We start from the raw sequence: 144,179 nt of genomic DNA, 5'->3' as shown, positions 1-144,179 counted from the left end.
AATCTTTTTTTTTATATTAGCGTTGCGCTTCCGACTTTTAAGCTAGATTTATTCCCCGGCAGCGGTGCCAAAAATACTTGATGTTATGCGAGGTGTATATGAAAAAGCTTTATTTTTACAATGAAATACTATCAAATATTATACAATTTTACACAAGATATTTATTTATTTATAGAATGGATATACCTAAACCTTGCTACAACACTTATAGGCAGTGTACCTAATCGTACAGTAGTGTAGTTTTTAGTAAGCCCGGTTCGTTCCACAGGGAAAATCTTTTAAACAAAGCTTAACGCTATATTAGTTTTAATTTATAAAAATACAAATATATAAGTAATATTATTATTATAAAGGGGAGTTTTTACCGTTTAATGACCGGTTTGTCGATTTTTAAAACTTAGTCGCAGTTAAAACCTAATGTAAAATATTAAATAAATAAAACTTAATTTAAAGCGTAAAGTAAATAACGATAATGAAATTGCGATAAATAAAAGTGCGATAAAATAAACTAGCGATAATTAAAAAGTACGATAATTAAAAGTGCAATTAAATACAATAACAATAAATAAAAATGCGATAATTAGAAGTGCAATTAAATATGAAAATAAAGGAATTATGCTTATTTAAACTTCCATAATCATGATGTTTGACGTGTTGATTTTAGTTTATTCCCATGGGTTAATTGTCCTTTGTCCTGGATTATTTAATATGTCCGTCTGGTTTTTGTCCATAACAGTTCATCAGTCATAAATATAAAGTGCGAGTGTCCTCGTCAAATTATCCTTATACCCGAAGTCAAATATTCCAACTAATTGGGGACTTAAACTGTAACAAGGTCTTAATACTTTATTTAATAATTACACCAGGATATCGACTGCGTGTAATCCAAGGTTTTAATATTTTGTTATCAATTATGCCAAGTGTCCTTGTACATAATTTCACCCTTGTTTTAATAAGTCCATAGACTATTAATCCATTCCCGTGTCCGGTTAAATGAACGATTATTCGTACATATAAATACCCCGCCCATCGTGTCCGATCGAGTATATATGGTTATTTATAGGGACGTCCAATTGTAAATCTTTATATTAAAATTAACAAACTATCATTTAGTTAAACAAATATAAAGCCCATTAATAGCCCATAGTCTAATTTCCACAAGTGTCGTTCTTTTGTCCAAACCCCAATTATGGTACAAAGCCCAATTACCCAATTTTAGTAATTAGCCCAACATCATGATTACTTCGTTTTAAATAAGCATAATAATAAGTTAGCTACGAGACATTAATGTAAAAAGGTTTAACATAATTTACAATGATTAAAAATAGCGTAGCGTTACACGGACAGAATTTCGACTTACACCCTTACAATATGCGCTAACATACCCTTATTATTAGAATTAGAATTAAAATTAAAATTAAAATTAAAATTATATATATATATATATATATATATATATATATATATATATATATATATATATATATATATATATATATATATATATATATATGTGTGTGTGTTTAGATAGAGAGATTGATATATGGATATATGATGCACCAAAGCTCGATTTTTATAGGCATGTGGGCTGGAAAAGAGCCTCATGCGATCGTATGGGCTTTGCCCTTCAAGGCCATGCGATCGTATGGCCAGCTGGGGAGACTCAAAAGTCTTTAAAAACGTGGGCTGCTTATTTATTTATTATATAATATAATATATATAATTAAATTTAATTATATATATATTATATTATATTATATTCTTGTACTCCGTTGACTTGTAATTTTTAGTCCGTTGCGTCGAGCGTTGAGAGTTAACTCTGGTCCCGGTTCCAGATTTTCGAACGTCCTTGCGTACAATTTAATATCTTGTACTTTGCGTTTTGAATCTTATACTCTTGTAATTCTGAAACATTTCTTATCAATAATTGGAACCTCTTTGATTGTACTTTGTACTTTTGAGCTTTTTGGTCGTTTGCGTCTTCAATTCGTCGAATCTGTCTTTTGTCTTCACCTTTTATTATTTAAACGAATATCACTTGTAAATAGAACAATTGCAACTAAAAGCTTGTCTTTCTTGAGGGATAATGCTATGAAATATATGTTCGTTTTTAGCATTATCAAAAACTCATTTTGAAAGTGATACGCTCATGACCTCGTCGTAGTATTTTATGTATATATACTACTAATAATAATATTAAGATTAATAATAATAATAATAATAATAATAATAATAATAATAATAATAATAATAATAATAATAATAATAATAATAGTAATAATAATAATAATAATAATAATAATAATAATAATAATATAAATATAATAAATAATAATACGGAGGAATGAAGAATGAATCAGAAATCAGAAATACGTTCGATTAATAGATGTTGGCCACCAAACACCACCATGCGATCGCATGGTTAATGTGAGGGGATGCCATGCGATCGCATGGATTCGTTTTCCACCTCACACATGTTTTTAACTCTTCCTCATCGACATATTTATTTAATTATAAATATAATATAATTAATTTATATAATTAATTATATATTATATTAAATTCACGTGCATAGTGGACTTGTAATTTTTGGTCCGTTGACTAGTACGTTGTCACTCGACTTATGTCCCGGTTCCAGTTTCTCGAATGCATTTTCGTACGCTTAGAAAACTAGTACTTTTCGTTACGCAACATGTACCTTTATCAAAAATTAAACTTAATCATTGATAAACTATGTCACTCGAATTGTAACTTTAATCAATTAAGTGTTTTGGTTATTTGCTTCTATAAATCATCGTCTCGTAGTATATATATATATATATATATATATATATATATATATATATATATATATATATATATATATATATATATATATATATATATATATATATACATTTTCATTTTAAAATACTCCCTCCGTCCCATATTAATAGTCCAGTATTCCATTTTGGGATGTCCCAAATTAATAATCCACTTCCATAAATAGGAAAGAATAATAAGCTTAAGTTCTATTTTACCCTTAATGTATATGGATAGGATTAAAGGAGAAAGAAAAGGTAAGGGTAAAACTGGAAAGTAAACAGAAAGTACAGTACTTTTATGATATTTTCTTAAACTGTGTGTTTTTTGTCTGTGGACTATTAATATGGGACGGAGGGAGTAGTGTTTTACTGTAGCAAAGTTACTATAGCAAAGTTTTTTTTACTGTAGCAAATAGTGATTTTCGAAAATACTGTAGCTTTTCGGGTACTGTAGAAATTCGAAAATACTGTAGCAAATTAGTGTTTTACTGGTTCATCTTAAACGTTTTAGTTAACTTATCTAAATATCAATCGAATCAATAATCGAATGTTACTATCGTTTACTAAATAACTTGAAATCATATATATATATATATATATATATATATATATATATATATATATATATATATATATATATATATATATATATATATATATATATATATATATATATATATATATATATATATATATGCACATTAAATTATATATATATATATATATATATATATATATATATTGTTCGTGAATCTTCGAGAGCAGTCAAAGAATAATTGATTACATGAATATAGTTCCAAAACTTTCATGACTCAACATTACAGACTCTGCTTATCGTGTCAGAAACGTTAAAGATTAAGTTTAAATTTGGTCAGAAATTTTCGGGTCATCACACATAGTTAAGAGAGAGAGAGGTGGATGAGAGAGAGAAAGAGAGGTGTAACCTGTGATGGTTGTAACAGAAAAAAAAACTCAGTAGGTTTGGGTCGTGATTGTTGGTTGCAAACAGGAAGACCATTGCAGCAGTTGGTAATGGTGTTTGTTTCGGTTATAAACAGAAAAGAGAGAAGATGAGAAAAAAAAGAGAGGGAAAATAGAAAGGTGGTGATGAGAGGCTGTGGGGATGTTTTCAACGGAGGTGGTTACTTGGTGGTGATCATTAGATCACGATGGTGGTTTTGTGAATGGTGATTCAATGATGGTGGGTATGGGATGGTTCATTAAAGTAAGAAAATAGATGGTGGTTTTATGCATCCGAATGTATATGTATCTATATGAAGATGAAGATGTGGTGATTTACCTTGGTGATGGAGAGCGGTTGTACGTAGTATAAGTGGCGGAGGTTTTGAGAAGAGTTCATAAGAAAGAAGGTGTTTGTTCATGGTGTTGATGGTTGATCACATAAGTGTTTGTTTATCAAGTGTATGTATATGTAAGAGACACTAGTGGGTTTGTAAATGGTAGAAGAATCAGATAAGAAGAAATGGTGGTGAGATATGTGATCAATGCAATAATTATATATGCATATTACATATACATACAATTACAGTAATCGATATCAATCAATATATCAATAATAATATAATAATAATAGATATTCAATGAATGAATTAACTCGTGCACATACAGTATGCAGCCTCAATATTTGGATTCTAATTACTGACAGTTTTTTAGGACTATTATTTCGTACTCCGTTGTTACTCAGTGGCGAACAAAATTTCACAGAAAAATCCCAAATTTTTATATTAAATTCCTTTATTTATTTTGGTCATTATAGTATAAAATTCGATCTTTAATTTGTTAAATAAAAATTACATCAACCGTCCCTCTCATTTATGGGTAAAATATAAAAAGTGTTAAAACTTAACAAATAGTTCCTAAATACATTTTTAGTAAGCCGAAAATTTATAGAACTCATTTTTGAATTACCGTTTAATTTAAAATCATATAAGTTTGAATTTAACTTATTTAATATTAATCGGGACATCAAATGAGTATTACAATCATTTAATATTTATTTTTAATATACTTTATTTATATATATAGATATATTTTAAATAATAATTATTATAATATCTTATTTTTATTTATTTTGCATAATTAAATTTTAATAGCAATAACATATAATATTTCAAATTATATTTTCAATTACCATATATATATATATATATATATATATATATATATATATATATATATATATATATATATATATACACACACACACACATATCTATTTACAATTATTGGTTCGTGAATCGTTGAAACTGGTCGAAGGTAATTGAATACATGAACATAGTTTCAAAATTTTCGAGACTCAACATTATAGACTTTGCTTATCGTGTCGAAATCATATGAAGATTAAGTTTAAATTTGATCGGAAATTTCCGGGTCATCACAGTACCTACCCGTTAAAGAAATTTTGTCCCAAAATTTGATTGGGATGGTCATGACTGACAATAAGTATGTTTTCATGACGCATACGAGCTAGAAATTAGAGTTTTATCATCAGCGAGTAATATGGATAAAACAATTTGTTTATGTGAAGTGTACGAGTGAAGTTATCACAAAAGAGTGAAATAAGAAAGGTGAAGTTTCGTCATATCTTTTGACGTAATCACAGTGGATTCCCGGAATTCAAGGAATTTAGAGAAAATCTTTGTAATAAGATTCGATTCTTTGATAATTAAAGAAATTAAAATTTTCTTTTTTTTTAATGCAATAATACGTCTCGATTGTTCGGTCTAACTTTTCAAATTACCAGAAATCACGAGAAAAGATAGAACTATTAGGAAGATACGTTCTTGATATGTTTAGAGATTAGATAGAATATAAGAGTCGTGTAATATGACACATGATGACGGTATAGTCTTTGAATCATCACGTTCCATTAGAAACTCAGCATGACTTACTGTAATATAATCATGTTGATCAAGTGTCATTATATTATACTAACTCATGCTTCAGTTCTCAACACTTCTTCAAAAACATTCATAATTTAAACTCGAAGGTTTACAGAATATAGAAACTATACAGTTTCCTTTATGATGTAATACTGATAACGCGAGAAAATAGATGATTTCAGATAAGAATATTTATGAAGATATCTTCAGAAATATTAAGGATATTAATATTGAAAGATACGATAATATCTTAGAATTTTAGAATCAAATTGTGATGAAGAAATTCATTCACGATGATTTAGAGCGATTAAGGAGCAAGGTATTTGCTAAAGATTTCATCAGAAACAGAATCATCAGGATTCTTTATGTACAAGTTTAGTCCTTGTGATTTGTTCAGAGTTTCAGAATGAGAGATCATATGTGACGACCCGGAAATTTCCGTAAAAATTTAAACTTTATCTTTATATCATTAGATAAATATTTCAAACATATATATTACGTACAAATTTACAATTCTATATATATATATATATATATATATATATATATATATATATATATATATATATATATATATATATATATATATATATATATATAGCTTAGTCATAAAACGTCCTGATTTAAAATAATATATTTTGATAAACAACGAGCCACTGATTTATAGAAGCAAATGACCACAACGCTCAAATTTTATAAGATACATTTTTACAAGGTAATTTATTGATGAATAAATCAAATTATTATTAAAGGTACACGTCGCGTAACGTAAAAGGCTAGTTTTCTAAACGTACGAAAGTGCGTTCGAAAAACCGAAAGTGGTACATGAGTCGAGTGATAATGAACAAGTCATTGGAACTAAATTTACACGTCAACTATGCAAGTGAATATAATATAATATATAATTAATTGTATGAATTAAATATAATATTTATATATAATATTACTTTGTAAAGTGTCGGAAAGGTTTTACGTAATTGTGACATGTATATATAGATCATGCGAGTGCATGAAAATGAAGACCAAACCCCATGCGATCGCATGGGGTGGTTGGTGGCCAAATGTTGTATAAAAGGAGATCGAGCCTGGTTCCAGTTTACTTCATCAATCCTCTCGATCTCTCTACTCTCTTAATATATATTAATAATAATATTTTTATTGTTATTATAAAGATTAATATTATTATTAATCGTATTATTATTATTAGTAGTATTAGTATTATTATTATTATTAGTATTATTATACATAAAATACTACAACGAGGTCATGAGCAAGTTATTTTCAAAACAAGCTTTTCGAGCGGGATAGAGCTAAGGAAAATATGGGTTATAGCTATGGAGATTATGTTTATTGTTTGGGGGTTTTGCTCATGAGTCAAACTAGTGTTTATCATCTCCATTGCGTCTACGTACTTTCCTGCAATATTGAATCTCAATATTAATACGTGAGTACTCGTAATTTAATTTTTATATATTAATAGTGTATCCCTGACTAGTGCTCGAGTATATAGGATTATGCATGCTTGTACTTTTGATATTTCCATTAGATAGGTTATGTTGAATCCTGAGGTAGTTACATATGTGGTTGAGATAAGGTATAAGATATGCATGTCGATGGAAAGCTAGCGAAAAATTATTAACTTTTCATTTAGAAATCGCGTGATTTCGATGAACGGATTAAAAGATATGGTCAACTGAATTATGGTTAACGTTAAATGAAATTGTGTTTGAAACTGTAAATTAATATTTAAACAACTTGTCTATGAGATTGATAAATTGAATTTTTAAATATTACTAATCGAGTAAATGAATTTCTATATAAGGCACGTCTCGTCTTGTTGAGCAATTGTCAAAGTTGACTGTCTTATCATGTTTTAAAGCTTTATAAACACTATAATTTGATTTTGCAAGTATTGGAAAACTATGTGAAATAATAAAATATTTTCGATTGCCATGATAATTCAAATATAATATAGCTCCTGAAATAAATAATATTTTGAGTTTGATAAACTATAAATTCGTTCAATTATTAAGACTTATACTATGTTAATAAACATGTATAGATTTAAAGATCATATTGGGTCAGGTTGACTTTTAAATTGACTTTTGTTAACTTTCACATGTCGGTCTCGAGCATTAGGATTGTGATACACTATGACCCAACCTAGCTTATTAGACATGTATTGACCAACATATGTTCTCTAAGTTGAGATCTACGGTTAATTTTGCATTCCGAGTTTCGGTCACTTTTTGGTGAATGACCTTATGTGCTGCTAAGGTAAGTTTCATTTGCTCCCTTTTTAATTGCTTTGCAATCTATATTTTTGGGCTGAGAATACATGCACTTTCTTTTTAAACGCAATGGATACAAGTACATACAAAATTCTACACTGAGTTTGAACCGAAAATCCCTTAGCTTTGGTAACTAGTAACTGCCAGTTATAAGAACTGGTGGGCGTGAGTAGTAGTATATGAATCCATAGGGCTTGATATCCCCGTCCGAGCTAGAGCACTAGCCTTTTAACGGACGTATGCTATTTGAGAAGCGTACACGTTGGTTTGCGTGTATTATTAAGATGATTATATAAAGGGTATAAATCATATATACGTTAAGTTTAGTTACCAGGATGCTCAATTTTGTAGAATATTTTGATAAACGTTTCTGGATGAAACAACTGAAAACTTGTGATTCACCTTTATATACAGATTATGCGCAACATTAAAACTATGAACTCACCAACCTTTGTGTTGACACTTTTAAGCATGTTTATTCTCAGGTTTCTAGAAGTCTTTCGCTGTTTGCTTATATGTGATACAAGCTATGTGCATGGAGTCATACATGCTTTATTCAAGAAAACTTTGCATTCACAAAATCATCACCGTGTATCTTATTTTGACTGCATTGTCAACGAATGTATTATGGTAAACTATTATTTATGGTGATTGTCTATATGTAGAAATCATCAAACGTTAAAAACCTTAGAAATTGATATTCATTTATTGTGTACCTTTTGAAAAGAATGCAATGTTTACAAAACGTATCATATAGAGGTCAAAACCTCACTATGAAATCAATGAATGATGTATTCGTCCAAAGGGATTTGGAAGGATCATCACTGTTGGTATCAGAGCTTGAGGTCATAGGGAACCAGAATTTGCATTAGTGTGTTTAACTGGTAATTGTTAGGATGCATTAGTGAGTCTGGACTATGACCGTATAAGTTTTTACCGAGTTTTGCTTATTATTTCTTGTCAGAAATTACCTGTTATTATCTTAAGCTTAAGACACGTTTTACTGCATTGATTGCATAGATAGTGTATAGACAAATTTCGTATCTTAAGCATATCTATTACAGTAAACTCTGTCTTACACTTTCCGAAAATTTCTCCGTAACTTATGGGATTTTGGTATTATATATACATATGTAAATTATGTATCGGAGAATACCAAACTAAATTCTATAATCTATCTCATATCAAAATCAATTCCCTGATTATACAAGATGGATCACGTATCTAGTTCAAATTCCTTAAACTCCGACAGCTATTCCGATATGGATATTCACCTGAACTCCGAAGATAGTGTAACCGGAATGGATCAACCAATTAGCCATCATCTATTCTGTATGAATTGGGGATGGGTTCGTAGTCTACTTAATCATTAGAGACAAGAAGAAGGCGATCCCTTCCATCCACCACATTGCCTTTTTGGCGAAGAACCTGAAGCACTTACAGGCGAACCTGTTCGTAATACCATTTTCTCTCTCATTTCTAGAGTATCTCATCATGATTATATACTATCTCAAATTCTAGACCTTATTCATCCGCTCGTCCGAACCAACAATCATCCCGGTGTAATAGAAGAAGTCAACGAGCTTCGCGCTCGGGTAGTGGCTTTGGAGAATATGGTGCAAAGGTTACAAACACCAACAGCAGCACCGGCAGCAACAGTACCACCATCAGCAACACCAACAGTACCATCACCACCACCAACAACAACATCTACATCCCACGCTTCAACATCACAATTTGTACATTGAGCATCAACGTCATACTCACCATAGATACCAAGGAGTACCAACAACAATAACCGATGAAGTATTGATTCATAACTTCATTAGAGAAATATTCTGCGGCGACTATGTAATATCTAAAGTCTTAGAAATTATCTATTCCAGCCATAACCGTAAATCAGATGAGTGGACCGAAATGATAGAAGGAAGAGTAGAAACCCTGACCAGAATGGTGCACGATTTACAAGCTAGACTTGTTTTACCAGCAGCATCAACAGTACCGTCAGTATCACCAACACCAGCAAAACCTGTAGCACTACAAGTTCCGCCAATTCGGTAATTACCAACATCATTACAAATCAACAACGCGTATATTGTATCAACGAGATATGAAGTATTAAATCATTTCCCCTGAAGAAATTATATGTATATTTAATATATATGAATTTTGAAATCAAAATAAATCTTTTCGTACTAAGCTATTACGTGTGAATCTTAACTGGTAGGTACTACTCGGTTAGTTCATATTACTAATATGCAATGATGTACATCCTTTATTAACGACATAACCATCGTTAATTACAATCTCTGTTTCAAATTCAATGAATTCCTTTTCATAATAAACTAAGTGTATTATTCAATTACACGTTTGATTTTACGCTTTCATTTTCGATGTACTCGAAACTTTCTAGAAAACATCATTCGTACCTTGCGAAGTTAGCAAGAGTTCCATAAGCACCAACATGATTCACTAAGGAAATATCAATAAAACTGAATAACGAAGTATTGATTACATTAGTGAAATACTCCGCGAAGATTATTAAATCTTTAATGTTTTAGAGATTATTCATTTCTAATCCAGCTGAAAATCAAATGAGCTTAATATGATATTAACTCATTAAATCTGTATTACATCTGAAGAAAATATACATACTTATATTTTCATAAAGACTATAATAAAATTCTCGGGTATAAAATATTACTTGTGAAACTTTTAACGGTTAGGTAATACCCGAAAGATATATGAATTCACAATTGATATGTTACATTATTCGATTTTGATTCAGCAAATCATCAACTATACTCACTACTTTCACAACGATATACATTCTTTTCTAGAAATCAAAACAACCATTCGCATTCAAATTTGATTACATATTCTGATTTTGAAAAATCAGAATCCAAGCCAAGATTTAACAGAAAACATCACTCTTAGATTCTTACATCTTTCAAAGCTATACTTTGACTTCAAAACTGTACTAGAACATCATTTCTATTCATAAAACCCAGAAAAATATTTGTATCAATCAAAATTCTAGAACATCATGTATTTTGACAATTACAATCTTTATGCAAAGCCTTCAAACTTTTGAAAACACCTCGGATTGATAACCGACGATTCAGTTATGATAACTTTGAATGCTGATGAAGCAGCAAAAACTGTAAATGACCTTAACAGTAAAGAGTTTGATGATAAAGAATAGTGTGTTGGCAAAGCTCAGAAAAAGAGAAGGTTTGGAACTGGAAAACGAATTGAGCAAAGTATGAAGGAGGCTGTGCACAAATCACAAAGACTAAACCTGCCTTCAAAGAATCTAAATGATTCAGTATCTGCTAAAGTCATTAACGCATACCTTGCTCCTGATACTAAACCCATACGGACAATATTCTTCATCATCCTCTGATATTAGAAATTCTAAGATATCATCGTATCTTTCATTATAAATATCCTCCATAATTCTAAAGATATTTCCATAATTATTCTTATATGAAATCATTTACCTCTTCGCGCTATCTGTATTACATCATGAAAGAAACTATTTTAGTTTCTAAATTCTGAAACTTTCGAGTTTAAAATAGGAATATTTTTAAAGTAGTGTTGAGAACTGAAGCATGAGTTAGTATAATATAATGACACTTGATCAACGTGATTATATTACAGTAATTAATGCTGAGTTTGTAAATGGAATGTAATGATTCACAGATCATAACATCATCATGTGCCATGTTACACGACTCTTGTATCCTATTTAATCTCTAAAATATCAAGAAAATATTTCTTGATGATTCGGTCTTTTCCAGGGTATTCTGGTAATTTAACAAATCAAAATCGTGCCATTATCATTTCCTTCCTAGAACATTAACAATATTCATTCCGAAATTTATATATGCGAATTCTGAACCATTACAAGAGATGCCTAATCGCAAGAAGAAGAAACGAAGGGACAAAGCTCCGAAATAGAAATTGGAGTATAAATCGCAGCAAATAGGAGGGTGTATTAACTGTAGATGACAATGATTATAGAAGACAGAAGTAGGGACATTGAAATATAAGGGGAGATATAAAACCCAATAACAACGCATAAATTACAAACCATGAATATCAATGTTTATCGCAACATAAAGACACGGGAGAATTAAAAGCACTATAACCCCAAGAGCAAAGTAGAAGTAAGCAGATTCCTCTGGTGGAAGTTGAAAAAGGAGAATGATTGTTGCGATAGTAAGGATAAGGACAAGAATCAGAACTGGATTAAGCATTTTCACAATCTTTTGAATTTGAGAATTAAGTATAGGAATGGTAAAAGTGACAAACCGGAAGAAGTTAATTTATAGTGAAATATTTTATTGAGAAATCAAGGCAGATCTCCGCATTTAATTAGAGAGATCATAATTCCCTTATTCGCCGAAGAATCAAATCTCTTAAATTTAGAAGATTTTCTTTAAATCCCTTAAATTCCGGAATTTAACCAAGACAACGTCAAAAGTTAAGACAAAACTTTAGTTCTCATTTCATTCCTTTTAGGATAGCTTCACTTGTACTCTTCAGTTAATCGAACCGTTTTATCTATATTACTCAATAGTGATAAAACTCTATATACCAACTCATATTCGTCATAAAAACATTTTTATGATTAGCCATGACGACCACGATCAAATTTCGGGACGAAATTTCTTTAACGGGTAGGTACTGTGACGACCCGGAAATTTCCGAAAAAATTTAAACTTTATCTTTATATCATTAGATAAATATTTCAAACATATATATTACGTACAATTTTACAATTCTAAATATATATATATATATATATATATATATATATATATATATATATATATATATATATATATATATATATATATATATATATATAACTTAGTCATAAAACGTCCTGATTTAAAATAATATATTTTGATAAACAACGAGCCACTGATTTATAGAAGCAAATGACCACAACGCTCAAATTTTATAAGATACATTTTTACAAGGTAATTTATTGATGAATAAATCAAATTATTATTAAAGGTACACGTCGCGTAACATAAAAGGCTAGTTTTCTAAACGTACGAATGTGCGTTCGAAAAACCAAAAGTGGTACATGAGTCGAGTGATAATGTACAAGTCATTGGAACTAAATTTACACGTCAACTATGCACGTGAATATAATATAATATATAATTAATTGTATGAATTAAATATAATATTTATATATAATATTAATTTGTAAAGTGTCGGCAAGGTTTTACATAATTGTGACATGTATATATAGATCATGCGAGTGCATGAAAATGAAGACCAAACCCCATGCGATCGCATGGGGTGGTTGGTAGCCAAATGTTGTATAAAAGGAGATCGAGCCTGGTTCCAGTTTACTTCATCAATCCTCTCGATCTCTCTACTCTCTTAATATATATTAATAATAATAATAATAATAATATTATTATTATTATTATAATGATTAATATTATTATTAATCGTATTATTATTAGTAGTAGTATTAGTATTATTATTATTATTAGTATTATTATACATAAAATACTACGACGAGGTCATGAGCAAGTTATTTTCAAAACAAGCTTTTCGAGCGGGATAGAGCTAAGGAAAATATGGGTTATAGCTATGGAGATTATGGGTATTGTTTGGGGGTTTTGCTCATGAGTCAAACTAGTGTTTATCATCTCCGTTGCGTCTACGTACTTTCCTGCAATATTGAATCTCAATATTAATACGTGAGTACTCGTAATTTAATTTTTATATATTAATAGTGTATCCCTGACTAGTGCTCGAGTATATAGGATTATGCATGCTTGTACTTTTGATATTGCCATTAGATAGGTTATGTTGAATCCTGAGTTAGTTACATATGCGGTTGAGATAAGGTATAAGATATGCATGTCGATGAAAAGCTAGCGAAAAATTATTAACTTTTCATTTAGAAGTCGCTTGATTTCGATGAACGGATTAAAAGATATGGTCAACTGAATTATGGTTAACGTTAAATGAAATTGTGTTTGAAACTGTAAATTAATATTTAAACAACTTGTCTACGAGATTGATAAATTGAATTTATAAATATTACTAATCGAGTAAATGAATTTCTATATAAGGTACGTCTCGTCTTATTGAGCAATTGTCAAAGTTGACTGTCTTATCATGTTTTAAAGCTTTATAAACACTATAATCTGATTTTACAAGTATTGGAAAACTATGTGAAATAATAAAATATTTTTGATTGCTATGATAATTCAAATATAATATAGCTCCTGAAATAAATAATATTTTGAGTTTGATAAACTATAAATTCGTTCAATTATTAAGACTTATACTATGTTAGTAAACATGTATAGATTTAAAGATCATATTGGGTCAGGTTGACTTTTAAAATGACTTTTGTTAACTTTCACATGTCGGTCTCGAGCATTAGGATTGTGATACACTATGACCCAACCTAGCTTATTAGACATGTATTGACCAACATATGTTCTCTAGGTTGAGATCTACGGTTAATTTTACATTCCGAGTTTCGGTCACTTTTTGGTGAATGACCTTATGTGCTGCTAAGGTGAGTTTCATTTGCTCCCTTTTTAATTGCTTTTGCAATCTATATTTTTGGGCTGAGAATACATGCACTTTATTTTAAACGCAATGGATACAAGTACATACTAAATTCTACACTGAGTTTGAACCGAAAATCCCTTAGCTTTGGTAACTAGTAACTGCCAGTTATAAGAACTGGTGGGTGCGAGTAGTAGTATATGGATCCATAGGAATTGATATCCCCGTCCGAGCTAGAGCACTAGCCTTTTAATGGACGTATGCTATTTGAGAAGCGTACACGTTGGTTTGCGTGTATTATTAAGATGATTATACAAAGGGTATAAATTATATATACGTTAAGTTTAGTTACCAGGGTGCTCAATTTCGTAGAATATTTTGATAAACGTTTCTGGATGAAACAACTGAAAACTTGTGATTCACCTTTATATACAGATTATGCACAACATTAAAACTATGAACTCACCAACCTTTGTGTTGACACTTTTAAGCATGTTTATTCTCAGGTTTCCAGAAGTCTTCCGCTGTTTGCTTATATGTGATACAAGCTATATGCATGGAGTCATACATGCTTTATTCAAGAAAACTTTGCATTCACAAAATCATCACGGTGTATCTTATTTTGACTGCATTGTCAACGAATGTATTATGGTAAACTATTATTTATGGTGATTGTCTATATGTAGAAATCATCAAACGTTGAAAACCTTAGAAATTGATATTCATTTATTGTGTACCTTTTGAAAAGAATGCAATGTTTACAAAACGTATCATATAGAGGTCAAAACCTCACTATGAAATCAATGAATGATGTATTCATCCAAAGGGATTTGGAAGGATTGTCACATCATAATTCTAAGAGATAAATGTTATATGTATATATAACTTTTAATGTAGTAACGCTGCGAGATTCAAAATACTGATTGCTGATTTCCCGATACTAGGTATGGCAATTCTTGTTACAAGATGCCGATGAGTTCATGATAAGACTTCAATAGAAAAATATAGTGTTTTGTCGAAGAGATTTAAGCCAAGGAGCAATGAGGTTCCTGGTACGTCTGCTGGTAATATGATGGAATATAAAAAGTTCCCCGGTAACAATAAAAGAGCACACATATATATCAAGGTTATAATATGGTTGTTTCGAAATCGAAGTTGACTTGTTGGAGCTGTCACAAAATTGGCTAATTTGGAAAGAGATTGCAAAGTTATTTTCGGAAATAATAATGCTAAAGGAATTAGCACAGCTACGCGTTAAACGTTTACTCAGTTTTCGAGAGTTTTCAGGTGCATAACTATATGCATAAATCTTTCCTTCCATAAATGAAGTGCGGTTGGTTCATCCTCTCGATTGAGGTGTTTTCAAGAATCATGAAAAGTTTGAATGCAGATTGTAATCGTCAAGATACAAATGAGGTTTAGGATGAGATCAAATGGCAAACTTGAAGAAATGTTTAGTTTCATATGTTATAATCAATATTTTAATTCATTTTAATTATTCAATGTTATTAGTCCACATTCGATAGTCCACAGTTAACAGTCCAATAATTCATATACAGTTTAATTTATAATATTCGAATTAATTAATACGTATCGTGACCCGTGTACATATCTCAGACTCGATCACAACTCAAAGTATATATATTATTGTAGAATCAACCTCAATCATGTATAGCTAATTCCGGCATTACTGCATATAGAGTGTCTATGGTTATTCCAAATAATATATATAGATGCGTCGATATGATATGTCAAAACCTTGTATACGTGTCCCGATATTTAAAGTGCGTAAAATAAATAACAGAATTTAAATGACGATAAATAAAATTGCGTGAATTAATATTACAAAAAATAAATTGCGATAATTAAATGTAATAAGGAATTAACAGTTAGCTAGGAACAGTTAGCTAGGATTTTGTTAGCGTGGATTCTTAACAAAATTTCTCATAGTTAATTTGTTTGTTTCTAACAAATTTTTTTTTTATCCAATGTTTTCCTCATTATGCCACTTGTTGGATTCTGATAAGTCAAAATCCAAATATGAAATTGAATGAAAATAGTTATTCTGTGGTGAACGGATTCGTATATCTGTGGATGTAAGTAGGATAGTAAATGACCGTTGAATCAGATTCGAAGAATGTACAGTGTAACTTATTAATGTGAAATCTAAATATTTCTCGGGTATTACCTACCCGTTAAAATATTTTCACCATTAACAGTTTGTACGAAAGAATTTTTTTTTATTTACAATCTTTATGAAAACATATATACATATTTATATTTTTTTCAGATGTAATCATGAATTTAATGAGTTAATATGATATTAAACTCATTTGATTAACCGTTAGAAAAAGAATATATAATCTCTAAAACATTAGAGATTACATAATCGTCATGTCGAACGGAGATAAATGATGTAGAACGTCATGTATAACGATGATTATACTCGAGGTACAGAATGAGATGTTGAGTCATGTGATGTTGAAACTTGGGTTGTTGGTGGTACTGGTGTTGATGTTGGTGGTACTGTTGTTGTCGGTGATGTTGCTGAAGTTGGTACGTTTTGCACCATATTCTCCAAATTGATTACTCGAGCGCGAAGCTCGTTGACTTCTTCCATTATTTTGGGATGATTGTCGGTCAGAACGAGCGGATGAATAAGGTTTAGAATTGTGGATAGAATATAATCGTGTCGAGCTACTCTGGAAATGAGGCTGGAAATGGTGTTTCAGATAGGTTCGCCGGTAAGTGCTTCAGGTTTTTCACCAAGAGGTGAATTTGGTTGGTGGAAGGGATCGCCTTCTTCACGTCTTCATTGATTAAGTCGGCTACGAACCCATCCCCAATTCATCCAGAATTGAAGATGACTGACTAGTTGATCCATTCCAGTGACTCTGCTTTCGGAGCTCGAGTGAAACTCCATATCGGAATAGCTGTCGGAATCCGAGGAACTTGAACTGGTTGAGGGATTCATCTCGTACGATCAGATGAAGGATTTTCGATAAGAAATAAATTATAGGATGTAGATTAGTACCTTGCAATACATAATTTACATATGCATATATAATACTAAAATCTCATAAGTTACGGAGGAATCTACGGAAGCTGTCAGACAAAGGTAACAATAGCAGATACGCTAAGATATGAATTTATCTATACACTGTCTATGCAATAGAGGCAGTAAGAAGTGTCTAGACTTTAAGGATGATAAGCAAATAATTTTTGACACGAAATGATAAGCAAAACTTTTGACATGCAGACACGGTCGAAGTCCAGACCCACTAATGCATCTAAACAACTATCAGTTAGACACACTAATGCAAGACCTGGTTCGCTAAGACCACCACTCTGATGCCAACTGAAATGACCCGTCCTAATCCATCTGGACGAATACATTACATTTGGTTATATCTCGAGGTACTTGACCTCTATATGATACATTTTACAAATATTGAATTCATTTTTAAGAGACAAACTTTCTTCACATCGAAAGTTGACGGCATGCATACCATTTCATAATATATCCAACTATAATTGAATTAATAATAATCTTGATGAACTCGACGACTCGAATGCAACGTCTTTTGAAATATGTCATGAATAACTCCAAGTAATATCTCTAAAATGAGAAAATACACAGCGGAAGATTTCTTTCATACCTGAGAATAAACATGCTTTAAAGTGTCAACCAAAAGGTTGGTGAGTTCATTAGTTTATCATAATCAATCATTTCCATAATTTTAATAGACCACAGATTTCATTTATTCAATAATCATACACTCGTAAGTGTTTAAAATTCATTCATATGGATTGAACACCTAGTAACCGACATTAACAAAATGCATCTAGAATATCCCCAAATATATAAACATCGAAGTACTAAAGCAGTTCAAATTCTCTGACTGGGGCTTGTCAAGGCCCATAGATCTATCTTTAGGATTCGCGTCAATTGGTGGCAATTATAATAAACACCAATTCTTAGGCTACCAAGTTCAACAAGGGCGATATCCGGTATAACAATTCAACCATAGAATGTAGTTTCGATTACTTGTGTCTATTTCGTAAAACATTTATAAAAGCAGCGCATGTATTCTCAGTCCCAAAAATATATATTGCAAAAGCATTTAAAAAGGGAGCAAATGAAACTCACTATAGTGTATTTTGTAGTAAAAATACATATGACGATATTGAACAATGCAGAGTTTGGCCTCGGATTCACGAACCTATATCATTTATATATATATTAAAACATATAATCGAAAATGAACGATTTTTATATCTAATTAATGATATAATTATTATCTTAATAAGTTATGTGTTTCATTAATAACTTAATATTTATTTTATATACTTTATATAAAGAAAATTTTTAATATAGTTTTATTAAGTATATTTTATATGATTATCTCCTATTGTAATTATATTAATAATATTAATAGTAATATTGATAATAATAATAATAATAATAATAATAATAATAATAATAATAATAATAATAATAATAATAATAATAATAATAATAATAATAATAATAATAATAATAATAATAATAATAATAATATTGAGTAATAGATAAACTACCTCATTGAAGTAGCCATAAAAAAATGCCCAAGTTCGGGTTTGAACCCGTGACGTCCTGCTAACCCAATAACATCCCTTAACTACCACACTGTCTCAGCTTTTCTGAAATAATCCCTAACTTAATTTTATTTACCCTTATTCAATCTGTTTCTTCTTCCTCTCCAATAACTTAATCGACCAAAACAGAAATAATCATAACCTAACCATCTTTTTAATATCATCATAATAAGTTTTCTATCATAATCATAATCACTTTCGGTCATCATAACCATTTATCATTTTTTTTATCTCGTCAGCATGATCATGTATCATTATCATCGTTAATTTCTTGAATCATCAAAGTCAGACTATCATCATCGTCGAAAGGGAATGGGTATAGTAGTAGTAGCACGTTGACAACAATAATAATTTGTCCAAGTAAAAATTTGGACTGACTTATAATTAATTTAGCTTAAGTGGCTTGATCTAACTCACTAGCCCAAGTATCAATCGGCCCAAAATTCTTCGGCCCAAAAGTGGTTTCCCAAGCCCCACTAGAAAAATAATAACACGGCCTAACATCAAGGAAATGTCTCGGCTTCCATAAAAAAAAATATCCAGCTCGTCACTAAAAAGAAAAAGGATTCGATTTCATAATTGATCTCATCAAAACTTTATTTCTTTAAAGTAATCGTGACCCCTTAATTATTCTAATCCTTTTCATTACCAACTTGAGTCCACTTGTAACACCCCGTCAAATCCCTTTAACAGAATGTTAACTCTGGTCCCAGTGATTGGCTTGACTTCTACGTAACAGCAATATTCTACAGTGGAAGCAATTAATACCTGAGAATAAAACAAGTAAAACGGGTCAACAATAATGTTGAGTGAATCTACATGTTTTAGGTAAACAATACAGTATGTTTAAGAAATAACATTTCGAAAACGTTTACTGGTGAAAGACCACCAAAGTTTAATGTTAAAGTTTTTAGACAACACTGTTTCTCGTTTCAAAAGTTTGTTGACACTACCATGTCAAATTTCAATCATTTGTAGACAACACCCTGTCAAGTTTTATCTCATTTGCTCGTAAACCACAGTTTAAATATCGTTGTATAGTATCTGAAAAAAAACCGTTATCAGAAAAATAGTTTAATTTCCTTGACCACGAGATTCTATCGCTGCATACACCGAGCACCTGAATACTAGCATTAACCCGAGTATAGAACCACTATACCCGCCTTTACCTCCTAAAATGTTATACACTTGTTCAAATGTATTTAATGGTCAAAATAAATGCACCACTGCTTTTATAGTGGGTGAGGTTGTCAACCTAATGGATCCGTCCATCTAAATTGTGCTTACACCGATGGTATTAAAAGTATTCAAGCTAGAGGCTTTTTGAACAAAACTCAGTATGCATATTTGTAGTACTCATGTCAATATAAAGTAATTTGAAAATGTAACTATAACAGCGTGTATTCTCATCCCTGAAAACATATATAAAAAGCGAGACTGTAGACTCACCTTTGAATAAAGCTCGGAATGAAAGACAAACGACTTGTACGGTTTAGACTCGAGTAATGTAACCTAAGTATATGTATTTAGGTTGGTCAATATATGTATCTTAAACAAGTGTGGTTTCATAGCGTACGTTGTCTTATTGCTCGACTCGATGCGATTTAAAGTAAAAGTCAACTATATCATGCAAGTCAAACAAAGTCAACTGAAGTCAAACCGAAAGTCAAACATGGTCAATGTGGTCAACTAAAGTCAACATAAGTAGGTTCATGTCAAATATTGGTCAAAATGTCAAACCTAAGTCATACAATACGTTTTAGGCCATGAATGATCATTTTCACAATTTCAGCTTATCATCATGCACAAAGTTTATGAACACGTAGCATACTTAGCACATTATCTCATAGTAAAAAATTCAAGTAAATATGAAAAACTCCAGATCATAAATATACTTAAAATCGATTCCAAAAAGTCTAGCCAGGGACCCATACGACAATTAAAAGTCAGGAATCAGAAGGGATACATTTGGGGTTTGCCAAGTCAGTTTCTGACCGCGCACTGATTTCATTTTGGCTATAACCGGAGTTAGGAACATGAAATTGATACAAGACCAGTGGCCATAGTTCAAGGACAAATCAAAGTAACACATATAAAAAATCTAGCAACTTTTGTTTATCCAATTGGTACACTTTATTCGTGAAATTTGAATATTCAGTTTTCAGCTCAAATCAGAATTCACATAAAGTATGGCTCTATTTTACCCAATGCATAAGGTTTCAGAGATTAACATAAACTAACAATAAGTCACATATCATGTTAAGTTTCATTTTCCAGAAGCATACAAGCTCAAACAATTCACAAAATACACAGAGTACAAAACCGTGTGCAGTTTACAGATTCGATTCTCATTTAGCTAGTTACATTCGCATACGATTAACTGAAGATATAGATACAATTAGCCTATGATATCTACATGAAAGATGAAGTAATTTTTGTCTAATTTTCAAATATGCAAAGCCTTAATCACAGAAGTTAACACATTTTATCATACAATATTATTTTCATGCAAGTGCTGTATAAAACTACTTTTACACTAATTCTAGCATATCTCGGGCTATACATAAGTAAACGACATGATATCCTAGTCTAACTCGAGTGTTTTTAAATTATCTTTCCAGTGGTATAAGTCTCACATACCAGTTCGTTTCCTATTGATAATACTAAAAACGAACATATATTTCATAGCATTATTCCTCAAGAAAGACAAGCTTTTAGTTGCAATTTTTCTATTTACAAGTGATATTCGTTTAAATAATAAAAGGTGAAGACAAAAGACAGATTCGATGAATTGAAGACGCAAAGGTCCAAAAAGCTCAAAAGTACAAAGTACAATCAAAGAGGTTCCAAATATTGATGAGAAACGTCTCGAAATTACAAGAGTACAAGATTAAAAAACGCAGAGTACAAAATATAAAATTGTACGCAAGGACGTTCGAAAATCCGGAACCGGGACATGAGTCAACTCTCAACGCTCGACGCAATGGACTAAAAATTACGAGTCAATTATGCACATAAATATAATATAATATATAATTAATTCTTAAAATTAATATATATATTATAATATATTTATAAATCGCCGGCAAGAAAGAAGCCAAAGGAGGGTGAGCTGTATTTTCAAACTCCGCGACTCGCAGAGTTTGAAGGCAAAAATTGCCGCGAGTCGCGGAGTACCCCTGAACTCAATTCCCTATAAAGCCAAACGAATTCTGATCATTTTTATCATCCAAATTCAATCTCTCTCTATATATGTATACGTAAATATATTTATATTTATATTTATATTTTAATTTTAATTTTAATTATAATTCTAATAATAAGGGTATGTTAGCGAATGTTGTTAGGGTGTAAGTCGAAATTCTGTCCGTGTAACGCTACGCTATTTTTAATCATTGTAAGTTATGTTCAACCTTTTTAATTTAATGTCTCGTAGCTAAGTTATTATTATGCTTATTTAATCCGAAATAATCATGATGTTGGGCTAAAAATATTAAAATTGGGTAATTGGGCTTTGTACTATAATTGGGGTTTGGACAAAAGAACGACACTTGTGGAAATTAGACTATGGGCTATTAATGGGCTTTATATTTGTTTAACTAAATGATAGTTTGTTAATGTTAATATAAAGATTTACAATTAGGCGTCCCTATAAATTACCATATACACTCGATCAGACACGATGGGCGGGGTATTTATATGTACGAATAATCGTTCATTTAACCGGACACGGGAATGGATTAATAGCCACTAGAATAATTAAAACAGGGGTGAAATTATGTACAAGGACACTTGGTATAATTGATAACAAAATATTAAAACCTTGGGTTACACTCAGTCGACATCCTGGTGTAATTATTAAACAAAGTATTAAAATTTTGTTACAGTTTAAGTCCCCAATTAGTTGAAATATTTAACTTCGGGTATAAGAATAATTTGACGAGGACACTCGCACTTTATATTTATGACTGATGGACTGTTATGGATAAAAACCAGACGGACATATTAAATAATCCAGGACAAAGGACAATTAACCCATGGGCATAAAACTAAAATCAACACGTCAAACATCATGATTACGGAAGTTTAAATAAGCATAATTATTTTATTTCATATTTAATTTCCTTTATTTTATATTTAATTGCACTTCTAATTATCGCATTTTTATTGTTATTATATTTAATTGCACTTTTAATTATCGTACTTTTTAATTATCGCAAGTTTATTTTATCGCACTTTCATTTATCGCAATTTCATTATCGTTATTTACTTTACGCTTTAAATTAAGTCTTGTATTTATTTATTATTTTACATTTTGTTTTAACTGTGACTAAAGTTTTAAAATCGACAAACCGGTCATTAAACGGTAAAAAGTAAACTAATATAGCGTTAAGCTTTGTTTAAAGATTTTCCCTGTGGAACGAACTGGACTTACTAAAAACTACACTACTGTACGATTAGGTACACTGCCTATAAGTGTTGTAGCAAGGTTTAAGTATATCCATTCTATAAATAAATAAATATCTTGTATAAAATTGTATCGTATTTAATAGTATTTCCTTCTAAAATTTAATAGTATTTTATACCCCTTAGCTTTAACTATCAAGTATTTTTGGCGCCGCTGCCGGGGAATAATCTAGCTTAAAAGCCGGAAGCGCAACGCTAATAATAAAAAAAAAAGATTTTTATTTTTAGTTTACTTTTATTAAAATTCACTTTTGTAAAAATACGTTTTTAATTATTCAAAAATATAAAAACAAAAACAAAAACAAAAACAAAAACATAAATATTGTTAAGAGTTTGTTAAATATTTAAGTTTTATAAAGTTTCTTTATTTTTATTTTATAAAAACATAAGTTTTATTTAAATATTTTGTTTTTATTTAAAACATAAAAAAAAACTGAAAAAAAAAACGTCGAATTAAAAAAAGTACCTGAGTTGAAAATTGGAACCCCGCGACTCGCGGAGTTTACTGCTTCAAATACCGCAACTCGCGGAGCCTCCCTGACACACGTGACAGAACCCTAATTTCGCATTAATTACGGATTTTATTATTATTATTAATAAACCCTAATTAGTTTAATTATTATTATAATTAGTTTAAGTTTTTAAATTAAATTGTATTTTAAATTTTAATTAGTTTTAAATAAATTAATAGTTTTATAAAATAAATAATATAAAAATAATATTTTTATAAAAATTGTACTTTTTACAACTTTTTGTATATTTTTATATTTTGTCCCTTTTTAATTGTTTTAGCGTAACTTTTGTATTTTTCGCTTGTATTTAGTTTTAATTCATAGTTTTTGCCATAGTTATATTTTTATTTCTAGATTTTTAGGCTTTGCCGTAAAATCCCTTAAGTGCCTTTTCTTTAGATTAAGATTTAGGTGCTTTAGAATTTTGCGACGCCTTTTTAAGTTTTAGTTTCTTTTTAAGTTATTTCCATTTGGGATATAGTTTTACTTGTAAGCTTTAAGACGCAACTTTTAGTTTTAAATTTTTAGTTCCTTTTTAAGTTTAGACGCGCTATTTTCTTATTTCTCGACGCCTTTTACCTATGTATCAATTATCATTCCAATTAGTAATCTCAATTTGCGATTATAATTTTAAGTTAGTGGTAGTAATAAAGTTGGGTTAGGCAAGTGTTTTAAAATTTTATAAGTCACTCTTTTTATTTCTTATTTTTCGACGCCTTTTATTTTTTCGATCTTTTCTTTTTCGACACGCTCTTTTTCTTTCTTATTTCTCGCTATTCTAGTTTTTAGGACATAGGTTTTTATTCTACTTCTTATCCAAATTTCTTAAAATTATGAAAATTTATTTTAAGTGGTTAAATTGATAGACATCAAAATTTTCTGGTTCGTAGTAATAGTTGGATTTGTATGTGGACCGGGTTATTGGAGCCAAACAGTCCTCAATTATATTGAGATCAAACGAATCCTGCCCCTCTGCTGCATCTTTTGGCTATTCGAAACGTGGGCAAAATCAGAAAAGTCTATTAATTGGATAACTTATATAATTTTTCTTTCCTTTTAAAAACTAATAGGATATTCAGTGAATGCACCGAGCAAGACGTTCATCACCTTTTGTACGTTCACCACCTGTAACTAGATCAAGACATCTAACTAATATTGTCACCGTTGATAATCCATTTTTTGAACCCGACCTCACAATTGAGAATCCGGAGAATATTCAGGGACGATTCGTAGATCCTGAACCACTAAACTTTCCTCCGGAACCACCAATCATTCAAACAGAGATTGTTGAGGAACGAACCATTAAATCAGAATCCTCTAGTGATTCCGATTCAACAAATTCAATTATGGAAGTAACAGAACCATTAACTATGGAAGACCGAATGAGAGCTAAACGCACTGGCCAAGTTCACGCAATTACTCATCCAGACATTAATGCGCCAGATTATGAAATCAAAGGACAAATTCTACACATGGTGACTATTCAATGCCAATTTAGTGGTGCGCCAAAGGAAGATCCAAATGAACATCTTCGTACCTTTAATAGGATCTGCACACTATTTAAAATCCGAGAAGTGGAGGATGAACAGATATATCTCATGTTATTTCCCTGGACTTTAAAGGGAGAAGCCAAAGATTGGTTGGAATCGTTACCTGAAGGGGCGATTGATACATGGGACGTTTTAGTTGAAAAATTTCTTAAACAATTATTTCCTGCATCTAAAGCCATAAGACTTCAAGGAGAAATTGTTACGTTCACACAGAAACCGAATGAAACTCTATATTAGGCGTGGACAAGATTTGGAAAGTTATTAAGAGGATGTCCGCAACATGGTTTAGACACCTACCAAATAGTACAAATATTCTACCAAGGATGCGACATCACTACAAGGAAAGACATAGATATAGCAGCATGTGGTTCTATTATGAAGAAAACCGAAACCGATGCTTACAAAATTATTGATAACACTGCTTCCCACTCACATGAGTGGCACCAAGAAAAAGATATCGTTAGAACATCTAAAGCAGCTAGAGCCGATTCTAGCCATGACTTAGATTCCATTTTCGCAAAGATAGATGCTGTCGAGAGACGAATGGAAAAGATGACCAAGGATATTCACTCAATACGAATTAGTTGTGAGCAGTGTGGAGGACCACATTTGACAAAAGATTGTCTCAGTATTGAATTAACAATGGAACAAAGAGAGAATATTTCATAAATAAACCAAAGGCCTGGAAATAATTATCAGAATAATTATCAACCGCCAATACCGATTTACAATCAAAACCAGAATTATAACAGAAATGTTCCATACAACAACCAACAAGGTCCTAGCAATCAACAAGTGTCCAACAATAATTACAATCAGCAAAGACCTAATTTTCAAAACAAACCACCACTACCCGATGATAAAAAGCCGAATTTAGAAGATATGATGACAAAGCTAGTTGAAACTCAAACGCAGTTTTTCACATCTCAAAAACAAACTAATGAACAAAATGCTCAAGCATTTAGAAATCAACAAGCTTCTATTCAAAACTTGGAACAAGAAGTAAGTAACCTAGCAAGATTAATAGGTGAAAGAAAACCGGAAAGTTTACCTAGTGATACAAATACTAACCCCCAGAATGAAACAGCTAAAGCCATTACCACAAGAAGTGGTACAACACTTAAACCACCTGAAATACCTATAACTTCTGATGAAGCTATTCCTACTCCACAAGAACCACAACCTGAACAAGATAAGGAAAAAGAACCGGTAGTTGAGAAGGTTAATGAAGATAACACAGTTAAGGCTAAACCTTATGTTAAACCATACCAACCACCACTTCCTTACCCGAGTAAAATGAAGAAAGAGAAACTTGAAGCCGAGCAATCCAAATTCTTGGATATGTTTAAACAAATAAATGTAAATCTTCCTTTCATTGATGTGATTTCAGGAATGCCTAGATATGCTAAATTCTTGAAAGATCTAATCTCGAATAGAAAGAAAATGCAAGAACTCTCGGCTGTTACTATGAATGCTAATTGTTCAGCAGTGCTGTTGAATAAGATACCAGAAAAACTATCTGATCCAGGAAGTTTTACAATTCCATGTTTTCTGGGTAGTCTTAGTTCAATAGAAGCATTGGCAGACTTAGGTGCTAGTATAAATTTAATGCCGTATTCACTATACGCTAAACTAGACCTTGGAGAATTGAAACCAACCAGAATAAGTATACAACTAGCCGATCGATCAATAAAATATCCTAGAGGGATAATGGAGAACATGCTAGTTAAAGTTGGTACTTTAGTATTTCCAGTAGATTTTGTTGTTCTGGACATGGAAGAAGATTCTCAAGTTCCTCTCATATTAGGAAGACCATTCTTAAACACGGCTAAAACAATGATAGACGTGTTTGGTAAGAAACTGACCCTAAGTATAGAGGATGAGAGTGTTACCTTTTCAGTTGATAGAGCAATGCAACAACAGCAATCTGCAGATGATACATGTTATTATATTCAAACTATAGATTCACATGCAGAATTGTTAGAAGAATTTCCAGAATTACAAGGAACAGGAGAATGTTCTTTAGGAGAAGGAACATAACAAATTAATGAATCTGAAATGTTAGCTACACTTATAGCTAATGGATATGAACCAACAACAGAAGAAATTCAAATGCTAAAAGAAGAAGACAGATATCGATATAAATCATTGATAGAAGAACCTCCGAAATTAGAGTTAAAGCCACTTCCAAACCATTTGGAATACGCTTATTTATATGGTGAATCTGAATTACCTGTAATAATATCGTCTTCTCTTACTGAAAATGAGAAATCACAACTCATTTCTGTGTTGAAAGGTCATAAACCAGCCATTGCATGGAAGATTCATGATATTAAAGGAATAAGTCCTTCGTATTGCACACATAAAATCCTTATGGAAGAAGTTCATAAAACGTATGTGTAACGCCAACGAAGACTAAATCCTAATATGCAAGATGTAGTTAAAAATGAAATTATTAAACTGCTAGATGCAGGTTTGATATATCCAATTTCTGATAGTCCATGGGTAAGCCCAGTTCAATGCGTGCCTAAGAAGGGTGGCATGACTGTCATTACAAATGAAAAAAATGAGCTTATTCCTACTAGGACTGTAACAAGATGGCGTGTGTGTATTGATTATAGAAAATTAAATGACGCCACCAGAAAAGATCACTTTCCCTTACCTTTCATAGATTAAATGTTGGAAAGATTAGCCGGAAATAGTTATTATTGTTTTCTAGATGGATTTTTCGGATATTTTCAAATTCCAATAACACCCTAGGACCAAGAGAAAACCACATTCACGTGCCCTTATGGTACTTTTGCTTACAAACGCATGCCATTTGGACTTTGCAACGCCCCTGCAACCTTTCAAAGGTGCATGATGGCAATTTTTCACGACATGATAGAAGAATGCATGGAAGTTTTCATGGATGACTTTTCAGTCTTCGGTGATACATTTGAAACATGTCTAGCTAATCTTGAACGAATGCTTATTAGATGCGAACAATCAAATCTAGTTCTTAATTGGGAGAAATGCCATTTCATGGTTAAAGAAAGTATCGTTCTTGGACATAAAATCTCAAAAGAAGGAATTGAAGTGGATAGAGCTAAAGTAGATGTAATTGCTAAACTTCCACATCCCACCAATGTTAGAGGAGTTAAGAGTTTTCTAGGGCATGCCAGTTTTTACCGACGTTTCATAAAAGATTTTTCTAAAATTGCCACTCCTATGAATAAACTCCTAGAAAAAGATGCTCCATTCATCTTTTCAGATGAGTGTATCAAATCTTTTAATATTCTTAAATAGAAACTAACTAATGCGCCGATCATGATAACACCAAATTGGAATCTACCATTTGAACTAATGTGCGATGCAAGTGATTTTGCAATGGAAGCCGTTTTAGGATAAAGGATTGAAAAACGATTTCAACCTATATATTATGCTAGTAAGACGTTACAAGGAGCACAAACGAACTATACAACTACTGAAAAAGAACTCCTTGCTATTGTCTTTGCTTTTGACAAATTTCGATCATATCTCGTTCTAGCAAAAACGGTGGTCTATACCGACCATTCTGCTCTTAGATACCTATTTTCGAAACAAGATGCTAAACCACGATTAATCCGTTGGATCTTACTCTTACAAGAGTTTGATATTAAAATCCGAGATAAAAGAGGAGCAGAAAATCTCGCCGCTGATCATCTTTCTCGACTTGAAAATCCCGAATTAGAAGTTCTAAATGAATCGGCCATACAAGACAACTTTCCTGATGAATATCTATTGAAGATAGATTATAAAGAAATTCCATGGTTTGCAGATTATGCAAACTACTTAGTTTGTGGATTCCTTGAAAAAGGATTATCGTACCAAAAAAGAAAGAAATTCTTCAGTGATATAAAACACTATTTCTGGGAAGACCCACATCTGTTTAAAAGTTGTCCCGATGGAATAATACGCCGATGTGTATTTGGAGATGAAGCTAGTAAAATTTTAAACCATTGTCACACAGGACCAACATGAGGGCATTATGGGCCTCAACTAACAGCAAGAAAAGTGTATGAATTTGGATTCTATTGGCCTACAATTTACAAAGACGCACACATTCTTTGCAAATCCTGTGATGCTTGTCAAAGGGCCGGAAAAATAAGTCAACGTGATGAAATGCCACAAAATGTCATTCAAGTATGTGAAGTATTTGACATTTGGGGTATTGACTTTATGGGTCCATTTCCAAAATCTCATAATAATCTCTATATTCTCGTAGCCATTGATTATGTATCTAAATGGGCGGAAGCACAATCTCTCTCAACTAATGATGCACGAGTTGTAGTCAACTTTTTAAAACGTCTTTTTGTAAGGTTTGGAACACCGAAAGCTTTAATAAGTGATCGGGGTACTCATTTCTGTAATAATCAACTTGAAAAAGTTCTTAAAAGATATGGAGTAACTCATAAAATCTCCACCGCATATCATCCACAAACAAGTGGACAAGTTGAAAATACCAACCGAGCTTTAAAACGTATTCTAGAGAAAACCGTAGGATCAAATCCGAAGGAATGGTCCATTAAATTGGAGGATGCACTCTGGGCTTTTAGAACAGCGTACAAAACTCCAATTGGAACCACACCTTTTAGACTTGTTTATGGAAAAGCATGTCATCTTCCAGTAGAAATTGAACACAAAGCATTTTGGGCTTTGAAGACATGTAATCTTGATTTACATGAAGCTGGACGTCTACGGTTAAGTCATCTAAACGAATTAGAAGAATTAAGACATGAAGCATATGAAAATTCGTTAATCTATAAAGAAAGAACGAAGAAATGGCATGATAAAAGAATCAGAAGTTTAAAAGAATTTAAAGAAGGAGACAGAGTTCTTCTTTTCAATTCACGATTCAAGCTATTTCCTGAAAAATTGAAATCAAGATGGTCTGGACCATTCATAGTCAAAAGAGTTTTCCCATACAGAAAGATAGAATTAATAAATTCAAATGGGATTGAATTTAAAGTTAATGGTCACAGAGTTAAACACTACATAGATAGTCCGATGGAATTCGACAATGAAGTTAATCACAATTTCGATACCACAGCTAACTAAGTGTGGGGAGAATCAAGTCTTTAAAGGATAATATGTATTTCTGTTAGAGTTAGATTATCTGTTTTCGTGTAGTTCTCAAAAATGGAACCCGAATGGTCTTTCCCTAGCAGACCCTAAAGAACTAGTCTTCTCCCCCAATTCTGAATTTTTATTTTTTTTAGGAAATGAAGACTGCCTATGAACTAAACCATGGTCTAATGCTACACGCTTTGATCACTAAACGTAATAATGACACACTTCCGAGTGAAATAGTATCAGTAATCAGAGAAAGATTGGACGGAGTAAGAAAAGAATCCAGATGCGAAGATAATAAGTTACAATTTGGTAAAGGAAAATCAAAATCTGCAGCGAAGAGGAGAGCACGACACCTAGAAAGATGTCACAAATGCAGAAAATGGTCACATGGAGGTAAATGTTCAAATAATCAAACCTATTCAAATACCGAATTTGTTACTTTATGCAGAGACGGACCGTTCATATATTTAGAAGAAAAAAACACTGAATGCTCGAGGTTACGCCTATGTACCTATGGAAAACCAATTAAACCGACTATCTTATGAATGGGATAGATCATATAACTAAGAAATCGATTTCACAGGTATGTCTGTACAGTTTTTATTTTTATTTTTATTTTTATTTTTAACCTTTTGATAATAAACGCTAATTTGTTCGCTATAAAGTATTAAATTGGTATTGAATAAAATTAGGTTTGGCGACCGAAATTATTGATATCATTCAAAAATTTATTACATCACTGCGAAATTTAACGTTTATTCTTAAGGTATAAATATCTTTAATCAATCAACCCAAAATATTTCAAAAATTCGTCATGAGTTAAATTAGGTCATGGAACCGAAATTACTTTATCGAAAAGAGGGGCGCATATTTTTGATAATATTTGATTGATTAAAGTGGGATAAAAAGCCAAAAAGATTTTTAATTTTATTTTTACCATGTTTTTAAAATTAATATATAAATCTTAAATTAATATTGTAAACTTTGTAAAAACAATATATTTAAAATTGTAAATATTTGAAAAATTAATATAAGTTTGGTGTGAATTTATAATATGAATTTTTAAATTAAGTTTGGTGTGAATTTTTAATTTTTAAAATATGAATTTTTAATTTTATGCATTTTAAATTTTAAGTTTGGTGTGAATTTTTAATATTAATTTTGAATTTTATGTATTTTTATTTTAAGTTTGGTGTGAATTTAAAAACAAAAATTTACTTTATTTCGCTAAGTTAAAAATATGATTTTTAAAATTCGTCGTAAATTGAAGACTAGGTCTTTGAACCGAAATTGCTTTACCCAAGGGAGGGACGAGAACTTTTATTATCATTATTTTTAATCTTATTGAATTAAAGTATGCCAAAAACATAAAAAAAAAAAAAAAAAAACTCAAAAATCTAAGCTTTTAAAACAATCGCTTGAAAAAGACAAATTTTAAAATTTTGTCGAAGGACGGACTAGGACATCGATCCGAAACGACCTCGTCCTAAAACAAAGGGAAACAAAATTTTAAAATTAATTACTGTAACATCCTGATTCGGGCCTAGATGTAAGATTACTAATGTGCCCTTAAGTTAGTATTGTGTTACTATGTGCTTTTATTTTTATTTAATATTTATTATTAAATAATAATGTGGTTAGGACCAGTTTGTGACAAGGGTCACAGAACAGGTTTGTTTATTTAATTTGGACTTCGTTTGGGTTACCAAATGATGTACGAAAGATATCAGATAACTCATAAATACCCGTGTGTCACACAGTATGGGATTTAATCCCAAATAATAGACTTGTGTCTATCCCTTTCTTGCATTTTCCAGAATTTTCCCAAACCACCCCGTTCTTCATCTTCTCCAACTACCAAAACCCTAATTCCCCATTGTTGATCTTGAGCTCGAATTGGTCTTGGAATCACGTTCTTTACACTCTACTGATTCTTTTAAGGTATGAATCATGAGCTTTCATGATCAATTTGGTGTTAAAATGGTGTTTTTAAGTGTATTTGTTCAAAAGCTTGAATTTGTGTCAAAACAAGTGATTTAAGTGTTGTTATGGTCAAATTGTTGTGGGTTTATAGTCTATAACATGTAGTAATTGAGTTGTGGTAAGTTTTGATGTCGAAAACGAGCTCTAGATCGAGTTTTGGTGAATTTAGCTTGAAGTCCGTAGCCTATGTTCAGTTTCTGAAGAAGATGAACACAGTCGGCCGACTGTCAGTCGACAGTCGACCGACCGACGTAGTGAACCGACCGATTGACAGACAACCGACCGACTGAGTATTGACTTTCGGCCGATTGTGGATATACCAAATGAATCGGCCGACTGGGAATGTCAGTCGACCGGTTGTGTCGACAGTCGACCGACTGTAAGAGTCAGTCGACCGACTGAGTGTCCATGGCAGAATATTTTACCAAAGTGTTGAGTTTTAGCCGTTATGCTGCCCGTTTGTATTTTGATGATTTTGATGATTTTGATGTAAATTTTGAAAGTGCATAAGCGTTAAGGAGAAAAATTTTAGCGGACAGTTTTTCTGGCAAAAATTTTTATATTGTGTTATTCGGTGTTAACGGACAGAAACTAACTTGTGTATATGTTTTCTCAGGAGAAAAGGAGAAAGAGAAGGTTCAGTGATTAGATAGCTGAATACCTTCTCGTTTGCTGGTATTTGGTGAGTGGGACTAACTGGAGTATATAGTATATAGTATATAGTAGCATGTTATATTATGACTGCCATGCTTGTTAGATATACTTATTGTTGTGGATAGTTGGTACATTGTGATGACTGCATGTTGGTTGATGCTTGTCTGCTGGAGCCCAGTGCGTCCCTATTGTGTGGTGGCCTCGGTAGGAGAGATCAACCTGCGGGTTGGGTTCCTCATGTGGTGGCCTAGACAGCCGTGGTGTATATATATGTGAATGACGCGTCCGTCGCGTGTGGATTATGTATATACCTACGGTGGTGGAGGAACTTCTGGTAAGCCCCAGTCCGATCAGCTGGTGGTTAATGGTTTGGCCGAGCCGCCAGAGTCTCTGTAGACGGCACTTGGGTGATGTTTGTGTGTTAGACTAAGTGACATGATTAGTATAACACTTATGTATACTGTGAAGACCCGAAAATTTTCAACTAAATTTAAACTTAATCTTATTATAATTCCAACAAGATAAGCAAATTATTGTGTTGCATTTAAATATGTTTTTTTACCATTGGACTCTCTCAAAAATTCACGAACATAACATTTGTATACATACGAAATTGATAACAAAATGTTATATGACTTGACTTTCTTAAGAGGAAAAGGTTTTTGAGTTATAGTAAATTCTATTATTAAAATGTTTTTAAATATCTATAGTAAATTGAATATCATTAGTTTCAAAAATACGAAAAAACATTTTACGACAAAATAATTTTTATTATTAAAACGTTTTTAAATATATATAAAGTAATTTGAATATAATTAGTTTTGAAGAGTCAATAGCAAACGTCAATTTATTGGCAATTTGACTAATTCTTAGAGCCTAAAGTAAATTTCAAGCAGGATTTAAAACCCATGGAAATTTGATTTTACTATTTTCATGGTGTCTCAATTTTATTTTTAATTTAATTTAATTTAATTTTAATTTACTTATTGATCGGAGGTTCACTCGGAAGCAATCTCTTTATCCGTCGAATGGTGAGGGGGATGACTTTCTCTACTTTTGAGTGTTTTTCACTCTAGGTGAAGAAATGACTTGTCTTTATTCTCGGATAGGGGAAAGATTGTCTACATCTCACCTCCCCCATACACCACTCATGTGGTATTGGGTTTTGTTGTTGTTGTTGTTGAAGAGATATATCGTAATGTTATAAAATAAAGATTTTTAAAGTTTTCAAAAGTTCTTATTTATTGCACTTCGTTTTGTTGCTGCATTATATGTGTCTTTGAGTGCATTACACTTACATTTTTTTTATTTGCATGCTAATTCTTACTATTACTATTATGTTAATTGTTAAACATGGCTTAACTAATGCTTTGTGATGTGATTTTAAATTGTCATCAAGCCTTGAGTCCAAAATTTTTGTCAAGATCTTTTTGTCCGTAGAATATGCTTTGTATTTTTTTTAATAATTTATCGCACACGTTATTTCAAATTGATTATGTAGATATTTTTTTTTACGTCATAACTACATATTTACAAAGCTTTTATAGCAACACTCGTTGTTCTTTAAATTTAATTAAACGTGTTATAAATATTAAACTTACATTTTTCGAGAGTTATGGGACGGAAATTTTTTTTATTTTTTTTTACGAGTCATTTTATTGTGTCAACAAACCCACCACATATATATTACTACATATGTTTGGTCTATGATTTAATCCCAAAAGATTGTTTTAAAAGTGATTTGACATGGCAATATAATCCGCACTAAAAATGTCTCATGTTATCCTATAATTTTCTTTGTCAAATATTTTAAACCTTGAAATTTTACCATTCTAGCTGGTGGGATCTCATGTTGAATCTAATGAGATGTAGAAACAAAATAAAGGGTGATGGGTTGTTATAATTTTGGCACATTGTGATATTAATTTGGAACCGAATGAAAGATATATATATGGATACAATAATGGTCCGAGATATATGCGGGGTATATGTGTGGGCCGAATAAATCAACAAGTATCTTGCTCATTTGTTTTTTTTAGCAACCCGTGACACATGGAAACAAGTTTGAGTCAGTGTTTTTACACTTATGATGTTTGATAAGGGGATATAAACCCCGATCGGCTCTAAAGGGAAGGATACTTACCCACACATAATACATAATATATATATTACATTTTCTTGATACAATCTCACACACACACTTGGATATGAGTATCAATTTATAATTTTCTTTTCCATCACAATCTCACACACAAATCATGCACACACACATATATCATACTCCGTATTATTTATATTAAATTTATTATTATTATTATTATTATTATTATTATTATTATTATTATTATTATTATTTTTATTATTATTGTTATAAAATCTTATTATTATTAGTATTATACATAAAATACTACGACGAGGTAATGAGCGAGCTATCTCAAAACGGGTTTTTATGAGCGGGATAGAGCTAAGGAAATTATGGGTTATAGCTATGGAGGTTATGGGTATGGATCAGGGGTATAGCTCGTGAGGTCAACCGAGTATTTATCGTCTCCGTTGCGTCTACGTACTTTCCTGCAATATTGAATCTCAATATTGATACGTTCGTAAATCCGAGGCCAACCCTGCATTGTTCAGTATCGTCGTATGAATATTTTTTTACTACAAAATATTGTAGAGTGAGTTTCATTTGCTCCCTTTTATATATATTTTTGGGACTGAGAATACATGCGCTGTTTTATAAATGTTTTACGAAATAGGCACAAGTACTAAAACTAATTCTATGTGGGTTTAAACCAGAAATATACCCTTAGCTTGGTAACATTAAACTACTTGTCTATGTACGGTAGGCGCGAATCCTAAAGATAGATCTATTGGGCCTGACAAACCTCATCCTAACTATGTGATGCTTTAGTACTTCGAGGTTATTTTAAACACACCTGATCTGGTGAACTTCAGATGGTAAAATATGAATGTTAAGGATTGTTACCGGGTGCCTACAACTTATAGAATACTTTTATACACTTGCGAGTGTACATATATTTATAAACGGAAATCTTGTGGTCTATTAATATATTGAAATGATTGTTATGATAAACTTATGAACTCACCAACCTTTTGGTTGACACTTTAAAGCATGTTTATTCTCAGGTATTAAAGAAATCTTCCGCTGTGCATTAGCTCATTTTAAGGATATTACTTGGAGTCATTCATGGCATATTTTGAAAGACGTTGCATTCGAGTCATTGAGTTCATCAAGATTATTATTATGTCAATTATAGTTGGATGTATTATGAAATGGTGTGCATGCCGTCAACTTTCGTTGTAAAGAAAGTTTGTCTTTTAAAAACGAATGCAATGTTTGTAAAATGAATTATATAGAGGTCAAATACCTCGCGATGTAATCAACTCTTGTGAATCGTTTATAATGTATATGAACGGGTCCTTTCATATACTATGGCCTGTAGTTAGTCGTACTCACTTAGCTTCGTGCTAATTCCCCTCCATCTCCTCCCTGCAGGTTGTTAGCTTTTGTAGATAGTGCTTTTGGGAGAAGACGGGCATGATGATGTTATGTTTGACAGGGTTAACTCTGATGTGGTCTTTTAGAATATGAACCGTGTACCTTTGAAAACAGAATGTATTTACGTCTCTTCCTATTAATATGTAAATTGTTTTAATGACACGTGACATCGGTTTGTACAAATGTTGATATCGTAATTAATTAATATTATGCTTCCGCCACGTATAAAAAAAAAAATAGCGGTGTCACAAGTTGGTATCAGAGCTGAGTTTGGCAGCATGTGCATTGTGATCTACATGTCATGTTCCCAAACTTAGAAGAGTCATGTCAAACATAACATGCTGGGGATGGGTTAAGTGAGTATTAGGACAGGTTATGTGTTAGTTGTTAGTACTAACAGAGTTTATACTAAGCTTTGGTGTGAGTGTTGTGGTAGTGCAGTAATGGCAGATAACGAAGCTAATGCTACTGGCCCCACTGTCCCTGGAACTGGTACTTTTAGAGCCACTGACAAAGATGGACATGTGTCTTCAGAAGAAGAAACTTCTCAAGAAGTAATAGAACTTCAAAGTCGGTTACTAGAAGCTCAGGAGAAAATTAAGGAATTAGAACAAGAACGGGCGCAATGGAACCCAAATACCACTACGTTGAACACAACCTTTCCTCCTAATTTTTATAATCAAGCCGGTGGCAGTTCACAGTCACAATTTCCACAAAATACCTATCAAAACTATCAAATGCCATTTCCGTTTAACCAGACTTTTCCTAATCAAATGATGTACCCATTTCAAGTCCCTGAGACAAGAAGGAAGTGTACCTATAAACAGTTTATGGACTGCAAACCTCCTGAGTACAGTGGTCACACAAACCCTACAATGACCCTTAATTAGCTAAGAGAAGTAGAGAGAGCGTTGGAAGCATGTTTTTGTGAGCCTAAATCTATGGTACTGTTTGCTAGTAGGCTTCTCAAGGGTGAAGCAATGGAATGGTGGGACTCTATCACTGCATATTTACCCAAAGAACAGATCAGTCAGATAACTTGGGAACAGTTCGCTGCTAAGGTTCGGGAGCAGTATTGTTCTGAGTATGAGATGGAAAGATTGAAAACTGAGTTTCTGAGTATGAAGATGACAGAAAGTATGACGATTGATGAAGTTTTCAGAGATTTTACATCGAAGTTAAGGTTTGTTCAACAGTGGGTACCGACTGAAAAGGATAAGATTCAGCATTTTATGCGGGTGATTAAGCCAGAATATAGAACAGTTGCGAGATTTGCAACCACGTTGGCACAGGCTCATGAGATGGCAAAGATTACTGAAGGTGATATCATGGCAGCGAAAAGAGAAAGTTCAAAAAGTGGATCTTTTGGGGGAAAATCAGAAAGTCAAACTGGTGGTCAGTCTGGTCAGCAATCAAGTAAACAATCAGGATTTCGTGGAAAGAAGTCAGGTGGGTTTAAACAGAAGAGTAAGTCCGGTATAAGCGGATCGAGTTTAAGTCAGCCTGATTGGTGTAATGTTTGTAAGTCGACTCATGCCGGACCATGTTCTCCAATGACCCGAAGATGTTTGAAATGTGGAGTGAAAGGTCATGAATCAACAGCTTGTTCTTTTAAGTCAAATGTTTGTTGGAGTTGACATAAGGAAGGTCATAGATCGGCAGATTGTCCATCTGCGTCAAGAGCCGGTTCTGGGGCAGGGTCAGGGGCAAGGTCAGTTACTTCAGGGGGATCTTCTGCTTCTTCTGCTGGGCAGAAGAGGAAGAATCCTCCAACCGCAGAGGCAAGGGCGTTTCAGATGACGGTAGACGCTGCAACTGCTACCGATGACGTCATTACCGATATGTTTTTGGTTAATTCCTTGCCAGCTCGTGTGTTATTTGATTCTGGAGCGAATCGATCTTTTATGTCCTTAGGCTTCTGTGATAAGTTGAAGTTGTCTGTTAGGATGTTAGATGAGCCTTTGGGAATAGAAGTAGCTGATGGTAAAATGGTTCCATGCACATCATCTGTGTCTGGAATTACCATCGAAATTGACGGCCATTCCTTCCCTTTAACCTGTTTGTTGATGCCTATACCTAGCTTTGATGTAGTCATAGGTATGAATTGGTTAAGAGCTAATAGGGCTAATATTAAGTGTTATAAGAAGATGATTTCTTTCCGTTTGGCCGACGGATCCCGAGTGATAGCTAGGGGAGAGCGCAGTGGATTTAACTTCCCTATGGTTTCCCTAATGAAAGCTCAGAAGGCAATAACGAAAGGGTGTGATTCATTCTTAGCCTACGTGATTGATGTTAAGAAAGAGAAGAAGCAGGTGACCGATATTTCCGTTGTGTCAGAATTTCCAGAAGTATTTCCAGATGATTTACCAGGATTACCTCCAGTACGTGAAGTAGAGTATAAAATTGATTTGGTTCCAGGTGCTACGCCAGTGGCAAAAGCTCCTTACAGATTAGCTCCGTCAGAAATCCGAGAAATGATGTCTCAGATTCAGGAACTGTTAGATAAGGGGTTTATCCGACCAAGTTCTTCACCGTGGGGTGCTCCTGTTTTGTTTGTGAAAAAGAAAGATGGGTCGCTTCGAATGTGTATAGATTACCGCGATTTGAACAAGAGAACAATAAAGAATAAGTATCCGCTACCAAGAATAGATGATTTATTTGATCAGTTACAGGGTGCTTCTTACTTTTCAAAGATTGATTTACGTTCAGGGTATCATCAGGTACGTGTTGCAGAGACCGACATACCGAAAACAGCGTTTAGAACTAGATATGGTCATTATGAGTTTTTAGTTATGCCATTCGGGTTAACCAACGCGCCAGCAGTGTTTATGGATCTCATGAACCGGGTGTGTCGTCAATATCTTGAAAAGTTTGTGATTGTCTTCATAGATGATATCTTGATATATTCAAAAACCGAGAAAGATCATGCTACACATCTGAGATTGGTGTTAGAACTTTTGAAACAGGAACAGTTGTACGGTAAGTTTTCTAAGTGTGAATTTTGGTTGCGGGAAGTACATTTTCTGGGTCATGTGATTTGTGAACAGGGTATTAAAGTAGATCAGTCTAAGATAGAAGCTGTAATGAACAGGAACTCGCCGAAATCGCCAACAGAAATTAAAAGTTTTCTGGGTTTAGCAGGTTATTACCGCCGGTTTATCAAAGACTTTTCTAAAATAGCAGGTCCATTAAATAAGTTAACCAGAAAAGATGTAGCCTTTCGATGGACTGATGAACAAGAAAAGGCTTTTCAGACCCTTAAGCAGTTGTTATGTCAAGCGCCGGTTTTAGCTTTACCAGAGGGAACAGAAGATTTTGTGGTTTACTGCGATGCGTCACGTGCAGGTCTGGGTTGTGTTTTGATGCAGAGAAATAAGGTTATAGCATATGCTTCACGACAGTTGAGGAATCATGAACGAAACTACCCTACTCACGATTTAGAGTTAACTGCAGTTGTGTTTGCTTTGAAGCTTTGGAGACATTATTTATATGGTACACATTGTGAAATCTATACAGATCATAAGAGTCTTCAATATATCTTTTCGCAGAAAGAATTAAATATGCGTCAACGTCGATGTTTAGAATTGATTAAAGACTATGACTGTGAGATTAAATACCATCCGGGTAAAGCAAATGTGGTCGCAGATGCTCTGAGTCGCAAGAAAACCATTGAAAATGTTAGATTTATGAGAATTGAAATAGTTTCAGACTTGATTGATCGATTGAAAACCGTTCAGTTAGTAGCTTTGAATGACGAAAACCTAAAGACTGAACAAATGACTAAAAGAAAATTTGACCTACACAATGATTCTAGAGGATTAAAGACCTATAATAACCGAATTTGGGTGCCTATGCTTGGAGATTTGAGGGATTTAATCCTTACTGAAGCGCATAAATCGAGATTATCAGTGCATCCAGGTAGTACTAAGATGTATAGAGACTTGAAAACATTATATTGGTGGCTAACAATGAAGACAGATGTTGCGAATTTTGTCGAAAAATGTCATATTTGTGCGCAAGTTAAGGCAGAACATCAGAACCCGTATGGATCTCTAAGACAGTTAGAAATTCCTCAGTGGAAATGGGATCATATAACGATGGATTTTGTAACCAAGTTACCCCGAACCCAGAAAGGACACGACATGATCTGGGTGATTGTGGATCGTTTAACAAAGAGTGCTCACTTTTTAGCTACTCGTGAAACAGCTTCGTTAAGTGATTTGGCAGAATTGTACTTGAAAGAGATCGTTAGTCGACATGGTGTACCGTTGTCTATAGTTTCCGACAGAGATACTAGGTTTGTATCTTACTTCTGGAACAGTTTACAACAGAATCTGGGTACGCGTGTGAATCTTAGTACAGCATATCATCCACAAACAAACGGTCAGAGTGAACGAACGATTCAAACATTAGAAGACATGTTGAGAGCATGTGTCTTAGAGTATGGTGGTTCTTGGGATTCGCATCTTCCATTGATAGAGTTTGCTTACAATAATTCATATCATTCGAGTATCAGAATGCCACCGTATGAAATGTTGTATGGTCGAAAATGCAGAACTCCTACGTGTTGGTTAGAACCAGGTGAGAAACAATTTGCAGGTCCCGAGATTGTTCAGATAACTGCAGAAAAAGTTGAAATTGCACGTGAGAAATTAAAGGCAGCTAGAGATCGACAAAAGATGTATGCTGATCCGCGCAGACGTCCGGTAACATTTCATGTAGGTGATCGTGTATACTTGAAGGTATCACCGTGGAAAGGGGTGATCAGATTTGGCAAAAGTGGTAAACTAGCTCCGAGGTATATTGGGCCATTTCCGATCATAGAGATTTTGAACCATCAAACGGTAGTCTTAGATCTTCCTTCAGAGTTAGCAGGAATTCACAACACGTTCAATGTGTGTTATTTAAGAAAGTGTAAAGTAGACGATGAAAGTCAGATTCTTCCATTGAAAGACTTGAAAGTTGATTTGACTAAGAAGTTAGTAGAAGAGCCAATTCGTATAGTGGACAAGAAAGTCATCAAGTTAAGAAAGAAATAGATTCCAATGGTGTTAGTGGAATGGCGACATAGTTTAGGTTCCAACTTGACCTGGGAAACCGAGGAGTTAATGAGGGCGCGCTATCCCCAGTTGTTTGACCTTGACCAGATTCCGAGGTCGGAATCTTCTTAAGGGGGGTAGATTTGTAACATCCTGATTCGGGCCTAGATGTAAGATTACTAATGTGCCCTTAAGTTAGTATTGTGTTACTATGTGCTTTTATTTTTATTTAATATTTATTATTAAATAATAATGTGGTTAGGACCAGTTTGTGACAAGGGTCACAGAACAGGTTTGTTTATTTAATTTGGACTTCGTTTGGGTTACCAAATGATGTACGAAAGATATCAGATAACTGATAAATACCCGTGTGTCACACAGTATGGGATTTAATCCCAAATAATAGACTTGTGTCTATCCCTTTCTTGCATTTTCTAGAATTTTCCCAAACCACCCCGTTCTTCATTTTCTCCAACTACCAAAACCCTAATTCCCCATTGTTGATCTTGAGCTCGAATTGGTCTTGGAATCACGTTCTTTACACTCTACTGATTCTTTTAAGGTATGAATCATGATCTTTCATGATCAATTTGGTGTTAAAATGGTGTTTTTAAGTGTATTTGTTCAAAAGCTTGAATTTGTGTCAAAACAAGTGATTTAAGTGTTGTTATGGTCAAATTGTTGTGGGTTTATAGTCTATAACATGTAGTAATTGAGTTGTGGTAAGTTTTGATGTCGAAAACGAGCTCTAGATCGAGTTTTGGTGAATTTAGCTTGAAGTCCGTAGCCTATGTTCAGTTTCTGAAGAAGATGAACACAGTCGGCCGACTGTCAGTCGACAGTCGACCGACCGACGTAGTGAACCGACCGATTGACAGACAACCGACCGACTGAGTATTGACTTTCGGCCGATTGTGGATATACCAAATGAATCGGCCGACTGGGAATGTCAGTCGATCGGTTGTGTCGACAGTCGACCGACTGTAAGAGTCAGTCGACCGACTGAGTGTCCAGGGCAGAATATTTTACCAAAGTGTTGAGTTTTAGCCGTTATGCTGCCCGTTTGTATTTTGATGATTTTGATGTAAATTTTGAAAGTGCATAAGCGTTAAGGAGAAAAATTTTAGCGGACAGTTTTTCTGACAAAAATTTTTATATTGTGTTATTTGGTGTTAACGGACAGAAACTAACTTGTGTATATGTTTTCTCAGGAGAAAAGGAGAAAGAGAAGGTTCAGTGATTAGATAGCTGAATACCTTCTCGTTTGCTGGTATTTGGTGAGTGGGACTAACTGGAGTATATAGTATATAGTAGCATGTTATATTATGACTGCCATGCTTGTTAGATATACTTATTGTTGTGGATAGTTGGTACATTGTGATGACTGCATGTTGGTTGATGCTTGTCTGCTGGAGCCCAGTGCGTCCCTATTGTGTGGTGGCCTCGGTAGGAGAGATCAACCTGCGGGTTGGGTTCCTCATGTGGTGGCCTAGACAGCCGTGGTGTATATATATGTGAATGACGCGTCCGTCGCGTGTGGATTATGTATATACCTACGGTGGTGGAGGAACTTCTGGTAAGCCCCAGTCCGATCAGCTGGTGGTTAATGGTTTAGCCAAGCCGCCAGAGTCTCTGTAGACGGCACTTGGGTGATGTTTGTGTGTTAGACTAAGTGACATGATTAGTATAACACTTATGTATACTATGGCCTGTAGTTAGTCGTACTCACTTAGCTTAGTGCTAATTCCCCTCCATCTCCTCCCTGCAGGTTGTTAGCTTTTGTAGATAGTGCTTTTGGGAGAAGACGGGCATGATGATGTTATGTTTGACAGGGTTAACTCTGATGTGGTCTTTTAGAATATGAACCTTGTACCTTTGAAAACAGAATGTATTTACGTCTCTTCCTATTAATATGTAAATTGTTTTAATGACACGTGACATCGGTTTGTACAAATGTTGATATCGTAATTAATTAATATTATGCTTCCGCCACGTATAAAAAAAAATAGCGGTGTCACAATTACTTAATTGTTTCATAAGTTAAGATTTTATAAAAAAAAAAAAAAATATACAAACCCCGCGACTCGTGGAGTTTGAAGGGTAAAAACCCCGCGACTCGCGGAGGGACCGAATTACAGAAAAAAAATAAAGGAGCTGGAACAGCTCAGTCCACACAACACCCACAAAACATACTGCGAAAAAACCCGAAAATATCACACAAAAAATTGAATTTTTTCACCATTAATCATCAAATCTTTTACTAAAATCATGTTGAGAAGGATGCTATCAAGGAATTACTCAAGAAAAATGGTAAATTTCTACACCTAAACACCATTTAATCCGAAAATTAGTGTTCTTGAGCAATTTTTTCCCCAATTCGATTTTGATGCTTTCTAGTGTAATTATGCTTAAATTGTTTATGTATTATGCTTGTATAACCTAGATTGATGCTATTTAACATGATTAGAAGCCTTAAACTTCAAATTTTGAATAATCTAGGGTTTGTGTTCTTGAGCAATTTGGGGCTTTTTGATATAAACAGGTTATGGCCAATTTTTGTCATGAATTGTTGCTAAATTAAGAAGTGTAACATGTTTAGGTAGTTAAATGATCCAGACTTTGAGCCTAAGCATGATTTTGAGAATTAAAGTGGACTTTTTCAAGTCTAAAAATTCATGAACTTGATTTTTGAGAGATAATGCCATTTGAAACTTGTTTAATTGCTAGTAATGATTATTTTGACATGTTATTTGAGTTGAATGCTTATGAACTTGGCGAACATTTTCGTATATGCTTATTTGAAAAAGTGTAGATTTGATAAAAATATGAAAATGAGCTTAAGTTTGATATAAATTGGACATGTCATTGTAATTATTTTGATTGATGATTTTGCTGACACTAATGCATATTTGGATGCATAAAAATTGTGTTTGATGTGTTTTGCAGAATGAAAGGGGTGAATCTTCATCCCAAGCTCGCAATGCTCCTGCTGAGAATGCGGAACAACAGGAGGTGGATAACTAAAACAAACAAGAAATACCTCATCCAGTCATGACATTTTCTGATATGCACTTGGAAGATTTGCACCCGAACCTGAGATTTGACAGACTTTGGATAGATTATCCAAAATACCAAAGGGGTTTGCATACTCTTCATTCTAAAGCTGTTGAGATACCTAGGGTCATAGAATGGGGACCATTAGAAGCTGTAGAATTGGCCGGGCCAATTAGGGAATTACTTGCACAGAGGTATGGTAATTCTACTTTTAACGACTGGGTACGTTTATTCACCATGCGTAGACCTGTATATAAAGTATGGTGTGAAGAATTGTTGTGTAGTATAGAAATAAATGATCGGGTAGCTAGTATTACCGATCGATCTTTTATTAGATTTTTGTTAGGAGGTTCGATACGCCACATGTCTTTACTAGACATGGCTCAGGCTTTACGTATATATACGCCTGAGGAGTTAGCATTTGCCGATTGTAGAGGGTTGATACTAAATGGTAGAAAGATAGATGAAAATTTTGATACACATGGTGTATGGAGTCAAATGACTAGCCATCACCGGTTCAAAGGGGGGAATTACTCTTATTTGGATATAGATAGAGCAGAGTTAAGAGTAATTCATAGATTTTTAGCGAACTCGATTACACAAAGAGGTAAGAATAAGGAAAAGGTAAATGAACAGGATTTGTTTTACCACATGTGTATTCGAGACCCACAAAGCGATGTAAGTATACCGTATTGTGTGGGTTTTTATTTATCAGCTATGGTTAGGGGGATGAGACCGCCTAGCATAATAGGATGTGGTATATTTATTACTTTGATTGCTGAGTATCTCAATGTGGATATAAGTCGGGGGGGATTATTAGTAGAAGAACCAGAACCCCAAGATACAATAGGTTTAAATTTATACCATGGTGCTAAAGTTTTGAAGAGGCGAAATAACACCGCAGTACGATATAATGGTAGACATCTACAAGTTGAGAGAAACCAATAGCAAGGTAATGTAGGAGGGGGAAATGAAATGCAAGAAATGCAAAGGTTTATAGCTTCACAGGAGTACGAAAATGCTAGACATAGAGCATTTGAAGATTGGCAAGTTCATCAAAACCAAATCATAGCTTATTGCCAATATATAGGTAGAAACTATATTCCTACTCCAACGCCCATATTCCCTCCCTGGTCTATAGAGATGCAACCACCGTATCCTACGTATAACCCTGCCGAAGCATTCTATAGCACATACGGTTTTGCATGGAACCCCTACTGGTATCAGTATCATCCCTAGTGTACTTAGTTTTATTTATTTTATTATTTGTAATGTTGATACATTTAATACTTATGTTGGATTTGTATTAGTTTTTTTTTTACTAATTTTTATTTTTAGATTTTAATAATGTTTGAATGTGGGGTAATATACCAAACTTCAAAAATATGTATATATGTTTGCATTTTATCTTATGTACACAACAGGGTAAAACAACGCATTTTCAAAGACTGGCATTAAGTTCAGCAAAAGCAACTAATTTTGACGACAAGATGCAAAATATATGTGAAATAACAACAAAACAGAATGAACAAATGATGTGCACCATTTATCATTCAGAAAACAAACGCCAATATGTTTGGAAACTTTGGTAAAATTTAATCATTTCTACGCTAATCACCCTCAATAATTTAAATTGTTACTGATTTCTTGCAAATGAGGGCATTGCAAGATCTTAAGTGTGGGAATGGGTTAAATTCTTTCGGATTTTAAAATTTTTTGATCTTAAACACTTGGTTACCATTAAAAATGCTAGTAAAAGCAGTAGTTGTATTAGAATCTAGTGCTCTCTGATAATAAAGAACAGCCCTAGTCTTATATACTGACTACCCACTTCTAGTAAAATTTTCAAAATTTCCAATTAAATGAACTCAAAATCATATTTATACATATTTATGAACGATAAAACTAGGTGTTAACACCGAAATTATTGTTACCTCGGAAAGGACGTAAATTGAGAAACAAATCAAAATGTTAGAATTCATTTAAGAATGGAATAGAGGAGAACAAAAAGAAAAATAAAAGCCAAGTGTGGGAAAATTCTCCAAGTTATTCAAAACATATATCACATATTTTTGTACAAATAACTGAAAATACTTTTGCTTTGGACTAAACTAAAAAGTTTTACCTGATTTACTGTAAGAAAGGTGGATCTACACGATGAATCAATTCCATCACTAAAAGGAAGTAAAGTCTTCCGAAAAAGACACGCGCTTCTTGATTTAGGTCATGAAGTTGTCGTCCAGACCAGCTGTAGGTTGACGAAAAATCTAGAAAAGTCATCACTAAAATCAGCAGGAAATCCACGGACCTCAGCATTAAACAGGGTCGCCAAGTGGTCAGATTTATCCTAACCATGAGAAGGATTTATCTCGTACAATGGGGAGGCACCGTGCAAATTAGCTTGATAAGACTAATGAATCAGATCTTCAGAAAGGATAATCTCCTTAAAGATTAAAAATCAGCTTTTAAGACTGATATTACTCAATCCTTGAGATTGACCTTAAAGATTGAGAATTACTAACTCATGGAATTCAATGATATCTAAACTCGAGCTTGAACGAGAAAATATTTTGATCAAAATTATAAACCGATTTGTTTTCTAAAAACCCATTTTCAATGCGTTCATTACCATTGAATGTAAAATCCTAGGAATTCACCTGGAATTCATTAGGTCACCTGAACTAAATCGAGTGTCAACCGTAAGAACGGTGGTTGCATAGTGGTCAAAGACAGGACTTTGTGCCAAACCTACAAATTATAAGGGTGAGCTTTACTGTTGCTCCTACCAAGGATAGTAATTGCGTCCGACACGTTATAGACCATAATTAAAAGCATGTCAGGGGACATTGCCTTAACAGTTGCTTGTTCAACGCTTTCCTTTACAACCGGATGGTAGTTTATCGAAAGGTAATATACGGAGCAAGTAAACTGGACGTGTTGCTTTCCTAATACAAGGTTAGCAAGTGGGTGACACAAAACCGCAAGTTTTGAGCTAAAATTTTCAAATCTGAAACCCACCAAACCCACAAAAATATTTTGCAAACACCGGTGAAGGGTTATTCCGGAAAACTTATCTAGGGTAAAAGCTAGATTGAATTTTCAAAGATCAAATGTTTTCATAAAGATCCAATTTCCTTAATGGATCTAAATTTTTATATAGTCATGTGGGACTGTAAACCACAACGTTACTACCATTGTTTATACCGCCGTAAAGAAATCACTGATGTACAAAGTGTGAAGAATAAAGAAGTGATTCTAGTATTTCAAGACTATATTGCTTGAGGACAAGCAACGCTCAAGTGTGGGAATATTTGATAATGCTAAAAACGAACATATATTTCATAGCATTATTCCTCAAGAAAGACAAGCTTTTAGTTGCAATTGTTCTATTTACAAGTGATATTCGTTTAAATAATAAAAGGTGAAGACAAAAGACAGATTCGATGAATTGAAGACACAAAGGTCCAAAAAGCTCAAAAGTACAAAGTACAATCAAAGAGGTTCCAAATATTGATGAGAAACGTCTCGAAATTACAAGAGTACAAGATTCAAAAACGCAAAGTACAAAATATAAAATTGTACGCAAGGACGTTCGAAAATCCGGAACCGGGACAGAGTCAACTCTCAACGCTCGACGCAATGGACTAAAAATTACGAGTCAACTATGCACATAAATATAATATAATATATAATTAATTCTTAAAATTAATATTAATATTATAATATATTTATAAATCGTCGGCAAGAAAGAAGCCAAAGGAGGGTGAGCTGTATTTTCAAACTCCGCGACTCGCGGAGTTTGAAGGCAAAAATTGCCGCGAGTCGCGGAGTACCCCTGAACTCAATTCCCTATAAAGCCAAACGAATTCTGATCATTTTTATCATCCAAATTCAATCTCTCTCTATATATGTATACGTAAATATATTTATATTTATATTTATATTTTAATTTTAATTTTAATTATAATTCTAATAATAAGGGTATGTTAGCGAATGTTGTAAGGGTGTAAGTCAAAATTCTGTCCGTGTAACGCTACGCTATTTTTAATCATTGTAAGTTATGTTCAACCTTTTTAATTTAATGTCTCGTAGCTAAGTTATTATTATGCTTATTTAATCCGAAATAATCATGATGTTAGGCTAAAAATATTAAAATTGGGTAATTGGGCTTTGTACCATAATTGGGGTTTGGACAAAAGAACGATACTTGTGGAAATTAGACTATGGGCTATTAATGGGCTTTATATTTGTTTAACTAAATGATAGTTTGTTAATATTAATATAAAGATTTACAATTGGGCGTCCCTATAAATTACCATATACACTCGATCGGACACGATGGGCGGGGTATTTATATGTACGAATAATCGTTCATTTAACCGGACACGAGAATGGATTAATAGCCACTAGAATAATTAAAACAGGGGTGAAATTATGTACAAGGACACTTGGTATAATTGATAACAAAATATTAAAACCTTGGGTTACACTCAGTCGACATCCTGGTGTAATTATTAAACAAAGTATTAAAATTTTGTTACAGTTTAAGTCCCCAATTAGTTGGAATATTTAACTTCGAGTATAAGAATAATTTGACGAGGACACTCGCACTTTATATTTATGACTGATGGACTGTTATGGACAAAAACCAGACGGACATATTAAATAATCCAGGACAAAGGACAATTAACCCATGGGCATAAAACTAAAATCAACACGTCAAACATCATGATTACGGAAGTTTAAATAAGCATAATTATTTTATTTCATATTTAATTTCCTTTATTTTATATTTAATTGCACTTCTAATTATCGCATTTTTATTGTTATTATATTTAATTGCACTTTTAATTATCGTACTTTTTAGTTATCGCAAGTTTATTTTATTGCACTTTCATTTATCGCAATTTCATTATCGTTATTTACTTTATGCTTTAAATTAAGTCTTGTATTTATTTATTATTTTACATTTTGTTTTAACTGTAACTAAAGTTTTAAAATCGACAAACCGGTCATTAAACGGTAAAAATCCCCCTTTATAATAATAATATTACTTATATATATATATATTTGTATTTTTATAAAAGTAAACTAATATAGCGTTAAGCTTTGTTTAAAGATTTTCCCTGTGGAACGAACCGGACTTACTAAAAACTACACTACTGTACGATTAGGTACACTGCCTATAAGTGTTGTAGCAAGGTTTAAGTATATCCATTCTATAAATAAATAAATATCTTGTGTAAAATTGTATCGTATTTAATAGTATTTCCTTCTAAAATTTAATAATATTTTATACCCCTTAGCTTTAACTATCACCTATCAATACCAGATTTCTGATCAAGCAACAAAACACAACGATAATTCAAATCGACATAACTTAATCATACGGAAACGAAATCAAGCGAATCCAAAGCCTAAACTCAATAGTTTTTTGCAAGGAATCTGATTATAACATAATAATTAGCATTTGAAAAACGTAATTTTTCTGATCAAACAAATACAAACTCGTTTTTAAACCCTAGCGCATCAAACAATCAAAATAACAATTACAATTAACACGTACGCGTATAGACTTGAGCAATTGACAACATAACTATGAAACTTTATAAAAATCAGATTTTTAAGAATTAGGGTTCATGTAAATATACCTTAGATCAACAATCAAAGCACACCAATACGTAGAGGATAACGCGAATTGCAACTTTTGTTCTTGAGGTTTAATCAAAAATTGAGTTTGAGTGTGTGGGTGTGTGAGTTGGGTGATAGCCAAAGGAGGGAGGGAGCCAAAAAAATCGACTGGAATAATAGGGTAGGGATTATGGCAGTGTTTAATCCTCACAAATTAATTTATATTAAACCCTAGTTTTACAAATTAGCACATAAGTCCCTAAAATTATCAAAAATTAAAATATAAGGGGGGTATGGGGAGGGGTCAGCCGAATGGGGCCCTCATGGGGTTCCGGGCTCTCGTTTTGCAATCCTGTGTAATCGTGGTCCGTTTTAAGTGCCGTTAGTCGTACCGAAGGCCCGGAACGCTAACCCGATCGTTAAACGCAACCAATTGTCTAATTTATTAAAAACCCAATAAATTAAATATTTTAAAAAGTTAATAATTAATAAAATTAATTATTAAAATAAACCCGAGCGTTTCGTTGCTCAAAAAGCTATGATCAAAATCGTATCATTTTTATTGTATCTCATTATCCGAAATATTTATTTGAACTAATATCAACCCATATCAATTATTAAAACCCTTCAAAGATCAAGTACGCATTTAATACACGTAAACGCATAAAAGTTAAATAATCGCCGTTAAATAAACTAACGGAAGGTTAACGAAAGTAACGGAAAAATCAGGGTTGTTACATTACCCACCTGTTATTGAAAATTTCATCCCGAAATTTTAGTGATCGTCCGCTGAAGTGGTTTCCTCGGGAAACAATTGCAGATACTTCAGCCTCATCTGGTCTTCACGCTCCCACGTGAACTCTGGTCCTCTTCTCGCGGTCCACCGAACTTTAACGATAGGAATTCTGCTTTGCTTTAACTGCTTGACCTCACGGCCCAAGATTTCAATAGGTTCCTCAATGAAATGAAGTTTGTCATCGATACGTAGTTCCTCTAAAGGAATAATCAAGTTATCATCGGCTAGGCACTTCTTTAGATTGGATACATGGAAAACGTCATGAATACCGCTGAGTGTTTGTGGCAGTTCCAATCTGTAAGCTACTGGTCCAACTCTTTCAGTTAGCTCAAATGGTCCAACATATCTAGGACTCAGTTTACCTCGTTTCCCAAATCGTACAACACCCTTCCAAGGTGATACCTTAAGCATAACCTTGTCACCAACTTGGAACTCTATGTCCTTCTGTCTAACTTCGACGTAACTCTTTTGACGACTTCGAGCCGTTCTCAGTCGTTCTTGAATCTGTAGGACTTTCTCAGTTGTCTCCTGAATAATCTCAGGACCTATCAACTGACTATTTCCCAACTCGCTCCAACAAACGGGAGACCTACACTTCCTTCCGTATAATGCCTCGAAAGGTGCAGCTTTAATACTCGCATGGTAGCTGTTATTGTATGAGAACTCAGCTAGTGGTAAATACTTATCCCATTCGTTTCCGAAATCAATGACACACGCTCTCAACATGTCCTCAAAAGCCTGAATGGTTCGTTCGCTCTGGCCATCCGTCTGGGGGTGATATGCTGTACTCATATCTAAACGGGTCCCCATTACTTTCTGTAACGATTGCCAAAACCTGAAAGTAAATCTGCTGTCGATATACTGGATATAGGCACTTCATGCCTAGAGACGACTTCCTTAATGTAGATCTGAGCCAACTTCTCCATTTTATCAGTTTCCCTTATCGGTAAAAAGTGTGTGGACTTAGTGAGATGATCTACGATAACCCAAGTAGTATCGTGACCTCCCGCCGTTCTCGACAGTTTCGTAATGAAGTCCATGGAAATACTTCCCACTTCCACTGGGGAATCTCTGGTTGAGTTAATAGTCCTGATGGCTTCTGATGTTCAGCCTTGACTTTAGCGTAAGTCAAGCACTTCCCGAAATAAGTGGCAATGTTAGATTTCAAATTCGGCCACCAATAAAACGCCGTCAAATCCTGGTACATCTTATCTGATCCTGGATGAATTGAGTATCTCGACTTGTGTGCTTCCTCCAACACTAGTTCTCTCAATCCACCAAACTTTGGTACCCAAATTCGGTTAGCAAAGTACCGTATTCCATCCTCCTTGATGTCAAACTTCTTATCCATCCCTTTGAGAAATTCAACATCAACATTCTCTTGTTTCATGGCTTCTTGTTGTGTTTCGCGAATTTGTGATGTGAAATTTGTACGAACAACTATGTTAAGAGCTTTAACCCTAAGAGGTTTCTCTCGCTCCTTTCTGCTCAAGGCATCTGCCACAACATTCGCCTTGCCCAGATGGTATTGAAGTTCGCAGTTATAATCGTTAAGTAGTTCCATCCAACGTTGTTGTCTCATGTTGAGCTGCTTCTAATCGAATATGTGTTGTAAACTCTTATGGTCAGTGAAGATAGTGAACTTGGTTCCAAACAGGTAATGTCTCCACATTTTAAGTGCAAAGACAGCAGCTCCTAACTCAAGGTCGTGCATAGTGTAGTTCTGCTCGTGAATCTTTAACTGACGCAATCCATAAGCAATAACCTTGTTTCGTTGCATAAGCACGCAACCCATTCCTTGACGTAAGGCATCACAATAAAAAACATAATCTTCACTTCCTTAGGGTAGAGACAATACTGGTGTAGTTGTTAACTTCTCTTTCAATAACTAAAATGCAGTCTCTTGCGATTCTGACCACTCAAACTTCTTGCCCTTATGAGTCAACACGGTTAATGGTCGGGCAATCTTAGAGAATCCTTCAATGAATCTCCTGTAGTAACCAGCCAGACCCAAAAATTTCCTAATCTGCGTTGGCATCTTTGGAGTTTCCCAATTCTTAACAGACTCAATCTTTGCTGGATCGACCTGTATTCCATTGGCCCCTACAACATGGCCAAGAAATTGTACTTCTGGTAACCAAAAGTCACACTTAGAGAACTTTGCATACAACTGCACTTCTCTAAGCATAGTCAATATCGAACGTAGAAGCTGCTCGTGCTCTTCTCTGTTCTTGGAGTACACCAATATATCATCAATGAACACAATGACGAATTTATCTAGGTATGGCTTACACACGGTTCATGAGGTCCATGAACACTGCTGGTGCATTCTTCAAACCAAACAACATCACTGTAAACTTATAATGCCCATAACGTGTTCTAAATGCTGTCTTCGGGACATCAGCTTCTTTGACTCTCAATTGGTGATACCCGGATCTCAAATCAATCTTCGAATAACAACTGGATTCCTGCAGCTGATCAAATAAGTCATCAGTCCTCGGTAGCGGATACCGATTCTTGATTGTCAGCTTGTTCAATTCTCTATAGTCGATACACAATCTCATCGACCCATCCTTCTTTTTAACAAACAGGACCGGAGCTCCAACTCAAAAATTCATGGCTATGTGACCTACCTTCTAGTACCGGTCACAAATTAGGGGATTACAACTCTGATGTTCTTCACCACGGGAAGCTCTTGTAGTTCTAAAGGTGCAAGTCCGTATATTGTACGCGTAACGTGTGCAGCTGCTGGCACCAAATCAATCCGAAATTCAACTTCATGGTGGGGTGGACGTGTAACCACAGGGCAATCTCTAATATTTGGGAAATATTCGAGTCTCTTAAAGGTCGGCTCATCTTTACTCATGTGCCAGAATTGCGAGACGTTCTCATCTCATGTACTTCTGGACCTTCGAGTAATTAGTGTAACATGACGGTGTACTAATCTCCTCTCCGTACACCATTACCGTCGGTGAAAGGAATTCAAATGGCCTACTGGTCATAGCTACCTTGGTTATATCGTCAGATAACCAGTTCATTTCAACCACGAGGTTAAAACTTCTCAGTTTAATAGTTTTATAGAGTACACGTTGTCTAAGGAAGGTACAGGTTTAAAAATGTCGTGACCAATTTCTCTAGCGTTAAAGCTTCTCTCAGAATCGGTGTTTACAGCATATATAAACATTATGGTTGATGAGCGAGAACGTGATGATCTTCATGGAAAACGAAAATGAACAAGGTGTATTGGCAACTCAAACAAAATCTGATATTTAATCGAAAAGGGTTGGTACAAACTCTCAGACGGGTGTGTCTCGCAGGAACAGATGAAGTGTATTTCGCGTTGATGTGTTCAAAGTTGGTTGGTAATGTTTGTGGGTATAATGAAAATGATTGCCGCTTAAGAAAAGTACATTGGGGCAGAATGAGAAAGGATATAGTGACAAGTAGTATTACTAGTAGTAATGAGTGATGGGGTTAGCGATAAGTAGCGATGGATGGTGATAAGCAGTGATGATAGCGGTGGCGAATAAGTTATTAGATAGCGTGCTCGCATCATGAGTATATATACATGTATACTAATGCACCCAATATGGCATAATAGTTATCAATCGGTAGGCTCGTGTTGGGAAACAAAATCATGATCGGCGGGTGACTGAATGATAGGTAAGTTGGAAATCGAGTGGACAATATCTATAACGTATTGTGTGGGCTGTTACCAGGAATCCTCCTCTAAAGACGTATCAGAATTGAGTTGTGATGCACAGTAGTGAGTAGTAAAGCGTGGATGTGTTAATGGTGATGAGTAGTGCTTGGTAGTGGTAAGTAGTAATGATTAGTATTGAGTAGTAGCAAGTAGCAAGTGGTAATAGTAAGTTGTATTTAGTAATGACAAGCAGTGAGAGGCAGCGTGGAGTAGTAGTTAGCAGCATTAAACAGTACTGAGTAGTGGTATGAGATGATGAGTATGTTTAAGTAGTGTCATTGTAGTGATGGGTGGTGATCGGTGGTGGCAGGAAGTGTCGAGCGGTGAGGAGTGGTGTCATGCTTACAAGTTACTTATAAGTTATAATAACAATTAGTTTGCACAGTGTAAGTCTCTACTCATATTTAAGGTTATACAGTTTGTGTTCACAACGGTGTTTATCCAAGTAACCTACTTGACTCGCTCCCAATTCCTTATTTCGCGATGTCGGAACTTCTATATGAGTTACCGTAATGTAATCCCGGTCATTACATTACGCTATCTCACATTTCCATTCGACATCACTCCATAAGTTCAAGATGGCTTAGTCAACTTAATTTAGTTAAATATGGCTTCGGGTGTACGTATGTGTTTCGGGATATAGTATATTTAGTTCAAGTCCATGTTGCATGGTATAAGGCGTATACGTATGTGGTGTAATGTGTAGCCCTACATGTAGCATTGTGAAGCAAATAGTGCAGGTATGGTGTATAAAAGTCGTCCAAGACACACGACTATAGACTAGACTTCACTAATGCGCCCTACGGTTAGACACACTAATGTATCCTAGTTTCCTATAGCCACAGCTCTGATACCAAATGTAACACCCCGTCAAATCCCTTTAACAAAATGTTAACTCTGGTCCCAGTGCTTCGCTTGACTTCTACGTAACAGCAATATTCTACAGCGAAAGCAATTAATACCTGAGAATAAAACACGCAAAATGGGTCAAACAATAATTTTGAGTGAATCTACAGGTTTTAGGTAAACAATACAGCATGTTTAAGAAATAACATTTCGAAAACATTTACTGGTGAAAGACCACCAAAGTTTAATGTTAAAGTTTTTAGACAACACTGTTTCTCGTTTCAAAAGTTTGTTGACACTACCATGTCAAATTTCAATCATTTGTAGACAACACCCTGTCAAGTTTTATCTCATTTACTCATAAACCACAGTTTAAATATCGTTGTATAGTATCTGAAAAAAAAATAGTTATCAGAAAAATAGTTTAATTTCCTTGACCACGAGATTCTATCGCTGCATACACCGAGCACCTGAATACTAGCATTAACCCGAGTATAGGACCAATATACCCGCCTTTACCTCCTAAAATGTTATACACTTGTTCAAATGTATTTAATGTTCAAAATAAATGCACCACTGCTTTTATAGTGGGTGAGGTTGTCAACCTAACGGATCCGTCCATCTAAATTGTGCTTACACCGATGGTATTAAAAGTATTCAAGCTAGAGGCTTTTTGAACAAAACTCGGTATGCATATGTGTAGTACTCATGTCAATATAAAGTAATTTGAAAATGTAACTATAACAGCGTGTATTCTCATCCCTGAAAACATATATAAAAAGCGGGACTGTAGACTCACCTTTGAATAAAGCTCAGAATGAAAGACAAACGACTTGTACGGTTTGGACCCGAGTAATGTAACCTAAGTATATGTATTTAGGTTGGTCAATATATGTATCTTAAACAAGTGTGGTTTCATAGCATATGTTGTCTTATTGCTCGACTCGACGCGAATTAAAGTAAAAGTCAACTCTATCATGCAAGTCAAACAAAGTCAACTGAAGTCAAAACAAAAGTCAAACTTGGTCAATGTGATCAACTAAAGTCAACATCAGTAGGTTCATGTCAAATATTGGTCAACATGTCAAACCTAAGTCATACAATACGTTTTAGGCCATGAATGATCATTTTCACAATTTCAGCTTATCGTCATGCACAAAGTTTATGAACACGTAGCATACTTAGCACATTATCTCATAGTACAAAATTCAAGTAAATATGACAAACTCCAGATCATAAATATACTTAAAATATATTCCAAAAATTCCATCCAGGGACCCATACAACAATTAAAAGTCAGGAATCAGAAGGGATACATTTGGGGTTTGCCAAGTCAGTTTCTGACCGCGCACTGATTTCTTTTTGGCTATAACCGGAGTTAGGAACATGAAATTGATACAAGACCAGTGGACATAGTTCAAGGACAAATCAAAGTAACACATATAAAAAATCTAGCAACTTTTGTTTAGCCAATTGGTACAGTTTATTCATGAAATTTGAACATTCAGTTTTCAGCTCAAATCAGAATTCACATAAAGTATGGCTCTATTGTGCCCAATGCATAAGGTTTAAGAGATTAACATTAACTAACAATAAGTCACATATCATATTAAGTTTCATTTTCCAGAAGCATACAAGCTCAAACAATTCACAAAATACACAAAGTACAAAACCGTGTGCAATTTACAGATTCGATTCTCATTTAGCTAGTCACATTCACATACGACTAACCGAAGATCTAGATACAGTTAGCCTATGATATCTACATGAAAGATGAATTACTTTTTGTCTACTTTTAAAATATGCAAAGCTTTAATCACAGAAGTTAACACATTTTATCATACAAGATTATTTTCATGCAAGTGCTGTATAAAACTACTTTTACAATAATTCTAGCATATCTCGGGCTATACATAAGCAAACGACATGATATCCTAGTCTAACTTGAGTGTTTTTAAATTATATTTCCAGTGGTATAAGTCTCACATGCCAATTCTTTTTCTATAAATACCAGATTTCTGATCAAGCAACAAAACACAACGATAATTCAAATCGACATAACTTAATCATACGAAAACAAAATCAAGCGAATCCAAAGCCTAAACTCAATAGTTTTTTGCAAGGAATCTGATTATAACATAATAATTAGCATTTGAAAAACGTAATTTTTCTGATCAAACAAATACAAACTCGTTTTTAAACCCTAGCGCATCAAACAATCAAAATAACAATTACAATTAACACGTACGCGTATAGACTTGAGCAATTGACAACATAACTATGAAACTTTATAAAAATCAGATTTTTAAGAATTAGGGTTCATGTAAATATACCTTAGATCAACAATCAAAGCACACCAATACGTAGAGGATAACGCGAATTGCAACTTTTGTTCTTGAGGTTTAATCAAAAATTGAGTTTGAGTGTGTGGGTGTGTGAGTTGGGCGATGGCCAAAGGGAGGGAGGGAGCCAAAAAAATTGACTGGAATAATAGGGTAGGGATTATGGCAGTGTTTAATCCTCACAAATTAATTTATATTAAACCCTAGTTTTACAAATTAGCACATAAGTTCCTAAAATTATCAAAAATTAAAATATAAGGGGGGTATGGGGAGGGGTCGGCCGAATGGGGCCCTCATGGGGTTCACGGGCTCTCGTTTTGCAATCCCGTGTAATTGAGGTCCGTTTTAAGTGCCGTTTAGTCGTACCGAAGGCCCGGAACACTAACCCGATCGTTAAACGCAACCAATTGTCTAATTTATTAAAAACCCAATAAATTAAATATTTTAAAAAGTTAATAATTAATAAAATTAATTATTAAAATAAACCCGAGCGTTTCGTTGCTCAAAAAGCTATGATCAAAATCGTATTGTTTTTATCGTATCTCATTATCCGAAATATTTATTTGAACTAATATCAACCCATATCAATTATTAAAACCCTCCGAAGATCAAGTACGCATTTAATACACGTAAACGTATAAAAGTTAAATAATTGCCGTTAAATAAACTAACGGAAGGTTAACGAAAGTAACGGAAAAATCAGGGTTGTTACACCACTAAAACCAACTTTCTGTTCCTTCTTTTTAACCGAATAGAAAAAGAAAAAGGTAGACAACATCATCATCATTTTAATACATAATCATGCTCGTTACTGTAGTAGAATAGAAGAGACACAGCAACAGCAAAACGTCATAGATAATCAACCGTAGCGGTTCTTGTGGTGTTCAAATCAAACAGAAGCAGAAACTGAAATCTAATAGTAGTTAAAGAAACAATTGTTTTTGATGATGGTGAACAAAAGTGGTGGGATAAACTTTTAACGTGAGTAGCTCACAGGTGGAAATCCGGTCCCATGCTCGAATAATTGGATTGCTTTAAGGTTTTGTCATTTTATAGTAAAAGAATTGATTAGATAATATACATGTCAAAGTGTCGGGAATCAATACCAACTAATCGATATGCATAGTCCCACCAAAAAGTGCTTTATTAAGGAAAATTTGATGATGATTAGTTGAAGTCTTTGCAATTCATTTTTAACACGTTAAATATTATTAACATGCTGAGATATGTGACCAGGTTCTGAATATATCGCTATCTATTAGACCTGCATATCCATAAATTTGGTAACTTTTGGTGGTAGAGGTTGCAGGTAGTTTCAATTGGCTTTGACAGAAGAAAAAAAGGACTCAAAACTGTTTGTAGTTATGAAATAGTTGTGGTTGGTTGATTGATAAGAGAAAATAGCGAGTGGCAGTGATTATGGTTATGGTGAGGTGGTCTTCGATCATAGTTAAGAGATAGAGAGGTGGACGAGAGAGAGAAAGAGAGGTGTAACCTGTGATGGTTGTAACAGAAAAAAAAACTCAGTAGGTTTGGGTCGTAATTGTTGGTTGCAAACAGGAAGACCATTGCAGCAGTTGGTAATGGTGTTTGTTTCGGTTATAAACAGAAAAGAGAGAAGATGAGAAAAAAAGAGAGGGAAAATAGAAAGGTGGTGATGAGAGGCTGTGGGGATGTTTTCAACGAAGGTGGTTACTTGGTGGTGATCATTGGATCACGATGGTGGTTTTGTGAATGGTGATTCAATGATGGTGGGTATGGGATGGTTCATTAAAGTAAGAAAATAGATGGTGGTTCTATGCATCCGAATGTATATGTATATATATGAAGATGAAGATATGGTGATTTACCGTGGTGATGGAGAGCGGTTGTACGTAGTATAAGTGCCGGAGGTTTTGAGAAGAGTTCATAAGAAAGAAGGTTTTTGTTCATGGTGTCGATGGTTGATCACATAAGTGTTTGTTTATCAAGTGTATGTATATGTAAGAGACACTAGTGGGTTTGTAAATGTTAAAAGAATCAGATAAGAAGAAATGGTGGTGAGATATGTGATCAATGCAATAATTATATATGCATATTACATATACATACAATTACAGTAATCGATATCAATCAATATATCAATAATAATATAATAATAATAGACATTCAATGAATGAATTAACTCATGCACATACAGTATGCAGCCTCAATATTTGGATTCTAATTACCGACAGTTTTTACGACTATTATTTCGTACTCCGTTGTTACTCAGTGGCGGACAAAAGTTCACAGAAAAATCCCAAATTTTTATATTAAATTCCTTTATTTATTTTGGTCATTATGGTATAAAATTCGATCCTTAATTTGTTAAATAAAATTTACATCAACTGTCCCTCTCAATTATGGGTAAAATATAAAAAGTGTTAAAACTTAACAAATAGTTCCTAAATACATTTTTAGTAAGCCTAAAATTAATAGAACTCATTTTTGAATTACCGTTTATTTTAAAATCATATAAGTTTGAATTTAACTTATTTAATATTAATCGAGACATCAAATGAGTATTACAATCATTTAATATTTATTTTTAATATACTTTATTTATATATATAGATATATTTTAAATAATAATTATTATAATATCTTATTTTTATTTATTTTGCATAATTAAATTTTAATAGCAATAACATATAATATTTCAAATTATATTTTCAATTACCATTATATATATATATATATATATATATATATATATATATATATATATATATATATATATATATATATATATATACACACACACATATCTATTTACAATTATTGGTTCGTGAATTGTCGAAACGGGTCGAAGGTAATTGAATACATGAACATAGTTTCAAAATTTTCGAGACTCAACATTATAGACTTTGCTTATCGTGTAGAAATCATATGAAGATTAAGTTTAAATTTGATCGGAAATTTCCGGGTCATCACACTCGAAGTATCAAACACCCTTTAAATGCTAGCACGACTAGCCCGAGTGGGGATGTCAAACCCTATGGATCTATATCTAATATTCGCGTTCACCGGTTCAAAACCAATGATTAAACGTTGCCGTGCTAAGGAGAATCTTTATGCCGTTATATAACCCACATATATGTAAAGTTTAAGTACTCGTGTCAAGTAAGTAAAACATAAAAAGCGCATGTATTCTCAGTCCCAAAAATAGTATAAGTAAAAAGGGAAGCTATAACTCACAGTGATAAATGCGGTAAAGTCGATAATGAAAGTATGCAAGTAGTAAGTCGGTCCGAAAGGTCGTCAACACTTTTAGAGAAAGAAAGACTAGAGAAAGAATTTGAGAGTAAATGTGTGTGAAATGCAAATGAGAGCAAGCGTAAAATAGTTGAAATAAGGCTTGTATTTATATTTGGTGAGGGTGTGGGTGGTGTCTCAAAACCATGGGTTTAAAGGGGGACAAGAGGGACAAACTTTTGCTTTTTGGTTAATGGTTGTCTAAAGTTGGTGCTTATGTTAGGATCCCATGCAACATTAAGGATAATGCTTGAAAAAAATGCTAGTATGTTCCCTCTAATAAATGGGCATTTGTCTTACTTATTAATGGGTCACTAGTTACTTATAATTGGACTAATTAGATAGTCCACTAACTAGTGTAGGGTGGGCTAAAGTCCAACAAGGTAGAAAGTCCAACAAGACTAACTAATGTGCTCTAGTAAATTACTAAGCGTAATTAAGCATCCAAAAACCCAAGTAATTGTTATTATAAAATAACAATTAGTATTTCATAGTCGTAATATTCCGGTTACGACAAAAGTTAAACGTGTACCGAAATATATAGCTCGTTTCAAACGTCAAGTGACACCAACGGTCGTAAAAGCTTTCGGGGATCAAGTTAAGTGATTACACACTTAATAGCACGTTGTAAGGTATTAATGAAAGTAATTAGTCATTAAATAAGATCCCAGAGCATAAACTAGCTCAGTACACACATATACGCAGTTTCGTGAAAGCACAAAGCACAAAAGCAAGTCGAAAAAGTCGGGTCGTTACAGGTATGCTAATTAAATTGTTAGCTTATATGCGGTAATGTGTAAGCGATTACAAGTAAATAGATTATATACGCATATGTATAATTATTGCATTCACTAAGCTTTGCTTACCCTCTCGTTGTTTACCTTTTTATAGGCTCAGGCGTTGACAAGGGTAAGGGCGTTCGATTGGATTAGAGATCCCACTTTCTTTTGATAGGGGATGCTTTTGGATGTGTTAGCTTTTGAAGCTTGACTGAGAGTTGGGTAGTTTAACTGCCAAACATCATGCTCTAGTGTTGTTTGAAATTTAAACTAATTCGGTTGAAACGTATATATTTTGTACGAAATTCGTATTCCGGCCATATGTGGGCCCAGTTCGTAAACTTGTTTTATCATTGAAACATGTTAGTTTTACATATTATAACATGTTGTGAGAAGCGTTTCATCTAAATATGTCGGGAAGTGGGAGATCTTTAATTGAAAATTGACAAAACCGTACAGAAGCTGTTGGAGATTGTGCGCGCCGCGCACTACACTGTATAAAAAAAATTTATTCCGCGTGTTTGATTGTATAATGGGTTGGGTTTATTAAATAATAAATATTTCTAAAACTTCCTTCAACACCCTTAGATCAAAAAATTACCTCTTAATGACCTTTGATCCAATGGCTAAAAATTATTCTTTATATTATAAGCCCTTTGGTTTCTATGCTTTGATTGTTAATAATGTTATTGGAGAAATACAAAGAATGTTCCTGACGATTTGTGGATTTGACCTGAACCTATGGAGAAAGTTAGGCAAGATTGTATCAAATTACGGTTGCAAAACTTGTATAAAAATAATAAAATTTATTATTCCGGTTGTGTGTAAACCTACTCCGATATTTATTACATTATCCTTCCTATGATTTTTATTTTATTATTCTTCCTCTGTTAAGATACAACAGGGTTTCAGGGTTGAAAATAGGTCAAACGGTCGGGATTCGTTTGTGAGAGATTCAAGTTTTCGCGCCGGTAGTTGAAAGGTTTATGGTCGCAGCACATGAATAAAAGACTTTGCTGCAACTCTAATACGAACTGTATACTGGTCATATAAGGTACACACTTTACCTACTAATACTTTGTTTTCAAGATGTCGTTCTTTTTTCTAAACTTTATATTTGTCAGGCAAGAAAAAAGCTACGTTCTCTAAAAGGGACTGCAAGATTTCAGGTGTTGGTTGAGACAGATGATGTGACGCCGCGTACAAAACCATCATGTACGGATCATCAACAACAGGTCCATTACACTGTATAATACTATATGCTGTTTTAAAACAAGTTTTGCATTCATGAAAAGGTAACGTTTTTACCAACGTCAAATGTTTTACAAAAGATAACGTGCTTCTACGAATAGAAAGCATTAACATAAGTACGTGACACAAAGGTCATTACAAAGCCATTATTCCAAAATAACATAAGTTGTTAATGCAAAATGAAAGTTTCATGATTGAGACATCTCTAAACAATGCAGCGGAAGTCTAACACAACGAGTCTATAACAGCAAGTCTAACAGCAGAAGCAACAACGTCTAAGCACCTGAAAAATAACATGCTTTAAAATGTCAACACGAATGTTGGTGAGCTATAGTTTTTGTAAACAACGATATAATGTAGATTACCAGGTTTCGTTTTCAAAACAGTATGAAAATTATATGCTTATCCGTGGGCACATGGTAACTAACTTAATGTAAAATAATATATCACCCCCTAAAAGTACACTTGGCGAGTGCGTGTGTTCTCGAAGTATTAAACGCCCGTTAAATGCTAGCGCGACTAGCCCGAGTGGGGATGTCAAACCCTATGGATTCATATCTAAGATTCGCGTATACCGGTTCAAAAACTAATAGTTAAACGTTACCGTGCTAAGGGGAAAGTTTATGCCGTTATATAACCCACACATATATAAAGTTTAGGTACTCGTATCTAGTAAGTAAAACATAAAAAAACGCATGTATTCTCAGTCCCAAAAATAGTAAAGTAGAAAGGGAGCTATAACTCACAGTGAATGTGCAGTAAAAGTCGATATGAAAAGTATGCAAGTAGTAAGTCGGTCCGAAAGGTCCTCAACCTAAGTCAAAGGTTACTAAGTCAGTAAATTGTCCCCAAAAGTTTTAAAGTAAATAAGTTAAGTCTTAAGTATCATCATCATCATCATCATCATCATTCGTAAAAGATAAAGTAAGTTTTCAACAAGAATAGAGATAGAAACAAAAGGCTGATTTCGGACAGCTTCTATGACCTCTATACAAACCAAAAAGATGCGTGGTCAGTGGTGAAGGCTCCGTATGTGAGTCCTCGTACCGCTATCCAATTTTCAGATCCTAACTCGATGTCGTTTGACCATGGCGATGGTTCAAGCGCTAGTAGGTCAGAATTTTCAGCACGTCGTTACAAAGGCGTAGTGCTGTTCAGAAGGCTATAAATCCTAAATCGTATATTGGATTTAGGCGAGTCTTAAGCGAAAAGTCATCAACTCGAAATGAACTATCTGAAAATCAACTTTCTAGAAGTCCCAAGTGTCTGAACAGACCCCAAAAAATAGTAAACAAGTGCTCCAGTGGGTTTCTTGGTGCTTGATGCTCATCATAGTTCTCATCCTTGATGCGCGTATGCTTCAAGTGTACAACTGTTTGATGTTTTAGCATCACTTTGACCAAGTTTCAGCCATCAACACACCATGTCAAGACTAAGGAGTAATACAACTCACTTTAAGAGTTTTAGATGGATGATGAACCAAGGTTACATCATGTTCTAAGTCTCAACACAAATACAAATTCTATTCACAAGTAAAGCTACAAACTTTGATTCAATCAAACAAGCAAGATCATAAATTTGATCAAAAAAAGTAATGAAACCCTAAGCTAGAAAGCTTGGATCCCTTAACAAATAATTATGAGATTTCAAAGCTAGTAAGCTTGAATCTTTTATGTTCTTGAAGATCTTTAAAGCAACAAGCTAGATCTTCAAGTTCCATGAAGATCATAAACACAAGTTTTGATCTTTCAACAAAAACAAAGTGATCTTAAGATATAAAGCTTAGATCCATCGAAGTAATGAAGATTCTAAGCTAGAAAGCTTGGATCTTTCATGTTCTTGAAGATCCTTAAAGCAAAAGGTTAGATCTTCAAGTTTCATGAAGATCATAAACACAAGTTTTGATCTTTTAGCAAAAATAAAGAGATCATAAGCTAGAAAACTTAGATCCAACAAAGTAATGAAGATTCCAAGCTAGAAAGCTTGAATCTTTTATGTTCTTGAAGGATTTAAATCAAAGTTTGAATTTACAATATATAACAAGATCAAAAAGCTAGAAAGTTTGATCTTAGTTGATGATGATGATGATGTCGTGATCATGAAGAGAAAAAAAAGAAGAAGAAAATTTAAAACTTACAATTTTTAGTGTGAGAAAGACTAGAGAGAAAATTAGAGAGCAAGTGTGTAAAATGAGAATGAGATCAAGTGTGAAATGGGTGAATGAGGCTGGGTATTTATAGTGGTGGTGGGTGCATATGGCCGTGGGTTTCATGGGGGGACAAGGGGACAACTTTTTGCTTTTTGCATGGTGGTGGTCTAAAGGTGGTGCTTATTGTTGGAATCCCATGCAACATTTGTAGTAATGGTTTACAAAAATACTAGTATGTTGGCTCATCTTAATGGCCTTTTGTCCTACTTCTTAATGGGTCATAATCCATTTAAAATTGGGCTAACTTAAGAGTCCAATAGCTAGAGTAGGGTGGGCTTAAGTCTAATAAGGTAGAAATCCATTAAGCACAAATATAAGTCGAAAAAGTCGGGTCGTTACATTACCCACCTGTTAAAGATAATTTTGGCCCGAAATTTTAAGATGAGTTAGACGGTAGAGTTGTGAAGAGGTGAGGATACTTTTGCTTCATTTGATCCTCTCGCTCCCAAGTAAACTCGGGTCCTCGTTTAGCATTCCAACAGACTCAGACAATTGGAATCTTGTTGCGTTCCAAGGTTTTGACCTCACGGTCCATAATTTCAACAGGTTCTTCCACAAAGTGGAGTTTGTCATCAATTGTAAGCTCCTCGAGTGGTATGATGTAACATCCTGTTACCGGGCCTAGTTGAAATGACCCTTTTGACCTTCGGTGTGTTTGTATGTTATTATAATAATTATATGTTTATAATTATTTAGTTGTTTAGTTGAGACCAGTTTGTGAAAAGGGTAATAGAACAGGTTCGTTTGTTTAATTTGGACTCCGTTAGGGTAGTCAAATTAAGTACAAAAGATATCAGATAACTGGTAAATACCCGTGTGTGATGGGGTATTGTGTTTAACATAAATATATAAGCTTGTGACCAGCCTTCTCTCTCACTTTCTTGAAACTTCTAAAATTACTCCGTACCTAATTTCCTTTCTCTCTTGAAACCCTAATCTCTTGAATCTCGATTTTGAGTCTAAATTGTGTGGTGTAATCAGTTGCTACTAATTTCGTGGTCATAACAAGGTAAGAATCATTCATTTTCGTGTTGTAATCTGAGATTAAAAGGAGTTTTTTGGTTAGGTTTTGATAATAGTGCATTGTTGGTCAAAATCAAGTGATTTGGGTGTTATTTTGATAATATTGGTTGGGGTTTATGTTTCTATAAGTGTTATAGGTGTTTTCTAAACGGATTTTGGTGTCAAAACGTTTAGAAATCGAGATTTGGGTGATTTTGGCTCGAAACCCGTCAGTTTCTACTGCTGCTGCTCGATGAACACAACCGTACGGTTGCAGCTTGCAACTGCACGGGTACACGGTGCAACCGTAAGGATGCATGTGCAACCGTACAGATGTAGTGGTGTTGGTGCAACCGAGCAGTGGGTGTACAACCGTATGGATGCATGTGCAACCGTACGGATGGACTTGCAACCGTACGGATGCATGTGCAACCGTACGGATGCAGATTAGTGCAGACTTATGTTGTTTAGTTGGCTGTTTTCTAATCGTTATGCTGCCCGTGTGACTTATGATAATCAGGATGTAAATTCTGAAAATGCATAAGTGTTAGGTTTACTTTTAGTGACACTTTTGTTACTAATTTGCTGTATTGTGCTGTTTTGTGATAATGGACAGAAACTAACTTGATTTGCCTTATGTTCAGGTGAGAAGGATAAGGAAGAAGCTCAGTGATAGATTATCTGAGCTAGTTGCTGGTATTCGGTGAGTGGGATTATCTCTTGGTGTAGTATAGAGTAGCAAGTTGCGCTACTATGTTTATATTGTTGATAATTACCATGATTAGTAGTTATGTTGTACAGTTGATCGCATTTAAGGTTGCCATGCTTTTAGTAGTATTTGTTGCCTATAGTAGTAGTAGTTGACTGGTTGTATGTGCACAAGTTGTTGTTTGAACCTTGATCTGTTAGGTTCAGCTCAGAGAGGTCAACCTAGTTGTGGTTGGGTCTAGTTGGCTACTGTTTGTTGAGTATAGTTCTGAACGACGCATCACCTACGTGTGGATGACTATACTGGGGATTCAGTAGTAAAGACTATCGGTAGACGCTAGACTGATCAGCTAGTGGTCGTGTGCCCGTACAAGCCGCCGATCCTCTAGTTGGAGCAAAGTTGCTAGTTGCTAGTTGTTGTGTGTTGAATGTGGTTGCATATAGTTGTTGCTGTAGGAGTATAAGTTGGTACTGTATGCTAGACCTTTTGATAGTTCCATTCACTTAGCCTCGTGCTAACCCTTCACCTCCTCCCTTGCAGGTTTTGGATCTTAGTGCTGGTAGGGACGGGAGTCGGGCGAACGATATGTTTGACAAGACGAACTCTGATGTCTTAACTTTTGTAACTATGTAACTAGTCATTTAACATAACACCTGTGGTTTGTAAATAAGTAATTAACTAGATGATTTGTGATAATCATGTTTGCAATCGAATAACGGTATTTATGTGAATTAAGTATTCCGCTGTGATTTAAAAAAAAAAACAGGGTGTTACAAATGTGGTATCAGAGCATAGGTTTGGTTGCATGTACATTGTGTTGAATGTCATGTACCCAAACCTTGTGTTGTGTCAAACATATCTGAGGGAACGGGTTAAGTGAATGTGGGGATTACATGCTTTAGTTGATAGGTACTAACATGTTTTCCACTAAGAGTTGTATGAGTTGTTGTGGTAGTGCAGATATGACAGATAATACAGGAAACGCAACTGGTCCGTCAGCCACCGGAACATTCAGAGCCCAAGATGGAGACGGGTATGTGTCGGAAGAGGATCTGCATGAGCAAATTCTAGATTTAGAAAGTAAGTTAAAGGAATCACGTGAGCGAATAAGGGAATTAAAACAACGTCAAGTAACCGTGAATCCAAGTGGTAGTGTACCGAATCAGATGTTTAGTGGGTATCCGGTGCAGTCAAATATGTATCAGCAAACTGGAAGAGCATTCCAACAACAGCAATGGTTACCACCTCAGTATCAGTTATCTCAACAGTATCAGGTGCCACCTCAGTTTAATCAACAGTTCCTAAATCAGATGTGGGGTAAGTATCAGATGCCGATGTTTCAACAACTGAAGAAATGTACTTTCAAACAGTTTCTGAATTGTAATCCGCCAGAGTATTCAGGAGGAGTTTTGCTTGTTACTTGATATATTTTGCATGTGTGTATCTCAAAATGAGTCAAGATGCATGTATATGGAAATGGGAAGGCATGACCAAAAAATGGAATCTCTAGCATGTGCACTTACACTTCCAAGGCCACCCATTTTTATAAAATTAGTTTTATAAAACTAGACGTATTTTATAAAACTATTTTTATATAACTTCCATATAATTTATTATGTACATTTTTATTCATAAAACTAATTTTTATAAATGTAACATAACAAAATTAATTATTTAACCTATAAATAAATAAATTCTTATTATATAAATTATTCCATATTCTATATACACATCAAGTAATATTATTTTAGAAAACCATTTTACTTAAATCCAAGTGTCGCGTATTTAATCAACGATCCAATTGCTAAGATCAAATACGAATAAGGTGTTGGTAAGTTTGTTATTGGGTATGACCCGACTGGGTCAAAACATATTATCCACATTAATTTAATATGTCTCTCGGGCATACGAAATACCTTCAATCTCCCACTTGCACGAGAAACATAAGAAATTAATGCTAGTGATGGATACCACCTAACGACCGTTCATCATCCCCAATATGTTATGACTTTGTGCCATTCAATAACATCATCCCTTTCGTGTTCCCATCTCGAATATGAATAGGTGAATCTTTCATTATATCCTTTCATCCTAGATGTCATGTTAAATCCAAGAGATACAGAGTGATCACTCTCTTCTAGATTTAACTTTATTAGGCCTTAGACATCTGAATCTCAAGAGGGACAAATTCCATCCTGACTACATACGTCCCAGATATATACTTTGTATCATACCTGAGCTCTTCCTTATGAACTACCATATTTCAGAATAGCGAAGGAAAGAATCAAGGCACAATACTTAGTGAATATCCGAATCCAATATGTATCTCAGGTCAGAGGATACAATGATATTCGCCTTTACTCAAGATTACATGTGATCAACCACAAAGGCTCCATTCAGTATATCTTGAGAGCGGGTCTTCCAACATTTGTATCTCACAAATATCTATGAACCTTGGTAGCAACCTTTCCCCACATTCAGCCTGTGAATATATACCAATCCAAGTTCATAATATTCTAAACCTCACACTTGTTCCCACAAATGTGATCAACTACGGAATTTAGAATAATAGCTTATTCATGGATAAAATATGCAAAATAGGAACTTGACTCAACATAAATTAACACCATAATTATATTAATGAGTTTGAACAACTTCGTTCCATTACAATACTTAAAACAGATCATGACCAATCACTAGAATATCGAAGCCCTATTGCATAAATATGTCCTTCATGTTTTGCTCCATGTAAGAGCTTCGTGAGTGGATCCGCTATATTAAGATCTGTGTGAACTTTGTGAATACATATCTTTCCCTTTTCAACTTCATCCCTTATATAGTTGAATCTTCGCTCAATGTGACGAGTCTTTTGGTGAGCACGAGGTTCCTTGATTTGAGCAATCGCACCCTCGTTGTCAAAAAATATCTCAAGAGGGTCCTGAATGGAAGGGACTACTCCTAAGTCGTCGATGAATTTTTTCATCCATGCAGCTTCCTGAGCTGCCAAAGAGGAGGCAATGTACTCCGACTCTGTAGTGGATAATGCAATAACATCCTGTTTTGAACTCTTCCAAGAGACCGCACCTCCATTTAACAAGAAGGCATAACCGAATTGTGATCGAGAATCATCTCGATCAGTTTGGAAACTCGCGTCCACGTAACCTTTTACAGCAAGTTCCTTCTCACCAGACCTGTATATAAGAAACATATCCTTAGTCCTACTAAGGTATTTCAATATACTTTTAACCGCAATCCAATGACTGTTTCCTGGGTTATTCTGGTATCTACTTGTCAAGCTAAGAGCGCATGACACATCCGGTCTAGTGCATATCATTGCATACATGATTGACCCAATAGTAGACGCATATGGGACATTCTTCATTCTCTCTTGTTTACCTTTCATGGTGGGGCATTGAGATGAACTGAGAAGCATCCCTCTTTGAATAGGTACCAAACCTTTCTTAGAGTTCTCCATCTTGAACCTTTTTAAGACCTTTTCAATGTATGCACTTTGATTCAAACCTGTCAATTTCTTGGATCTATCTCTGTAGATCCTAATCCTCAAAATATATTGTGCTTCTTCAAGATCCTTAATGGAAAAGCAGCTTTTTAGCCAAGTCTTAACACCTTGCATCGTCAGGATATCATTTCTAAATAATAATATATCATCCATATATAATACAAGGAACATGATAGTGCTCCCACTAGCTTTCTTGTATACACAAGTTTCATCACCATTTTTAATGAAGCCAAATTTCTTGGCCTCCTCATTAAAACGATGATTCCACATTCTAGATGCTTGTTTCAATCAGTAGATTGACTTCTTTAACTTACATACTTTGTTAGGATATTTCGGATCAACAAAACCTTCAGGATGAACTATATAGACTTCTTCCTCAAGATATCCATTTAGGAAAGCGGTCTTGACATCCATTTGCCATATCTCATAATCATAATGAGCAGCAATGACAAATAAAATCCTGATAGACTTTAGCATTGCCACAGGTGAAAAAATTTCATCATAGTCAATCCCTTGAGTTTGAGTGAAACCTTTTGCTACAAGTCTAGCTTTATATGTATTCAAGTTTCCATGCATGTCTGTTTTTATCTTGAAAATCCATTTACAATCAACTAATCTAGAGTTTGTTAGTTGTAAAACAAGTTCCCAAACTTGGTTTTCATACATGGATTGCATCTTAGCGTTCATGGCTTCAAGCCATTTATCTTTATCAGCCCGTGATAAAACATCTTGATAGTTAGTTGGTTCATCCAAATTAACCACACAACAATCATCCATGATAAATCTATATTTCTCAGGAGGATTACTAATCCTATCAGATCTAGAAACGTTTTGTATACTTTGATCATCCATTTGATTATTCTCAACATTTTCATGTTGAGTGCTAGTGTCAACCAATTGTGTATCAACTACTTGATCTTGAACTTCTTCAAGATCTATCTTCCTTTCACTACTACCTTCCATTAGGAACTTAGTTTCAAGGAAAACCGCCTTCCGAGAAATAAATACATTTTGCTCGGATGGATCATAGAAATAGTATCCCATATCATCCTTTGGATATCCTATGAAGATACACTTTGTGGATCGAGCATTCAACTTATTAGGGACGTAACGCTTAGGGTAAGATTCACATCTCCATATCTTTAAGTATGATAGAGATGGAGGTTTTTCAAACCATATCTCATGAGGAGTTCGTTCCACTTTTTGGTTGGGGCCATATTTAGAATACGAGCTGCGGAGCACAGATAATAACCCAAAATGATAGAGGTAATGAGCTTCTTGCCATCATAGATCGAACCATATCCATTAGGGTTTGGTTCCTCCTTTCGGACACTCCATTAAGCTGGGGTGTCCCAGGTGAAGTAAGTTGCGAGATAATCCCACAACTTCTAAGATGATCCTGGAAAGCATCGCTTAGGTATTCACCTCCTCTATCGGTAAGAAGTACCTTGATTGTTTTGTTGAGTTGATTTTGTACTTCATTTTGATATTCTTTGAATGCTTCAAAAGTTTCGTCCTTGTGTTTCAACAAGTAGACATATCCGAAACAACTGAAGTCATCAATGAAAGTAACGAAGTATCTTTCACCATTCCTTGTCATGGGCTTAAATGGTCCACATACATCCGAATGTATTAATCTCAATAAGTCTTTAGCCCTTTCATAGGTCCCTTTGAAAGGTTCTTTAGTCATTTTGCCTTGTAAACAAGATTCACATACATCAAACGAGTCTAGCTCATTTGATTTCAAAAGACCATTCTTTTGAAGTGTTTGCATTCGGCTCTTGTTTATGTGACCAAGGTGACAATGCCATAAGTAGGAATCATTCAAATCTCTTTTGAGTTTCTTGGTGTTTGCATGGAATGTTGAGTTATTGAATGATGTGTCATCATGAACCAATTCATAAATACCATTCGAAGGCGAAGCCTTAAAATAGAACACATTATCTAAAGAAACATGGATATCATCATTAATAAAATTAAGATTACAACTAAATTTTCTTAAACGGGATACAAAAATAATGTTTCGAGTCAAATCAGGTGCAAACAAAACATTTTTCAAAATAAGCTCCAAACCAGTTTGTAGCTTCAAAACAAAGTCTCCTTGAGCTTCTACGTGCACCTTTGCACCATTTCCCATGAAAAGACTTGTTGTTCCCGCATCTTGTTTACTTCTTTTGTACCCCTACAAAGAATTGCAAATATGAGTTCCACATCCTGTATCTAATACCCATGTATTAGAAGAAGTAATACTAAGCTCAATGTATACCATATATACATTACCTGAGGTTTGTCCTGTATCCCTCTTTTCTTTCAACTCCTTCAGGTAGATCGGGTAGTTGCGTTTCCAGTGACTCATCTCACCGCAACCAAAGCACGGATCTTCCTTGGGGTTTGCTTGTCCAGCAAACCTTTTGCTTCTTATTTTTGTTGGTTGGGGTAACCATCTTCCCCTTTCCCTTGCCCTTGCTATGGTAGGCGGGTCCTTTCTTCTTGGCCACCTTTGGCTTAGAAGTGGAATTGTTCGTAAACCCGCCTTCATTGATCATAAGCATGGGTATAAGCACGGGTGAAGCCCTTTTATCCATGCTTGATTCGGCCATCCTAAGCATGGCATTCAATTCGCCAATGCTTTTATCCCAACCATTCATGTTGTAATTCAACACGAATGTGTCAAACCTTTTTGACAAAGAGTTGAGGATAAGGTCTGTGGCTAATTCATTAGACACGTTATAGTTTAAACGGTACAATCAATCAATTAGGCTTTTCATCTTAAGGACATAAGATGAAACGGATTGGAAGTCGTCCATTCGACACGCATAAAGCGCTCGAACCGTTTCGAAGCACTCAACACGAGCTTGTTGAAGGAACATCCCCTTCAATTGTGTGATCATGTCATATGCACCATGATGCTCTAAGTCCTTTTGGAGTTCGGGGATCATGGTCCCAAGCATAAGGCAAGAAACTTGCACCGAATCGGTGCAATATTTCTCCCAATATGCCATACCTTCGGCATCATCCTCCTCGGGTTGGTCGGAAATGGGGTCTTCCAACACATACACTTTATCCTCAAGTTTGAGGACAATCCTAAGATTGCGGTACCAATCCATAAAGTTCGTATGGTTGACTTTTTCCTTTTCGAGGATGGACCTCAATGATAGGTTATTAAAGTTGATTGGTGCATTTGGAATGTTGTTGTTATTGGCGGCCATCTACAAAATTTTAACAAAGTTTGTTTAAGTATCAATATTAATTTAACAATCAATACCCTTTTAAATTCAATTGATATATTAAATTTTAGAATCCAACGGTAAACCAAATTCCGGTTAGGTGACCTTTGTCCCGTTATTTGATTTAGCTAGGTAGTCTTAAATTGACAATTGCAATCCATTTGCAACTTCTAGAGTATGGGATCATACAATCCTTTTGTATGGAATATTTATCCCATCAATCCCTATTTGTTCCTCATGCTTCGGTGACCCTAAGTTCATGATTCCCAAATTAAGTTGTCCAACTTGTGTAAACGTGTAAATTTAACATACAAGTGGTTAGGTGACCTTTATCCCTCGAGCTTGTGAAATTCACCTTAATCATATTAGTTTGCTTATAACGGTTAGGTGACCTTTATCCCATTATTAGTTCCCTAACATGTTTAAGTGTTTACATAAATGGATGGCGTTAAACTTGTTAACCTAGTGTGTAAAAGGGTTTTAAGGTTTCTTTATTCTAGTTCAAGAAAACTTTTATACCATACACTAACATGCATTTAGTGTGTGGCTCATGTGAAAATCCATTTTTCATATCATGTAATAAAGCCAATTTCATTACTTTGATATAAACCATTTTATATGTGTAATCCTTTTCTTGTTCTTAATAACCATTTATTAACGTCCTTTTGTCATTTCAATTTAACCATTTAAATGTCGTTTTGCTTGTTGTTAACTTGTGTGATTAACTTGTAGTAATAAAATGCACAATCCACAATTATACAAAACAATCATGCATGCAAAATAATATGTTCACAATCAAGCCTTTTGGTAGGCATTTTGTTTAGCCGAAAAACAAAATGCCACTGGTTAATGGGTCATAAAACAAAGTAGAAGATTTTACATCTCCCACTGAATCTTGCATCTTCCTTGTCTCCACTTTGTGCATCTTCATCTCTTTACAAAATATATCCTAATACATTTTTTTCTAGAAAATGAAAATACAACCCAATCTATTTTACATGCCAAATATAATATAAATTACATAACTAAATGAATATTACATACCAAATGAATAAATAATATTACAAACCAAATGAATAAATAATAATCAACCAAGCATGCAACCAAATACAAGGTCAAGGCTAAGATTGTGAACATCCACATACAACAAAATATGAAAAAAGGAAGAACCCAAAACCCATTTTTGGGTCTCCTAATTATCGACCAAAACTTCAAACCACCCCAACCCATTAATTTTTGCATTCTACTTTCATGCATGTTCATAAAATGCAAAATATGTAGTGAGTTTAATAACCATCTCGAAGCATATTTCTACAACTTCGGCTCTAAATGCCATTGTTGGGATTTAACAAGTCACATATTACTTAAAACCATTTAAGAATCAAACATAGCGGAAGCATATAAATTACCATTTAGAACTTGTTAATCTTTAACCATTTAAAGTTAAATCCCAATTAGAATCAAGTTGTGAAATAAGCCTACAAAATAAAAGTATGAAAGGAGGTTATACCTTCTCCAAGCTAGGTAGTGGATGATGAAGATGATGATGAAGAATGGAGCCTCAAATGGATGAAACCTCAAGTAGTTATACCCCAACCTTATGCACCAACACCCTATCTTTTGGTTAGGATTTAATTTACACTTGAAATAAGCTTGCAAAACAAAGTGAAGAACCCCCTTTGGTCCCTCAAACTTCACGGCAGCAGAAAAAAGAAGGAGGAGTTTTGCTTGTTACTTGATATATTTTGCATGTGTGTATCTCAAAATGAGTCAAGATGCATGTATATGGAAATGGGAAGGCATGACCAAAAGATGGAATCTCTAGCATGTGCACTTACACTTCCAAGGCCACCCATTTTTATAAAATTAGTTTTATAAAACTAGACATATTTTATAAAACTATTTTTATAAAACTTCCATATAATTTATTATGTACATTTTTATTCATAAAACTAATTTTTATAAAATGTAACATAGCAAAATTAATTATTTAACCTATAAATAATTAAATTCTTATTATATAAATTATTCCATAATTTATATACACATAAAGTAATATTATTTTAGAAAACCATTTTTCTTAAATCCAAGTGTCGCGTATTTAATCAACGATCCAATCGCTAAGATCAAATACCAATAAGGTGTCGGTAAGCTTGTTATTGGGTATGACCCGACTTGGATCAAAACATATTAGCCACATTAATTTAATATGTCTCTTGGGCATACAAAATACCTTCAGATAGATGAGGTGATTGAGCAGTATATGGATAAATTAAGGTTCGTGCAGCAGTGGGTTCAAGATGAGCAGTCCAGAATTCAGCATTTTGTTAATATAATTTTACTAGAGTATAGAACAATGGTCAGGATGGCAATGACGTTATCTCAAGCGTTTGTTATGGCTAAGATGGTAGAAGATGATGCCAGAGCAGTAAGAAATAGAATGGAAGGTTATGTGATGCCACAACAAGATCAGGTGATGAGTCAGTCGGACTCTAGGTCAAAGAAGTCTGTTAAGTTGAAATAGAAAAATGGGTTAGAATAGAGTGGGTCAGCATCGAGTCAAAATTCTTGGTGTTATAGTTGCAGATCATCTCATAGTGGTCTTTGTTCAGATTCAACCAAAAGATATTTGAGATGTGGTATTGTGGGACATGAGATTAAAATGTGTTCATTCCAAGAGGATGTATGTTGGAAATGTCATCAAGTGGGGCATAGGTTAGCTCAGTGTCCGTATGTAAGAGGATCAGGTTCTGGGGTGGGGCCAGGAGCGCAGTCGGGATCAGTAGGTGGATCTTCTGGTTCTCCAGTAGGGCAGAAAAGAAAGAATCCACCTACGACAATAGCAAGAGCTTATCAGATGCTTGCTGATACAGATGATGATTATTATGTGAATACAAGTATGCTTTAAAATCCTCGTACTATTTAGTAGTTTGTATATATGATTTTGTATATATATGTTAGTGTGTAGATTGGTAGATCTTGCTTGTAGTGTAAGATTTACTTTGATGAGTTATGTTGTTGTATGTTCAGTTGTGACCCTTTTGTGCCTTGTGGGGTAAAGGTGAACCTTAGGTTTATTTTTGGGATTAAAGATCGCGACTTGGATAGAAATGTGTTGGGTATCTTTATGTAGTGGACTTTTGTACGACAGGAAGTTGTTAGATAGTGACATGACTATGAGTGATATGTCGGTAGTGGAATTTATTAACCAGATATTTTCCTATGCTTGTTGAATGTGTAGTAATATTGCTAGATTATATTTGAACATTTGATGGACAATGTGTAAATAACTATGATTGGACAAATGGTGTAACTAATTAATTATAAAGTAGCTTAATTATTGCTGAAGCATTTGAGGAGACTCTTTAAACTTAAGTTAGTGGATGGAACAAGTAGTATTCTTTCCGTTTCGAGTAACTCAGAATGAAGGTGTGATTCAGGATAATATACTTGTGTCTGGCCAACAGAAGTGTATTATGGTGAGTCATACAGAGTTTCTGGGAAGCAGAAGGAAAAAGTAGGTGGCATGTGCTATTCGTGGACTGTGAGTTGAACATTGGGACTTTTATATGATTAGAAATAAGACGAGTTATATGGGATATTACCTTGACTTAAGAACAATTTTATGGACATAAACTCATGACTTAGACTGATGGCTAATGATGTTGCCTTAGCTTGGAATAATCGAAATGTTGACTATATTAAGAGTTGAATTTGATGACAGATTGTGAAATTTTAATACAGAATGACCTAGAAACGTGAAATTTCACTTTGATTATTGGATTGACAGTGGAGATTTATGGATTTAAGTTGATGACCAGTGAATGATGCAGTAATTTGTATTGTATCGGACGTGAGTAAAAGTTAGAAATTCTTTATTCGTGCACTTGTTTAAAGAAAGACGATGTATATTAGAAGGATGATTTTCTATTTTTGTTTGATTATTGTGAAAGACTTAGTTGAGTGTACAGTTTTGTTGACCGTAGTTGACCCGATTCTGAGGACAGAATCTCTTTAAGGGGGTAGATTTGTAACATCTTGTTACCACGCCTAGTTGAAATGACCCTTTTGACCTTTGGTGTGTTTGTATGTTATTATAATAATTATACGTTAATAATTATTTAGTTTAGTTGTCTAGTTGAGACCAGTTTGTGACAAGGGTCATAGAACATGTTCGTTTGTTTAATTTGGACTCCGTTAGGGTAGTCAAATTAAGTACAAAAGATATCAGATAACTGGTAAATACCCGTGTGTCATGGGGTATTGTGTTTAACATAATTATATAAGCTTGTGACCAGCCTTCTCTCTCACTTTCTTGAAACTTCTAAAATTACTCCTTACCTAATTTCCTTTCTCTCTTAAAAACCAAATCTCTTGAATCTCAATTTTGAGTCTAAATTGTGTGGTGTAATCAGTTGCTACTGATTTCGTGGTCATAACAAGGTAAGAATCATTCATTTTCGTGTTGTAATCTGAGTTTAAATGGAGTTTTTTGGTTAGGTTTTGATAATAGTGCATTTTTGGTCAAAATCAAGTGATTTGGGCGTTGTTTTGATAATATTGGTTGGGGTTTATGTTTCTATAAGTGTTATAGGTGTTTCCTAAATGGATTTTGGTGTCAAAATGTTTAGAAATCGAGATTTGGGTGATTTTGACTCGAAACCCGTCAGTTTCTGCTGCTGCTGCTCGATGAACACAACCGTACGGTTGCAGCTTGCAATCGCACGGGTACACGGTGCAACCGTATAGATGCATGTGCAACCGTACGGATGTAGTGGTGTTGGTGCAACCAGGCAGTGGGTGTGCAACCGTATGGATGCATGTGCAACCTTACGGATGGACTTGCAACTGTACGGATGCATGTGCAACCGTACGGATGCAGATAAGTGCAGACTTATGTTGTTTAGTTGGCTATTTTCTAGTCGTTATGCTACCCGTGTGACTTATGATAATCAGGATGTAAATTCTGAAAATGCATAAGTGTTAGGTGGACTTTTAGTGACACTTTTGTTACTAATTTGCTGTATTGTGCTATTTTGTGATAATGGACAGAAACTAACTTGATTTGCCTTATGTTCAGGTGATAAGGATAAGGAAGAAGCTCAGTGATAGATTATCTGAGCTAGTTGCTGGTATTCGGTGAGTGAGATTATCTCTTGGTGTAGTATAGAGTAGCAAGTTGCGCTACTATGTTTATATTTTTGATAATTGCCATGATTAGTAGTTATGTTGTATAGTTGATCGCATTTAAGGTTGCCATGCTTTTAGTAGTATTAGTTGCCTATAGTAGTAGTAGTTGATTGGTTGTATGTGCACAAGTTGTTGTTTGAAGCTTGATCTGTTAGGTTCAGCTCAGAGAGGTCAACCTAGTTGTGGTTGGGTCTAGTTGGCTACTGTTAGTTGAGTATAGTGCTGAACAATGCATCACCTGCGTGTGGATGACTATACTGGGGATTCAGTAGTAAAGATTATCGGTAGATGCTAGACTAATCAGGTAGTGGTCGTGTGCCCGTACAAGCCGTCGATCCTCTAGTTGGAGCAAAGTTGCTAGTTGCTAGTTGTTGTGTGTTGTATGTAGTTGCATATAGTTGTTGCTATAGGAGTACAATTTGGTACTGTATGCAAGACCTTTTGATAGTTCCATTCACTTAGCCTCGTGCTAACCCCTCACCTCCTCCCTTGCAGGTTTTGGATCTTAGTGCTGGTAGGGACGGGAGTCGGGCGGACGATATGTTTGACAAGACGAACTCTGATGTCTTAACTATTGCAACTATGTAACTAGTCGTTTAACGTAACACCCGTGGTTTGTAAATAAGTAATTAACTAGATGATTTGTGATAATCATGTTTGCAATCGAATAACGATATTTATGTGAATTAAGTCTTCCGCTGTGATTTAAAAAAAACAGGGTGTTACATATGACAAGTTCTGGTTCAGCAAGACATTTCTTCAGATTCGACACGTGGAAAGTGGGATGAACTGCACTCAATTGAGTCGGAAGATCCAAACGGTAAGCAACGGGTCCAACAAGCTCCAAGATTTTGAAAGGACCAATATATCGCAGATTTAGCTTTCCACGCTTTTCGAAACAGATTACACCTTTCCATGGTGCGACTTTCAACATTACGCGGTCACCTACTTGGAATTCGAGATCTTTACGTTTAAGGTTGGCATAGCTCTTTTGACGATCACGGGCCGTCTTGAGCCTCGCTTGGATCTGAACAATCTTCTCAGTTGTTTCATGGACGAGTTCGGGTCCGGTGATTTGCTTTTCACCTACTTCGGCCCAACAGTTAGGAGAACGACATTTGCGGCCATATAAAGCTTCGAAAGGTGCGACCTTAATGCTCACGTGATAACTATTGTTGTAAGAGAATTCGGCCAGAGGCAAATGTGTGACAACCCGAAAATTTCCGACCAAATTTAAACTTTAATCTTTATATGTTTCCGACACGATAGGCAAAGTTTGTTAAGTTGAATCTCAAGAATTGTAAACTGTGTACATACATTCATTTAACCTCGACCAAACTTCGACGATTCACGAACCATTATATAATTGAATATGAATATGTATATGTATATATTACGACTTGCGAACGTTAACAAAGTATTAAACGAATAATACTATACATAAACGTATTGGTATGTTTATCAAATGGAAATAGAAGACAATATCAAATGATTGATTTATCAGATACATTGTATGATTACGAGTCTCCGTTGAGAGGTTCACTTTGGTTTAGGAAACATTTTTTTTAACGATATTCGGAATAAATGGTAAAGTGATTTACAATTGAGAACAAAATGCCAATTATCGTGTACTAGACAAAAGTTAGTGGAGTTTCCTGTTTGATCTCCAATAATCAATTTACAATATTTTCCTCATGTCTTTTGATAAGTTAATTATATAGTTTTCATAATGAAAGATCATATAGAATAAATAATTAACTTTGAAAAACTAAAATTTATTTAATTTAGTTTTAAACTTATGAAAACGATTTCAAAAACTGAGTTATTAAAACCCGTTGTTTATAAAGGTAAATTGCTTTATAGAATTAAAAGAATTTAATTAAAGCCTTATCTTTATATATATATATATATATATATATATATATATATATATATATATATATATATTGTTTCAAAAACGTAACCGTGATACGACAAATAATTTTTTTATTATTATTTAAATGATTATAAATGAAAGTTGAAATATAATTACTTTTGAAAAACTAAACGAATATTCAAAATTTATATTTCGAAATGAATATATATTTAACAAAGTAATAAGATATAGTAATAAAACGTTTTGTCTTAAAATAATAAACTTGGGTAACCAACAAGATATTGATTTATAGAAGCAAATGACGACAATACTCAAATGTAAAGGTTATACTTTGAGTAATATAGTCTATAGGTGATTAATTCCAATTATTGATAAAGGTACACGTCACGGAACGTAAAGTGCTAGTTTCCTAAGCATACGAAAATGTGTTCGGAAAACCGGAACCGGCACATAGGTCGTGTGTCAACGTACAATTCATCGGTGCTAAAATTACAAATCAACTATGCACGAGAATATAATATAATATTTAATTAATTCTAAAGATTATATATATATATATATATATATATATATATATATATATATATATATATATATATATATATATATATATAAAACATATGTTATAAGAAGGTGTCGGCAGCCAAATGAAATTGAATGATTAGGTGTCTTATGGATTCATGCGAATGCATGAAGTAAAGCCTTAGACCTCATGCGATCGCATGGGGGTCTGTGGCTGGATCCATCTATAAAAGCTTGACGTTCTGCTTAATTCATATCCATCCCTCTAAACTCTAATATGTACTCCGTAATATTAGTTATCTTATTTTAATTATTACTATTATTATTATTGTTATTATTATTATTATTATTATTATTATTATTATTATTATTATTATTATTATTATTATTATTATTATTATTATTATTAGGAGTAATATTATTATTAATCGTATTATTATTATTAGTATTAATATTAGTATTATACATAAAATACTACGACGAGGTCATGAGTGCATTAATTTCAAAACGGATTTTATGAGTGGGATAGAGCTAAGGAAATTATGGATTATACATATGGAGGTGATGGGTAATGTTCATGGGTATGCTCGTGAGGTCAAACTAGCGTTTATCATCTCCGTTGCGTTTATGTACTTTCCTGCAATATTGAATCTCAATATTGATATGTGAGCACTCATAACTTAACTTTTATATATTAATAGTGTATCCCTGACTAGTGCTCGAGTATATAGGATTAAGCATGCTTGTATTTTTGATATTTTCATTAGATAGGTTATGTTGAATCCTGAATTAGTTACATATGTGGTTGAGATAAGGTATAAGATATGCATGTCGTTGGAAAGCTAGCGAAAAATTAAGAACTTTTCATTTAGATATCGAATGGTTTCGATGAACGGATTAGAAGTTATAGTCAATTGAATTTTTGTATTATTATTTAAAATGATTATTATCATCGTCGTTATTATCATCGTTATAATTATTACCTAATTATTATTATTATTATTATTATTATTATTATTATTATTATTATTATTATTATTATTATTATTATTATTATTATTATTATTATTATTATTATTATTATCATTATCAATAAAAGGTATTATCATTGAAAATTGTTATTTTTATTATTATTACTATCGTTAAAGTTATAATTATTATTATTATCATTAAAATAGTTATTAGTATTATCATTAATATTATCATAATATTTACTATTATTAGTATTATTATAATTAAAAATAATATTAGTAACACCTAATTATTTTGATTACTATTATTATCATTATTATGAACACGATATAAAAGACGACTAAAAGCTATTAACAAGTCGATTGAGAAATAATGAGCATGAGTATCATGATGAAATTAAAATATTGGAAAATATTGATTTAGATAAAATTATCGTTCTTATTATTTTTATTATTATTATTATTAAAAGTATTGTTAGTATTAAAACTATCATTTAAACAAAAATTATCATTTTACTAGAAATATCATTGTTATTATAAAATATCATTATTATTATCATTTTAGTAATATTATTATTATTTTGAATAGAATCATTATGCTATTTAAAATATTATTTTAAAGTTAATATTAAAAAGTATCGTAAATATTAAAGTTATCATAATTATGTGACAACCTGGAAATTTCCGACCAAATTTAAACTTTAATCTATATATATTCCCGACACGATAAGCAAAGTTGTAAGTTGAATCTCAAAGATTTTTAAACTATGTTCATACATTCATTTAAACCTCGACCAAGTTTCTATGATTCACGAACCATTATATGAACAAATCTGATTATATATGTATATGTGTATATATTATAACTTGAAAACATTAACCAAGTATTAGACGTATTATACTTTACATAAACGTATTTGTTTCTTAATATATTCCAATAGTTATCGATAGAATTAGAAGATGTTATCAAATGAGTGATTTAACAGTTACATTATATGATTGCGAGTCTCTATTGAGAGGTCCACTTTGATTTAGAAAACCTTTCTTTTTAACGGTATTTGGAAAATGGTAAAGCGATTAGCATATAAGGACAATGTGTCAAATATCGAGTGTTAGACAAAAGCTAGTGGAAGACTAAATTGCATATTAATCAATTGATGAAATTTCCAAATGTACGAAAACGCTTTTCGATATAATAGAACTTGTTTATTTAAAATGTCTTTGATTAAATAAACCTAGGTTGGAATATTGGTTGTTATATATATAAATAACTTGCAACGTGTATTTAAAACATGTTCATTAAATATATATGTTTTCAAATAAGTTTAGTACACGATAGTAAGTCTCGTTTGGTAATGCGATTGATATTTAAAAAGGTAATACATAAATGAATTGTATCTATTTAAGTTTTCAAATGAAAACTTTACGACTTATAATATTTTTCTAAACGACTTTAAAACGAACTTTGAAATATATTTAGTTTTGAAAGACTAAATATTATATCATTAGGTAAATATTTCAAACATATATATTACGTATAGATTTACAATTCTAAATAAAAATTTATATATATTTTTAACTTAGTCATAAAACGTCTTGATTTAAAATAATAAATTTTGATATACAACGAGTCACTAATTTATAGAAGCAAATGACCACAACGCTCAATTTTATAAGTTACATTTTTATTAAAGTGATTTATTGAAGAGTAAGTCAAATTATTAATAAGGGTACACGTCGCATAACGTAAAAGGCTAGTTTTCTAAACGTACGAAAGTGCGTTCGAAAAACCGAAAGTGGTACATGAGTCAAGTGACAACGTACGAGTCATTTGAACAAAAATTACATTTTTACTACGCACGTAAATATAATATAAGATTTAATTAATTCTAAAGATTAAATATAATATATATTAAATAATATATAATTTACGTAACATATGTGTAATGTACGTAAAAAAGGTGTCGGCAGCGAGTTTGTTAATGCATATGAGCTGGGATATGCAAGCATGCGATCGCATGCAAATCTCAAGGAACCCCCATGCGATCGCATGGGGGAGTTGGTGAGGTGAGGTCCTTAAAACTCACTCGATCTGGTTTCATTTTCATTTCTTCATTATCCATCTATCTATCTCTATATGGTACTCTGTATTATTTACTTACTTATTTTATTTATTAATTTTATTATTAAAGATTATTATGATATTAATATTAGTAGTATTATTATTATACATAAAATACTACGACAAGAGGTACGCGCGAGTTAGCTCAAAACACGTTTTGTGAGTGGGATAGGGCTAAGGGAATTATGGGTTATAGCTATGGAGGTGATGGGTATGGTTCATGGGTATGCTCGCGAGGTCAATTTAGTGTTTATCATCTCCGTTGCGTCTACGTACCTTTCCTGCAATATTGAATCTCAATATTGATACATGAGTACTCATAAATTAACTTTTATATATTAATAGGGTATCCCTGACTAGTGCTCGAGAATATAGGATTATGCATGCTTGTACTTTTGATATTGCCATTAGATAGGATATGTTGAATCTTGAATTAGTTACGTATGCGGTTGAGATAAGGTATAACATATGCATGTCGTTGGAAAGCTAGCGAAAAATTAAGAACTTTTCATTTAGAACTCGAATGATTTCGATGAACAGATTAGAAATTATAGTCAACTGAATTTTAGTATTATTGTTAAAATGATTATTATTACTATCGTCGTTATTATCGTCGTTACTATTTATATCTATTAATTATTATTATTATTATTATTATTATGATTAATAATATTATCATTTTTAAGTATAATTAGTAAAAGAATTTTTTTATTGTTATTATTATCATTATTAATATTATCATTATGATTAATTTTTTTTAAATAGTTATTAGTATTATCATTATGATAATTATTATTATTAGTATTATTATCATTACAAATTGATATTAGTATCATCTAACTATTATGACTAATATTATTATCATTATTATAAATGCGATATAAAAGACGACTAAAAGATATTCTACAAATTGATTAGGAAATAATGATTATGAGTATCATGATGAAATTAAAATATTATAAGATATTGAATTAGATAAAATTATCGTTCTTATTATTTTTATCAATTCATTAAAAGAATTATTAATATTAAAACTATCATTTTTACTAAAATTATCATTTTTAATAGAAATATCATTGTTATTATAAAATATCATTATTATTATCAGCTTAGCACTATTATTAATAAAAATTATCATTTTAATATCATTTTTAGTAAATATAAATATAGATATTTTATTAGCAGAACAATAATAACTATTATTACAAAATAATACAACTTATAATTATTATTATTATTATCGATATTATTTTATCAAATAAATATATAATACAAAGAAATTTTATTACACGTAATATAATTACATGAATAAAACCTATCATTATATTTCTATGATATTAAATGAACTTTATAAATTTATTTACTTAAAATACATAAAAGTATATTCTTATTTTAATATAAACTTTTATTAATAAATGACTTTTATTAATTACTTTAACAAAATCTAATAAATATATTTAAATATATATAAGTTTAATATATTTAAGTTAAATAATAATCATGTATGGATTTTGGAAATCATTTTGGGTCAAATTGATTTTTGTTGACTTTTGCATATTAGTCTCGAGCATTAAGATTGTGGTACACTATGACTTGACTTAATTTGTTAGACAAATATTGACCAACATATAAATATATATAATTAATTTAGTTTCGTGAATCTGAGGCCAACCTTGCACTTGTTCAATGATGTTATATGTATTTTTACTACGAAATACAGTATGGTGAGTTTCATTTGCCTTTTTACCCTTTAAATTTTTGGGCTGAGAATACATGCGCATTTTTTATAAATGTTTTACGAAATAGACACAAGTAATCGAAACTACATTATATGGTTGAATGATCGAAGCCGAATATGCCCCTTTTGCTTGGTAACCTAAGAATTAGTAAACCGATCTACTAATTGACGCGAATCCTAAAGATAGATTTATTGGGCCTAACGAACCCCATCCAAAGTACCAAAGGCTTTCATACTTCGATGTTGTTTTATCATGTCCAAAGGATTTCCCGGAATGATAGGGGATATTCTTATATGCATCTTGTTAATGTCAGTTACCAGGTGTTCAATCCATATGAATGATATTTTTGTCTCTATGCATGGGACGTATATTTATGAGAACTGAAAATGAAAATCTTATGGTCTATTAAAATGATGGAAATGATTATTTATGTTAAACTAATGAACTCACCAACCTTTTGATTGACACTTGAAAGCATGTTTATTCTCAGGTATTAAAGAAATCTTCCGTTGTGCGTTTGCTCATTTTAAAGATATTACATGGAGTCTTTCATGGCATATTTCGAAGAACGTTGTATTCGAGTCATTGAGTTCATCAAAGATTATTATTAAGTCAACTTATAGTTGGATAGTGGATATTAAGAAATGGTATGCATGCCTGTCAAATTTCAATGTAAAGAAAGTTTGTCTTTTAAAAATGAATGCAATGTTTGTAAAATGTATCATATAGAGGTCAAATACCTCGCGATGTAATCAACTATTGTGAATCATTTATAATGTATATGAATGGGTCCTTTCAGTTGGTATCAAAGCGGTGGTCTTAGCGAACCAGGTCTGCATTAGTGTGTCTAACTGATAAGTCTTTAGGATGCATTAGTGAGTCTGGACTTCGACCGTGTCTGCATGTCAAAAGTTTTGCTTATCATTTCTAGTCGGAAATCATCTGCTTATCATCCTTAGGAAATTACCTGCTTATCATTATTAGTCTAGACACGTCTTGCTACATTAATTGCATGAGTAGTGTATAGACAAAATTCATATCATAGCGTATCTGCTAAATCATATCTTATCGTATCTGTTACTTTAAACTTTGTCTGACATATCCCGCAAATTCCTCCGTAATCTACGAAATCTTTTGATCTATATATATAGATATCCTATGTAAATGGAATATCACCCGATAGCCAGAAAATCATTTTGTATCGAAAAATCCTGTATCCAATCGAACGAAATGGAATTTGTCATCAGTTCAAGTCACTCGGATTCCGAAATGGAATCTCACTCAAGCTCCGAAAGCAGTGTGACCGGAATGGATCAACCAATCTGTCATCACCTATTCTGGATGAATTGGGAATGGGTTCGTAGCCTCCTCAATCATTGGAAACAAGAAGAAGGCGATCCTTTCCATCCACCACATTGCCATCTAGGCGAAGAATCTGAAGCACTTACCGGCGAACCTGTTTGAAATACCATTTTCTCTCTCATTTCCAGAGTATCTCGCACGATTATATACTACATCAAATTCTAGGTTTTATTTATCCGTTCGTCCGAACCGACAATCACCCAGGTGTAATAGAAAAAGTCAACGAGCTTCGCCCTCGGGTAGTGGCTTTGGAGAATATGGTGCAGAGATTACAAACACCAGCAGCAGCACCAGCAGCATAACTAGTACCACCATCATCAATGCCAACGGTACCATTACCACCTCCAACCACAACTGCGTCATAAACCTCAACTTCACAATCTGTCCCACGAGCATCAACGTCATACGCACCATAGATACCAAGGAGTACCAACAACAATAACTGATGAAATATTAATTCATAACTTCATTGGAGAAGCATTCCGCGGTGATTATATAATCTTTAAAGTCTTAGAGATTATCTAATCTAGCCCTAACCATAAATCAGTTAAGCGAACCAAAATGATAGAAGGAAGAGTAGAAACCCTGACAAAATGGTGTGTGATTAACAAGTTAAACTTATTTTACCAACAACATCAACAGTATCGTCAACGTCACCAGCATCGTCAGTACAGTCAACATCAGAATCAACAACACTTATAACATCACAAACTCCATCAGTTCAAGAATAACTGTGGACCTCATTACGAATCAATAACGCGTATATTGTATCAACGAGTTATGAAGAATTAACTCATTCCTTCTGAAGAAATTATATGTATATTTTATATATATATATATTTTGAAATAAAAAAAATAAATCTTTCCGTGCTAAGCTATTGTGTGTGAATCTTAACTAATCGGTTAATTCATATTACAAATATGCAATAATGTACGTCCTTCGGCCGCAACTTAACCAGCGTTAACTACAATCTCTGTCTCAATTCAACAAATTCCAATTCCTAATAAATCAAGTATATATTTGATTTTACACTTCATCATTGATATAACCGAAACTTTTCAGATAACATCATTCGTACTTTACGAAGTTCACAAGAATTTAACAAAAACCAACATCACGCCTCAACAAATAACGAAGTATTGATTCATAATTTCAATATTATTGAAGAAATACTTATGTAATCTCTAAAGCCTTCAAGGGATTATTCAATTCTAGTTCCAACCATAAATAGAATGAGTTTAATTTAGTATTAACTCATTAAAATCTATGTTACATCTGAAGAGAATATATACATATATATTTTCATAAAGACTGTAATAAAATTCTTTTGTACAAAATATTAATTGTGAAATTTTTTTAACGGGTAGGTAATACCCGAGAGATATATATATATATTCACAATTAATATGTTACATTCTTCGAATCTGATTAATCAAATTATCAACTATACTTCCTACATAATATACATTCTTTCATAGAAATCAAAACAACCATACTCATTCAAACCCAATTACATATTCTGATTTTGAAACCTCAGAATTCAATTCGAGATATAACCGGTACCATCACTTTTAGATTCCTACATCTTTCAAAGCTATACTTTGACTTCAAAACTATGTTAGAACATCAAATGTATATTAACGATTACAATCTGTGTTCAAATCCTTCGAAAATTTATGAAGACACTTCAAATAATGAGCAATCGAGATGATGATCCAACCATATATTACCCACAGTTATGTACTTAAAAAGCTCTCGAAACCAAAGTCATAATTCAACACATATCTGTGTCAAATCCTTTGACCTTTATTAGCAAAAATGACTTTTCAATTCCTTTCCAAAGTAGTCAGTTTTGTCACAGCTCCAGCAAGTCAACTTCGACTCTTCATTCGACATAACCTTATTATAACCCTGATATATATGCGTGCTCTTTTATTGTTACTGGGGAACCTTTCATATTCCACCACATTAGCAATAAGCTTATTCACAATTTCACTGATCTTTGACCTTCCGAAGAATCTTTATATTTATCAAAACCCCATCATTTACTCATTCGCATCTTGTAACAAGAATTGCCATACGAATCATCAGGAATTAGCAATCAGTATTTTGAAATCTCGTAGCATGTCTACACTAATAGTTATATGTGTACGTACAACGTCTATCTCCTGGACTTACATACTTTGAATGAGAAGTTTCTGAAAAACACCTTGAACTGCGAACTAGTTCTTGAAATGCTGATAAAGCATCAAAAACTATAAACGACATTAACAGTAAAAGTTTGACGATAATGAATAAGTGTGCTGGAAAAGCGCAGAAAAAGAGAAGTCTTGAAACTGGAAACTGGATTGAGCAAAGTATGAAGGAGGCTGTGGACAAATCACAAAGACTGAACCTGACTTCAAAGAATCCAAATGATTCAGTACCTACTGAAGTCATTAACGAATACCTTGCTTCTGACTCCAAACCCCAACGGACAATATTCTTCATCATCCTCTGATAATAGAAATTCTAAGATATCATCGTATCTTTCATTATAAATATCCTCCATATTTCTGAAGATATTTTCATAATTATTCTTATCTGAAATCATTTACCTCTTCGCGCTATCTGTATTACATCATAAAAGAAACTATTTTAGTTTCTAAATTCTGAAACATTGGAGTTTAAAATAGGAATATTTTTGAAGTAGTGTTGGGAGCTGAAGCATAAGTTAATATAATATAATGATACTTCATCAACGTGATTATATTATAGTAAGTCATGCTGAGTTTCTAAATGGAACGTGAAGATTCACAGATCATAACATCATCATGTGCCATGTTATACGACTCTTGTATTCTATTTAACCTCTAAAATATCAAGAAAATATTTCTTGATGATTCGGCCTTTTCAAAGGTATTATGGTAATTTGACAAGTCAAGATCGTGCCATCACAATTTTCTTCCTAGAACATTAACAATGCTCATTCCGAAATTCATATCTGTGAATTCTGGACCATTACAAGCGGTGCTTAATTGCAAAAAAAAGAAACGAAAGGACAAAACTCCGAAAAAGAAATTGGGGTATAAATTGCAGCAAATAAAAGAGAGCATCAACTATAGATGACAATGATTATAGAAGACAGAAGCAGAGACTTTGAAATATAAGGGAAGATATAAAGTCCAACGACAAACCAGAAATTATAAACCATATATCTTGATGCATATAGCAATATAAAGACATGGGAGAACTAGAAACACTATAAACCCAAGAGTATAGTAGAAGTAAATAGATTCTTTTGGCGGTAGATGAAAAAGAAGAATGACCGATATGAAAGTTAGAAGTATATCGAGAATCAGAACTGGATGGAGCATATTAATGAATACTTTAAAATATGAGTTGAGGGGGAAAGAATAGAAGGTGATGAAACATGGCTAGGAACTTAGAAATCAATAGATATAACTCACACAATGACGAAATAAGTGAATCAAACCCTCTAGTGAATATGTTAAGCTTTTTGGGATTAATTAGTCAAACTACAACTAAATCAAGTGTGATTAGATCAACACCTAGAGCTATTATTCACCTCCTGGGTGATTTGGGTTGAGAGAGAATCGGAGAAGCTTACCAAATCTGAGTGTGTGTAACAAATGAGAGGCTTAACCTAAAATGAAGAACATAAGACTTTATATACCCCTGCTGTTGACTCACCCGTACGATTCATTCATCACACGTACGAGTTGGCTTCATCAGCCGTACGGGTGATCACTCGCTCGTGTCTTCTCATTTAGGTTGTAATTGTGACTTAGCTCAGCATCAACCATGCGTATGAGCCTATCAGCCGTACGAGTGAGGCTTCACTCGTACGTCTGACCAAGACTAACATAGTCAAACATCCAAATCTCATTCCTCCAGTTCCTGTAACCACATACGAACACGGATAGGATAATAACGAGTGATCATGGTGGCCTGTAAAAGACGTGGGTAGATGTCTAGGGACTTGCATAAAATGCATCAACAGAAGGTGTGAGTTGTAAGGAAATGAAGGAGGTGAATTTATAAAAAAAAAAAAAAAAAAGTCTCCGACAGAACAATTAAAATGGATGATCACATTTAAAGCGGATCCTAATTCCCTTGGTTACCGGAGAATCAAATCTTATTACGAAGATTTTTTTCAAATCCCTTGAAATCTGGAAATCAATCATATCTACGTCAAATGATAAGATGAATCTACACTTACTCATTTCACTCTTTTATGTTAGCTTCATTCGTACTCTTCATATAAATGGATTGTTTATCCAAATTATTCACTGATGATAAAACTCTAATTTTCAGCCCGTATGCATCATGAAAACATACTTATTATCATTCACGACCTTTCCACTCAAATTTCGGGACGAAATTTCTTTAACGGGTAGGTACTGTGACAACCCGGAAATTTCCGACCAAATTTAAACTTTAATCTTTATATATTCCCGACACGATAAGCAAAGTTGTAAGTTGAATCTCAAAGATTTTTAAACTGTGTTCATACATTCATTTAAACCTCGACCAAGTTTCTATGATTCACGAACCATTATATGAACAAATCTGATTATATATGTATATATGTATATATTATAACTTGAAAACATTAACCAAGTATTAGACGTATAATACTTTACATAAACGTATTTGTTTCTTAATATATTCAAATAGTTATCGATGGAATTAGAAGATGTTATCAAATGAGTGATTTAACAGTTACATTATATGATTGTGAGTCTCTATTGAGAGGTCCACTTTGATTTAGAAAACCTTTCTTTTTAACAGTATTCGGAAAATGGTAAAGCGATTAGCATATAAGGACAATGTGTCAAATATCGAGTGTTAGACAAAAGCTAGTGGAAGACTAAATTGCATATTAATCAATTGATGAAATTTCCAAATGTACGAAAACGCTTTTCGATATAATAGAACTTGTTTATTTAAAATGTCTTTGATTAAATAAACCTAGGTTGGAATATTGGTTGTTATATATATAAATAACTTGCAACGTGTATTTAAAACGTGTTCATTAAATATATATGTTTTCAAATAAGTTTAGTACACGATAGTAACTCTCGTTTGGTAATGCGATTGATATTTAAAAAGGTAATACATAAATGAATTGTATCTATTTAAGTTTTCAAATGAAAACGTTACGACTTATAATATTTTTCTAAACGACTTTAAAACGAACTTTGAAATATATTTAGTTTTGAAAGACTAAATATTATATTATTAGGTAAATATTTTAAACATATATACTACGTATAGATTTACAATTCTAAATAAAAATATATATATTTTTAACTTAGTCATAAAACGACTTGATTTAAAATAATAAATTTTGATATACAACGAGTCACTAATTTATAGAAGCAAATGACCACAACGCTCAATTTTATAAGTTACATTTTTATTAAAGTGATTTATTGATGAGTAAGTCAAATTATTAATAAGGGTACACGTCGCATAACGTAAAAGGCTAGTTTTCTAAACGTACGAAAGTGCGTTAGAAAAACCGAAAGTGGTACATGAGTCGAGTGACAACGTACGAGTCATTTGAACAAAAATTACATTTTTACTACGCACGTAAATATAATATAATATTTAGTTAATTCTAAAGATTAAATATAATATATATTAAATAATATATAATTTACGTAACATATGTGTAATGTATGTAAAAAAGGTGCCGGCAGCGAGTTTGTTAATGCATATGAGCTGGGATATGCAAGCATGCGATCGCATGCATATCTCAAGGAACCCCCATGCGATCGCATGGGGGAGTTGGTGAGGTGAGGTCCTTAAAACTCACTCGATCTGGTTTCATTTTCATTTCTTCATTATCCATCTATCTATCTCTATATGGTACTCCGTATTATTTACTTACTTATTTTATTTATTAATTTTATCATTAAAGATTATTATGATATTAATATTAGTAGTATTATTATTATACATAAAATACTACGACAAGAGGTACGCGCGAGTTAGCTCAAAACACGTTTTGTGAGTGGGATATGGCTAAGGGAATTATGGGTTATAGCTATGGAGGTGATGGGTATGGTTCATCGGTATGCTCACGAGGTCAATTTAGTGTTTATCATCTCCGTTGCGTCTACGTACCTTTCCTGCAATATTGAATCTCAATATTGATACGTGAGTACTCATAAATTAACTTTTATATATTAATAGGGTATCCCTGACTAGTGCTCGAGAATATAGGATTATGCATGCTTGTACTTATGATATTGCCATTAGATAGGATATGTTGAATCTTGAATTAGTTACGTATGCGGTTGAGATAAGGTATAAGATATGCATGTCGTTGGAAAGCTAGCGAAAAATTAAGAACTTTTCATTTAGAACTCGAATGATTTCGATGAACAGATTAGAAATTATAGTCAACTGAATTTTAGTATTATTGTTAAAATGATTATTATTACTATCGTCGTTATTATCGTCGTTACTATTTATATCTATTAATTATTATTATTATTATGATTAATAATATTATCATTTTTAAGTATAATTAGTAAAAGAATTTTTTTATTGTTATTATTATTATTATTATCATTATTAATATTATCATTATGATTAAATTTTTTTAAATAGTTATTAGTATTATCATTATGATAATTATTATTATTAGTATTATTATCATTAAAAATTGATATTAGTATCATCTAACTATTATGACTAATATTATTATCATTATTATGAATGCGATATAAAAGACGACTAAAAGATATTCTACAAATTGATTCGGAAATAATGATTATGAGTGACATGATGAAATTAAAATATTATAAGATATGGAATTAGATAAAATTATCGTTCTTATTATTTTTATCAATTCATTAAAAAATTATTAATATTAAAACTATCATTTTTACTAAAATTACCATTTTTAATAGAAATATCATTGTTATTATAAAATATCATTATTATTATCAGCTTAGCACTATTATTAATAAAAATTATCATTTTAATATCATTTTTAGTAAATATAAATATAGATATTTTATTAGCAGAACAATAATAACTATTATTATAAAATAATACAACTTATAATTATTATTGTTATTATCGATATTATTTTATCAAATAAATATATAATACAAAGATATTTTATTACACGTAATATAATTACATGAATAAAACCTATCATTATATTTCTATGATATTAAATGAATTTTATAAATTTATTTACTTAAAATACATAAAAGTATATTCTTATTTTAATATAAACTTTTATTAATAAATGACTTTTATTAATTACTTTAACAAAATCTAATAAATATATTTAAATATATATAAGTTTAATATATTTAAGTTAAATAATAATCATGTATGGATTTTGGAAATCATTTTGGGTCAAATTGATTTTTGTTGACTTTTGCATATTAGTCTCGAGCATTAGGATTGTGGTACACTATGACTTGACTTAATTTGTTAGACAAATATTGACCAACATATAAATATATATAATTAATTTAGGTTCGTGAATCTGAGGTCAACCTTGCACTTGTTCAATGATGTTATATGTATTTTTACTACGAAATACAGTATGGTGAGTTTCATTTACCTTTTTACCCTTTATATTTTTGGGCTGAGAATACATGCGCATTTTTTATAAATGTTTTATGAAATAGACAAAAGTAATCGAAACTACATTATATGGTTGAATGATCGAAGCCAAATATGCCCCTTTTGCTTGGTAACCTAAGAATTAGTAAACCGATCTACTAATTGACGCGAATCCTAAAGATAGATCTATTGGGCCTAACGAACCCCATTCAAAGTACCGGATGCTTTAGTACTTCGATGTTGTTTTATCATGTCTGAAGGATTTCCCGGAATGATAGGGGATATTCTTATATACATCTTGTTAATGTCGGTTACAAGGTGTTCAATCCATATGAATGATATTTTTGTCTCTATGCATGGGACGTATATTTATGAGAACTGAAAATGAAAATTTTGTGGTCTATTAAAATGATGGAAATGATTATTTATGTTAAACTAATGAACTCACCAACCTTTTGGTTGACACTTGAAAGCATGTTTATTCTCAGGTATTAAAGAAATCTTCCGTTGTGCGTTTGCTCATTTTAAAGATATTACTTGGAGTCTTTCATGGCATATTTCGAAGAACGTTGCATTGGAGTCATTGAGTTCATCAAAGATTATTATTAAGTTAACTTATAGTTGGATAGTGGATATTAAGAAATGGTATGCATGCTTGTCAAATTTCGATGTAAAGAAAGTTTGTCTTTTAAAAATAAATGCAATGTTTGTAAAATGTATCATATGGAGGTCAAATGCCTCGCGATATAATCAACTATTGTGAATCGTTTATAATGTATATGAACGGGTCCTTTCAAATTACAATTATCATTTTATCATAATTAATAATATTATTAGTAATATAAATATTGTTATTATTATTATCACCAATATTATTTTATCAAATAAATATATGATACAAAGATATTTTTACTACACATAACATAATTACATTAATAATACATACCACTATATTTTATGATATTAAGTGAAATTTATAAATTTATTTACTTAAAATACATAAAAGTATATTTTTATTATATATAAATTTTGATCTAAACTTTTATTAACAAATGACTTTTATTATTTACTTTAACAAAATCTAATAAATATATTTAAATATATATAAGACGACTATATTTAAGTTATATAATAATCATGTATAGATTTTGGAAATCATTTTGAGTCAAATTGACTTTTGTTGACTTTTGCATAGTAGTCTCGAGCATTAGGATTGTGGTACACTATGACATGACCTAAATTGTTAAATAGATATTGACTAACATATAAATATATATAATTAATATAGGTTCGTGAATCCGAGACCAACCTTGCACTTGTTCAATGCCACCATATGCTTAATTACTACGAAATACAATATTGTGAGTTTCATTTGCTCCCTTTTTAAATGCTTTTACAATATATATTTTTGGGTACTGAGAATACATGCGATGCTTATATAAATGTTTGACGAAATAGACACAAGTACTTGAAAATACATTCTATGGTTGGATTATTATACCGGATATCACCCTTTAAAAAGCTTGGTAGCCTAAGAATTTGGAAACAGGCCCCCAAATTGACGCGAATCCTGAAGATAGATCTATGGACTTTAACACGTCCCATCCGGGTTATGGGTGCTTTAGTACTTCGATTTTATATACAGATGAGTGTACCTGTATATCGGGGATATTTTAGATGTATTTGTTAATGTCGGTTACCAGGTGTTCACCATATGAATGATTTTTATGCACTTGCGAGTGTAAGATTATTTATGAAGAATGAAAATCTTGTGGTCTATTAAAATGATGGAAATGATTGATTATGATAAACTAATGAACTCACCAACCTTTTAGTTGACACTTTTAAGCATGTTTATTCTCAGGTATTAAAGAAATCTTCCGCTGTGCATTTGCTCATTTTAAAGATATTACTTGGAGTCATTCATGGCATATTTCAAAAGACGTTGCATTCGAGTCATTGAAGTCATCAAAATTATTATTAGGCCATTTATAGTTTGGATATATTGGGAAATGGTATTCATAATGTCAATCATCGTTACAATGAAAGTTGTCTTTTAAAAACGAATGAAATGTTTTTAAAATGTATCATATAGAGGTTAAATACCTCGCGATGTAATCATATGTTATTGTATTCGTCCTTATGGATTAGGACGGGTCTTTACAGGTGGTATCAGAGCGGTGGTCTTAGCGAACCAGGTCTGCATTAGTGTGTCTAACTGATAGTCGTTAGGATGCATTAGTGAGTCTGGACTTCGACCGGGTCTGCATGTCAAAAGTTTTGCTTATTATTTCTAGTCGGAAATCATCTACATATCATTCGTAGGAAATTGCCTGCTTATCATTCTTAGTCTAGACACATCTTACTGAATTGATTGCATGAATAGTGTATAGACAAAAATTCGTATCTTAATGTATCTGCTAATTCATATCTTAGCGTATCTGTTACTGTAAACTTTGCCTAACATATTCCGTAAATTCCTCCACAATCTACGAGATCTTTTGCTATATATATATATATATATATATATATATATATATATATATATATATATATATATATATATATATATATATATATATATATATATATATATATTTTCTATGTAATTAGAATACCACCCGATAGCCGGAAAGTCATTTCATATCGAAAAAAAATCTTTATTCAATCGTACGAAATGGAATTCGTCATTAGTTCAAGTTCCTCGAATTCCGAAATGGAATCCCACTCAAGCTCCGAGAGCAGTGTGACTGGAATGGACCAACCAATAAGTCATCATCTATTCTGGATGAATTAGGGATGGGTTCGTAGTCTACTTAATCACTGGAGACAAGAAGAAGGTGATCCCTTCCATCCTCCACATTGCCCTCTTGGAAAAGAACCGGAAGCACTTACCGGCGAACCTGTTTGAAACACCATTTTTTCTCTCATTTCTATAGTATCTCGTCACGATTATATACTATACCAAATTCTAGATTTTATTTATCCGCCCGTCCGAACCGACAATCACCCCGGTGTAATAGAAGAAGTCAACGAGCTTCGCGCTCGGGTAGTGGCTTTGGAGAATATGGTGCAAAGGTTACAAACACCAGCAGCAGCACCAGCAGCATAACCAGTACCAGAAATCAGATGAGTGAACAGTGACGGTAGAGTAGAAACTTTGATCGGAAATGGTGTACGATTTACAAGCTAGACTTGTTTTACCAACAGCATCAACAGTACCGTTAGCATCGTCAGAATCAGTAGCCACCTCTAACATCACAAGCTCCGCCAGTTCAAGAATCACCGTGGTCATCATTAGGAATCAATAACGCGTATATTGTATCAACGATTTATGAAGTATTAACTCATTCCCTCTGAAGAAATTATATGTATATTTTATATATATATATAAATTTTGAGATCAAAATAAATGTTTCCGTACTAAACTATTATGTATGGATCTTAACTACTCGGTTAATTCATATTACAAATATGCAATAATGTACGTCCTTCGTCCGCAACTTAACCATTGTTAACTACAATCTCTATCTCAATTCAATAAATTCCAATTCATAATAAATCAAGTGTATTATTCAAATATATATTTGATTTTACACTTTCATCATCGATGTACACGAAACTTTTTAAATAAAATCATTCGTACCTTCTGAAGTTCACAAGAATTTCACGAAAACCAACATCATGCATCAACAAATAACGAACTATTGATTTATAATTCCAATATCATTGAAGAAATACTCATGTAATTTCTAAAGTTTTAGGGATTACTCAATTCTAGTTTCAACCTTAAATCAATGAGTTTAATTTAATATTAACTCATTAAATCTATGTTACATCTAAAGGAAATATACACATATATATTTTCCTAAAGATTGTAATAAAAATTCGTTTGTACAAAATATTAATTGTGAAATTTTTTTTAACGGGTAGGTAATACCCGAGAGATATATAAATTCACAATTAATATGTTACATTCTTCAAATCTGATTAAGCAAATCATCAACTATACTCACTACTTTCACAACAATATACCCTCTTTTATAGAAATCAAAACAACCATTCTCATCCAAAATTGATTACGAATTCTGATTTATGACAAATCAAAATCCAATTCGAGATATAACCGGTATTATCATTTTTAGATTCCTACATCTTTCAAAGCTATACTTTGACTTCAAAACTGTGTTAGAACATCATATGTATATTAACGATTACAATATGTGTTCAAACCCTCCAAAATTTCTGAAGACACTTCAAATAATGAGTAATCGAGATGATAATCCAACCACATATTACCCACAGTTATATACCTGAAAAGCTCTCGAAACCAAAGTCATAGTTTAACACATATCCGCGTCAAATCCTTTGGCATTTATTAGCAAAAATGACTTTTCAATTCCTTTCCAAAGTAGTCAGTTTTGTCACAGCTCCAGCAAGTCAACCTCGACTTTTCAGTTGAAACAATCTTATTATAACCTCGATATACACGTTGCCCTTTCACCATTTTTACAGGGGAACCGTTTATGTTTCACCACATTAGCTATAAACTTAACAACAACTTCATTGATCTTTAAGCCTCCCTGAAAAATCACTGTACCTATTCATTAAAAACCCCATAAAATTACTCATTCGCATCTTGTAACAAGAATTTTCATACCAATTATTGAGAATCAGCAATCAGTATTTTGAAATCTCGCAGCATGTCTACATCAAAGTTATATAACGTCTACCTCCAAGATTTACATACCTTGAATGTGAAGTTTCTGAAAAACACCCTGAACTGCGAACTAGTTCTTGAAATGCTGATGAAGCAGCAAAAGCTATAAACAACCTTAACAGTAAAAAGTTTGATGATAAAGAGTAGTGTGTTGGCAAAGCTCAGAAAAAGAGAAGGTTTGGAACTGGAAAATGGATTGAGCAAAGTATGAAAGAGGCTGCGGATGAATCACAAAGACTAAACCTGCCTTCAAAGAATCCAAATGATTCAGTTTCTGCTGAAGTCATTAACGAATACCTTGCTCCTGACTCTAAACCCCTGCGGACAATATCCTTCATCATCCTCTGATATTAGAAATTCTAAGATATCATCGTATCTTTCATTATAAATATCCTCCATACTTCTGAAGATATTTCCATAATTATTCTTATCTTAAATCACTTACCTCTTCGTGCTATTTGTGTTACATTATAAAAGAAACTACTTTAGTTTCTAAATTCTGAAACCGTAGAGTCTAAATTATGAATGTTTAGAAGTAGTGTTGGGAACTGAAGCATGAGTTAGTATATTATAATGACACTTGATCAACGTGATTATATTACAGTAAGTCATGCTGAGTTTCTAAATGGAACGTGATAATTCACAGATCATAACGTCATCATGTGCCATGTTACACGACTCTTATATTCTATTTAACCTCTAAAATATTAAGAAAATATTTCTTGATGATTCGGTCTTTTCCAGGATATTCTGGTAATTTAACAAATCAAGATTGTGCCATTACCATTTCCTTCTTAGAACATTAACAATGTTCATTTCGAAATTTATATCTGCGAATTCTGGACCATTACAAGCGGTGCTTAATCGCAAGAAGAAGAAACGAAAGGACAAAGCTCCGAAACAGAAATTGGGGTATAAATCGCAGCAAATAAAAGAGAGCATTAACTGGGGATGACAATGATTACAGAAGAAAGAAGCAGGGACTTCGAAATATAAGGGAAGATATAAAACCTAACAACAACCCAGAAATTATAAGCAGTATATATCAATGCATATAGCAAAATAAAGACACGGGAGAACCAAAAACACTATAAAACTAAGAGTATAGTAGAAGTAAATAGATTCTTCAGGTGGTAGATGAAAAAGAAGAATGACAGATACGAAAGTGAGGAATATATTAAGAAGCAGAACTGGATGAAGCATATTAACGAATATGAGTTGAGGGGGAAAGAATAGAAGGTGTGAGTTGTAAGGAAACAAAGGCTGTGGATTTATAGTAAAATATCCAACAGAGCAATCAAAACAGATGATCGCATTTAAAGCGAATCCTAATTCCCTTAAATACCGAAGAATCAAATCTTATTACGAAGATTTTCTCCAAATCTCTTGAATTTGGAAATTAATCATATCTACGTCGAAAGATATGACAAATCTACACCTACTCAATTCACTCTTTGGTGATAACTTCACTCATACTCTTCACAAAATCGAATTGTTTTATCCATATTACTCAATAATGATAAAATTCTATTTATCAACCCATATTTGTCATTAAAACATACTTATAGTCAGCCATGACCATCCCGATCAAATTTCTGGGACGAAATTTCTTTAACGGGTAGTTAATGTGACAACCCGGAAATTTTCGACCAAATTTAAACTTTAATCTTTATATGTTTCCGACACGATAGGCAAAGTTTGTTAAGCTGAATCTCAAGAATTGTAAACTGTGTTCATACATTCATTTAACCTCGACCAAACTTCGACGATTCACGAACCATTATATAATTGAATATGAATATGTATATGTATATGTATGTATATGTATATATTACGACTTGAGAACGTTAACAAAGTATAAAACGTATAATACTCTACATAAACGTATTGGTATGTTTATCAAATGGAAATAGAAGACAATATCAAATGATTGATTTATCAGATACATTGTATGATTACGAGTCTCCGTTGAGAGGTCCACTTTGGTTTAGGAAACATTTTTTTAACGATATTTGGAATAAATGGTAAAGTGATTTACAAGTGAGAACAAAACGCCAATTATCGTGTACTAGATAAAAGTTAGTGGAGTTTCCTGTTTGATCTCCAATAATCAATTTACAATATTTTCCTCATGTCTTTTGATAAGTTAATTATGTAGTTTTCATAATGATTGATCATATAGAATAAATAATTAACTTTGAAAAACTAAAATTTATTTAATTTAGTTTTAAACTATGAAAACGATTTCAAAAACTGAGTTATTAAAACCCGCTGTTTATAAAGGTAAATTGCTTTATAGATTTAAAAGAATTTAATTAAAGCCTTATATATATATATATATATATATATATATATATATATATATATATATATATATATATATATATATATATATATATATATATATATATATATATATATATATATTGTTTCAAAAATGAAACTTTGATATGACAAATATTTTTATTATTATTTAAATGATTATAAATGAAAGTTGAAATATAATTACTTTTGAAAAATAAACGAATATTCAGAATTTATATTTCGAAATGAATATATATTTTACAAAGTAATATGATATAGTAATAAAACATTTTGTCTTAAAATAATATACTTGGGTAACCAACGAGATATTGATTTATAGAAGCAAATGACCACAATACTCAAATGTAAAGGTTATACTTTGAGTAATATAGTCTATAGGTGATTAAGTCCAATTATTGATAAAGGTACACGTCACGGAACGTAAAGTACTAGTTTTCTAAGCATACGAAAATGCGTTCGGAAAACCGAAACCGACACATAGGTCATGTGTCAACGTACAATTCATCGGTGCTAAAATTACAAATCAACTATGCACGAGAATATAATATAATATTTAATTAATTTTAAAGATTAAATATATTATATATTAAATAATATATATATATATATATATATATATATATATATATATATATATATATATATATATATATATATATATATATATATATATATATAACATATGTTACAAGAAGGTGTCGGCATCCAAATGAAATTGAATGATTAGGTGTCTTATGGATTCATACGAACGCATGAAGTAAAGCCTTAGACCCTATGCGATCGCATGGGAAACTGTGGCTGGATCCATCTATAAAAGCTCGACGTTCTGCTTAATTCATATCCATCCCTCTAAACTCTAATATGTACTCCGTAATATTAGTTATCTTATTTTAATTATTAATATTATTATTATTATTATTATTATTATTATTATTATTATTTTTAGGAGTAATATTATTATTAGTCGTATTATTATTATTATTATTAATCTTATTATTATACATAAAATACTACGACGAGGTCATGAGTGCATTAATTTCAAAACGGATTTTATGAGCGGGATACAGCTAAGGAAATTATGGATTATAGCTATGGAGGTAATGGGTAATGTTCATGGGTATGCTCATGAGGTCAAACTAGCATTTATCATCTCCGTTGCGTCTACGTACTTTCCTGCAATATTGAATCTCAATATTGATACGTGAGCACTCATAACTTAACTTTTATATATTAATAGTGTATCCCTGACTAGTGCTCGAGTATATAGGATTAAGCATGCTTGTATTTTTGATATTTTCATTAGATAGGTTATGTTGAATCCTGAATTAGTTACATATGCGGTTGAGATAAGGTATAAGATATGCATGTCGTTGGAAAGCTAGCGAAAAATTAAGAACTTTTCATTTAGATATCTAATGGTTTCGATGAACGGATTAGAAGTTATAGTCAATTGAATTTTTGTATTATTATTTAAAATGATTATTATCATCGTCGTTATTATCTTCGTTATAATTATTACCTAATTATTATTATTATTATTATTATTATTATTATTATTATTATTATTATTATTATTATTATTATTATTATTATTATTATTATTATTATGATTATGATTATGATTATTATTATGATTATTATTATTATTATTATTATTATTATTATCATTATCAATAAAAGGTATTATCATTGAAAATTGTTATTTTTATTATTATTACTATCGTTAAAGTTATAATTATTATTATTATTATCATTAAAGTTGTTATTAAATTATCATTAATATTATCATAATATTTATTATTATTAGTATTATTATAATTATAATTAAAACTAATATTAGTAACACCTAATTATTTTGATTACTATTATTATCATTATTATGAACACGATATAAAAGACGACTAAAAGCTATTAACAAGTCGATTGAGAAATAATGAGTATGAGTATCATGATGAAATTAAAATATTGTAAAATATTGATTTAGATAAAATTATCGTTCTTATTATTTTTATTATTATTATTATTAAAAGTATTGTTACTATTAAAACTATCATTTAAACAAAAATTATCATTTTACTAGAAATATCATTGCTATTATAAAATATCATTATTATTATTATTATCATTTTAGTAATATTATTATTATTTTGAATAGAATCATTATGTTATTTAAAATATTATTTTAAAGTTAATATTAAAAAGTATCGTAAATATTAAAGTTATCATAATTACAATTATCATTTTATCATAATTAATAATTTTATTAGTAAATATAAATATTGTTATTATTATTATCACCAATATTATTTTATCAAATAAATATATGATACAAAGTTATTTTTACTACACGTAACATAATTACATTAATAATACATACCACTATATTTTATGATATTAAGTGAACTTTATAAATTTATTTACTTAAAATACATAAAAGTATATTTTTATTATATATAAATTTTAATGTAAACTTTTATTAATAAATGACTTTTATTATTTACTTTAACAAAATCTAATAAATATATTTAAATATATATATAAGACGACTATATTTAAGTTATATAATAATCATGTATAGATTTTGGAAATCATTTTGAGTCAAATTGACTTTTGTTGACTTTTGCATAGTAGTCTCGAGCATTAGGATTGTGGTACACTATGACATGACCTAAATTGTTAAATAGATATTGACCAACATATAAATATACATAATTAATATAGGTTCGTGAATCCGAGACCAACCTTGCACTTGTTCAATGCCACCATATGCTTAATTACTACGAAATACAATATTGTGAGTTTCATTTGCTCCCTTTTTAAATGCTTTTGCAATATATATTTTTGGGACTGAGAATACATGTGATGCTTTTATAAATGTTTGACGAAATAGACACAAGTACTTGAAAATACATTCTATGGTTGGATTATTATACCGGATATCACCGTTTAAAAAGCTTGGTAGCCTAAGAATTTGGGAACAGACCCCCAAATTGACACGAATCCTGAAGATAGATCTATGGACTTTAACACATCCCATCTGGGTTATGGGTGCTTTAGTACTTCGATTTTATATACAGATGAGTGTACCTATATATCGGGGATATTCTAGATGTATTTGTTAATGTCGGTTACCAGGTGTTCACCATATGAATGATTTTTATGCACTTGCGAGTGTAAGATTATTTATGAAGAATGAAAATCTTGTGGTCTATTAAAATGATAGAAATGATTGATTACGATAAACTAATGAACTCACCAACCTTTTGGTTGACACTTTTAAGCATGTTTATTCTCAGGTATTTAAGAAATCTTCCGCTGTACATTTTTTCATTTTAAAGATATTACTTGGAGTCAATCATGGCATATTTCAAAAGACGTTGCATTCGAGTCGTTGAAGTCATCAAGATTATTATTAGGCCATTTATAGTTTGGATATATTGGGAAATGGTATTCATAACGTCAATCATCGTTATAATGAAAGTTGTCTTTTAAAAACGAATGCAATGTTTGTAAAATGTATCATATAGAGGTCAAATACCTCGCGATGTAACCATATGTTATTGTATTCGTCCTTATGGATTAGGACGGGTCTTTACAAAATGCTTTTCCTAAGCTTTTCCGAAATCAACAACACAAGCTCGTAACATGTTCTCCAAGGTTTGAATCGTGCGTTCGCTTTGTCCGTTGGTTTGCGTGTGCTATGCGGTACTCATATCTAAACGTGTTCCCAAAGCCTCTTATAAGGAACTCCAAAATCTAGAAGCGAAACGGGTATCTCGATCTAAAATAATCGATAAGGGTACACCGTGACGAGATACAATTTCCTTTATGTATAGTTGCGCCAGTCTCTCCATTGTATCGGTTTCCTTCATGGCTAGGAAGTGAGCAGATTTGGTAAGACGATCGATAATAACCCAGATGGTATCATAACCGCCTACCGTTTTCGGTAGCTTCGTGATGAAGTCCATCGTTATTCCTTCCCACTTCCATTGCGGGATTTCGGGTTGCTGAAGTAACCCGGATGGCCTCTGATATTTGGCTTTGATCTTGGAACAAGTTAAACACTTTCCAACATAAATAGCAACATCCCTTTTAAGGTTTGGCCACCAATATTGCTCCTTGAGATCGTGGTGCATCTTACCAGCTCCTGGATGAATCTAATACCTTGACTTGTGGGCTTCGTCTAGAATAAGGCTTCGTAAATCCCCATAACTAAGTACCCATATTCTTCTGGCGAAATATCGAAGTCCGGTTTCTTTAACCTCGAATCGAGAGACGAGAATGTTCAAACGTTCCTAAGAAATATTCTCCTCTTTGAGAGCCTCTTCTTGGGCTACGCGGATTTGGCTATTGAGATTCGTGTGAATGGTGATGTTCAAGGCGCGAACACGAAGAGGTACCATTCTTTCCTTTCGGCTCAAGGCATCGGCTACAACATTTGCCTTGCCAGAATGGTAACGAAGTTCACAATCGTAATCGTTTAATGTCTCGATCCACCGTCGTTGTCTCATGTTCAGTTTCTTATGATCAAAAATGTGTTGGAGGCTTTTGTGGTCAGTGAAAATAGTACTCTTGGTTCCATAAAGAGAGTGTCTCCATAGTTTGAGCGCAAAGACGACGGCTCCAAGCTCGAGATCGTGAGTCGTGTAGTTCCGCTCGTGAATCTTCAATTGTTGGGAGGCGTAAGCAATAACCTTCTTCTGTTGCATCAATACACACCCAAAACCATGTTTCGAGGCATCGCAATATACAACAAAATCATCATTGCCTTCGGGAAGGGATAAGATAGGTGCGGTGGCTAATTTCTATTTCAGGGTTTGGAATGTCGACTCTTGTTCGGTAGGCCAAACGAACTTCTTCCCCTTGTGAGTTAACGCGGTTGAAGGACGTACAATCAGAGAGAAACCTTCGATGAATCTACGGTAATAACCGACGAGGCCTAAAAATTGGCGGATATGAGTAGGAGTAGTGGGAGTTTCCCACTTGCTAATGGCTTCGATTTTCGCGGGATCGACTTTAATACCTTGGCTACTAACAACATGGCCAAGAAATTGAACTTCCTTCAACCAAAATTCACACTTGGAGAATTTGGCATCGAGTTGCTCTTCTCTTAAGAGTTCAAGCACAAGTTGAAGATGTTGCTCATGTTCTTCTTCGCTTTTGGAATAGATTAGGATATCATCTATGAAGACGATAACGAACTTGTCTAGGTACGGCATGCATATGCGATTCATGAGATCCATAAACATGGCAGGTGCGTTAGTTAAACCAAATGGCATCACAAGAAACTCATAATGACCATAACGAGTTCGGAATGCAGTCTTAAGTACATCGCTCACCTTCACCCTCAACTGGTGATAACCTGATCGCAAATCAATCTTGGAGTAAACGCTGGATCCTTGCAGCTGATCGAAAAGATCGTCAATCCTAGGAAGGGGATACCGGTTCTCGATTGTCAACTTGTTCAGCTCTCGATAGTCAATGCACATGCAGAAAGATCCGTCCTTCTTCTTTACGAACAAGACAGGTGCGCCCTAAGGTGATGAACTCGGTCGGATAAATCCACGGTCTAGCAATTCCTGCAGTTGACTCTGCAACTCTTGCAGTTCGAAAGGTGCAAGTCGATAAGGTGCGCGAGCTACAGGTGCAGCTCACGGCACTAGATCAATCTGGAACTCCACTGATCGCGGCGGGGGTAATCCCGACAATTCTTCTGGAAAGACGTCGGGAAATTCATTTACAATTCGTACATCATCCACGCTTTTCTCCTCAGTTTCTAACTTCTTCACATGCGCCAAAATAGCAAAACGCCCCTTTTTCATGACCTTTTGTGCCTTCATGCAACTAATAAGGTTCAGCTTCGGGCTACATCTCTCCCCGTAAACAGTTAGTGGCTCACCATCTTCGCGAGGTATACGAAGAATCTTCTCTCCACAGATAACTTCTGCTCTTACCTTGGACAACCAGTCCATACCGACTATCACATCAAAGCTCCCCAACTTAATGGGTATCAAATCGATCTCAAAATCCACACCAGCTAATTTTATAATACCTCCTCGGCCAATTTGGTCAACTTTCTCAAGTTTTCCATTGGCCACCTCGACAAGTATACTTTCATCCAAAGGAACTAACGACCAATCTAACTTAGAGCAAAAGTGTCTACATACATAACTCCTATCGGCACCAGTATCAAATAAGACAGAAGCTAATAGCTTATTGATAGTGAATGTACTTGTGACCAAGTCAGGATCCTCGCGGGCATCTCTGGCGTTCATGTTGAAGACTCTTCCACGTGCTGGCCCATCATCCTTCTTCTTGTTAGGACATTCATCCTTGAAGTGACCCTACTGGCCGTACTCAAAGCACTTCCTCGGTCCATTCGGGTTTGTCCTCACAACTGGGGTGTTGATCTTACAATCTCTTCCGATGTGTCCAGTCCTTTTACACTTCTCACACACTACGTTGCAGTATCCAGTATGATGCTTGATCATATACATAGCATTGTATATGTATATTTTATTTGCTAAAGGCCAAAAGCAGAATTACGCGAACTCTAAAGCTAAGCTATGTAATATTCGCTGAAAATAAAGTACAGCAGTTATGTTTTCGCGTTAATAAGGGACTGCGGTTTAATACGCTGAGTTTTCGCGGATGGTTAGGTGATTCGCAGACCGCGGATATCTCGAATACTATAAATAGGGAGCTTGGTCTCTCATTTATGGGTTGTTGATTCTCTGCCATTTGCCCAAGCCTTTATGATTTTCACTTGTGACTTTGCCCAAGGAATTTCCACATTGAGTTAAGGTGAATTATGCTAATTAACAATCAAGACCGGGTCGGCGTGGTTGATCACTTGATAGTTAAAGTGAAAGACGATCATCGGGGCCCAAAATGATCATCAAACACTCCATCCTCCATCATAATCTCATTGCACTCAATCCGTAATTAAGTAACATCATTAATTAAGGATTGATCAATTGGCACCATCCGTGGGACACGTTTTACGAATTAAACTAAAAATTATTTGTTTTGCGCTATCAAACGATTAATTCTTTAGTTTAATTTCAATCGTGTTTTTGTTGTGATGATTTGCAGGCGAATACATTTAAAATCAGCGGTAAGTTGCTCGATTGCTTAGAATAATGAGTAATATCGGGAATAATGGCGATGTAGTGGTTGCTGTGCGAGCAAATGCCCAAAAAAGAGGAAAAAAGTGAAAGTCAGCTAAAATGTATCATAATTGGCAATTTGCGCCAATTAGTTTTCCGAAAATGCATAGGGATGATTTTTCTGAAATGCCGATAGTAGTATCTTGAAAAATCGCAGAAGCTGAAATTACAGTCATGAAAGTTCATGTTGATAATGGAAGCAGTGTTGATATTATCTACGAACAATGCTTTATTCAGCTGCCGGAGGGTATTAAAGCAAACCTACAACCAACCGCGGTTTCGCTAACTGGTTTTGCATGGGAGTCTTCATTGCCTATGGGCATTTTACCATTAGAAATCGAGCTAGCCGATGTAAATGACAACGCTTTGGCGCGACAGGCGTGGTTAGATTTTTATGTTATGCGAGCCTCATCTCGCTATAACTTGTTGCTGGGAAGAACCGCTATAAGTAAATTTGGAATTATCCCATCTACAATTCATGGCATGATCAAATTTCCAACATATAAAGGGGTTACCACAATATGTTCAATGAGCATTATGCCTATTTGTGCGGCTGTTAACGTAAAAACTGCAGGGCAAGAAACTACTGATGATGCGGATAATATGGAAATTATTAATCCCGCATATCCAGAGTAGAAAATTAAAGTGGGACGCAATATTAGTGCGGATACTAGGAAGCAAATAATCCAATTACTTGTCCAGTACATGGATGTTTTTACTTGGAGTGAAAATGATATGACTGGTGTTCCGCATCATATTGCGGAACACAGGCTTAATGTAAATCCAGCCCTAAAACCTATAGTGCAAAAGCGAAGGGGTATGGCCCAAGATCGCGTAAAATGGTTGTGCGAAGAAGTAGCAAAATTGGTGGGAGCTGGAATTTTGCGCGAAGTTCAATACCAATCGTGGATCGCGAATCCAGTGTTGATGAAAAAACCTGATGGTTCTTGAAGAATGTGTATTGATTACAAAGATTTAAATAAAGCGTGCCCCAAAGATAACTATCCACTTCCAGAAATTGATTTAAAAGTGGAATCTTTGCATGCTTTCCCATATAAATGTTTTCTGGACGCGACAAGAGGTTATCACCAGATTCGAATGGCTCAAGAAGACGCAGATAAAACCGTATTTCATACGGGCAAAGGCATATATTGCTATATAATGATGCCTTTTGGTTTAATTAATGCGGGTGTGACATATCAACGTTTGATTGATACCGCGTTTAACAAACAAATAGGGCGTAATCTCGAGGCTTATGTAAATGATTTAGTGATCAAAAGCACAACGCAAGAGCGAATTATTGAAGATATGCGCGAAACATTTGATACACTGCAAAAAATAAACATGAAACTCAATCCGTTAAAATGCAGTTTCGGTGAAACTGAAGGAAAGTTTTTGGGATATCTTGTTACAGAACAAGGTATTCAAGCTAATCCAAAAAAGATCGCGGCTATAGAAAATATGAACCGCGCCAAAAATGGTTAAAGAGGTGCAAATTTTGATGGGAAAACTGGCCGCGTTAACGCGTTTTTTGTTTAAAGCTGCTGAAAGGCAGTTGCCGTTTTTCAAAACTTTAAAAGGATGTTTGAAACAAAAAAGTTTTGTTTGGTCCAGTGAAGCAGAAACCGCATTTCAAGAGATGAAAAAGTTGTTGAAAACTTTGCCTACACTAACAGTGCCAATTGATGGCGAAATTCTTTACCTTTATATATCAGTGGCAAATGAAGCTTTCAGTTCAGTTTTGATCGTGGAAAGGAACAAAATACAAAAGCCGGTGTATTTTGTTAGTAAAGCTCTTACAGGAAGTGAAATAAACTATGCACTGATTGAAAAGTTTGTGTACGCGCTTATTTTAACATCGAGAAGGTTAAGAAGATATTTTCAAGGGCATCCAATGCATGTATTAACTAATATGCCAATCAAGCAAGTTTTAACAAAACCAGAGATATCTTGTAGACTTTCTTTGTGGACAGTAGAATTAGGTGCTTATCAAATATCTTACCTTCCGCGTAGTACTGTAAAAGGTCAGGTTATGGTGGATTACCTCGCTGAAATGACTGAAGAATTGGAGGTGATTAATGATCGAACCGCGTTGAAACCAGTACTTGGCGAAACTTGGGATTTGTTTACTGATGGTGCTTCGTGCACAGAAGGTGCAGGTGCGGGTTTGGTTTTGGCAAACCCAAGTGGTGAGGAGCATACGTATGCACTGTGTTTCAATTTTGATGTGTCAAATAATGAAGCGGAGTATGAAGCACTACTTGCTGGTTTAAATATTGCGCAAAAAATGAATATTGCTAAGTTGCGAGCATTTACAGATTCGCAGTTAGTAGCGAATCAGTTTAACGGCTCTTTCGAAGCACATGATCCTTCTATGCAGAAATACTTACAGCTATTGAAAGAATTAGCAGCGCGGTTTGAGCATTTTAAACTTGCGCAAGTGCCAAGAAGTCAAAATAAGAAGGCGGATGCTTTGAGCAAATTGGCTGCTTTAACGTTTTCGCATTTTCAAAAATAAGTATGGGTTGAGGAATTACAAAGTAAATCAATAGATAGTGACTTAATGATCGCATCTATTAAAGAAGAACAGCCAAATTAGATGGAACCAATTATACAATATATTCTCAATGATACTTTGCCAAGCGACAGCCGCGAAGCTCATTTAGTAAGAGAGCGAGCACCAATGTATATCATTCAAAATGATATTTTATACCGCAAGTCGTACTGTGGACCAATGATGCGATGTGTTAGCCTAATTGAGGCAGAAATGATTGTCGATGAAGTGCATAATGGTACTTGTGCACTGCATTCAGGCTATAAAACAATTGCAGCGAAAATTATGCGGATGGGTTACTTTTGGCCATCCCTATACTGCGATGTGGCAAAAAATGTTAAAAGATGCAAAAGTTGCCAAAGGCATGCCCCGCAGAACCGAATGCCAAGGCATGATATGATTCCTGCCAATTCGCCATGGCCATTTCACAAATGGGCTATTGATATTGTCGGGCCATTTCCTGCAGGGCCTGGCAATGTTAAATTCTTGATTTTGGCAATCGAGTATTTTACCAAATGGGTTGAAGCTAAGGTGGTCCGCACTATTACTGGTGTACAAGTGCGAAATTTTGTATGGGAATACATTGTTTGTAGATTTGGCATTCCGCGAGAACTGGTTAGCGATAATGGTGCACAAATAGCGAAAGATCCTTTCAAAACATGGTGCACTGATTTAAATATCATACAAAAGTTTACGTCAGTAGCGCACCCACAAGCTAATGGCTTATGCGAAGTAACCAACTGCGATATAGTAAGCGGTATTAAAAAGAGGTTATGTGAAAAGCGAACTGGTTGGGTAGATGATTTACCCAATGTGTTGTGGGCACATCGCACAACTTTCAAAAAGAGCATAGGAGAAACACCTTTTCATTTGGTATATGGTTCTGAGGCAGTAATTCCCGCAGAAATTCTGGTACCAATGCACAGAATAGTTAACTTTGAGGAAGAAGCGAATGATGCTGCGTTGAGCGAAAACCTGAATTTCATTGAAGAGCGGAGGTTAATGGCTGCTATCAGAGAAGCGAATAATAAGCAGCAAATTGCTAAGTATTATAACAAACGAGTGCGTGCTTTGTCTTTCGCTATAAGCGAATGGGTGCTACGAAATAATGAAGCAAGCAGAGCAGAAAAGCTTGGCAAATTGGGTCCTAATTGGGAAGGTCCTTATCAAATTGTGGCAATTAATGTGGCAGGTTCATATAAGCTCGCGGATATGGAAGGGCGAACTTTACCTAATGCGTGGCATGCTGTTATATTAAAGCGATATTATGCATAGCTTTGCGAAAACTATCGAGGATATATGTACAAAGTGCGAAATTGGATTCAAGGCATATGGCTGATATACTTATTAGGTGTTTTTGTTTTTACTTTTTTGCAAGTCTTGATCACGCTTGTAGGAATTTTAAAAATAAACACTTGAAAAAGTATGCGAAAAGTTTATCTGTAAAATACGAATGATTATGAAATGTTTTACAGTTTGTTTTATAAAGTTGTAGCATTTCACAAGTGTTTTGATAGCAAAGTGATGAAATTGCCCACTTTTGCATGCAAATTATTGCGAAATGAATTTTATATCCTAAGTATTTGATTTTGCCAATAATTAGATGCTTCACAATGCTAATTAATTGCCTAAGGATCGTTTCAGCAGACTTAGAAGATTCATAACGTATAAATATATACGCATACAGATTGTTTCGCAAAAGTACGCATTTATTATGTGCACAATAATAAAAGTTGGAAATTACAAAGGACAAGTTTGTGTTATGAATACTGTTTACAAAAAAGCGCTATATAAATAAAGAGTACTCGCAAATAAATATGAAAAAGTGAAATTTCATTGATAATGGCGCAGAGATAGCTGCGCGCTAATTTCTACAACATTTTATTCTAGCTTAGATAAATCAAGTTCAAAGATGTCTTTTAATGTAGCATCATCTCGTTGACTTATTGCAGTAACTTTGTCGATTGGAATATCCGCTAAGTTTGCTTGTGCAGTAGTAGCTGCATCACGCGCTTCGGCAAGTGAACAAACGAGATCTCCAATGGCTGGAGGTAGTGGATCTGGTATGGTGCAATATGGAGAAATTTCATCCAGAAACTCTACTCTATCGCGCAGTCGTAAAGCACCTGCGTAAGTAGAAAACTGAACATTCACGGGACGCGAATTGAGAACCTTTTTAGCAAACTCTGGTAAGTGTTCGTGGAGTTGGGTGAACTCAAATTTTGTGGAGGCTGCGGAGGCCAGAGCATTGTCTCGCTCCGCAGTAAGCTTTGAAACCTCCTCTTATAGTGAGGAGATTGTAGTTTGAAGGTTGTTTTGTTTGTCAGCTGCAGCAGACACTTGTAGCTTCAAATCATCTACCGCGGTTTTGGCCGCGGTGAGCTCATAGGAGAGGTCAATACAGCGTTTATTGCAGTTTTCAGCCTTAATCTTCTCGGCATTGTACTTCTGCTGTTCGGCTTCAAGAACAGTAAAAAATTGTTCTTGACGGCATATTACATCGTATGTCGAGTTGAAACACATATAAAAGTTTTAAACAAAACTGTTGTGCGCATCAAGCGTAGAGAGCTTAGAAAATTCGCGACGAAGCTCGCCTGGAATGGCCAACTTCATCTGTTGACCCTGGTCAAGTGCAGCAGCAACAGAGGCATAAGTATACCCTGATAGGCCATCAATCCGTACCCCATACGATTCTGGAGGAGTGCGGAATAGCTCTGTAATCGGCTCCATGGACTGCGGGCTCGGGTAGCGTAGATTGAAAGGTGAGCCTCCTATAAACCAAAGCAAGTATTATAGCAGTGGAATGTACGGTAAACAAAGTCTTACATATGAGTAAAAGTACGCGATATACCAGTTTGTTTCTCCCCTTCATAATCCGATGAAATTGATTTATCGACCAGGGGAGTGCTTTGTTTGAGCTTCTTGCTCTGAGATGATGGTGGAGTTTGAAGTGGCCATTTTTCGGAACTTGGCTGTGATGATGGCGACTTCGACATCAAATCAACGACAGGAATCGCCTGTTTTTTCTGCTTGATTTGGCTGCCGGAAGATGCTGTTGATTTAGACTCCGGACTGGTTAGTAGTTTCGTAATAAGAGCCTTGGGATCTACCTTTCTATCAACTTCGTCAATCTTCATTTTTAATTAAGAAGGAGAAGCGGTGGTTAAGAATTCATAAAGGTTAACTGCGAATTTTTGTAATTGCGAAGTATGTTAGACAAAACGAGTGAGACCTCGGTGGTTATGAATCATGATATATATAGGGGAAATAAGGGTGGCAATTGATTGTGTTAATTATCCGTTGTGATAACTCAAACGGTAATATTTGAGACAAAGGATGAATACGGTAACTTTTTTCCTGTAATGGTAACTAAGCTAAAGCGAAAGCGAAAATAGCTAAATGCGAATAGCGGTTATGTTAAATGCGGAATTTTAGAGTTTATCATGATACATCTGCTTCGCAAAATGAATCATAATAAACTGGGGGGACTTGATCATATACATAGCATTGTATATGTATATTTTATTTGCTAAAGGCCAAAAGCAGAATTACGCGAACCCTAAAGCTAAGCTATGCAATATTCGCTGAAAATAAAGTACATCAGTTATGTTTCCGCGTTAATAAGGGACTGCAGTTTAATCCGCTGAGTTTCCGCGGACGGTTAGGTGATTTGCAGACCGCGGATATCTCGAATACTATAAATAGGGAGCTTGGCCTCTCATTTATGGGTTGTTGATTCTCTGCCATTTGCCCAAGCCTTTGTGATTTTCACTTGTGACTTTGCCCAAGGAATTTCCACATTGAGTTAAGGTGAATTATGCTAATTAACAATCAAGACCGGGTCGGGGTGGTTGATCACTTGATAGTTAAAGTGAAAGACGGTCATCGGGGCCCAAAATGATCATCAAACACTCCATCCTCCATCATAATCTCATTTTACTCAATCCGTAATTAAGTAACATCATTAATTAAGGATTGATCAATGCTTGTAGCATCTCTTACACTGAGGAAGGCTACCTTTATAGTTAGGCTTAGGGCTAGGGGTCCTCCAGTCGTTGTTTCCCTTAAAGTTCTCATGCCTCTTAGCTGAGTTCTGATCAAAACCTTTTCCCTTACTTCCGTCCCACTTACGTTTCCTATTACTAGCTCCCGATTCTGATTTCACCTTCTCTGGCTCTTGGCGGGTAATTTGATTCATCAGGGTGTGCGCCATGCGCATAGCTTCCGGGACATTCGCTGGTTTCGAAGAGGTGACATTTCCCTGAATGTCCTTGGAGAGTCCCCACAGATACCATTCCATTCCTTTGAACTCAGGAGTAACCATTATGGGGAACATCAAGGCTAACTCCAAGTACCTTCAGTTATAGCCATCAAGGTCAGTTCCTACGACTTTCAGTTCCTAAAACTCCGCTTTCATTTTCTGAATTTTGGTTTTGGGGCAGTACTCCTGGATCATAGCCCTCTTAAACTCCTCCCAGGATGTTGTATAAGCTTCGTCAATTCCCTAAACCTGGGCGAACGTATTCCACCAAGTTAAAGCACCATTCGACAGCGTACAGGATGCGAACTTGGTCTTATTCACTTCGGAGCAGTTATTTACATGGAACACAGATTCCAACTTTTCAAACCATCTCATCAGTCCAACTGGCCCTTCCGTTCCACTGAAATTATGGGGCTTGTAACTTTGAAATTCCTTATAAGTGCACCCATTCTGAGCGATCCAGTTTGCCATTGGAGCTTGTGCAGGGTTGGCATCCGCCATAGCTGCGACTACTCGAGCAGCTATCATCTCCTCAATTTGTGCTGCGGTGGGCATTTCTCTTGGACCTCTTCCGTTTGCCATCGATCTTCTAAACAAAAATTTTGACTTAAGTCAAAATCCATTAACCAATAACGTCATGGCATAAGGTAAACAACATGGGAACAACACAATACACGTTAACTAAGCATGGCAAGCTAGCAGCAGATAGCACAAAAACCAACATGAAATAACTTAAATAAAACGCCGTACAATAATTCAAACAACAATAATTCCATTCCTAAGAAGAAAATTGCATACAACTTCATAAGGTTCGTACATTACATGAATGAAAAGCAGGAAACTACTAACGGAATACAATATGAAATCTAATATAACAGTCTTAGGGTGAGGGTGGGTAAATGATGTCCATCATGTGGGACACCTGGTCCTTGAGCTCCGTTACCCGAGCACGGAGGGCATGCACTTCCCTCGTCAGCTCCTCGATGGTGGGTGGTGTCGGTGGGGCAGGTGGTGCAGGTGGTGCAGGTGGCGCCGGTGGTGCAGATGGTCCAGATGGTGCAGATGTAGCACTAGAAGTAGACGGCACAGTGCGGGCGACCTTACGCACAAATGGATCAGCAGGATATGGCACAACCCGCTTACGGGCTGTGACCCTAACCATCTGTCCACGTGTGTTCACGAACGGCTTACCTCCATTAATCCATGGAATAATAGTACCATCGTAGCGATACCGCTTCTTCGGCGGGGTAGAGGGTGGCTGCACGGGCTCCTCCTCGGGGTCCTCCTCATAATCCTCCTCGGGATCCTCCTCGCTGGTGTCATCGGATGATGAACCGTTTGAATCGTCTGAAGGTAGTGCATGTACATCACGGGCGGGAGAAAGTGTCTGGCCGGTGGTCATGATTCGATATCTTCCAGGTAGAATCAGCACGACTCGTCCGTCAGCGGTGCGTCTAACCCAATGTCCACGCTCGTTTCGGAAGGGACTATCCCCATTTCCCCCAGGGATCACAGTACCATCAGAATGATGCTGTGGCCCCAGAAGTCTAGGGCTGGGTGGATCTGGAATCTCCTCAGGATCCTCGAAGCTGTCTGAGATGTTTATTAGGTTAGGCGCGTGTCTACTATCTCCAGAAGACGAATCGCCAGAGTCGCCGGAGGGTAGCGGTGAGTCAGCAATAATAGTAGGCGAGGTAGCAGATGTATCTGAGTCACTCTCGAAGTCAAAGGTTGGGGGCGGCATGTCCAACATCTGAACAAGGAAAAATAACTTTTTCCATGTCAGTACGACATATAGCAAGCACGTAATCAGGCATAATAACTACAGCAGCCTAGATTGTCTACAGCAGTACATAGTATGGCATTATTAACAGTATCAAACAGAAGTAACATGCAATAAAAAGCAGATAGTAGCATGCAGTAGCGAGAATAAGCAGTAGCATACAGCAAGTTCATATAGCAGTAAAGTAAGCAGTAGCATGCAGCAGTTTCGTAGAAACAAGTAAACGAGCAAGTTGTAGATTAGTCCTTTTAGTGAATCCTAATCGACTCGGTCAAGACACACTAATGCAATCTAATTCCCTACAACCAATGCTCTGATATCAAATGTGATGCCCCGTACAAAACCATCATGTAATCATCAACAACAGGTCCATTACACGATATAATACTATATGATGTTTTAAAACAAGTTTTGCATTCATGAAAAGGTAACGTCTTTACCAACGTCAAATGTTTTACAAAAGATAACGTGCTTCTACGAATAGAAAGCATTAACATAAGTACGTGACACAAAGGTCATTACAAAGCCATTATTCCAAAATAACATAAGTTGTGAATGCAAAATGAAAGTTCCATGATTGAGACATCTCTAAACAATGCAGCGGAAGTCTAACACAGCGAGTCTATAACAGCAAGTCTAACAGCAGAAGCAACAACGTCTAAGCACCTGAGAAATAACATGCTTTAAAATGTCAACACGAATGTTGGTGAGCTATAGTTTTTGTAAACAACGATATAATGTAGATTACGAGGTTTTGTTTTCAAAATAGTATGAAAAGTATATGCTTATCCGTGGGCACATGGTAACTAACTTAACGTAAAATAATATATCACCCCCTAAAAGTACACTTGGCGAGTGCGTGTGTTCTCGAAGTATTAAACCCCAGGTAAATGCTAGCGCAACTAGCCCCAGTGGGGATGTCAAATCCTATGGATCCATATCTAAGATTCGCGTCTACTGGTTCAAAAACCAATAGTTAAACGTTACCGTGCTAAGGGGAAGTTTATGCCGTTATATAACCCACACGTATATAAAGTTTAAGTACTCGTATCTAGTAAGTAAAACATAAAAAACGCATGTATTCTCAGTCCCAAAAATAGTAAAGTAGAAAGGGAGCTATAACTCACAGTGAATGTGCGGTAAAAGTCGATTTGAAAAGTATGCAAGTAGTAAGTCGGTCCGAAAGGTCTTCAACCTAAGTCAAAGGTTACTAAGTCAGTAAATTGTCCCCAAAAGTTCTAAAGTAAATAAGTTAAGTCTTAAGTATCATCATCATCATCATCATCATCATCATCATCATCATTCGTAAAAGATAAAGTAAGTTTTCAACAAGAATAGAGATTGAAACAAAAGACTGACTTCGGACAGCTTCTACGACCTCTATACAAACCGAAAAGATGCGTGGTCAGTGGCCAAGGCTCCGTATGTGAGTCCTCGTACCGCTATCAAATTTTCAGATCGTAACTCGATGTCGTTTGGCCGTGGCGATGGTTCAAGCGCGAGTAGGTCAGAATTTTCAGCACGTCGTTACAAAGGCGTAGTGCTTTTCGGAAGGCTATAAATCCTAAATTGTATATCGGATTTAGGCGAGTCTTAAACGAAAAGTTATCTAATCGAAACTAACTATCTGAAAATCAACTTTTAAGAAGTCTCAGGTGTCTGATCAAACCCCGAAAAACAGTAAACAAGTGGTCCAGTGAGTTTCTTGGTGCTTGATGCTCATCACGGTTCTCATCCTTGATGCGCGTATGCTTCAAGTGTACAACTCTTTGATGTTTTAGCATCACTTTGACCAAGTTTCAACCATCAACTCACCATGTCAAGACTAAGGAGTAATACAACTCACTTTAAGAGTTTAAGATGGATGATGAACCAAGGTTACATCATGTTCTTAGTCTCAACACAAATACAAATTCTATTCACAAGTAAAGCTACAAACATTGATTCAATCAAACAAGCAAGATCATAAATTTGATCAAACAAAGTAATGAAACCCTAAGCTAGAAAGCTTGGATTCCTTAACAAATAAATATGATATTTCAAAGCTAAGAAGCTTGAATCTTTTATGTTCTTGAAGATCTTTAAAGCAACAAGCTAGATCTTCAAATTCCATGAAGATCATAAACACAAGTTTTGATCTTTCAACAAAAACAAAGTGATCTTAAGCTATAAAGCTTAGATCCATCAAAGTAATGAAGATTCAAAGCTAGAAAGCTTGAATCTTTCATGTTCTTGAAGATCCTTAAAGCAAAAGGTTAGATCTTCAAGTTTCATGACGATCATAAACAAAAGTTTTGATCTTTTAGCAAAAATAAAGAGATCATAAGCTAGAAAACTTAGATCCAATAAAGTAATGAAGATTCAAAGCTAGAAAGCTTGAATCTTTTATGTTCTTGAAGGATTCAAATCAAAGTTTGAATCTACAGGATATAACAAGATCAAAAAGCGAGAAAGATTGATCTTAGATGATGATGATGTCGTGATCATGAAGAGAAAAAGAAGAAGAAGAAAATTTAAAACTTACAATTTTTATTGTGAGAAAGACTAGAGAGAAAATTAGAGAGCAAACGTGTGTAAAATGAGAATGAGATCAAGTGTGAAATGGGTGAATGAGGCTTGGTATTTATAGTGGTGGTGGGTGCATATGGCCGTGGGTTTCATGGGGGGACAAGGGGATAACTTTTTGCTTTTGGCATGGTGGTGGTCTAAAGGTGGTGCTTATTGTTGGGATCCCATGCAACATTTGTACTAATGGTTAACAAAAATGCTAGTATGTTGGCTCATCTTAATGGGTTTTTGTCCTACTTCTTAATGGGTCATAATCCATTTAAAATTTCGCTAACTTAAGAGTCCAATAGCTAGAGTAGGGTGGGCTTAAGTATAATAAGGTAGAAAGTCCATTAAGCACAAATATAAGTCGAAAAAGTTGGGTCGTTACATTACCCACCTGTTAAAGAAAATTTCGTCCCAAAATTTTAAGTTGAGGTAGACGGTAGAGTTGTGAAGAGGTGAGGATACTTCTGCTTCATTTGATATTCTCGCTCCCAAGTAAACTCGGGTCCTCGTTTAGCATTCCAACGGACTCGGACAATTGGAATCTTGTTGTGTTTCAAGGTTTTGGCCTCACGGTCCATAATTTCAACAGGTTCTTCCATAAAGTGGAGTTTTTCATCAATCGTAAGCTCCTCAAGTGGTATGATGTAACATCCTGTTACCGGGCCTAGTTGAAATTACCCTTTTGACCTTTGGGGTGTTTGTATGTTATTATAATAATCATATGTTTATAATTATTTAGTTGTTTAGTTGGGACCAGTTTGTGACAAGGGTCATAGAACATGTTCGTTTGTTTAATTTGAACTTCGTTTGGGTAGTCAAATTAAGTACGAAAGATATCAGATAACTGGTAAATACCCTTGTGTGATGGGGTATTATGTTTAACATAAATATATAAGCTTGTGACCAGCCTTCTCTCTCACTTTCTTGAAACTTCTAAAATTACTCTTTACCTAATTTCCTTTCTCTCTTGAAACCCTTATCTCTTGAATCTCGATTTTGAGTCTAAATTGTGTGGTGTAATCAGTTGCTACTGATTTCGTGGTCATAACAAGGTAAGAACCATTCATTTTCGTGTTGTAATATGAGTTTAAATGGAGTTTTTTGGTTAGGTTTTAATAATAGTGCATTGTTGGTCAAAATCAAGTGATTTGGGTGTTATTTTAATAATATTGGTTGGGGTTTATGTTTCTATAAGTGTTTTAGGTGTTTTCTAAACTGATTTTGGTGCCAAAACGTTTAGAAATCGAGATTTGGGTGATTTTGACTCGAAACCCGTCAGTTTCTGCTGCTGATGCTCGATGAACACAACCGTACGGTTGCAGCTTGCAACCGCACGGGTACACGGTGCAACCATACGGATGCATGTGCAACCGTACGGATGTAGTGGTGTTTGTGCAACCGGGCAGTGGGTGTGCAACCGTACGGATGCATGTGCAACCGTATGGATGGACTTGCAACCGTACAGATGCATGTGCAACCGTACGGATGCAGATCAGTGCAGACTTATGTTGTTTAGTTGGCTGTTTTCTAGTCGTTATGCTGTCCGTGTGACTTATGATAATCAGAATGTAAATTCTGAAAATGCATAAGTGTTAGGTGGACTTTTAGTGACACTCTTGTTACTAATTTGCTGTATTGTGCTGTTTTGTGATAATGGACAGAAACTAACTTGATTTGCCTTATGTTCAGGTGATAAGGATAAGGAAGAAACTCAGTAATAGATTATCTGAGCTAGTTACTGGTATTTGGTGAGTGGGATTATCTCTAGGTGTAGTATAGAGTAGCAAGTTGCGCTACTATGTTTATATTGTTGATAATTGTCATGATTAGTAGTTATGCTGTACAGTTGATCGTATTTAAGGTTGCCATGCTTTTAGTAGTATTAGTTTCCTATAGTAGTAGTAGTTGACTGGTTGTATGTGCACAGGTTGTTGTTTGAACCTTGATCTGTTAGGTTCAGCTCAGAGAGGTCAACCTAGTTGTGGTTGGGTGTAGTTGGCTACTGTTTGTTGAGTATAGTTCTGAACGACGCATCAAAAGACTATCAGTAGATGCTAGACTGATCAGCTAGTGGTCGTGTGCCCGTACAAACCGCCGATCCTCTAGTCGGAGAAAAGTTGCTAGTTGCTAGTTATTGTGTGTTGTATGTGGTTGCATATAGTTGTTGCTGTAGGAGTACAAGTTCGTACTGTATGCTAGACCTTTTGATAGTTCCATTCACTTAGCCTCGTGCTAACCTCTCACCTCCTCCCTTGCAGGTTTTGGATCTTAGTGCTGGTAGGGACGGGAGTCGGGCGGATGATATGTTTGACAAGATGAACTCTGATGTCTTAACTTTTGTAACTATGTAACTAGTCGTTTAACGTAACACCTGTAGTTTGTAAATAAGTAATTAACTAAATGATTTGTGATAATCATGTTTGCAATCGAATAACGGTATTTATGTGAATTAAGTCTTCCGCTGCGATTTAAAAAAAAGTTTAGGATTTAGGGTTAAGATTTTAGAATTTATGCTTTAGGGTTTAGGATTTAGTGTATAGGGTTTACGGTTTAGTGTATAAGGTTTACGGTTTAGTGTTTAGTGTTTAGAGTTTAGAGTTTAAGATTTAGAATTTAGGGTATAAAGTTTAGGGTTTAGGATTTTATGTATGGTTTATGGTTTAGTGTTTAGGGTTTACATATAGGGTTTAGGGTTGAATGTATAGGGTTTATTTTTTTAGGGTGTAGGTTTTAGAGCATAGAGTTTAGGGTTTAAATTTTAGAATTTATGGTTTAGGGTTTAAGGTATAAAGGTTTAGGGTTTATGGTTTAGTGTGTAAGGTTAAGGATTGGTGGTTAAAGGTTTAGGGTTCATTTAAGGATTAGGGTTTAGGGTTTACATATAAGGTTTAGGGTTTAGAGTTTGGTGTATAGGGTTTAGGGTCATGGTTTAGGGTTTAATGTGTAGGGTTTAGTGTTTATGGTTTAGGGTTTAGGGTTTAAGGTTTAGGCTTTAGTGTTTATGGTTAAGTGTTTAGGGTTTAGAGTTTAGGGTTTAGAGTTTAGTGTTTATGATTTAGTGTGTATGGTTTAGTGGTTAGAGTTTATGGTTTAGGGTTTAGTGTTTAGGGTTTAGGGTTTAGAGTTTAGGGTTTAATGTTTATGGTTTAATATTTATGGTTTAGGGTTTAGTGTGTAGGGTTTAGTGTTTAGGGTTTAGGGTTAACAGTTTCGAGTTTAGGATTTATGGTTTAGGGTTTAGAGTTTAGTGTATAGGGGTTTAGGGTTTAGTGTGTAGGGTATAACGTTGGTGGTTTAGAGTTTAGGGTTAGTTTAGGTTTTAGAGTTTAGGGTTTAGATATAGGGTTTAGGGTTTAGAGTTTTGTACTGTACAGGGTTTATGATTTAGTGTTTAGGGTTTATTGTTTACAGGTTAGGGTTTCGGGTTTAGATTTTAGAATTTGTGATTTAGGGTTTAGGTTATGGCGTTTAGGTTTTAGGGTTTAGGGTTTATTGATTAGCATTTAGGTTTTATTGATTAGCGTTTAGGGTTTAAAGTTTTGGGTTTAGTATGTTTAAGGTTTAGATTTAGAGTTTAGGTTTGGAGTTTAGGTTTAGGGTTTAGTGTTTAAGGAGCGAGATATGTTGATGAAGCAGAAAGTTAAAGTACAATTTGGGTTATCTTTTGACCCATTTATTTCCTCTTTTTAACCCGCACGTTCCAATCGACCCATTAAACTAATTTAAGATTAAAACTTCTCCAATCAACACATATTAGATAAAAACATAACCAAATTGACCCAATCCCAGTTAATTTGATAATATGGTCTAAACTGTAACCCCTCTATCATGTTTAATTGTTCATATCGTTCACACAAAAAAAGAACAAATGGTATTTCTCTAAACTTAATACAGTTATCACTTAATACATTTGTTTATAGCACTCCAACTTAAAAGTCTACATATTGATCAACGTTATATTGTTGAATGATTACTCTACAGCAACTTCCCAAACATTTTGTCTGTCAAGAGTTTAAGAAAACAATAAAAAAGAGGAATGCCTGTATCAACTATAATAGTGTTGAATTAAAAGTTAAAAATACCTGAAAATGTGAGATAGAAATCATAAGCATTGGCTGACCTTCAATAATGTAGCAATTAAATTTAAAACATGGTAATTTCATTTGCTTCACTGTAATACAATAAGCTTATTGGTATTTAACGATTTATGATGTAGAAATGTGCTTAACCAAGTTTGAAGATAATGTAACACATACAAATAATACATCAACCCACCTTAAACGAATTACAATGGCACCACACATGCGTTTTCCATCTTGCATCAAACACATTAAGGATACTGATATGCATCAGCTGGTATTTTCCTTTGTCTACACACATCATATTTAATTACAATGTTTCGTTAAATATTATGTTAATGATAATGTTAATATTACTATACGTGTTTTTATTTCACTTTTAGAAACTGGGATGTCCGAGTGATCACACTATCCAAACCAACATTGATGTCCATTACCAGTATCAGAATAATCCTAACGCTAATGGTGAAAATAATGAAAATGACAGCAACTCATGTTTAATTTACTTGGGACATCAAAGTGATGAAGAATTGGATCCTGAATATGATAAACAATAAATGAATGATAAAAACAACCTGCACAGCCCAACAATGATCTCTATGCCCGACAAGTTATATTTCCTGTACCAGGTGGACATACCTGGGTATGCAGCCATTTCAATTTAAATGAAAAATATTTTTCGTTATTTAATTAACAAGAATTCGTAGTTATTAACTATTGAAAGATCATCAAATAAACAAACTTTTAATTATAATCAAAAAGCATGAATGATATAGATGAACAATTGCAAATGTTTATGGACTGTTTAATGATTAAAATACGAATGTGATTTAGAGGCTGCCGGAAGAACTTCAAAAACTACCTGAACTACAAAGTAATTGTGACTATGAGCATCTCGATCTGAACAACAAAACTCATATATGGGGTTTGAAGCAAGAAAAAATATCAAAGAAAAGGTATATTTCTAAAGGGTGGCTAAAGTTCTTAACTGTAAATGGGTATGCTCCGGACGACAAGTGTTTGATTGCGTTCTTGCGTGACGAACACATGTTCATCATGGTCCTAGATGGAACTCACCCGGTGTAACAATTTGTTTCGATATCAAAGTCTTTTGTTTCTGCAGGATGTCCCTTAGTTTGTGTAGAAGTGTTAATGAATATGGATTTAGTTTCTTTCTATTTTGATGCTTCGGCATGTAATTATTAAAAACTTTAATATATAACTTATGGTAGTTTAGTAACCATTAAATAGTTTGGCATGTAATTGAACTTTATGATATGTCAATCGATGAATGATGGTAATTATGATATGCTACAGATCTTACATTAAACAAAAGTTGCAACTAAACAACAAAAATGTATGATCTTATGTTTGTATAATCTTATAATTTTATTCTTCTGTATATTATAAAAAATTACCAATATAAATATATTACAAATAGTATTGATATGGAAACATCAACTTCATATTGATCATCTTCTATTATTAGATTGTTTGGATAACCAAATTCAAAGTAAAATAACAAATACAATATAATATAGTATTAATAAATGATTTCACCCTTAAAAAACCCCCACGAAATCGCGGGTCTTTAATTAGTATATATATATATATATATATATATATATATATATATATATATATATATATATATATATATATATATATATATATATATATATATATATATATATATATATATATATATATATATATATATATATACACACGATATAAATACACGATATAAATATATACATCATAATAAATACACGATATAAATACACGATATAAATACACGATATAAATACATACATCATAATAAATGACGTCTAGGTGTATACGTGTGTGACCCCGAAGGATCATATGAATTTAGCCATATAGTTATATGTTGTACCTTACACATTAATCCAACAATTCAGTTATTGCATTGAGTTTTGTGTTTATCTGTTCCGCATAGTTGCGACACGTGTAAGATTTGCCGGAGTTTTCCTTTCCTCCATTTTTCTTCCTATAAATGCATCTGCTCTTTTTATTTCTCCTTTCTTAACCTTTTTTATCTCTCACCTTTTTCAAAAGATACAATCTTTCTAAAAAATGTTCGACCATGGTGCGAACACTGAGTCTTATAATGTGTGGTCTATTTTGTCAGATGCCACTCCTGATTATATAAGAGGACTTACCACATGGTATCCTCCTATCAAAGATTTATCTCCATCCGTTCCCGTGTGGCACGATCGCGCAAATTGTCCTCCACCCGGAAAATTTGTGTTATATAGCTTAGTAATGGAAAGAGGCAATGTACACATTCCTCCTACTAACTTCTTCATGCTTGTGATTTCTCGTTTTAATATTGGGATCGGCCAGTTGGATCCGAACAACACTTGCTGTCATTCGTTGTTTGAGATGGGGTGCAATGCACATGATTATACTCATACTGTCAATCTTTTCTAAAATATTTTTATTTTTGAGAAACTCGATCAGGGCTGGTTTTTCTTTAAAGACAGCGTTAGCTTTACCTGAGGGCCAAAATGGCTGATACCAGAGTCTTGGAAGGAAAACTAATTTTTTTTTTTGTGAATAACGTGTTCGTTCCTTCGACTTGTGCCAATATTAAAACTTGGCATTATGGTTTTAACAGCGACTTGAACCACGCTCCTCCTCTTAGTTTCGCAGAACGTGCAATGTTTGAAAGATGTGTGGGCAAAATGCTGCAACTACACATGTTTGACAATACCCCTCTCTATGATGGAGGAATTTCTAAGTTTTGGCCTTATTATGGCTATCGTCCGAAGTTACTGTGCCATTTAGCTGGTACGCGATTTATGAAATTTTGCAAGTTTGGAAAAATTATTGCTAGCAATGCGTAACTATTTTTTCGCTCATGTAGAGATTCCTCTTGCGGAATACAAGCAAGTCAAGAGTTTAGCACATGCACCATTTTTTCGAGTGCCCGTAACTAGTTGACCCGCCTCCCAGCATGCGCAGTTTACCTGTCCAACTATGCGTTCATTAAAGATGCACGGCATCCCAGAGATTTGGTTCTCTATAAAGCGCCCTTTTTTGTTGGTAAGAGAAAATTGACTCCTAAGCAATACAATGATATGTTCGCACCTTTTGATCCTCGTTGTTTATACCACGTCTAGATCATTGAAGCGCGTTAGCACTGGTACATTTCCTTTGCAGTCATTTGCTTCACTAGATTTTCTCATTTATACCTTACATTTCCTATGTCAGATGATGATGCGACTCCCACTATGACCAGTAGCACGAATGATCAACGCCTTCCGAGGTATGGTGAAGGTGGTGATCATTGTGAGGGAGAAGACTTGTCGAATAATGAATCTAATTACGTAGTGCATGTGGCACTAAGACATGTTTGACTTGGTTTTTGGTGTGACCAATAGTGATGGTAGTTGCTACTTGTGACCCTTGTGCCTATGACTGACCAGATTCCGAGGATGGGACGGAATCTCTTTTTTTAGGTGGAATTGTAACATATAGAAACCTGGGTTAGAAGTAAGATGACGAATATGCCCTTAAGTTTGTATACGTGTTATTATATGCTTTTATTTTAGTAATATTATTATTATTATTTGACTATGTGGTTAAGACCAGTTTGTGATAAAGGTCACAGAACGGGTTCGTTTGTTTAAATTGGACTCCGTTAGGGCCGTCTAACGATGTACGAAAGGTATCAGATACCTGATAAATACCCGTGTGATGTGGGGTATAGGGTTTTAACCCATTTAGTGTGGTAACCTATGCTTAGTTCTTATTTCTCTCTTTCTCTAGAAAATTCCCAAAACACACACACTATACCTAACTTCATTTCCATTTGAAACCCTAATCTCCAAATCTTGTTGTTGATCCTTGTTTTTGTTGGAAATCAGTGTCTAGTGATTTCAAGAGTTCAAACAAGCTAATATTTGTGTCAATTTGAGCTTGAATTTGTGTTAAATTGGGTATTTTAGTTAGATTTTGTATAAAATTGATTTTGGTATCAAATTGGTACAATTTGATGTTGTTTGAGCTTAAAATTTGTGGGTTTATGTCTCATAACATTTTGTGTACAAGATGTGTTTGGATTTAAGGTCAAATACGAGTATAAGATCAAGATTTGGTAATTTCAGCTTGAAACCTTGTCACTTTTGTAGCTGTTACTGTTGAAGAACACAGTCTGTTGATGGTCGTTTACCATCGACCGAGGGTCATTGGAAATCGGCCGACGGTTATAGATAGTCGACTGATGGTGTATGTTCATCGACCGATGGAGTTTCATTGTGACAATCGACGGACATGTATGTACTTGTATGCTAGTTGTTAGATAGCATGTTATTGATGTTGAATGCATGTGTGGTGCTTAAGCTTGTTCTATTTGATGGATTCCATTCACTCAGCGTTGTGCTAACTCCCCCACATTTCCACCCTTTCAGGTTTAGGTACTGCTAGTTATGACGGGTACAAGTGTTGAAGATATGTTTGACGTGCGAACTTTGATGTGGACTTTTGTAACCTGTAGTTTGTAATAAGTAACACCATTGTGCAAACTTAAACTTAATTACGTAGATTATTGTAATGTTGTATTTAATAATGTGGCTTTAATATTAAAGTCTTCATATGTGATTTAAAAAAAATAGTCGGTGTTACAAAACAAGTTGTTAATTGAATTTGGTGTCCTACTTTGAAATTAGGTCAAAGTGTAAATTGTGACTAGATGACTAATTAAGTACTTGAGGTACTTGATTTTGTGTAAATTGTGAGTTAGAAGCATAATCACTAGCTACAAGTGATTATGTGTGTTTTGGGTTGAATTTGCACTTGTGGGAATTTGGTTAAGCTAGTGTGAATTTAAATTGATTATATTTATGTAAAATGTAATGAGTAAATTACATTGTTGAAGTTGTGGAAGTTCGAGCTTTTATTTCATTCATCCAATAATCAAGGTGATTGGGATAATTATATGTATGAGTATATAATTTATTTTCTTGCGGGTGACGTGGTGAGTGTATTTCGTACTTGATGATTCACTTTTCTTCGGCCACATGTTGTGAAGTGGTAAGTGATATTCGTAAGTGAGGAACTCACTCTTCGTCGGCCACGTGTTGAGATGTGGTGAGTGGTATCCGGGCGTGAGGATTTCACTCTTCGTAGGCCACATTTGCGTTGTGATATATGGTGAGTGCTATTTGTAAGGATTTCACTCTTCGTCGGCCATATATGAAAGATGGGTGTGATCGATTTATCGATCTTTAGTTCGCGTGTACGATACCACCTTTGGAGGAATAGTGTTATATCATATGATGTATAACATTATTGCGTTCATGGTTAACCATATTATGTGTTGTTTATTTTAGCATGTTAAATTGTGGCTATATGCTATTTGGACTGCTAGCTTGTTTATGTTGTTATGCTTGGTTGTGAAAGTGTATGAAAGTAAGTGAATTATGTATGTGTATATGTAATTATTGCACTCACTAAGCATATTGCTTACCCTTCGTTGTTTAATTTTTTTATAGATTCAAGTGTTTTGAAGGACAAGGTAAGGGCGTGGAATAACTTAATTTCTTGCTTGTGGGTATTGGTATTTGGAAGACTTGCTTATGGGTAGATGGTCCTGTTGATCTTACTCGTCTTGTGTCATGTTTAAATGCATTTTGAGTCGAAATATACATTTAACACTTCCAATGGATTGTGAGTACTCGAAGTTGTAAACATGGCAAACTGATGTATTTTATGATATCTTGATGTTTTAAATGGTTTATGAACATGAAGGAATGCCTTGGGCATTCCTAGAGTCATGGGTTGTGAGTTTAAACCATTTTTACAACTGCAGGTCCAATTATGTTTTATCGCGCGTCGCGCATAGTACCTGCGCGCCGCACATTATAACGTGAGCTGGAAACATTAGTTGAAAACTTTTGAATGCTTGAGTCATGTTTCGGGGCGCGTCTCACAAATTCTATGCGCGCCACACATCAAAATAGGTTTTGAATGTCGAGGGTTTTAACCAAAATTTAGCATGAGGTACTGTTGTACCGCGCGACGTGTAGGAATCTGGCATGCCGCTCAGTATAACAGGTCAGGTGACTGACTTCTTTTTTTTATAAAAATGGGTCAATTTACGAAAATGGAATTGAGTCATTTTTAGTGGTATCAGTGCATGGCCTAAGGGATCTAGGTGACTTTAAGATAGGTGCCTAGACTTAGACTTGGTTATGTGCGTAATATTATGGGACTTGTATAAATGCGAGTCGAACCGAGATAGTTAGTGCCTTAGAGTATAAGTGAACCAAATAGGGTGTGAAAATGTTGTGTATGCATGACATCGAGCAAGACATTTGTTGTATCAATGAGCTTGATACGTGGTGCAAATGTAATAGTGCTTGGCCACCACTATTACGGATGCACACCATGTCAAGTAACAAAGTACAACAAGTGTTAAGCAAGATGGGGTCATGGGGTGTGTTGTTTTAATTATTTTGATTTTTTTAATTAACCTTGTGAAATCTTCAGCATGAAGGTTGGGATTGGTGCGAGTCAAGGGAATCCTAGTCCCGACGGGGAATTGACCGACAAGATTGAGTCCGCGTTGGAAAACTACTCGAAGTTTTCACGACCAAGTTTAAGGAAGCTTTCAGTGAAGCAATCAATGATGAGATTGCGGGTATATTTAAGGAACTAATTTCCGTGGCGGTTAAAGCCGAATTTGAGGCGAGATATCCCAAACCTCAAGTCGAAGGTAATGAAGAAGAGGGTCCTCATGATCACGTTTTCCTGGACAATGTTAACAAGAAGGAGTTTAGTTACAAGAACTTCATGTTAACTAAGCCTCTTACTTATGAAGAGGACCCAGATGCGTTAAAGGGCACAAGGTGGGTATCGGATATTGAGGGGTTTTTTCGAACTAGTGAGTGCCCATGTTGAGGGGAGGTGCTAAAACTTGGTTGGATGATAGAATTGATATGTTTGGTAAAGAACAAACCGTCAGGTTCTCTTGGGAAGACTTCAAACACGAATTTTTCAAGGAATTCCGAACTCAAGCTGTAACACCCTGATTTTTTTTATCACAGCGGAAGTACATGCAATTACTATAATAACCTTTAGTTAATGTTTACAAATCATAGTTAACAAATCAACTTAGTTAACATTTCAAAACGACGGTGTTACATAGAAAAACATTTCAAAAAAGAAAACATCAGAGTTCAGCATAATGTCAAACATGTCTTCTAACCCGTCCGCAACACCCGTCCTAAGCAGCAGTACCTAAACCTGCAAGGGGTGGAAATGTGGGGGAATTAGCACAACTGCTAAGTGAATGGATACTATCTAACAGACCAAGCAAAAGCAACTGAACATGCAAAGGTCACAGATATGCTAACGTCCTGAACTAGCATACAACAACAACTGACAATGTGAGGATCAGCGGCTTGTACGAGTACACGACTTAGCTGATCAGGCTACAGTCTACCGATATTCCGCTTTACTGATCCACTGCATAACCGTCCAGACTCAACACATGCGTCCTTCTATGCTATTATGAAGAATCAGTAACATCATGACCCGACCAGGCTACCACAATCGACCTCACACAAACCCTTCCTTGTCGCCTCGGTGGGTTCCCAACCTTGCCGCCTCGGTTGGTGTCCAACTAACAGTGCCTAAATAAGATCATAGATAATCAGTCATGCAATCATCCTAACTAGTATGGCAATATCTAACTATACATGGTATTCATACTGAGCATAAACATAATAATAAAGAGTCTGAACAAGTAGCGTGTCAGCTACTTAATACTCTATCCGAAGATAGACCCACTCACAGAATACCAGCAACTAGCTCAGATAATTTATCACTGAGCGGCTTCCTTATCCTTATCACCTAAACATAAGGCAAATCAAGTTAGTTTCTGTCTGTTAGCACAAAAGAGCACAGTACAGTAAATCAGTATCAAAAGCGCCACAAAAGTCCACTTAACACTTATGCATTTTTAGAATTTACACCCTGATTATCATAAGTCACTCGGACAGCATAACAGCTAGAAAACAACTAAATTACACAACAATGTAACACTGATCTACATCTGTAAGGTTGCAACTGCATCCTAAAGGTTGCACCTGCATCCGTACGGTTGCAAGTCCATCTGTATGGTTACATCATGTATCCGTATGGTTGCACACATACTGCCCGGTTGAACCAACACCACTGCATTCGTACGGTTGCACATACACCCGTACGGTTGCACAATGTACCCGTGTGGTTGCAGGCTGCAACCGTACGGTTTTGTTCATCGAGCAGCAGCAGCAGAAATGACGGGTTTTCGAACAAAATCACTCAATCTCGTTTCTAGACATGTTTTTGACCCAAAATCCACACACAACATGTTAGGAAAACATTTAGGGACTTAAACCCTATAGTTTTAAGCATCAACAACACCAATTTGGCTAATTTTGACTCAAAATCTATCTTTGACAAAACCTAACTTCAAACCACAAGAATTCATCAATTTGAAACTGAAAATCATGGATTTATACCTTTGAAATGATCATGAAAACAGTAGTAACAAGCTTAACAACAGAATTGATACTCCAAAAATGAGATTAAGAAATTAGGGTTTCAAGTAGAAGAGAAAATAGGTACGGGGTGTTTTAGAAGATTCAAGAAAATAAGAGAAATAACAGGTATCTTGCTTATATACTTGTGTTAAACACAATACCCCATCACACACGGGTATTTACCAGTTATCTATAACTTTCGTACTTAATTTGACTGCCCTAATGGAGTCCAAATTAAATAAACGAACATGTTCTGTGACCCTTGTCACAAACTGGTCTTAACCAAATAATAAAATAACAATAAATATTTAATTAAAGTAAAGGTATAAATAACCACACAATTATGCCTAAGGGCAAAACAGTCATCTTACATCTACGCTCGATCTGAGGATTTTACACAAGCCGACCTTACAAGGTTGCGAAATGAGCTTCGTAATATGCAACAAGGGTCTATGGACCTAAATATTCTCAAGACTACCTTCTTGGCAAAGGCACATTTTTGCTCCGAATACGTCGGGAATGACCGGTTATTAATGGAGAACTTTTATGGAATTTTGAATGATAACTTACGTGAGAAGTTTAGTCTTGGCCATGTGGATTCTTTCGCTAGGTTGTTTGAGGTGGCCAGGGGCTTTGAGTCACATGCTCCAAAGAAAGTGGATCAAACTTCAAGTAAAAGTAAGTTTGAGGCTACTAGTGTATCAAGCAAGAAAACTAAGAGTGCAACCGAGAGTGTCATTAGAATGAAGAGAGGTGATTATGGAGGTTATGCTCCTACGTGTTTTAATTGTGGGTAACGGGGTTATTTGTATCGTGATTGTACAAATCCACTTTCTAGCAAGATCACGTGTTATAATTACCGAAATGAGGGGCACCGAAAATCGGAGTGTCCCGAGTTGTCGGTAGAAGAAAGACAGAAAGAGCATGCGAAGAAGTTTGAGAGGGCGGTGGGTGTCGCAAGGGGTCATAATTATATGATGAAGAGTGAAAGCCAAGAAATCAAATAAAGTTGTCTCAGGTACTTTCATGATTAACACTACACCTGTGAAAGTGCTTTTTGATTGTGGTTCTAGCATGTTCTTTGTTTCTTTAAAATATGCGGCTAAGTTGAATAATTAGCTAATTTAAACTCTATGTTGGAGGTAGATATAGCGAATGGTAGATTCTCGATTACGGTCGGGGTGTATAAAAATTGTGATATTGTGTTTGGAAACGAAAATTTCAAGATTGATTTAATACCCATTATCTTGGGTGAATTTTATATTGTCATTGGCATGGAATGACTTGATCACTATAAAGCCGATATTTCATGCCATAATAAATTTGTGCTTGTGAAGTCCCCAAGTGGGGGAGAGTTAATCATCTATGGCGAAAAACAAAGGCGATGTGTGCTGATATGTACTTATGCTTGGGTTTGTCGACTTCTTAGTAGTGGAAGTATGGCTTTTCTAGTACATGCGGTTGATACCCGAGAAGAGCCGCCATGCATTCAAAGTATTCATGTGGTAAATGCATTTGAAGATGTATTTTCGGACGAGTTGTCGGGTGTTCTGCCGGAAAAGCAAGTTGAATTTCGTATTGAATTGATTCTAGGGGCTACCCTCATTCCTAAAATGCCTTATCGTTTAGCACCAACGGAAATGCGGGAGTTATTGAATTAAACTCAAGATATGTTAGAGAAGGGCTTTATACGATCGAGTACCTCTCCTTGGGGTGCTCTGGTTTTGTTCATTTAGAAGAAAGATGGTAGTATGCGTATGTGCATCGATTGCCGTGAGTTGAATAAAGTGACGATCAAGAATCATTATCCGTTGCCTCGGATTGAAGACTTGTTTAATCAATTACAACGGGCGTTGTTTTTCTAAGATCGATTTGCGATCGGGCTATCATCAAGTGTGGATTCGTGATTAGGATATCGAAAAGACGATGTTTCGAATGTGATATGGGCATTACAAGTTTGTGGTAATACCCTTTGGTCTTACAAATACACCCACGACATTCATGGACCTTATGAATCGAGTGTTTTCACACCCCCTAAATGGGACCTGGGGTAATTGTGACTAACCAATACCACAATACAAGTGTATAAACGAAAACGACTCTAAATGAGACATTTTATTAAAAATCATAAGTAATATTACAACGAAAATAATAAATGTTTACATTGAAATCCAAAATGTAATAATAATGTTTAATGCAATAAAAATGAATATGGTAAATGAAGACTTTAAGTAGCAGCATTCAAATCACCAAGTAACAAGTAGAGCAAGCAATCACCTGAGACAAAACATGCTTGAAAGTGTCAACTAAAAAGGTTGGTGAAATTCACAGGTTTATTAGTAGTAACCAAGGTTTTTAGACCACAAGATTTAGTTTATAAAGCATGATATAGACATATCATTCAAAAGTAATGCTGTGGTGTATGAAATCGAGACTAAACAAAGTTTACCCCATAACACTTTATCCGTTAGTGTTGTTAAATCATTATTATGTATTCATTGACCAACGGTCAACTGAATAGAGACGTTATGCTCAATAGGCCTACTCACAATAATTAAGCTTGTATTTATATGTAGTAACTAACGATATCATGGCAGGGATTTAGCATGAAACAGAGCATGTAAGCATAGTTATAGTTTGAGTACTTGTGTCGAAAGCGTAAAACAGTTTAAAAGCAAGCATGTGTCTCACCCCAAAAGTTGTAAAACAGTTATGAAATAGTAAAAAGCGGGGCTATGAATTTCACCTTATTAGCAGATGAAGTTATTCCACGAAAGTAATGAACGGAAGTAAATGACCGAGATCCCAACCTAGAGATATAAGTTAGGTCATTAGTTTGTTCAATTCGATAAGTAAAAGTTCATAAGTAAACTTATAAGTTGTTAAGTTGTTAAACATGTTTGTGTGTCCACCATAATCATGTTTAGATGCTGTATAACTTTGCCCAAACCTCGGTGCTATCAAGTAAGTCAAGAGATGACCAGATCCGGGGCTCAGGAACTTTCGGCTAGACTTAGTCTACAACTTTTCGTTTAATCCAAAACCTTATTCCCATAAGCCTCTGAGATATCATCCCGTAACCGTAAGTAGCGGTGAAGCTTGTATAAGTAATACGTTTATCGTTATGATTATAGTTTTCACTTGTTGCGTGTGTATAGGAATACAACACATTAAATAAGTTTCTTGTATATTAATATATTTAATATATTTATAAGTATTAGTTATATTAGTGTATTAATAATTTGATTAATGTTACTTTATAATTTATATTAATAATGTAATTGTATAACTTATTTCAGTATGTTAAACTGTATAAAATTTTATAAAAATAATTTTAACACATTTTATATTTATTTAGTAATTATCTTTATTTGTTTATCGGTTTAATCATGAAACAAGTTTAATTACAAATAAATACAAATTCGACCCCAATAAATATATTTTCAATTTTTATACATCCAAACCTACTGTTATAAACTCATAAAAATTTATAAATTATTTTTATACTATATATATTATTTATTTGGAATTTAATACCCGAATATGTGTATAAATCGTATATATTAATCATTAAATACAATAAACATTCCATAAAATTATGTAATGACTTGAATATGTTCTATAATAGTTATAGATACTTTTCATATGATTCTTATTGTTTTTGATATTTTATACAATTTTAATTCATTTTATGCATATTAAACAGTTTTCAGTATATACTTAAATAAGGAATAAATATCCGAAACAATATATAAATATTATTTTAGACTTTAATAATTAATATAATGTATTTATAATATGTAAAAATTATTATCACTGTGTTTAATGATATACACAATTTAATACTCGATTTAAATATCAATTATATAAATCGAATACAAAATAAATAGAAAATAAGTATTCTAATGATTTTAAAAATAAAAAATTTATGTTTTAATGTTAGAATAATAAAAATATGATTTTTAGTCAGATATCACGAATTTATATAATTTTTAATCAATTGTTTTGTATATTAGATTTTTCCGTTAAATATAATATCAAATAAATCAATATAACTTCGTATTTAATTTTTAAATTCATTTTTTAATTCGTACACAATTTAAATTCATTTTTTAATTCGTAAAAATAAATCAATATAACTTCATACATAATTTAATTCACAATTTATATATTATTTATGTATATATATGTATATCATATATATATATATATATATATGTATATATATATATATATATATATATATATATATATATATACATTTAAATTCATTTTTTAATTGTTTTTAAATATAAATTCGAATTATAAATTCAAAAAAATACTTTTATAATATCTAGCAATACACAATACTAGTTATAATATATTATAATTATTTATTTTGATTGTGTATATTTTATTAAAAATAAAAAAGTAATTTAGCTAAAAAAGAAAAAGAAACCAAAAATAAAAAGAAAAAAAGAGAAAGAAAAGAGAAAATACTTACAAATATTTTAGGGTTAGAGAAAATGAGAGAATTTGCACAAAAAATATGAATGGGAGTGGATGTATTTTTACACAAAAATTACTTGGAGAAAAAGCTAGGTTAGATAATTTACAAAAAAAAAAATTATTTTTTTGTTTATAAAAGTCAGCCGAATGGCCCTTTCCATATATTTTTTTTATTTTGGTAATTATCTTATTTAGGAATATTCTAGATCCTTATTATTTTTATATTTATCTTTTTATTTAATATTTATCCTATTTTATATTAATATTAATATTAATTTTTATTAAATCAATTTATTTATTTACATTTAGTTATACCATACTTTTATTATTTATAAAAGTAGTACATTCTGGTTAAATACTTATATTGTTTATATTAACTAAAGAACATATACTTTAATTAATTTATATCGTACAATTATACATATTTTTAATTCATATGTTTTTATTAATTAAAGTCACATATAATATACAACTTTAGTTACATAAGGGTTGCTGACTAAGAGTAGATATTAGGTCAACGTTGATTTGTTTCGTATTAATTGTTTTTCAAATAACAACTCTAATTTATTTAATACACATAGAATGCAGAGAAACTATAGGGGAAATTGAAATGTCCCGTTCTTATTGATTAAAAACGTTCCATATTAATTGATTTCGTTGCAAGGTTTTGACCTCTATATGAGACGTTTTTCAAAGACTGCATTCATTTTTAAAACAAACCATAACCTTTATTTCATAAATAAAGGTTTAAAAAGCTTTACCTAGATTATCAAATAATGATAATCTAAAATATCCTGTTTACACACGACCATTACATAATGGTTTACAATACAAATATGTTACATCGAAATCAGTTTCTTGAATGCAGTTTTTACACAATATCATACAAACATGGACTCCAAATCTTGTCCTTATTTTAGTATGCAACAGCGGAAGCTCTTAGTATTCACCTGAGAATAAACATGCTTTAAACGTCAACAAAAATGTTGGTGAGTTATAGGTTTAACCTATATATATCAAATCGTAACAATAGACCACAAGATTTCATATTTCAATACACATCCCATACATAGAGATAAAAATCATTCATATGGTGAACACCTGGTAACCGACATTAACAAGATGCATATATAAGAATATCCACATCATTCCGGGACACCCTTCGGATATGATATAAATTTCGAAGTACTAAAGCATCCGATACTTTGGATGGGGTTTGTTAGGCCCAATAGATCTATCTTTAGGATTCGCGTCAATTAGGGTGTCTGTTCCCTAATTCTTAGATTACCAGACTTAATAAAAAGGGGCATATTCGATTTCGATAATTCAACCGTAGAATGTAGTTTCACGTACTTGTGTCTATTTTGTAAATCATTTATAAAACCTGCATGTATTCTCATCCCAAAAATATTAGATTTTAAAAGTGGGACTATAACTCACTTTTACATATTTTTACTTCGTCGAGAAGTAAGACTTGGCCACTGTTGATTCACGAACCTATAACAATATATACATAAATATTAAAGTATGTTCAAAATATATTTACAACACTTTTAATATATTTTGATGTTTTAAGTTTATTAAGTCAGCTGTCCTCGTTAGTAACCTACAACTAGTTGTCCACAGTTAGATGTACAGAAATAAATCGATATATATTATCTTGAATCAATCCACGACCCAGTGTATACGTATCTCAGTATTGATCACAACTCAAACTATATATATTTTGGAATCAACCTCAACCCTGTATAGCTAACTCCAACATTCACATATAGAGTGTCTATGGTTGTTCCGAAATATATATAGATGTGTCGACATGATAGGTCGAAACATTGTATACGTGTCTATGGTATCTCAAGATTACATAATATACAATACAAGTTGATTAAGTTATGGTTGGAATAGATTTGTTACCAATTTTCACGTAGCTAAAATGAGAAAAATTATCCAATCTTGTTTTACCCATAACTTCTTCATTTTAAATCCGTTTTGAGTGAATCAAATTGCTATGGTTTCATATTGAACTCTATTTTATGAATCTAAACAGAAAAAGTATAGGTTTATAGTCGGAAAAATAAGTTACAAGTCGTTTTTGTAAAGGTAGTCATTTCAGTCGAAAGAACGACGTCTAGATGACCATTTTAGAAAACATACTTCCACTTTGAGTTTAACCATAATTTTTGGATATAGTTTCATGATCATAATAAAAATCATTTTCTCGGAATAACAACTTTTAAATCAAAGTTTATCATAGTTTTTAATTAACTAACCCAAAACAGCCCGCGGTGTTACTACGACGGCGTAAATCCGGTTTTACGGTGTTTTTCGTGTTTCCAGGTTTTAAATCATTAAGTTAGTATATCATATAGATATAGAACATGTGTTTAGTTAATTTTAAAAGTCAAGTTAGAAGGATTAACTTTTGTTTGCGAACAAGTTTAGAATTAACTAAACTATGTTCTAGTGATTACGAGTTTAAACCTTCGAATAAGATAGTGTTATATATATGAATCGAATGATGTTATGAACATCATTACTACCTCAAGTTTAGTAGGTAAACCTACTGGAAGTGACAAGAAATGATCTAGCTTCAAAGGATCTTGGATGGCTTAAAAGTTCTTGAAGTAGGATCATGACACAAAAACAAGTTCAAGTAAGATTTTTACTCGAATTAAGATAGTTTATAGTTATAGAAATTGAATCAAAGTTTGAATATGAATATTACCTTGAATAAGAAAGATAACCTACTGTATATAACAAAGGTTTCTTGATCTTAGATGAATACTTGGAATGGATTAGAAAGCTTGGAAGTAAATTAGTAAACTTGAAGGGATTTTTGAAGTGTTCTTGAAGTGTTCTTCCTATGATGATTATAGCTTGATTCTTGAAGTGATTTTTGATGAAGATGATGATTAACTACTGGAAAAATACGTTCATAATAGTGTGTGTGTGTTGAGAGAGAATTAGAAAGAGAATTGGAAGTGAAATGGAGTGAATGATGAGTGGTAATTGGTGAGTGGTGAGTGGGGTTAAAAGGAGTTCTAGTTAGTTGACTAGCTCATGGTAGAAGTTAAAATTGATTAGTCATACATGACATAATCAAGAGTGGAATCCCATGCTAGTTCCTATTGGTATATACCCATAGTAAGTACGTTTTAAAGCTGTGTATAACACGGGTAAGAATACGACTAGAATTCTTGATGAAAGAAAAGAATGGGAAAGTAACTGTAACCATTTTCATTAAGTATGAGTGTTTTGATATATGTCTTGAAGTCTTCCAAAAGTATTTTAATACATCTAAATACACTACATGTATATACATTTTAACTGAGTCGTTAAGTCATCGTTAGTCGTTACATGTAAGTGTTGTTTTGAAACCTTTAAGTTAACGATCTCAATTAATGTTGTTAACCCATTGTTTATTATATCTAATGAGATGTTAAATTATTATATTATCATGATATTATGATATATTAATATATCTTAATATGATATGTATACATTTAAATGTCGTTACAACGATCATCGTTACATATATGTCTCGTTTCGAAATCCTTAAGTTAGTAGTCTTGTTTATATGTATATAACTCATTGTTAATATACTTATGGAGATACTTACTTATCATAATATCATGTTAACCATATGTATATCCATATATATATCGTCATGTCGTTTTTACAAGTTTTAACGTTCGTGAATCGCCGGTCAACTTGGGTGGTCAATTGTCTATATGAAACATATTTCAATTAATCAAGTCTTAACAAGTTTGATTGCTTAACATGTTGGAAATATTTAATCATATAAATATCAATCTCAATTAATATATGATGTTGTAGGGATGGGGTACGAAATAGTATTATTTTTAGTACGAAACACTATTAAATATGCTACAATTTTACACAAGATATTTATTTATTTATAGAATGGATATACTTAAACCTTGCTACAACACTTATAGGCAGTGTACCTAATCGTAAAGTAGTGTAGTCTTTAGTAAGTCCGGTTTGTTCCACATGGAAATCTTTAAACAAAGCTTAACGCTATATTAGTTTACTTTTATAAAAATACAAATATATATATAAGGAATATTATTATTATAAAGGGGGGTTTTTACCGTTTAATGACCGGTTTGTCGATTTTAAAACTTTAGTCGCAGTTAAAACCAAATGTAAAATAATAACTAAATACAAGACTTAATTTTAAGCGTAAAGTAAATAACGATAATGAAATTGCGAATAATAAAAGTGCGATAAAATAAACTTGCGATAATTAAAAAGTACGATAATTAGAAGTGCAATTAAATATAAAATAAAGGAAATTAAATATGAAATAAAAGAATTATGCTTATTTAAACTTCCGTAATCATGATGTTTGACGTGTTGATTTTAGTTTTATGCCCATGGGTTAATTGTCCTTTGTCCTGGATTATTTAATATGTCCGTCTGGTTTTTGTCCATAACAGTCCATCAGTCATAAATATAAAGTGCGAGTGTCCTCGTCAAATTATCCTTATACCCGAAGTTAAATATTCCAACTAATTGGGGACTTAAACTGTAACAAGATTTTAATATTTTGTTTAATAATTACACCAGGATGTCGACTGAGTGTAACCCAAGGTTTTAATATTTTGTTATCAATTATACCAAGTGTCCTTGTACATAATTTCACCCCTGTTTTAATTATTCTAGTGGCTATTAATCCATTCCCGTGTCCGGTTAAATGAACGATTATTCGTACATATAAATACCCCGCCCATCGTGTCCGATTGAGTGTATATGGTAATTTATAGGGACGCCCAATTGTAAATCTTTATATTAACATTAACAAACTATCATTTAGTTAAACAAATATAAAGCCCATTAATAGCTCATAGTATAATTTCCACAAGTGTCGTTCTTTTGTCCAAACCCCAATTATGGTACAAAGCCCAATTACCCAATTTTAGTAATTAGCCCAACATCATGATTACTTCGTTTTAAATAAGCATAATAATAACTTAGCTACGAGACATTAATGTAAAAAGGTTGAACATAACTTACAATGATTAAAAATAAGCGTTACACGGACAGAATTTCGACTTACACACTCAAACGATCTCTATCATAAATCTTATTATTATCATAATTTAAAATTAAAATTAAGATTATTATTATATCTTATTAAGTTAACATTATGATAGAGATATAGAATATAGATATTGATATTTGATATTAAGGGGAAAGATATAGAAATAGAAAGATAGATTTAGGATAGAAAAATGTGTCCCTAAAATTGATCGAATACACTGCCTTTTATAGGCGAATTTTGAAATTGAATTTTCATTTACGACCCCTGAACTATGCTCAATTAACAACTTTTTATTATTTAATATTATTCTTATTATGAATTATTTAAATATTATATTTTATTCTTGTGCATAGTTGACTCGTAATTTTTACACCGTTGCGTCGAGCGTTGAGAGTTGACTCATGTCCCGGTTCCGGATTTTCGAACGTCCTTGCGTACTATTTTATATCGTGTACTTTGCATTTTGTAACTTGTACTCTTGTCATTTTTAGACGTTCTTCATCAATAATTTGAACCTTTTTGATTTTATCTTGTACTTTTGAGCTTTTTGGACCTTTGTGTCTTCAATTCGTCGTTTTCGCCTTTTGTCTTCGCACTTATTTAATATAAACGAATATTACTTGAAAATGGAACAATTGCAACTAAAATCTTGTATTTCTTGGGGGATAATGCTATGAAATATATGTTCCTTTTTAGCCTTATCAATATTCCCACACTTAAGCGTTGCTTGTCCTCAAGCAATATAGTCTTGAAAAACACTTGAATCACTTCTTTATTCTTCACACTTTGTACATCAGTGACTTCAATACGGCGGTATAAACAATGGTAGTAACGATGTGGTTAAAGGTGGGTGTGTCTTTTATAGTTGCCTCGGGTTTAGG

The sequence above is a fragment of the Rutidosis leptorrhynchoides genome, chromosome 9 (genome assembly GCF_046630445.1).
Source record: "Rutidosis leptorrhynchoides isolate AG116_Rl617_1_P2 chromosome 9, CSIRO_AGI_Rlap_v1, whole genome shotgun sequence".
Taxonomy (NCBI): domain Eukaryota; kingdom Viridiplantae; phylum Streptophyta; class Magnoliopsida; order Asterales; family Asteraceae; genus Rutidosis; species Rutidosis leptorrhynchoides.
Note: the sequence above shows the minus strand (reverse complement) of the source record.